We start from the raw sequence: 115,520 nt of genomic DNA on the forward strand, positions 1-115,520 counted from the left end.
TGCGTCCCGAGACCCACGTGTCAGGCGCGTACACGTTCGTGTACGCCGTGTCTTCTCTTAAATGTCCCTCATCACCCCAGTGCGGTTACTTCAGCTTACTTACAAATGCATTTAAATAACATTTTCTATCTTTCCATACTATGTTCAGAAACTGCTTCTTAAAGGCAGCATTATTTTAACCCAGTCTGACAAAATCTGCACTTCGTTTAGTTTGATTAATTAATTTAATTAATTACTTATATATTGGGTTTAAGCCCAACTTCTTGCTACAAGTTTTCTAGCTTTCCCATCTGCTGTCATTACTTATTTTTTCAATTAATTAATTCTAATTGGAGGACAATTACTCTACAGTATGGTGGCTGTTTTTGCCACGCATCAATATGAACTGGCCATAGGCATACACGTGTCCCCTCCATTGTGAAAAAAGTGTTAGTCGCTCAGTGGTGTCCAGCTCTTTCTGACCCCATGGACTGTAGCCCAGCAGGTTTCTCTGTCCATGGGATTCTTCGGGGAAGAACACTGGAGTGGGTTGCCACTCCCTTTGGACCCAAGTCTCCTGCATTGCAGATTCTTTGCCATCTGAGCCAGCCCCCCATTCTTCTGTAATCTTATGGACTGGGCATTTCTCGGTGTTCCAGCTCGTGTCTTCTGCGCAGTGGCTGCTCTTCACTTTTTGTGTAGTCTTTGCTCCGTGAGACCTTCATCACGATCTCCGTTTACAAATCACTGCAGCACTGTCCACACAGAAGCGCTGCCGCAGCGCACGTCCGTCTCTCCTCTTCTGTCTTTCTGTGAATACTGGCGTATAGATCACTTCCACGTGTGCTTTACACCATACAGTGTATTTCATTATTTTTGCTTTTGAGTGTCAGTAATTGTCTTTATAAGATGACAAAAATTCATGACCCACATATTTACTTTGCAGCAGCAACAATAATCTTAATTCCTTCGGATGTGGATTTCTGTGTGATAGCATTCTTTATCTTGCGGAAATTATATAACGAACTTTGTTACCAGTTCTGCTGCTAATAAAGGTCATCTCAGCTGTGATTGACTCTCTTTTGCCTTTCCCTTCCATGAGGAAGTTCTAACTGGATGCAGAATTCTGTCACAGAATAATGCTTGTGATTGTCCCACTGTCTCCCGTCTCGCAGCGTTTCTGATGAGAAGCCGGCCATTATTCCCGTCTATCAGTTTGTGTGAGGCATGCCCTCCTGTCCTGGACCACTTTTAAGAGGTTTTTCTCTTTATAATTGGTTGTCAGGAATTTGATTACCACGTTCCTTGGTGCAGTTTTATTTTTTCTTTGAGTGTTTTAATTTTCTCTTTGGTTGGTTTTTTTTTTTTTTTTAAGCTCTGTAAGTTTATAGTTTTCACCAAGTTTGGAGAAATGTCAGTCATTATTCCAATGCTTTTCTGCCCTTCATCTTTTTCTTATATTTCAATTACACATATGTTAGCCCTCTTCACAGTAAGCCACAAATCAGTGGAGACCGCTGTCTTTTATTTTTCAATTTCCTCCATGTTCTTTTCATTTTTAATTTGGTTAATGTATTTATTTTGCTGGGTCTTTGTTGCCCCAAGCAGACTCCCTAGTTGTGGAGAGAGGTGCACAGGCTTTGCTGCCCCTCTGCTCGCGGAATCTTCCCAGGACAGGGCTTGAACCCGTGTCCCCTGCACTGAAGGCAGGTTCTTAACCACTGGCCCAGGGAAGCCCGGCTGCTGCTCTCGCTCCAGTCGCCGCTGCTGCTGTGCGGACGGTTCCCACCGGTCAGCCAGCAAGTTCAATCTCTGCTATGGCTCCTCAGTCCAGTCCAGTCGCTCAGTCATGTCCAACCCTTTGTGACCCCATGGACCGCAGCACGCCAGGCCTCCCTGTCCATCACCAACTCCCGGAGTTCACTCAGACTCACATCCATCGAGTCTGTGATGCCATCCAACCATCTCATCCTCTGTCACCCTCTTCTCCTCCTGCCCTCAATCTTTCCCAGCATCAGGCTCTTTTCTAATGAGTCAGTTCTTCACATCACATGGCCAAAGTATTGGAGCTTCAGCTTCAGCATCAGTCCTTCCAATGAATATTCAGGACTGATTTCCTTTAGGATGGACTGGTTGGATCTCCTTGCAGTCCAAGGGATTCTCAAGAGTCTTCTCCAGCACCACACTTCAAAAGCATCAATTCTTCTGTGCTCAGCTTTCTTTATGGTCCAGCTCTCACATCCATACATGACCACTGGAAAAAAACAAAGCTTTGACTAGATGGACCTTTACTGGCAAAGGATCGTCTCTGCTTTCTAACATGCTGTCTAGGTTGGTCATAGCTCTTTTTCTACGGTTTTTAGTCTACTCCTGAGCCCATCCAGTGATTTTCTTCACTTAAGAGATTTTGGGTTTTCAGCTCTAGAATGTCAATGGGGCTTTTTGTAGCTTCCATTTCCTTACTATAAAATTTTTGCAATTTTCTTTAACTACTTGGAAATATTTAAAAGCGCTGTTTTAAAATTCCTTTTTTGCTATTTTTATCATCTTTGTCATTTCTGGATTTTTTTCTCCTAAGAACTTTTCAAATTTCCCCGATCCTTTGCATGTCTCGTCATTTTTACTGGGTGCTGGGCATTGTGACAATTATGTTGTTAAGTGGCTGGACTCTGTCCTCCATTAGTGAATGTTGAGGGTTTTCTTCCAAAAGGAAGCCAGTTTTCCCTGGATCAGGCGGATCGTCTGAAAGCTGATTTCAGGCTGAGCGGGATACAGGTTGGCCATCAGCCTAGGTCTAGTTTAGCCCACAAGCGAAGTGTGCTTTCCTGGGATCTTTGTTGAGAATCCTAGCAGCACCAAGTTCTCTGCTCCGCCTGGTCAGACGTGGGGTGTGCGCCAGCCCCATGCTGCCTGACAGGTCTCAACATGGTCCTCTGCCCAGAGGTGGGGAGAAAGGTGGAATTAGCAGACAAGCACTTTTAGAAAGATCTTATGAACAGGTCCAAGGACCTGGATGGCTGCGAGGAACCTGTTTGTTTCTGCCGTCTCCTTCTAAGACTGTCTCAGTCTTTGCGCTGCAGCTCTGTGGTGCATCTGAGCGTGAACGCGCTCTCGCTTGAATGTTGCTCAAGGTTAATCAGGATTCCCGAACTTCTGGACTGGTGTCTGTAGTCAGTCCTGAGAAATCCCCACTTTCCTCTCCACATACGCTCTCACACCTTTCCTGAGACACTGTGATTAAACAAATCTGTTATCTCCTAAATCACCTTGTAAAGCTAATCTGTTTTTCTATCATTTCCTTTTAAAATCTGTTTGTCTAGGGAGTATCGGGACTTATTTTATCATTCACTAATTCTCTTTTCAGTCTTGTTAACTTTCTGTCAATCTCATCTATTGGGGTTTTTTTTCAGTTTTTTAATATTTTTTCTGGAAGTTTCATTTAATTATTTCACAACTTAGCTATGTCATTTTTTAAAATATTCCTGGTCCCTGCAAATATTTCCCAGCTTGTTTTTAATTTGTTATTTTATCATCCGTGTTCAATGACTCCAATTTCTGAATTCCTTTGGGCCTTTTTCCATAAAGCTTGGTTGTACAGTAGTGACTGTTTTCATATTAGAATACAGTGAGAGTGGGCTTGAGAAGGGATGCTTTTCTCTAGTTGGAACAGAAGGAATTTCAGGGAGAAATGGGGAATCTGTGCCCCTTCTTTATCATCTAAAATGACAGAATCAATAGTAATTAACACCTATACTGCACTTTAAAATTTATACATTTCTAGTTTTATTTTCCACAAAAACTTCCTGTGGGTTACTTTACTGCCTCTTTCCTGGATAAAGAACCTGAGATTTGAATAAGATAACGTCTGGGCAAGTCCTACACTTGCGGCAAACTGTCGGCTCATTGGAAAAGACCCTGATGCTGGGAAAGGTTGAGGGCAGGAGGAGAAGCAGGCAACAGATACGAGATCGCTGCATGGCAGCACCAATTGGATGGACATGAACGTGGGCAAACTCTGGGAGATGGTGAAGGACGGGGAAGCCTGGCGAGCTGCAGTCCATGGGTCGCAAGAGCCGGACACGACCTGGCGGCTGAAGAACAGAGTCCTGCAATGGGAGGCAGCCAAGCCGGAGCCCACCCGGCCGACCTGACCGCGAGCACCGCGTAGGCTGGGCTCAGAAAACCGGATGACTGCCTCACAGGAGCAGAGACCAGGAGGAAGCCTGGGGAGGACAGACGGACGTGAAGCTGTGGGAAACCCTGAGGATGAGCAGAGGGGCCTCAGGGTGAGTCCCGGCAGGCGGAGTGACGGGAAGCACCACCTGCCAGCGGAGGCAGAGCCCACGGTGTCCCCAGGAGCGCTGCATCCGAATCTGGAACACACTGGGCTTGTGTTTCTTTATCGGCCTTAAGGTACTACCTGCCCCTTGACTGTGGCTCAGAAGGTCAAGAATCTGCCTGCAATGCAGGAGACCTGGGTTTGAACCCTGGGTGGGAAAGATCCCCTGGAGGAGGGCACAGCAACCCACTCCAGTGTCCTTGCCTGGAGAATCCCATGGTCAGAGGAGCCTGGCGGGCTGCAGTCCACGGGGTCACAAGGAGTCAGACACGACTGAGACACCTTAGCATGCACGCAAAGTGAAATTGAGCTCTAACTTTTTCTCACGGCAATAACACTCCCTCCTTCCTAGAGGACTTGTTAATGCTTTAACGTGGGAGCTGATAGCCCTGCAACAGGGCACCCAAACCACCAACCTTGGGCCCTTGGAACAGGGAGCACTGCGATCCCTGTCAACAGCAAGACACCAGGAGGGTTTGAGCTACCATATAAGAGAAGCTCAGCACGTGAAGCCCCCTGGCCCCCTAAATTTCTAGGGCTCACTGTTGGCTCCTGAAAACAGAAGCATCCTCCAGTTCAACCTGCAGGGCACTGGCGCCCACTGGGCAGTAGCTGGCACTCTGGTGCCAGTGCAAAAGCAGTGCCCGGCACCTCAAGCGTGAAATCAAGAGAAGCTTTCAGTGCACATCCCTGGCATTGTGGGTCAACACTACAGAAGAATTCAAAGCCTGTCTTTTCTAAGCACGCAGTCCACGCTGGGACGACCCACTGAACTGTGGGGACAGGACTCGTCTGTCTCTTCACACGGAACTCTCTCAGCCCCGATACAAGGCTGGGGTGGAGCCAAACACTGACCCACAGGGAGCCCGCAGGAGGGCCAGCCTCTCACCCCACACTGGCCCCTTACTCCCAGCTGCCCACCACCTCTCGGGATCTGGGCCGTTCACCCCAGAGCGCTGGGATTACTGCCTAGGTCGAGTCCTGGCGGGGAGAACGCATTCGGGTGGATTAAGTCCTATTCTGTCTCCAAACTGGAAAAGAATGTTCTTTGTCCTCCAGTATTTGGGAACCAGAGCATCTCAGCAGAGTGCATGGGGGCTCTCCAAACCGAATCCTTCCTTTTCTCATAAACAAATTATGCTAACTCTCTCCTCTTTCAGAATTAGCAACGCCACCATCAATTATGCAGCTGACAACAATGGATTCGGAAGGAAGCTCGGGCAAGCATGTCATGAATGTTTCAGCCATGTCGTGGAGACTCCAGCATCTCCAAGTGCATCAGCCATCATCACCAGGACCTCTTCTCCTCACGAAGAGGCCTGGGAGGTAGACCCGGCCAGTGGGTGGAAGGGTGAGCGCCCAGGAGAGGGAGCCACACACGTGTGTGCCTAGCTGCATTTGGCTTTCTCCACTGTCCTCGTTTCTTTCAAGTAAAGGGATTAAAAATGGATGGTAAAGACTCATCACTCCAGCTCGCGCTTTCTTTAACCAGCTTCACTCTTGTTTCTTGCTCTGAGCCTGGAAAGGTTAAAGGGCAGGGGACAGAGTCAGGAAGTCTCAGGCACCGCAGCTTTTGTTTGCAACTGCAGGAAAATGAGGGGAGCCCAATGATGTTGGAAATGTTGTACTGTACAATAGGCTTCCTTCTGAGAGCTGAGAAAAATCAGTTTTGCATAAGAAGTCAGCAACAGAAGGGGATCAGAATGAAACCCTCTGCCAAGTTACCATCAGAAGAGGAAAATGGAGGAAAGAGCAGAGCTGGGTCCCTGCAGATTATGAAAACAGGAAGAAAGATGCACAAAACCAGGGCAAAATCGAAACCCGCTGACTCAAAGCAAGCTGACTGCCCCGGGTCCAGGACCTCAGGTGTGGGGACAAGGTCGTCCAGAGTCGGGGAAACGCAGAGAAGTCCATAGGACCTCAGATACGGGCAGAAAGAAGAGGAAGACATCGCTTCCACGACAAAGACCAGAGCGGAACCAGGAATAGAGAAAGACCACAGTGAAAAAGCAAAACAAGCGATGAGCGAAGAGAATCGCATCTTAGTTGCACAAACACGTGAAGAGAGATCTACAGAACTCACGAGAACGCGACGGACACTGAAGACGCAGGGAGCCCCAGCGGATGGGTGACAAGAGCGGGGACCCTGAGCGGCGGGGTGGGAGGCGGCCGTGGTCAGAGGCAGGGTCCAGGGAGGAGGCCGCCCCGTGAGCGTGGTGGCGGCACCGCATCCTGCCCTTGCACGTTGCTGAGAGGAGCTCCCCCCTCGCGGACGGCGGGAGGCGCGGCTGTTACCTGACCCCAGCGCAACGCAAACCTCGCAGCTCCTCGGACCTCCGCAGAGGCAGGGTCGGCCGTGCGCCGCCGCGAACTAGCAGGGCAAGCACCCACGAGGGGACCGGCCCCTCCGCAAGGCGGCCTGGCCCCTGCGGCCAGGGGCAGTCTCCACGCGACGGCCCGCAGGACCCGGTTCAAGGGTCGGGTGTCCCGAGGGGACAGGGCCGCGAGGGCGCCGCGCAGCCTGGGAGCGCGGGGTGGGGGACCAGCCGGCTGCCCGCGGACCCCTGGACCAGCGCGGGGCCGGTGGTGCGCGGAGGCGAGGAGCGGGGAGGAGGCGCGCCCTGGCCGCCCCAGGGAGGGCGCTGGGGAGGGGTCGCAGGTGTGCTGGAGAGGCTGGCGTCGCTGGCCCCGCCGCCGCAGTCCCCTCTGGGAGTCCCAGGGTCCTGTCCTTGCGGGAACGAGACCCCCAGAGTCTGGCGGTCGGGGGTCGCTGGTTCCAAGGGCAGCAGCGCCACCGCTGGGAGGGCGCGGAGAACGCAGCGGGGGGCGCCCAGGGGCGCGGGAACGCGGGGTGGGGGGCGCCCAGGGATGGAGGGTGGGAACCCGTGAGTGGCGCGCCCAGGGATGGGGGGAGTCAGCCAGAGGGGGCGGGGCCCGGGGTCGCCTAACTCCCAACATTATCCCAAAGTTACAGCTGCGCGGGGAGGGGAGGGGTCGCCTCTCAAGTGCCTCCTGCCCCCGCCCCCCACTCCCCACCCTGGGTGCGCAGGGAGGGTCCGCGGTCCTCGGCAGGCCTGGCTTCGGGTGGAGGCAGCCCAGCTGGGGGCAGCCCCTGTAAATGGTTACCTGGGAAGGCGACCTCGGGCTCAGGGTGGACGGGGTGGTCACGCTGGGTCCCTCTAGCAACCCCGCCCCCACGTTACCCGCCCCCTCCCCCACGCACCTGGCTGGGGTGCCAAGGACGCTCTCTCCTGAGTGAGGCTGGGGGCACCCTGCTGCCCCAGGCAGGCTGCCAGAGCTGGAGAAGCCGGAGCCCCCTCCCTGGGTCTCCCAGTCGCAGGGCCCCTGGCTTACTGAGGTGCCCCTCTGACTGAGCTCTGTCCCTCTAGGGTGACCAGCTCCTTGAAGACTGCCCAGGGCTTTCTGCGCTTTAGAAGTCCCAGAACACCTCTCACACCGGGACCACCGGACGCCCCTCCCCAGCCCTCCTGCCCGCCGGCAGGGCGGGTGCAGGACCTGCGTCCTGTCCCACCCAGAGGGCCTGTCCATCGGGGGAGTGAGGACACGGGGGCGTCCCACCCCGGTGGGCCTGAGGCAGACACTGTCCAGGGGCCTTGGACACGGCCGGGGCAGCGGGGCGGGGGAGCAGACGGGCAGGAAGGAGGGCTCCACGGGGTGCTGAGGGGTCCCTGTGAGTCCCGGAGCAGGGCCGGGGTGGGAGGCTTCCCAAATCTCCATAGACTCAGCTCTCCATGCCTTATTGTCCCCTGATTTCCGCAGGCTTGGGCAGTAAAGAATCCGACTGCAGTGTGAGACACCTGGGTTCGATCCCTGGTCGGGAGGATCCCCAGGAGGAGGGCATGGCACCCCACTCCAGTGTTCTTGCCTGGGCATCCCACAGACAGAGGGGCCTGGTGGGCTGCAGTCCATGGGGCTGCAGAGAGTCGGACACGACTGAGAGACTGCTGCCGTAGAGTCGTGGCAGGGTTGTGGTGGGAGAGGTTTCAGGCTCATCATCTGCAGTCAGACGCCAGACTCGGGAATTCCGCTCTGCCACCTCCCGCGGCCAGCTGGGAGGCCTTCTCAGCCTCCTGGGCGACTCGGACAGCTGCTGCAGCTGCTCCGCGAGGCAGGGGACTGAGCTGGCTGATGCGGGATGGAAGGGCTCGGCAAGTACCCATCCTCCTGCGGACTGAGACAGGGTTAAAAGTACCTGACGGTATCTTAGAGAATAACTGTGCCGAGACCCTCCAGGCTGGCGTCCTCTCTGTCCTGTGACCGAGCAGCTGTGCGGAGGCCAGGAGCGCCTTGACAGCGCCCGCGACCCGTGCAGGTGTGGCCGGGAGCCGGGTGGAGACTGCGCCGTGTAGACAGGTGCCTCACAGTGAGTACTTGTACATCTGCTCCCTCAGAGAAACAAAACACAGGTCCTGACGTTCAGAACGAAGTTTTAGGATCTTAGTCTTGAAGGCAGGAAACCCATCTATCCTTGGGATCTAATTTGAAGGGATTTTAGTGATGTCTCCATCCAATCTTGGGTTGGACCCTATCAGAGTCTGATAAGGTAACTGCAATAGAAATGTAAGTGTGTAAAGCCGTGTGATACAGTGTGATGCAACGTGACTATCTTAGCTCAACCGCCAGTGTGAGATGCAGGCCGGCAGGCCGGGTAGCAATGTACTGAACCAGGAGAAGACAGGGGGCTCTCCGACGCCCGGCCCCGGTCCCCAGCAGCCCCTCGGCTCACACCTGCCAGCAAGGACGCTGGCATCCCAGAGCTTTAGCCCAGGAGCAGCCCCAGTCGCCCACCTCTGTGCCCCTGGACACAGAGGGTGCCCAGGTCCCCACCTGCTCTCGGCCTCTGTAAAACCTGCCGGCTTGTGGCCTTTGTTTGGCCTGGAACCTGAGGGCTTCTCCCTACAGAGACCTGGAACCGAGTCTCAGCCAACTGTTCCCAGTCACCAAAGGGGCAATTCTTTTGAGTGAAGGTGACCACATCCACCCTCCGGAGACCTCCCGAGGGCCAGGAATGTCTTTGGAGGGGACCAGAGAAATCAGTTGGCGTTTCAGCCCTGGCTGGACTGGGGTAGGATGGTGAGTCTCCACTCGAGCAGGGCTTCCCACTCCCCCTCCACCCTGCCTCCATCCGTCCCTCCATTTCTCTTTACCTCCAGCCACAGGTGGGAGCACAGAGGTCTTGGTGAGCTGGACAGGGAGCCCTGCAGTCTCTACCCTCCCTAAAAGTTTTGAAAATGTGCCATGAAAAGTGTGATGAAGGAGAACTGTTTTTCCTTGAATATTACCGGCATCCCCGCTTTGAGGCACAACGTAAGGAAACCCCCACGTCTTGACGTAAGCTGTGATGGTTTGTCAGCGTGGCTAGGCATCCCTCTCACCGAAGTTGCTGTATTTTTGGTGAGTGCATTCTGCAGACGTGATTAATGGCCAGAGTTGGCTCTCAGTGACGGCAATCGTCCAGTAAGGGGTGCGTCTCCTCACCGGGTCCTCGAAAGACAGAGGAGACTCTGACCGCCTCCTCCTCATAGGAGGGCACCAGTCCCATCCCGGGCCCCCCATTCGCCACCCCCCACCCTAGTCGCCTCCCAAAGACCCACCGCCAACACCATCCCATCGGGGCTCAGGGCTTCCCCATGTGGGTGGGGGCCACAGACGTTCAGTCCACAGCAAGGACCTTGAAGAGGTCCCCCTGGGTTGCCTGGGTGGGCTCTAGATGCCGCCACAGGGGGCTTTGGGAGAGGGAGACAGAGGGCGTGCTGACACGTGGGGAAGGTGATGGGGGGTGGGTGGGTCGGGGCATGAAGGTGCTGGACCCGAAGGCTGGACTGAGGTGGCCGAGGGCCAAGGAGCGCCAGCCACTGCCAGAAGCCGGAAGACAGGAGCAGACACCCTGTTAGGGCCTCCATGACGGACCTGGAGGGGCCACACCTGGCCGGGAGGTCTCTGCCCCTCCAGGAGGGAGCGGGGTGGGCGGCGGGGACTAGTCCAGGGGCAGGGGAGGGGAAGCGAGACCCACGGAAGCTGGAGCTCTGCAGTCACCGAGCTCCGGGAAAGTCCTGCCCACACCTCACTAGGGCCGCCCCGCTCAGCCTCCTGGCTGGTCTCCACCCATGCCTCCCCGGTTCAGCCCCTCCCGAGCTGACGAAGCCCCCAGAGCAAAAGTGACCGGACCCCCCCGTTGAGCCCCAGTCCCTCACCCCGAGTGAGGGGTGAGTCTAGCCTCTAGAGCTGAGCTGTTAAGCAGAGGCTGATGCCGAGCTGGAAGGGGAGGGCCCGAGAGCCGCCCCCGGCACCCATGGCTGGCACCCACTTCCTGAGCATGGAGAGCGTCCCGACCTCAGGCTGCAGGAGGAAGCGCGTGCCGGGGTCCAGCCTGCACCACTGCTTGTCGAGTTTAATTTCTGACTGTTGTCCACTGTTAAGCCCATGCGACCTTGGCTTTGGATGTTGACCTTGCATCCCGTGACCTTGCTGCTCTGATGGGTCAGTTCTAGCCCCTCTTTCTGTGGCTCCTTTGGGGTTTTCTGCATCGACAACGATGTCATCTGGGAACAGAGAATTCCGTTTCTCACTTTCCAATCTGCCTGTTGTTTTCCTCTCTCCTTCTTGTTTGGCCTGGAACCTTCCGGACGGTGTTGACTAGCGGCGTTGAGAGGCTCCCTGCTGCCTCCTTCCTGACCCTGTGGGGCAGCGTTTCATTGTCCCCTGTTCAGGGTAACGTCACCTGTAGGTATGTCATTGATAACTGTTTGTAAGTTTGAAGACTCCAGCCCTTCCTCGCCTAGTTTGCTGAAACCATTTACCAGGACCGTACGTTGGCTTTTAAATTTGTGTATCACAACGTGCTGCTCTTTCAAATCATTGTTGGACTCGATTTTCTAAGATTTGTCAATACTTTTTCACTTACGTTCATGAGGAAGGTTTTTTACACAGCACATCCTTGGTTGAGGGGTCAAAGCGGTGCTGGCTGCACGCGCTGAGTTGAGTTTTCTTTTCCGTCCAGTTTCTGAGGAAGCTCCTGTGGACCCAGAGACTTCTCCTCCTTAGACGTTAAATCATCAGGGAAGCCACCTGGGCCTGGGGCTCCCTGTCGGGGAGACGTCTGGAGACGGCTGCTCGTCCGTACGTGGGACGCCGGGGTTCTCTCTCCTCCCCAGCGGGCTGCGGGGGTCGCATTTTTCAGGGCTGTCTGTGGCATCTCAGTGACTCACTGTCATAACGTTGCTCCGGTGGGCACCGCCTGCTCTCCATGCCCTGGGCCTGTGCTTTCCGTAAGTCTCTGCCCAGTGGACCCAGGTGGTGGGGTCACCCCATCAGCACTGGCCCCCAGCCGGCACGCCCTCTGGGAGAAACGCAAAGCCGTGGGGCCCATGGAGGGTGCAGGGGCCCAGCACACCTTGTCCTGGTACGCCCCATCCTGACACACCCCGTCCTGGCACACCTTGTCCTGGCACACTCCTGGCACACTCCTGGCACACCCCATCCTGGCACACTCCTGGCACACTCCACCCTGACACACTCCTAGCACACCCTGTCCTGGCACACTCCTGGCACACCCTGTCCTGGCACACTCCTGGCACACTCCTGGCACACCCCATCCTGGCACACTCCTGGCACACTCCACCCTGACACACTCCTGGCACACCCTGTCCTGGCACACTCCTGGCACACCCTGTCCTGGCACACTCCTGGCACACTCCGCCCTGACACACTCCTGGCACACCCTGTCCTGGCACACTCCTGGCACACTCCTGGCACACCCCATCCTGGCACACTCCTGGCACACTCCGCCCTGACACACTCCTAGCACACCCTGTCCTGGCACACTCCTGGCACACCCTGTCCTGGCACACTCCTGGCACACTCCGCCCTGACACACTCCTGGCACACCCTGTCCTGGCACACTCCTGGCACACCCCGGTCGCTCTGGCCACCTCGCCAGGCTCTAGGGGCTCCAGCGGGCAGCAGCCAGCCGTTCTCCTCTGTCCCTCCAGCTTGTGAGGCCGACTCCCCTGAAGGTGGGGGTGACTCTGCATTCCAGAGCCATAGCCCAGGACCAGGAAGGGTTGGCATGAGCCCCTGCCCCAGCGGGAGAAAGACGTCCCCTCAGGGAGGCAGCCCCCTTCTCCGTAAGAGGCCTCCTTCCCCTCCACCGCTCTGGTGCTGGGGTGCAGGGCCCTGGAGACCCCCTTGAGGTCCCCCCAAAGTGCTGCCCTCGGTCTCTGGCTCCCAGTTCACGGCCGCACCCACGCCCGTCTTCCATAACCAGGCGCCCTTTGGTCTGTTTTCCAAATGGAGGCAGGTGCCCCCCTGCACCCCCATCACCCTAGCAACAGGTTCCTGAAGTTCCGGACGCTTTCTGCACCCGTAACCACCCTCCACCCCCTTCCCGAGCTGCCAGGCTTGGAGACATGCGGCTTGATATACGGGGTAATTGGTGAGACAGGGTCCCCACCGTCAAGGTTTTCACAACTATGTCTGTGCACCGTGGGGAGTTCTCTGTGCCCTCGCGTAACCGCAGCTGCTCCGGGCTCAGACACCACCGCGTGCAGGAGCCCTGCGTCCGCGCCTCCCCGTCCTCTTAGCAGTCCTGACAGCGGTGCTCCCGCTGTTGTGAGCATGGAGACAGAACCTCGGGAGCCGGTGGCCCCGTCACTCACAGGCGCTGGGAGCCGCGTGGTCCTATTAAAGGCGCTCAGGAACCGGGTGGTCTTGTCACGGGTGCTGGGAGCCGCGTCCGCTTTCAACGACCTGCATCCGTCTGCCCATCTCCATACATCCTGGAAAATTCTAGAAATTCGGAGACAGACTTGGTGTCTCTGCACCAGGAACTGCTGAAGGTGCTCGAGCACTTTACCAGAGCGGCGCTGAGCGGGGGGCGGGGGGGGTGCGGTGAGCAGGCCTGGGTGTCAGCTCTCCCCCGCTGCAGGGCTCAGCATTCACCGAGGAGGAGAACCTGGCTCCTCCCTTCAGCCGAGACGCCCAACTTCAGGTTCACGCAGAAAATGCGACGGCAGGTGCCAAGGAAGCGAGGGGAGAGTCCACCCGGCCGTGAAGCGCAGCGCCTGCTCTGGGGTAAGTCGCTGGTATCTTTAGGGTGGGTCCCGCAGAGCCCAGGCCTGGGGATCCCGACTTTTTTGGGGGGGAATCTCCATTTTCTTTCTTAAGCATGAATAAATGGAATCAGATCTCACAACGACGGTGCAGCCGCCAGCAGGGAGGAGAGCTGAATGCTGTCTGGATCAGGCTTGGTTTACGTTTCCACGGCTTCCCTTCTGGCTCAGTTGGTAAAGAATCCGTCCGCAGTGCAGGAGACCCAGGTTCGATCCCTGGTCGGGAAGATCCCTGGAGAAGGCAATGGCAGCCCACTCCAGTACTCTTGCCTGGAGAATCCCATGGACAGAGGAGCCTGGGGGGCTGCAGTCCACGGGGTCGCAGAGAGCGGGACACGACTGCACGACTAACACTGCTTATTCACGTTTCCAGACAAGCTCTCAATCAGCTGAAAGGCCTGGACACTGATGCTCTGACGTCACAGTGGCCCGGGCTCGACGGCCGCCCTGAGCTTCCGGGACCAAAGGAGTCGGGTTGCGCCCACGCTCGTCAGCTGCTCCGGTCGAGCGTCAGCTGTGGCCCCTGGTGCCTGGGGGGCTGCGCCTTCCCAGCCTTTCTCCTCACCACAGCCAGCGGGACCCCCCCCACCCCGGGGCAGCGGGAGCCACACAGGGCCCTGGAGGGTCCCACCGCGCCTTCTGCCCGGCCCTGGCGTCACGGAGAGGGCACGGCCGGCGGCGGATGTCAGCCGTTACATTAAAAAGGCGAGAACCCCCTGCTGTCCAGTGGTAGCCCCCGTACCGATGCGGGGGACGTGTGCTCATCCCTGGTCCGGGAAGACCCCGCCTGCTGCGGGGCAGCTAAGCCCGCGGGCCCCAGCTGCTGAGCCTGTGCCCCCCGGACCCCACGCTCAGCGAGACGAGAAGCCCCCGCGGGGAGAAGCCCGCCTCCCCAACAAAGACTAACCCCCTTCCTGCAGCTGGAGAAAGCCCAGGCACAGTGACAGAGGCCCACTGCCAGAAGTAGATAGACAATTTTTTTTTAAATGGAGGGGACTCTTTTTAGAAAATGAAGGGAAAGAAAAGGCAAAAGGGACATGGGTTCAGCACGTACGTGACCCTGAGCGGCCGGCACTGTCCAAGGCCCCCGCGCTTTGCCCAGTGTGACCGTAAGGACCGACCCCGGGGGTGGATCGCAGGGCCTGGCCCCGCCCTGGAGGGGCTGAGCCCCCGGAGGCCCTTCTCCTCCTTCGGAGGTGTCCTGCTGGGGCGGAGGTCAGGTCTCACGGGGCTAGGCAGAGGTGAACTGTGACCGTCACAGCCACGGAGAGGACCCGGACCGTGCCGGGCACGGTCAGCTAGGGGCAGACACGCAGCCGGGAGTGTGAGCAGGCCACCGAGCTCGCCCTCAGGGCCCGTCCTTGGTCCCAATCTGCCAGTCACCTCTCCGCACCAGAGGCCCTGGTCCAGCGGGACCTCTCCCAGTGGCCTGGACACGTGTTTTCACGGCACCTACGTGGCAGACGGAGGCGCCCTGTATCACTGCCGCAAACGCGGTCCTGAAGCCCCTCTGGGACCCACTTGCCAGGGAGCAGAAGCCGGCTCGCAGGGGACAACCCTCAGCCCCCAGCGTGGGGAGGACCAGCAGGTTACCGCTGCCTCCCAGCCCGCAGCTGCTCCTGTACGTGCAGAGCTGTGCTCACGGAGGCGGAGGCCTGAGCTGCGCCCCCCACGTTCACGGTGCAGCCCTAACCCCCCAAGGGGCAGTAGAGGAGATGAGAGGCAGGTGAGGTGACGGGAGGGTGTCAGGGTGGCCTCTAACCTGAGGGGATCCCTGCCCGTGTAAGAAGAGACCCCAGAACTGGCTCTCCCAGGCGAGGCCACAGCGAGCAGGTGGCTGGCTGAAGGGCCCCGAGGGGCATGGGGCACACCAGCACCCCGCCCCAGACGTCCACCCTCAGACCACGGGGAGAAACGTCTCGTGTCAGCTGCCTCATCCACGGTGCTTGTCTGGGGCTAAGACAGAGAGCAGCCCAGAGCCCTCCAAAGCCTCCGCCACCTTTAGCTGAATGGGAGGCCTTCAAGTGCCAAACAGAGGCCAGAAAGAAATCCACAACCGGAGAGGCACGGGTGGGCTCAGCTGGAGCCATCCACATCTGAGGGAGCCGCGGATGGCGGGGTCCCCTCTGCCCCAGGTGGATGGGTCCCCTCTGCCCCAGATGGCGGGATCCCCTCCGCCCCAGATGGTGGGGTCCCCTCTGCATGGATGGCGGGGTCCCCTCTGCCCCAGGTGGATGGGTCCCCTCTGCCCCAGGTGGCGGGGTCCCCTCTGCTTGGATGGCGGGGTTCCCTCTTCCCCGGGTGGCGGGGTCCCCTCTTCCCCGGGTGGCGGGGTCCCCTCTGCATGGATGGCGAGGTTCCCTCTGCCCCAGATGGCGGGAGCCCCTCTTCCCTGGGTGGTGGGGTCCCCTCTGCCCCAGGTGGCAGGAGCCCCTCTGCCCCGGGTGGCGGGGGGTCCTCTGCCCAGAGGGGAAGGTGTGCCCAGGGCCCGCAGCTGTCAGGGCTGCAGCCCCACGCCACCTCACCCTGGTGTCACCAAGCCTGCTTCAGTGACAGCAGCGCCTTCCCGGCGGCGGGTCCCTTTTACCGCCAGAGAGAAAGTCTCTGCAGCAGGGACGGTGCCTCGATGGACTGTCCCTCTGATGACGAACCAGCGCCTCCTGCTTGGAAGCCATCGAGCCCTTCAGTGAAATGGCTTCAGAGGCACCAGCCACTCCGGTGCTGGGAGACAAGAAAGCCGGGGTTCCCAGGAGGGGAGAGAGAGAAGGGGCGGCTCCCGGGCTTCGGGAGCCTTTGAGAGTTGAAGCAGGTTCTGTTTTGCCGCTGAAATGTGAGCGCGTCAGAAGGCTCTCATGCACCTGTGTCGCCGCCCTGAGGCTCGACAGAGTCTCCTGCTGAAATGCACTCCCCGGAGGACGTGAGGCGGCCTCCTTCACCGAGGCCCGGAGGGCAGGTGGCTGCTTGTGTGGGTCAATTGCATTTCTCTTTTCAGAAATTCCGCGGCCACGTAGCCTGAGGAGACCCTGGCCCGCCGTCACCCCATCACCCGGGGCCTTTGCCCCCTTGGCCGCAGCCCCCGCCCCTCGCCACCCCGAGGGGGCAGCCAGCTCCCTCTGAATTAAAACTGTAATGCATCCGTCCCATTTACACAAAGCCTCGGCTTTGACACATGCAATTACTACGAACACAGAGGCAACATGATTGCTAAGGGCTCCAGAAAGAGTTTAATCAGCAGACGTGGGTTTCTCCGGGCCGATTTATAATTTCGCTCCTTGCTATTCCTTTCTGTCCTTGTGTGTTCAGATAATTAGATACACTAGTTCTTGCTTCCCGAGAGGCCAGAAAGGGCAAAATTCCTATTCTTTTTACATTAGAAAGATTAAATTATAATATAGAAAATCTGTAACTTTGGGTAGAAATGACAAATTCACACTACATTAATTTCAGTGCTTACAAAATGTTACAAATAATTTCTGCGTCCTCTCCTCTCTTGTAGGTACACGTGAATTAATTACCTATCCAATTTCAGCGTCTTTCAAGTCAGCTTTCCACAGACAACTCTGAAATTAAAAGAAAATAAGGTTTGATTTCCATTTGCCAAGTGTATTTGTTTGAGATGTTTAACCATTTAAGCCCATGTACACGTCCCTGAGAACATGGACAGGGACAAACGTGCCCACTTACAACGCAGACTCCATGGGAAGCCGCCGAGTCCCAGGGCTGGCAACTAGGAAGCGAAGGGACAAAGCTCAGTCCCACACTGCCCACAGGAGGGGCTCCCCGGCACCCAAAGGAGCGGCGTGGGCACCCTGCTCAGTTCTCAGTGGCTCCAGAAAGAGGCACCCCCGGGCTCAAGACACACGCTGGAGGGGGCGGAGTCTGGGAGCCGTTTCCAGGTCCACTGATTTGTCCAGACAACAGATTAAGCCTGGCCCCTGCACCCTGGGTATCTAGTGGGCAAGTCGGGGGCTGTGAGAGGTGGCCCCCTACCTGCAACCTGACCCAGAACTCCCTGAGACAGGACAAAGGATGGGGCATTGGGGGGACGCCTCTGCACCCTGCTCTCTCTTTGCTGTCTCTCCCCGTCCCTGTCTCCCCGTCCCTGTCTCCCCCGTCCCTGTCTCCCCCCGTCCCTGTCTCCCCGTCCCTGTCTCTCCCTCCCCCATCCCATCTCTGCCCCGTCTCTCTCTTCTGTCCCTTCCTCCCCTGATGTCTCGGGCCCTGGATGAAGGGCTGATACACAGGTGGCCACGGGGTCCTGTCCTGCTTCGGGGACTGTCCTGCGATCCTCTCATGTCCTGGGAGAAAAGCCCCCCTCGCCCCCACAGAGCCATCGGGGCCCTGGGTCTGCTCTCCGGGGGCTGCAGCAGGTGGGGTGGCCCCGATCAGTGCGGTGATGGGGGGACAGTGCCATGGGGTGGGGACCTGAGCCCTTTCTCAACGGCAGGGGCCACAGCGACTGTGCCCAGCACCCAGCCTCCGCCCTCCGCAGTCAGCCCCGGAGGGGAGACGGGCCTTGAGTGAGGTGCGGGCGCGTCTGACATCCCGCCCCGAGCAAGGGTCCGGGAGGCCCAGGCGGGCGGGCGCTCCGCCCCGGGCTCAGGAAGGAGGAAGAACCCCGCGGCCTCTCTCAGGCCCACAGGAGCCTGTGTGCCGGAATGCAGCCGCTGACCCGCCAGGGCTGTGCCAGTGGGTCCGTGCGCCCGGGCACCTGCCCGGGGCCGAGCCGAGCCGCTCGTCCCCTCGCCCCTCAACCCGACCCGGGAGCCCAGCGCCGCTGCTCGGCCCGGCGGCTTCGCGCGCCGCGGCGGACGGGCACCAGAGGGCGCTGTGGGCCCGGCCACGGCCAGGCCCGCGGGAGCCCGGAGCCAGGGCGACACCCAGGACCCTCGCTGGTCCGGGGCCCGGGCGGCAGCTCAACAGCTCGCGATGGCCGCACCCGAACTGCCCACTCCCTCGAGCGGCCCCGCCCCTGCGCGTCACCCTTCTCTGCGCCCCTACCCTCAGCGGACACGCACACGTGCACACAGACAGGCTGCCCGGGACCGAGATTGCACACACGCTTGCACGCGCACGCAGCAGGCACGTGCACACACGCACACGCGGTGTGAGCACACTCACACGCAGAGTCGTACATGACCCCCATGCACACCCATGCACACCCACGCTCACACATCTGCCCACCAGGCACGTGCGCACACGCACACGCGGAGGGAGCACACTCAGATACACGCAGAGTGAGCACACGCAGAGTCGTACATGACCCAGACGCACACCCACACTCTCACGTGCACACCAGGCACGCTCACCCACCGTCTCCCAGCACTCAGGGGCAGACACCTCCACCCAGGAGAGTCGGGCTCTGGGGGCACGTGGAGGCCCTCAGGAAAGCCCAGCTCCCGTCCCCAGTCCCCCGGCACTGACACCTGCCCTGGGGGCATCTTTCCCTGAAGCCTGAAGGAGGAGGGCTGAAGTGACCTGTCCTCTCTCTGCAGGTACCAGCGCTTCCCGGGAGGCAGGCGGCAGCCTCGGTCCAGCCCCTGCGGATGCCCGCACTTGGGACTGGGACTCCCCGAGCCCCACCTCCTGAGACAGAGGCTGGACCCTGCGTGTCACTAGAAGGGGGTGGGCTGCTCCGGCTCCGGGGCAGGCGCAGGGGCAGGCTTCAGGCGGGCACAGAGTCATGTGCCACCGTCCCAGCCGCGGAGCCAGGACCTGCCTTTGCAGCAGGGCGACCTGCTCGGAAGGTCTGGAAGGCCAGGTCAAGCTTTCGTCCCTGGTGGACTGCATCCAGACACCCACACTGGACACTCAGCTTCTTGGGCTGCTGCCCTCACGAGGGACTCCCAGGGATGGGCCTCGGAGCCGCCATCTGGGCCACCAGGAAACCCTGAGGTGCATAAAACCAGCATCGAGTAGAAGCTCTTTCCTCCTGAGCTGCCTGCGCTCAGATGACATCACAGGCCCAGCAGAGGTCCCAAGACAGCTGAGAACATCCTCCCTGTGACACACGGCTTCAGGACTGACATCTCCCAGAGGGATCTCAAGGGGGTGGCCAGGGGTGGGGGGTGGGCTGTCTCCTGGGCCCTGGCAGCCGAGTGACAGGTGGGACCCAGGAGAGAGAACGGGACCACCCTGATGGGGGCGAGCCCAGGGGCACGCCCCCCAGGGCACAGAGGCAGCCAAGGCAGGCACCCCAGGCCCCATCCATCCCGGCCTGTGCACACCCCGGCCGTTCAGGCTGGCCTGCCTCTGAGGCCTAAGTCCCTGCAATCCATCTGGAGGGGAAAGTACCTCGGTATCAGGTGTGGGTGGGTGACCGGGAGGGGAGGAAGGAAAACTATGAAATTAATGCCGCAGAAAAATACATTTTATTGTATCTTTTGAGAATGAAACGAGCACTGTAGACGCGTGGAAAGCCCTGGAACCAGTCAGAGCAGCGTGAGAGGGCGGGGCCAGGCTGCCCGCCTCCCCTTTCTCACGCCCGCCCACCCCAGCTCCGTGCGCCGACGTCCGCGCCGTGTCCCGGGGCGTGGTTGGGGCCCCTGTTCAGTGTGGGGAGGATGGACAGGTCCTCTGTGCTGCTTGTATGTGTTGACTAAGGGCCCCCCGGAGGTGGCGCCCGGTCAGATTTGCGTCCTTTTGTTCAGGTCTTAGCATCGACCTTCACGTCAGAACCGGTCAGAACCTGTGCGCCTTTGTGTGCTCTCATCGCCAGCTTTCCCAAACGGCTTGCGCGTCTTCTAGGAACGGGGTCTCTGTGGGGAGGTTTCTCCTGGGACAGACATTTCAGTGTCGATTTAGGGGAAAAGTGGAAAGTTTCGAACACAGTTCCAAAAATCTGGTTGACACTGTTTTACAAGGATCCCTGTTGGTAATGGGGGTGGCCCGGAGTCGGGGTAAACGCATATTTCTCACTGGATTCCTGGCTTCATTTGCACAACGGCACCTATACTTGAAAGAGAACAGGCGAAGAGAAACCGGGCCCTTCACCGAGCCTCTTAAAAGAAACCAGGAAACCCAAAGTGCAGCTCTGCCAGGAGGCGGGGGAGAGGCGGGGGGGGGGGCCCCCGGGAAGCCTGACCCTCCCTCCAGCTCGCAGGTGACATCATCCCTGGTCGGTTTCAACTCCTCTCTCTGCGGAATCCCCAGAGCGCGCCTGTTAACTTTACGATTGGGACCGGAGACGAAGGCGGCAGGACGCGCCTTAAGATCTCGGAGGAGAGTCACCGCAGTCCCGAGGGGCAGCGCCCGCAAGGAGAGCAGAGGCCCTGAGCAGGACCCCAGCCCAACCCTCTCTCCCCACCCCTGTGCCGGAAGGACCCCCACTGATGGGCTCAAATGCTGGGTCTCCTGCAGCCCCTCCTCCCTGCTCCCCGCTGAGGGCCTGCCCGCCCTCCCACAGCTGGTCAGGGGTCTGCGGGCCTCAGGGAGCCCCCCAAACCATCACCCGCCCTGTGCCCCTTCCTCCCTGGAGCAACCAGAAGACCCCAGCTCGTCCCCCTCACCAGGCCTCCCCTGAGTCCCCTTCTGCCGTCCCCCTCCACCAGCACACCCGACTCTTCCCCTCCAACCCCCCTAAACCCCCACACTGCCACCACCTCAGATGGGCAGGGGCAGGTGCCCACTGAGCCCCGTTTCAGGATGGGCGCGTGAGCCGTCACCTCCTATCTATACCTGCTCCGGCCGTCCCGGGAGCCCAAGCTTTAGGGCGTCTGCACCCACATGGGATGCTCCCTCAGGCCAGAAGCCCGGCCGGGAACATGCGGGCACCTGGGACCCACCTGGAGGAGGGGCTTCTTGGAGCAGCTGGAATGTTGCGGGTCAGCTCCGGGCGTAGACGCCAGGCGGAGCCGCGGCCGCGTGGGGAGGAGGCCTGGCTCTGTGGGCCACACAGCGGCCCTGTGGGCCGGGCTTCCAGGGATCCCAGGTGGAACCTCAGGGAGGCCGGGGAGGTCTCCTCCTCAGAGCTGATTTCAAGCTGAAGTCAGGGAGCAAACGCGAAGCCCCAGCTCGGAGGGAAAACAAAACGTCAGAGCATGAGAGCCAGTGAAGGCGAAAGCTCTGTTTCAGTTCTTGCCCACGAGGGCTTCCCTGGGGACTCAGCTGGCAAAGAATCCGTCTGCAAGGCGGGAGACCTGGGTTCCGTCCCTGGGTTGGGAAGATGCCCCGGAGAAGGGAAAGGCCACCCAGGATTCTACTCTGGAGAACCCCATGGACTGTCCATGTGGTCGAAAGAGTCGGACATGACTGAGCAACTCTCATCATTTCCAGCACCTCCCTGAAAAACAACCATGACCTGTGTTCAAGGACCGAAAAGGCACCCTGGCGCATCCTTCAGAGAAAGCTGCAAGTTACTCACAGAAGGAAGAGTGTGAGCCTTCCTGAAGACTTTCTTCTAAAACCTCCTCTGAAGAGTGAGGAGGTTCTGGCACCATCCTCGGCGTGAGGGGTGAGGGGTGAGGGGTGACGGGTGAGGGGTGAGGGGTGAGGGGTGAGGGGTGAGGAACGGTCTCCTTTCCTGTTTCAGCACATCCCTGCCCCCAGCCCGAGGCACCGTGCAGGCCTTGTTTCAACAGAACCGGCGTCCTCTGAATCACGGGCCCCTCGGGCTGGGCGATGGCCTCAGAGAAGCCCTGTCCTCCCCCTCCTGGGATCGGCGTCCCCAGGTGATCCCTCTGAGGGTCTCGGGGGCCCAGGGCTTCCTCCCTGGGGTCCACTGGTGACGACACGTTCGTTCCCTTCACTGGATGACTCGCCTGGGCTGCCCCCAGGCCTCCTGTGACACATTCCGAGGTTGGCAAGCTGAGTTCCTGAACCACCAGTGAATCAGCGTTGCCCCCGGGAGCCGGGCCCTTCCGCGGGTGCTGAGTCACAGTCTGCATTCCAGCGTGCCCCCTGCTGCCTCCAGGCCCGAGGACCCTGCAAGGGCCAGGCTGGAGCACTCCCCGCAGGCTCGGGGCTCACATCCCTCCCTGGGCTCTGTGGCCGTGTTGCCATCTTGGCCGGTGGGTGGGGGGCTTCCCCTGCACAGGGACCCACGCCCACCAGCCCCTCTGCCCCCCTGGGCGTCTGGCACATGAAAGCCTCCTGCTCAGTTTTCCCAGGACCTGTCTCGCAGGCTAAATGGTGTCCCCTCCAAGTTCAGAGCTGAAGTTGTGGGCTTCTGTGAACATGCACACTAGGAGGTGGGGTCTTCGCAGAGCAAGTCGGGGCGTCAGAGCAAACGCGGACAGAGCAGGGCTGGTGTCCTCACGGGAAGGACGGCTCGTGAGGAGAAAGAGCCATGCGACCCCTGGACTCTGAGGATGCCCGGGAGGGAGGCTTTGATCGGAGCCTCCTGTGTTCCCAGAGGGACCCGGGCTGCCCACCCTGTGACCTGGGGCTTTGGGCCCTCCAAGCCGGGAGTCTGCAGACGTGTGAGGGTCCAGGCCCGTCTGCGGAGCCCATCCCGGCCGCGTGATGATCTCTGTTCAGTAGGCACTGCTGGTGCCCGGCCGGACCGGACTCACTCCCCGAGGCTGGAGCCAGGCTGCGCCTCCGGGTGAAGCCCCAGGCGGGGCTCCAAGGCTGCCGTCCCCGTGGTCAGGTCCCAGGGCTCATCCTCTGGGTCTAACTGCTGGCAAAACAGGGGGAGCCCAGAAGAGGAGCACCCCCGGTCACTGCCGGCCTGAGGTGGTCCCAGCAGAGTGGGGGCGACCAGGAGCTACAGCTCCCCCGACCCTGGCAGTCACTCCGGCCTGGGGAGAAGCCATCCCATTCCGGGCAGGGGTGGGTGCCCCCCACCCTCTGGGGAGCAGCCGTCCCATTCTGGGCAGGGGTGGGGACCCCCTACAGCCTGGGGCCGGCTCCCCACGGTCTGGGAGAAGCCGCCCCATTCCAGGTAGGGGTGGGTGCCCCCCACTGTCTGGGGAGAAGCCGCCCCATTCCAGGTAGGGGTGGGTGCCCCCCACTGTCTGGGGAGAAGCCGCCCCATTCCGGGCAGGGGTGGGTGCCCCCCACCATCTGGGGAGAAGCCGCCCCATTCCAGGTAGGGGTGGGTGCCCCCCACTGTCTGGGGAGAAGCCGCCCCATTCCAGGTAGGGGTGGGTGCCCCCCACCATCTGGGGAGAAGCCGCCCCATTCCGGGCAGGGGTGGGTGCCCCCTACAGCCTGGGGCCGGCTCCCCACAGTCTGGGGAGAGGCTGCCCCATTCCGGGCAGGGGTGGGTGCCCCCTACAGCCTGGGGCCGGCTCCCCACAGTCTGGGGAGAGGCTGCCCCATTCCGGGCAGGGGTGGGGGCCCCCCACTGTCTGGGGAGAAGCTGCCCCATTCCGGGCAGGGTGGGTGCCCCCCACTGTCTGGGGGCCCTCTCTGGGCAGGCGTGGGTGCCCTGCATCCTGGGGAGAGGCCGCCCTGCATCCTGGGGAGAGGCCGCCCCGCGGCCTGGGTCTGGCTCCCCAGCGGCCGGCTCACTGCGTCGCTCCCCGCCCGTGGTGGCGAGGGCCTTGCCATGGGCTTCCCGCTGGTGTGCTGTCCCCTCCTATCTGGTTCCCCCAGATGGCTTTTCTGAGGTCAGGAATCTCCCCGAGCAGAAAGCAGAACTGTTTTCCCACAGACTTGAGAACTATGAGAAGAATATGAAAACACCCATAGAAGGATCACTAAATTTAACTACATCTGAGTAATCAAAACACGCTGGTGGGATGAAAGGGCTGAGAATCGGCGCTAAAGGCAAGCGAGAGAGCGCGCGTCGGGACTGCGTGGAAGGCCCCGTGTCAGGCGCATCGGTTTTTTCAAAACTCCTACAGCTCAACAAGAAAAAGGCAAAAACTCAAGAGATGTGAAGGCGTAATTCAAAGACAGGAAATGCAAGTGGGCAAAAGCACGTGACTCACCGAGCAGTGAGGAGGCGCCGTGCGGTTCCGCAGGCACCCGCCAGGGGCGCGTCTGTCCGTGGCCAGCAGGTTCCCGGGGCCCGCTCTCGCCCCTCCCTGCTGCTTCCCCTCTGGAGGACGCGGCCCCGCCCAGCCTCTCCCAGCCCCTGGACGCCCCTCGGAGCCCCCAGCACGCCCCTGGGCTTCTGCAGCTGTGTGGGACACACATGCCCCCAGGAATGTGTCCCCAAGGTGGGGGAGACCTGGAACTTTCTCTGCAAAGGGAGCCGGGCAGCCCCGTCCGGGAGGCACCGCAGGTATTCCTGTGTCTCAGGGAACACGGGAGTGCAGGGCCCCCTGGGACGCACGGAAGCTGCCCAGGCACGAACCTCTACACAAGTGTAGGTGTTCCACCCCCAGGAAGGGCTCGGCCCGCAGAGGGGCCCCAGGCTCGAGGGCTGCTGATGGCTCCCACGCCTGGGGCACAGTGTGTCTTCCCTCGGGGACCGTCTTACCCGCATGGCCCCCACACGCAGTGCAGGGACAGGCTTCTGGTCTGGGGCAACGGGCTGAGACAGCTCCCCTGGGCCCACCTGCTGGCTGCAAGGCAATGAGAAAGGGCCCCAAAGATTCACTTCCAGGTTCCAAGGAGAGAGAGAGAGAGACCCTCCCCGACAGGTCTTCACCCGACAGGTGGGGTGTGCCCCCGGTCCTTGGGGCAACACGACCTTCAACCCGGATTGACCTGGCCGGGTTCCAACAGCTGGGGACGACCCCCACCCGGGACCTGTGATCAGGTGAGGAGGCGGGGGTCCTTCAAGAGAGGCTTGCGTCCGGCCTCCCGGGGCAGGGTGACCATCTGCGGTGACAAGCCTCCAGGGGCCTGTGCAACCACGGCACTCCTGGACACGGTGGCCTCCCCCAGGGCCCAGGGCCGCTGGGGCAGCAGGAGGTGAGGAGGGGGCTCTGGCCTGAGTCACAGTCGAGCAGGGCCCGCGGGCCGCCTCTCCCCCGAGAGGGGCCGGCAGGTGCGTGAGCAGAGAGTCCAGCCCAGGGGCCCAGGCCAGCCCCGTGGGGCCAGGGGGTGTCAGGAACTGCTTCCAGGGGGTAGGGGCCTCGGGAGTGGCGTGCTGGGGGCTCCAGGCAGAGGGCCACGGGGGCTGAACGTCCCTGGAGGGCTGAGAGCGGAGTCCGCGGAGGCCCCTGCTGAGCACGCACAGGTCTCCAGCAGCGTGTGCTCCGTCGAAAACGGCCTGCGGCTCCTGGGGGCCGCGAGCAGCCCCGCCGCCTCCGTTGTCTCATGGCGGCCGTGGCCACCTTGCTGCTCCCTCGGCTCTGCAGGTGGGGCTGTGACCCCGCGCAGCGAACACCTCCCAGAATGGGCCCTTGGGCAGCTCCAGCCCGGCCAGTGGCTGGCTGCCCGTCTTCCAAGAGGCAGATCCCGAGGTTGCCCCGAACCATGAGATGACGGGGAGCCCTCGTCAGGGCCCTGGGGGAGCAGCCTGAGCAGAGCGTGCCCGCCTGCAGAGGCCGATGGGCAGGGGCCGCCTCGTGCCGCCACGGGGGCTGCAGGGCAGCCTGGGCCCAGGAGAGTCAGTGCTCTGGTTCGGCCTGTGAGCCAGCCGGCTCAAGGCCTGGGAAGACCTCAGGCTGCAGTGCCGGCCCCACGGCCAGGAAAGAGCCGAGTCCCAGCGCAGAGGGTCAGCGGGGGAGGGGCTCCACCCAGCGCCGCAGCTGCCTGGCCAAGGCCCACGGCACGGCGCAGGTGTCCGCTTCCCTGTCCACTCACGCAAATCCTCCTCTCATCCCACTGAAGCACGTTCGGCCAAGCGTCTGGGCTTCCCAGGTGGCGCTAGTGGCAAAGAACCCACCTGCCAAGGCAGAGACATAAGAACCTGTTTCGATCCCTAGGCTGGGAAGATCCCCTGGAGGAAGGCATAGCAACAACCCGCCCCAGTATCCTTGCCTGGAGAACCTCATGGACAGAGGAGCCTGGCAGGCTGCAGTCCAGGGGGCTGCAAAGAGTCGGACAGAACTGAAGCGACTAAGCGCACACACGGGCCCTGAGCACGCCAGGACCCAGCCAAGCGGACACACGAGGTCCACCGCCACAGGGGCATCTGGTACAGATTTCTAAACGGCTTTACTGAGAAAGGACCTTTCTTTGCACTAACGTGGAAATTGCTTCCTTTGCAGCTCAGCTGGTGAAGAATCCGCCTGCAGTGCGGGAGACCCAGGCTCGACCCCTGGGTCGGGAACATCCCCTGGGGAAGGGAAAGGCGCCCACTCCAGTATTCTGGCCTGGAGAGTTCCATGGACTGTATAGCCCACGGGGTCCCAAAGAGTCGGACACGACTGAGCGACTTTCAATGTAGAAATTGCCCCCTGAATGGAGTCACTAGTGCGTCTGGGGAGGTCCCCACTCTGAGCTGACCCCTCACGAATTATAAATACCAAGCAGGAGGCACGTGGCCACCCTCCCGATGTGAAGCGGCAGGGAGTGTGGGGGCCCCTCCTGAGGCTGACTCGGGTCAGGGGGCGGCTCCAGGGGCGGCATCGGAGGCCGGAGCCAGAGGGGAGGGATTCTGACCCACTGATGCGCAGGCCTCCTGGCTGATTCAGCTGTTGGTTGTTAAGCCCCTAAGAGGTTCCTTCCTCACGCTACGATTTCCTTGGTCACTTCCTCCCACTCTCACGGTTGCTGTGCTATAAGAGGGTGGGTTTGTTTCCCTGGTGCCATCATTTCATAAGAGAGGAAAGTAAAATGCCGTAAGAACAATGAGCCCAAATAATCCTGCTCAGGACTGACATGAGCTGCCCTCACATGGGGCGCCATTCCACTGAGGAACAACAATAAACGAGGCAGGGAAATTGCCCCGGCGCTGGGCTGGCGCCTGGCAGCCGCGGAGAGACCGGGAGGCCTGGGGCAGTCGCGCAGCCCCAGCCCTGCTCTGTCCCAGCCCATCCTGGAGCCACCTTCAGTCTGCCCTGAGCAGAAGTCTGACTTCCAGGGGTCAATGACCAGAATTCAGAGCTCAGTGATCACGGGGCCGCGGAACAGGAGACACACAGGCTTATCCTCGCAGCTTTCTCCCAGCACGCGCTTCGTCCACAGAGTCCACACGAGAGGAGGAGGGTGGTCAGAGCAATCAGCCGGCGTGGCCGGGACGCAGAGGGGCCAAAACCAGGAAACCAACAGACCACAGGCAGAGCAGAGCTGCTGGGGGAGCAAGACGCAGCTGGGCGGGGTTGCCAGAGGGGCCTCGAGGAGCAGGAAACATCGACTCAGACACACTCCACCTGAGATGCTGGGCACAGGGGCCCGTGAGGGTGGAGGCGTGGACCCCAACAGCAGGGCCTGGCCGTGGGCGACACGGGGCTGAGCCGGGTGGCAGTTAAGATGCTCTGCGCTCAGGACTGCGGTGGGCCCTCGAGAAGGAACCGTTCAGTCTGGGGAAGTATGAGCCCCTGTGCCCCTCCCTGGGGGCCTGGGGGGGCAGACACGCAGGAGGGGAACAGCCAGCACTCCAGGGCTGAGCCTCGGGGCCCCTCCTGCCAGGGATCCCAGGAGCCACCCCAGGAGATTCCTCGGGGCCCCAGGAATCTCATGAAGGCCTCCCCACATGCGTCATGAAGAGCAGATGGGGTTAGAAAAGCTCCCCTTCCCGGGGGGCTGCTGCTAGGCTCCCAGGGCCCCCCTCCCCACAGAAGGGCTGGGAGCTGAGAGTCTGCACGACAGTCTGTCCAGAAGTCCCGCCTTCTCTTAGGGTTGTAGTCGAAACACAGAAAGAAAAACCTGCTCACCTCTAATCAGCCCAGAGGGCTGTGCTGGGTCTTCTCTTGACCATAGACTCAGCCACAACAGCCCCCAAGGGGCCCAAAGACCTTTCCCCCCGGGAAGGTCACCACACAGCCCCTCGGTGTCCCACCGCAGGCCGCAGGGCTCCAGGCATGCTCCCCATGGCCGTGAGGAGAGGAGACCCCAGAGCTGCGGGCGCAGGCCCCCTCTGTTTTGCAGGAAAGGAGTTGGGAGAGGCCCTGGGGTCGCGGCAGCCCAGCCCTGGCTCTGCAGCAAGGTCAGGTGTGATGTGGGCCCAGCGCCCACCTCTGACAAGTCACGGATCTTCACAGAACATGCATGTGTGAGTGTGTGTGTGTGTGTGAGTGTGTGCGCGCGCTCCTAGGCTACCCTCTGGACGATGACCAGTGTTCCATCTCTACAAACTTACTCCAACATCCTGATCGAACCTCCCTTGAACCAGTTTTTGGAACTTAGTTCTTTGATGCTTTGGTGGCTCAGAAGGTGAAGAATCTGCCTGATAGTGTGGGGGACCCAGGTTCGACCCTGGGTCGGGAAGGTCCCCTGGAGGAAGGCATGGCACCCCACTCCAGTATTCTTGCCTGGAGAATCCCATGGACAGAGGAGCCTGGCGGGCTGCAGTCCTGGGGTCACAGGTGGGCGTGCCTGGATGAGTGGCGCTTTCATTTCCACGCTGCTTTCTGCTTTCAGTGTGCCCTTTACTGCACACGTGTGTGGGCACATAAGAAACAAGACAGGGCAGTAGCCTGTCCCCCGTAGTCGGGGAGGCGGGGTGGGCTTCTGCACACGAGGACAGAACTGTGCCTTCTGTACCAAGACTTACCACCTCCAGGCCACCACCAACCCCACCGACCCAGCCGCCCTCCAGAGAGCAGGAGTGGGGGTCCCCTGTGGAGAAAGGCCCTCCCCAGAGGAGACCACGCAGAGCTGAGGTGGGGTCCTTTCCAAGCCCACCTGCCACCCAGGCCTCTCCCCACTCCAGAGGGACCCCGAGCCTGCTGCCCCGTCCAGAGGGGGCCCGATGGGGAGAAAGCTCCCCCAGACTCGAGACTCTCAGGCCGAGCAGGAGGTAGAGCCGGGGAGGGGTGAGATAGCCCCTTGGGACGATGGGGGCTTTAGTGGCTGTCAAACGGAGAAGGGGCACACTGGTGCTCAGTGGGTGGGGCCAGACTCTGCCAAACGCGCCCCAAATGCAGAAGGGCTGCAAGGCGTCCCCTCCGGGAGCCCCAGGTCTGAGTCTCCTCCTGCCTCATCCTCAGGAAATCCTCTCACCCAGGCTGCCCCCTCGGGGAGCGGGGACCCCGAGAAGGGACAGAAAGATGGTCGTCAGGAGCCCCGAGGGTGTGCACTCAGCTCACTGCCCCCGTGAGGACCCTGAGCTGCTTCCTGCTGAGAGGAAAGACGCAGCGGGTGTGCCCCGGCGTCGAGGGCTCCCCGCCCCACAAACCTCGAAGCCGCAGGTGCCTCCCGGACACTACCGCCAGTCCCGCCTTCCACTGATGAGAGCGCAACCTGCTTCCCGATGCCAGGGCGTGCCGGGCCGCTCCCTTCCATCACTTGTGCCTGAAGGGCCACAAGCAGCCATCTGTCCCCCAGGAGACATGACCTCTCTGGGTCGGCCCCTGCCTCCCTGGACTCCTGCTGGATGGAGGGAGGTGTCCATACTCCCTGGCGTCCCTGGGGCCTGGAGGAGCAGACGGTGCCCACTGGAGGCATGGGGGCCCACTCAGTGCCCCCTCAGGTCCTGCCCCCTGTCCCCAGGTGAGTCCTTGAAGCCCCCCACCTTGTCACGTGCAAAGGACCAGCCCCAACTTGGAGGCAGACGCAGGCACTGCCAGTCACCACGGTTACCCAGACACCACCTGGGGGAGCCCACTCACGGGCTCTGGGCCAAAAAGGGTAAAAAAGGAAAAAAAAATAAAACAGGCAGCCAGCTAGGAATCGGACGTGACTGTTACTGACTTTCTCTCCACTCACTGCTGTCTGCAAGAGACAGCGTGGCAGGCGCGAGTTCTCGGGAGCTGAGGGCCCCTCCTTCGACGGTGGCAGCTCTGAGTCTGTGAACGTCAGACGTGGCTCGTCTCAAATACAAGGCGCCCACCCGGGAAACGTCGTCCGACGCGCGGGGTGCTGGAGCCGCCCTCCGTGGGTGAAGTAGCTGGGGACAGAGCTGGGGAAGCCGCGTTTCTGCCCTTCCTGGCATCCTGGTCGGGGGGTGGACTTGTCCTAAGGGAGGACCCACCCCATAGCCAGCTGCCCCTCCAGGAAGGGGGAGAGGTCGTCCCTGGAGGAAATGGGGACCAGCGCAGATGAGGTCTCAGCCCCCACCATTCAGCACAGGGTGCAATCCCCAGGGGTTTCAGCCTGATTAGGAGGCATTCAGCCCTGACCTGGGCGCCCTTCTCTCCAGGCTCTGTGCTGACTCAGAGCACCCGCCTCACACGCTCGAGCTTGGTGAGCACTGGGGCAGAGGACCCACTGACAGGAGAAGCAAAGCTCCCCCTCAAAGCCAGGAGCTGCCCATGAGCCAGGGGGACCCGCCCCCACCATGCGGGAAGGGCGCTTCCCGGGGCACCAGACGTTCACGCGGAACCCGAGACGGCTGGGCAGGAGGGGCCACCCGGTGTCTCTGAGAACATCCTGAGCCCTGAGGGTCAGCACTGGGCTCCGGGCTCGGCCCCTGCCTTCCAGGGCGCCCGCATCCCTCCAATCTGCTCGTTTCCATCACAACCTCTGTGCTGCTGGCCCCAGGGATCCTTAGAGCAGAACTCTCTACCTCTCTCCTTCAGACAGCAGCCTGTCCTGCCAGAAAATATTGCATCACGCTGGGTTAGGTCTGCTGACAAAGTCTCAAAAAGCCACTACAGGGCTCCAGATCTCACTAAACACTCGAGTTACTTAGAAAAGTCAGAAGTGTGTGAAGACCAAGCTGCAGGCAGGGTTGGAGCACCAGGGCACAGAGGCCATCTCGTGTCCTGCAGACAGAAGGATGATTTTTAACGTGACATGAAAAACCTATGCTTTCCTGATGGCCTAGATATTTCCAGCCGGAAATGCACGCCAGGTCTCAGCGCAGCCACCTGGCACAGTTGTGTCTGTGAGTCAAGTTGAGCTTTCTCGACGCTTCGAATGGAGTGGGCGGAACAGTCAGGGCACTGTGAGCGGCCCCACATGCCATCCTGCCCCAGGCACCGCTGTCCTCTGGACACTCTAGGAAGTGACCCGGGCCAAATCCACACAACGTCCCCAGCACAGACGAGGCTTCGGAACCATCCGGCCTGTGTCCACCCTTGCTGACAACTGTCCATGAGTCAGTACCGCCGGAGCCCCACCCAGCGCTCTCGGCTGGGACGCCCCCGTGAAGATCTTCTGAGCTGCGGCATCCGCCCTTCTTAGACGCACGGGCTGGAGGGGCTTCCCCGGGAGGTCCGGAGGGTAAGCATGTGCGCTTCCACTGCAGGGCCACGGGTTTGATCCCTGGTGGATCCTGGCACCTCCTGGGTCTCCCTGAGCCCCCGTAGGGGGGTGCCCGCCCCAGGCCCCGCCCCACTGCTGCCTTCCCCGCTCTTTTCCACAGGCCCCCCCACAGCCACTGACCCCACGACTGCTTCACTGTCCAGCCTCCTCCGGGCACCGGCCTGGAAGGCCTGGGAGAGCGGTATACCTTCCAGGGCTGCGGAGTCAGAGGACCCACTGTGAGATACACCGGCGTGGCTGTGAGACAGGGTCTGGGCTGTGGGGGTCAGCCCCCCACCAGTGGACAGGGCTGCAACCCCTGAATACGGGGTTGGGGGTCACTGGAGCCCACCATGGAGGTCGTGCCACGTGGGTCTATTTCATGGAGCTCGAGATCAGACAGAACTCCCCTCCAGGGACAGTGTTTACAGAAGCTCTGCTCCTGAGGGGTGGGGGACATTTTCCATGCCCTGAACTGGCCGACCCTGCAGGTCCACAGACACAGGTGAAAGCCCAGCTGAACACTCACCATCCCTGAACTTTACTGGCCGTGAGTGAGTTACACGTCGGTAAGACATGGTAATCAGAGACGTGGCCTGGTGAACTCTTAGGACAGGGGCACTGAGGCTGGCAGCCTCTCAAGGACCCCTGGGCTTCCTGGCCTTGGGGAGTGAGGAGGGTCTGTCCACACCAGTGGAGAGACTGGACGCCAGGCTGTGAGCTCAGGGCCCTCCTGCAGGCAGCACCTGGGGGCCATGTGGGGGCATCCCTGAGACCCAAAGATGCCAGCCAGATGTCCCTGCTGCTCCACGTCCAGACACCTGACCCCCACCCCAGACCCGATCCAGAACCATCCAGAACCTTCTGGAACTCCAGACCCCAAATCTGTCATTGGTTTGTAAAGCCTGGGGGTTGGGAGTCTCCGAGGGCTCAGCCCCACCTCCCCGGCCCCTTCTTCCTCCAACTGATGTGGTAGGTGGGAATCCAACGTGCACACAGCGAGGCCATCTCTGGGCCTTCAGACAGGTGGCCAGGGACAGGACCTCGTCTCGAGAGAGGGGAGGCCTCGGGGGTCACGGAGGGTGCCCGGCTGCCTTGTGACTCCCCATCACAGGGAGGATTGCCAACCCCTGGCTTCTGCCGCCTCACTCCAGATCCATGCGCTCACCCCAGGAGGCTGAGCGTGGGGCTGCAGGGCAGGGCAAGAAAGCACGGGTCACGGGGACGGGAGGCCTCTAGCCCAGAGTGGAGGGGTCAGAGGGTGTGCAGCGAGGCTGCAGCCGCCTGCACGAGCCTGTGGCTCTGAGGGTCCCAGCGGTCAGGTGTCCCATGTGGGATGTGGCCCCACGTCCACATGTTGAAGGGCTCCAGGCCAGCTTGGGGGGCAGTGGTGGGGAGCGTGGGGCTCGCTCTGCCCAGAGGAGGCAGCCGTCCTGATCGGTCACCTCGCTGATGCCGGGCAGGCTCCCCGAAGGGTGGGGGTCTGGGTGTTCTGCAGCCTCACGGCGGCTCAGAGATGGTGCTGAGCGGGGGTCTGTGTGGAGGCCCTGCTCCCTCCGAGGCCCGGCCTCGTCCCCCTCACCGGCTGCCATCGCTCTGATCCTTGCCTGTGTCTTCACGTGGGCCCCCTTGCGTCACTAATCCCGCCTGTCTCCTTCCTGAGGACACCGGCCCCGCACTCAGCGCTGACCAGTTTATCCGGGATAATCTCCTCGTCCAGGGTCTTTACCTCGGTCGCATCTGCTGAGTCACAGTCTTGCTATTTGAGGAAAGGTCACATTCACGGCTTCTGGGACCAGGGCACGGGCTCGGCCGGCTGGCCGCTCCTGGCCATGAACCATGGGAAGACAGCTCTGCCCAGCGTCAGGAGCCCCCGGGGCCGCTGGGGGGACTCCAGGTGACCTCCGACTCCCCAGGGAGGCTGGAGGGCGAGGTTCGGAATGTGGGCTCCAAGGGGAGGTGGAGGACTGAGCCCAGACAAGAGGCAGCCTGGGATCAGCGGGGACGGGGGTCCCGCCTTGGCTGCTGGACCCTGGGGGCCCCTAGGGACCTGACCGCCCTCCCTGGAATGGGTTCTACTCCACCTCTAGTTCTCGGCTGTGTGTCGAGGGCCGGGGGCCTAATTCCTGAAAGCCCTGGGCTGTGTGGACCCTTCGTGACAAGAGGCCTGGTGGGGCTCCCTGACCGCACCGTGTGGAGCCCAGGTTAGGGCCGGGCTGTGGGTGACAGAGCCCACTCGGGGTAAGGAATAAAAGCCAGAGGCCATGGAGACGCAGGGGTCCTCTCCGAGGCCCCCAGCCCTGCAGTGGGAAGAAGGCAGTCAGAGAGGGGAAGGCCCGGGGAGCTGACCTGCCCCCACCAGGCCCGTCCCTGGCCGGCAGAGCTTCACCCTCTACCGGAGCTCCTATCTGCTGACTGCTGACCACAGGAATCTGAGTGGTGGCGTCCAGGAACCTCGGGGCCACAGGGATGAGCTGCACTGGTTTCTGAGGGGGTCGCCTGCACTGTGAGCCCCCAGGGTCATGTTCTCCAAAAAACAAGAAGGGTTTCAGATGCAGGAACGCCATGTGACAACCTGGTCCAGCTCCAGGTCCAGCTCCAGGCACCCATGGAGACAAGGAGGAATCCACCGATGAGGACGGTTAATCTTTGAAACACATGCTCTCAGCCATGGGTCCTGGGCCTCACATTTCTAGCAACACGTTTACTTTATTATGAGAGCCTTAAAGCACACCTTCCCTCTCATCGCCTCTGGGCACTGCCACCTGAGGCTTGGAAGCAGGAGGAACCTTGTGACGAGGGCGTGTCAGGAGCCGGAAAGGCCACAAAGGACAAGTGGCCCCGAGCCGCCGTAGGAGCCCTCAAGGCTCTCCTTCCCCGAAGGAAGTCTCACCTTCTGTCAAACTCACTTGACCCTTTATTTATAAAACGTGAGTGGCTCTTCCACTTCGGGTCTGTATTTTTTCCCCATATATTAGCGAAACACAACAGAAAGATTAAGTTCCAAAACACAGAGATGCTTAACTAACCGGAGGGCAAGCCCATGTTTGCAAGTGGACATGTGGTGTGACGTGTCAATTCTATAAATTCATTGTGATCCTAATCAAAGTTTCAACACAATCAGGCCCCACTCACACAGGAGAGCAAACGACAGAAGCGGCTGAGAAAGACGCGCAGCGCTTCCGCTTCGAAGGAAGAAACGTATGAGCCTGTGTGCGAGCAGCTCAGGCCAAGCCAAGCAGCCGGGAAGCGGGTCGTGGGCGTGTCGGGCACAGGTGTCGGGCTCATGTGGCCAAGCATGTTTGGAAAAACGACTGTTCCTGTCGGGGGAAAAGGCATAAAAATTGTATCCCAAAGACAAATGCCGAAAACCTAAAGACGTGAGCGTTGGAAAACTGCGCGTGTATCAGAAGCAACGATAAAGCAGTGTGTTTAGAGCCTGTGAGAGTCGGGACCGTCTTCTATCAGACACTAGACACGCACACACAGCAAACAGGATGACTGGTTAAATGGACCACCTCAGAGTCCGGGGCTTCTCAGTTACACGACAGATGAAGCCCACAGACCAGGGAGTCTGGGGACATAAAGGACAATGAGACTCATGACCCAGAAACTGTAAAAACTCGGACAATCCAAACAGAACAGACAACAGGAAGACGGGCCAGAAGCAGATCCTCAGAGGAGGAAGTCATGACGCAAGGACGGAGGAGACGCCCAGACTCCCCAGTAAACGCCGCACAAGTGAAGACCACACCTGCCCCCGGCCCAGGCGCAGCCGTGGGGTCTTTTCTCAGGGGAGGGGCGAGGGTCTGCGGCTGACCCCAGGCATCCAGCGTCGCGCCCTTGTTGCTCCTGTGGAGTCCCCGACGTCGAGCTGGGGCCTGGCCCTCCGGGACGGGTCATCTCCCAGCTCCCCTGCACCTGTGCGGGCACCAGGCCGGTCGTGCCTTGTGAGCCAAGAGGAGGCCGTGCACCCCCAGGCTGGCGGCACAGGGGGCTCTGTACCCACATCTTCCTTGTTACTGGTTGGTTTCTGGGTGGGGGTAGGCAGGCTGGAGCTTGACCTCAAAGTGGACCCGCTGGTTGATGATGGTGGAGCCACGGGAAGAGGGGGACAGGTCCCCACCTGACCACCAGCCAGCGCAGCAGCCGCGCCAGCCCGGTCCACCCGGACTTTGAGTTTACAGCCCCGCTCTCTGCGGCTTTCCGCCCACAGCCGCTGAAGCGAAGCCTCACGAAGCGTGCATCCGTTCCCCAGTGGAACCCCCGACACACACTTTCCTCTGTGGTCCTTGGAAGGTCCCATGTGGAACCATCCCTGAAAATGGCCCCTCGGGGAGACAGCCAGGCTAACCCCGGTCCAAAGGCCACACTCAGTTAGGAGGCGGCGTTGGCTGGCCGGGGCGGGGGCTCGTGACCGGCAGCATGGCCCTCGGGCTGAGGCCGCGGTCAGGGTGAGTGACGGACGCTGGGTCGGTTTCATCCTAAAGGGTCGCGGGGGCGTCGATGCTGCCTGTGGAGCAGGGCCCCGCGTGCCGGACCAGCTCGTGTCAGCCCAGGCGGGAAGGAGCCGGGAGGAGGGGCCGCTTCTGCCCAGGAGGCCTCCGCAGAGATGCTGGGAGCCAGCCACTCCGGGTATCCTGCCTCCCGGCTGCGACGGACGAGTCTCGAATCTGGGTGGCTCGGGGCGTTGCCCCGGCCGCCTTCCACGCAGAGGGTGAGTGTGCAGGTGGGCTCCAGCTGCCCCTTTTGCTTCCATCTCTCGTTCCCGGCAGCAGCGACGGTCAGGACGCAGTGTCCGTCTCCTCACTGGAGCAGGGTTGGCTGGTTCCCTGCTGCGCTCCCACAGGGATTTCAAGGCCGGAAACCTGATAATTTCATTAAACTGACACAAGAGAGTTCATGAATTCAAACAGGCTCACCTGCTCCACAGAGCAACTCACCGATGGTTCTCAACTTATAAGGAGCTCAGCGGCCAGAGCCGCCCCACCAGTGGCTCAGGGCCCGAGGCTGGCCAGCGCCCACACCCTCACCTGCTCCCCAGAGACAGGGTGCCATGGGCCTGACACCTCGCCCGCTCCCCGGGAATGGAGCCAGGCACCGCAGGCCAGCCTCACACCTCGCCCGCTCCCTGGGAATGGAGCCAGGCACCGCAGGCCAGCCTCACACCTCGCCCGCTCCCTGGGGATGGGGGGTCCTGGGCCTCACACCTCACCCGCTCCCTGGGAGTGGGGTGCCCTGGGCCTCACACCTCGCCCGCTCCCTGGGAGTGGGGTGCCCTGGGCCTCACACCTCGCCCGCTCCCTGGGAGTGGGGTGCCCTGGGCCTCACATCCTCGCCCCCGCCCCAGGGACGGGGAGGTGCCTTCCCGGCTGTCGCAGAGCAGAAGGCGTCTGCCAGCCGCGGCCTCATCAACCATCTGCCCTTGACACGTGAGGAAAACTCTGAGCCAAGAGAAAACATTGACTCGTCACTTAGCAGATAAGGCGATCGATTAAACCGGTCTGTCTCCACCGGGAGCCCTTTGAAAGGACAGCAGTTTAGAGTCCTGGTTGGTTGTGAAATGCTTGTTGAGGCCGTATCCACGCATTTAAGTGGAACTGTTTATACAGCATTACCATCTCTTAAAGACAATGTATGACGTGTAACAGCCAAACAGTATTTAATCCGGTACATCCTGCGGCCGGGCCAGCATAACCAGAGCCCGAACCAGCGCGCTCGCAGGCCCCACCGTCCGGCCGCCCCCGGCCCCTCCGGCGCCTGTCCCCGCTGACGCCGCACAGCTCTGCCCAGCTTGTCCAGCTGGCTTGGCTGAGCCAGGATGCAGGCTGGCGTGGGCTCCCAACGCCGGGCTCCTGAGACCCGTCCTGTGTCGAGCGCGTCTGCAGTCCTTTATCCGTCTTGCTGAGCTCACCCACCACCGATTTCCATCCACTGTGCTGTGAACGGGCAGTGGCGCTGTGTCCAGTCTGGGGCTGTGGACGCTGACGCTGCTGTGGTCTGTTGGGTACGCGCCTTGGAGTGGTATCACGGGTCACTGTGTGCTCCTGAGCAAAGCCTCGGCAGGGATTCAGTCTTCCAGCTCCAGCTGCTCCACTCTGGGGCCATGGCTTACTGTTTCTGCTCTTCCATTTCAGCCCCCCTCGTGTGGAGCAGAAATTTGGAATTCTGGGGTAAGTGAAGTGTCCCCGCGCGTGTTTGTCCTGTCGGCCTGGTTCTCTTTCTAGAATCCCACGCTGCGTCACTTATTGCAACGTAGGTCCCCTGGGACGTCCCTGGTGGTCCAGCGGCTAGACTCCAAGCTCCCGATGCAAAGAGCCGGGGACTGACTCCTGATCAGGGGGCTATAGTCTACATGCTGCAACTGAGATCTGGCCAAAATGAGTAAATCATTGTCACTGTTCAGTCGCTAAGTCATACCCTACTCTTCGTGACCCCGTGGATTACAGCATACCGACTCCCCTGTCCTTCACCATCTCCCAGAGCTTGCTCAGATTCATGTCCGTCGAGTCGGTGATGCCATCCAGCCATCTCATCCTCTGTCGTCCCCTTCTCCTCCTGCCCTCAATCTTCCCCAGCATCAAGGCCTTTTCCAATGAGTCAGCTCTTTGCATCAGGTGGCCAAAGTACTGGAGCTTCAGCTTCAGCATCAGTTCTTCCAATGAGTATTCAGGGTTGATTTCCTTTAGGATTGACAGTTTGATCTCCTTGCTGTCCAAGGGACTCTCAAGAGTCTTCTCCAGCATCACAGTTCAAGGGCATCAGTTCTTTGATGTCCAACCTTCTTTTGGTCCAACTCTCACATCCACACATGACTGCTGGAAAAGCCATAGCTTTGACTAGATGGACTGTTGTTGGCAAAGTGAAGTCTCTGCTTTTCACTCTGTCTAGATTGGTCATAGCTTTCCTTCCAAGAAGTGAAGTGAAGTGAAGTGGAGTCACTCAGTCGTGTCCGACTCTTTGCGACCCCATGGACTGTAGCCTGCTAGGCTCCTCTGTCCATGGAGTTTTCCAGGCAAGAGTACTGGCGTGGATTGACATTTCCCTCCAAGGAGAAAGCACCTTTAATTCCGCGGCTGTAGTCACCGCCCACAGTGATCTCGGAGCCCAAGAAAGTGAAACAGGCTGCCATTTCCACTGTCCCCCGTCTAATTGCCGTGAACTAAACAAGTCCTCCCTCCAGGAGCAGTAGCTCTCCAGCTTTGTTCTTCCTCAAGATCATGCCTACTGCTGGCCTGCACCGATGGCTCAGTGTTGGATAACACTGAGCGGTAACTCGGTGATAGATAATGATCTGTCTGCCAATGTAGAGGACGCGGGTTCGACCCCTGGTCCAGGAAGACCCTCCCCGCTGCAGCACAGCTAAGCCCTTGTGCCTCAGCCACTCACTGCCCAGCTACACGCTAGAACCCCCCACTGCAACTCCTGAAGCCTGCCCGCCTACCGACTGGGCTCCACAGTGGGCACAGGGGCCGCAGTGAGAAGCCCTCACACCCCAAGAAAGAGGAGCCCCCACTCAGCGCAACCAGAGAAAGCCTGTGAAAGAGAAAGCTGCCCAGTCGTGTCCGACTCCCTGCGACCCCTCAGACTGCACAGTCCACAGAACTCTCCAGGCCAGAATACTGGAGTGCGGAGCCTTTCCCTTCTCCAGGGGATCGTCCCGACCCAGGGATCGAACCAGGGTCTCCTGCATTGCAGGCGGATTCTTTACCAACTGAGCTACCAGGAAAGGCAAAAGGAGAAAGCCTGCACGGCAACAAAGACCCCGTGCAACCAAAATAAATAAATAAGATCATGTCTGCTACTGACTCCTGAGAGTTCAATACATTTTTCAGAAATATTCAGTCGACGTCACAGGCACACAACCTGCTAAGACTTTCATCAGAGTCACAGTTAGCCTGCAAATCACCTTGGAGAAAATCCGTATTTTTAAATGTTAAGAATCCGATTCATGAACATGCTCTTTATATTTTTTAGGATTTAAATGTTTTTCTGAATAACATGTGAATTTGATCAGATTTTTCTTGATTGCTTTTAGTGCAGCTTTAAATATTTAAAAGCTTTTTTCTAATTGTATTTGCTAGTATATAGGAAGATGAGTTTTAAATAATTCCTAAACTTTATTTTTCATAACACTTCCAAGTTTACAGAAAAATCAAACAGAAAGTACACAGAGTTCTCATGTACCGCTCCTCCGCTTGACCTACAGTTTCCTTATTACTAATATCCTGCATGGATGCGGTACCTTCGTTACACTTGATGGGCCAATACTAACACCTTATGCTTAGCTGAAGCCCGTGGTTTGCACTGGGGTCCGCTTGCTGCCGCGAATTCTGAGGGTTTGGACAAATGCACAGTGAGCTGCATACAGAGTGGCCTCCTCGCCCTGAACCTCCGCCACGCCTCCTACGCTCACCCCAGCCCCACAGACCCTGCAGCCACAGATGCGTCTACTGCTCCCATGCTTTTGCCTTTTCCAGCACGTCCTAGACTTGGCATGGTGCAGTGCGCAGCCTTTTCAGATCGGCTTCTCTCAGTAACATGCGTCTAGGATTCCTCCATGTCTTCCTATGGCTTGATAGCTCACCTTTTAAGGCAGTGAATAATATTCCACTGTCTGAATGGACCACAGTTTATCCGTCACCTACTGGCAGAAACTGTCCTTGGAAACACTTAGTTAACTGATCTTTTCCCACCTGTGTCTAATGTAAAGAAAGTAGCCTGTGTTTCTCTAAAGGGAGCCTCTGATTCAGACTCTGATCAAACACACCAGGTCCCCAGGCACCCCGGTGGTCAAGGTTTAGTGACACAGCGGTTGTCAGTCACAGCGAGCTGGCCCGTCTGAGCTGCTCTTCATCTCCAGTAAAACTCCTTCCAGGTGTGAGAGGGTGTTGCTGAGCCATGAAAGATGCCAGGATTCTTGGCCTCCAGAGAAGAGGAATTCAATCCGGAGCCAGTGACGAGGCTTGACTGCCCAGAGCTTCTGTGTCATAAGGTTTATTAAAGTATAAAAGAGATACAGAACACTTCTGACATAGACATCAGAAGGGGGCAGAAAGAGTGCCCCCTGCTAGTCTTTAGCCAAATGTTATATAGCTACTAGCACTCTGCTGATTAGAGAAAGGAAAAGTCTCAAAGCTCAGAAAATGGCACCAGGGCCCTCACCCACGACATGCAGTTTGAGATAACCTTGGCACCAGATGAGTCATCCTGAGTCATAAAACGATTAACATGAATCTCGAAGGAAGGCAAGTTTCCAAGCAAATGCAGTCTCACTAACATAGCTTAAGAGAGCAACGCGTGAGCACAAACGCTGGTTTGTCAGTCGGTTCTGAGTCTCAGGCAGAACCGACCTGAAGACAGACTCTAGGGAAAATACACAGTTCCTTAACATAGCTTAAGACAAACACTTCCACAAGAAAACGCGGTGGTTAGCTCCAGGTTCGAGGAAAGTTAAGTTCAGGTGGAACCAGGTGTCCTCATGGCAACACAGAGCTTTAACAGAAGCCTCCTTAGATCTGGACGGAGAAGAGAACCCGTCTAACACCTGCCTCCTCCTGCCGCTCAGAGAGATTGAAAATGTCTGAGGCTCGCAGCCTACTTCCTCGGTGTGGAGACCCCTGGTCTTCCCGCCTGTTACCCTCTCAGGAGTGGCTTTCCTTACTCTGAGCCAGGCAGTTCTCTTGGTACAGACCACATCCCTGCCAGCCCGGAGCACACTTGCTGTCGGTCAGCAAGCAGAACAGGGAGAAAGTGGGCAGGAGCCAGGTGGGTGCCCAGACGCAGCCCTCTGCTGATCAGACAAGGCCCGCCCTGGAGAGGTGCACAGAATCACCTGTTCTCACCCAGAAACACCCAGAATAAAGTCGGACCAAATATCTGACCGCTCGGTGACCCAGTCACGCCACACTGCGTGAGGCTTCACGGGTAGTTCTGGCTCCGTCTGGACGCCATGCTGGTTGCGGAGGGGGTGCTGGAGGTTCCTCCAGAGGCCACTGCGGCCGCCCCAGTGGGACCCACCGCTCGCGTGTCCGAGGCTCCAGCTGGCCTTCTCCGGTTCCTCCGGGGCTTCTCCTCCTGGGATCCGCTGGCATGGATCTGAGGTGGGGCCTGTTCAGTTGTTCCATCACTCGGTCGTGTCCGACTCTTTGCGACCTTGTGGACCGCAGCACACCAGGCTTCCCTGTCCATCACCGACTCCCAGAGTCCACCCAAACCCATGTCCATTGAGTTGGTGATGCCATCCAACCATCTCATCCTCTGTCGTCCCCTTCCCCTCCTGCCTTCAATCTTTCCCAGCATCTGGGTCTTTTCCGATGAGCCGGCTCTTTGCATCAGGGGCCAAAGGACTGGCGCTTCAGCTTCAGTGGGGGCTTACAGGAGAACTTGGAGGCCTCCTAACAGTCCCTCCCTACCTTCTGGGGAAAGTCGGCCTAAGGAATATTTCTGAAGGAAACAGATAGCCCAGGAAAGGGGCCAGGCTGCAGCCACCGCTGAGCACAACATGGCGTCCCTGAAACCCCAGGTCTGAGCACTTGAGGGGATTTCTCTCCCGTGAGTCATGCTCCCTCACCTGTGAAACAGCTGACGACCCCCAACCCCGCTGCCAGGCCTCCAGGGTAACGTGCACAGCACTTTGCAGACTCCAGTAGTTTGCTGTTGCCAACGGTATCATTATTTTCATCAGTCGGTCTAAGAAAGAAATGAAAATTTTTATTCAAACCAAACTGAAAGTTGTAACCTGAGAACAGTCTCTCTGGGACGTCCCTGGTGGTCCAGCGGTTGACAGTCCGCCTTGCGATGCGGGGGACGGGGGTTTGACCCCTGGTCGGGGAACTAAGATCCCACACGCATCCAGGGAATAAGCCCATGCACCTCAACTACTGAGCCCTCGAGCTCTGGAACCCGCGCCCCACAACTAGAGTCCGTGCGGCTGAACTAAAGATCCCTCGTGTGCAACGAAGACCTAAGGCAGCCAAATAAACACATGGACGGGCCCGGCTTGACCCGCGCCAGGACAGGGCCGAGCTGCCAGCCCAGCCAGGAAGGCAGCCCTGGGCACTGCCCTTCCGTGCGAGGGACGCGCAGGCGGCCGGCGAGCCGGCAGGGAGGCCTGCCGCCCAGGCTCTGTACACCTTTACAGAGGGGGTGAACTTTCCAGCACATTTCCCCGGAGTGGGGGGCGGGGTGTCCATCACGGGCAGGTCTGGGAAGTAGCCCTTAGCCACCTCCTCCCCCCCACTAGCCCCAGATCCCCCCCAACCAGCAGCGCCCCAGATCCACCCCCACCAGCAGCGCCTCAGATCTGTGGTTCAGGGTCTGCTCAGTTCATCCAAAACCCCACTCCATGTGGCCCAACCTGAAGCCTGGGGCCTCTCCCACCAGGGAGGACAGCCCAGGCCTGGTCAGGGGTCACCAGGGCCCCTCAGGCATGGAGCCCTGGGTGCTGCCTTCCCAGCAGAGCAGGTCGAGGCACTGAAAGCACCGATTCCAGCCCAAGGGCAGGACTGGAGCCGGCCGTGGCCTTTTCCCCAAGCCCCACACGCTGGACACGCCCACATCCTGGTCGCGGTCAGCACACAGCCGGGCACTGCTTGTTCCCAGGGGTCAACTGACCTCTGACAGCCGAGTTCCTGTTTGCAGCACAGACACTGGGGGTGGGGGTGGGGTGGGAAAACCTCTCGAGAGAGACCCGCAGCCCCTCCCCCACAGCCCCTCTGGAGCTGAAAGGCCACATCGACGCATGGAAGGGCCCCTGGCACCACCCACAGACAGGCTTCAGGCCCCTCTTAGAGGAAGCCTGCGGTGACAATGGGTGCCCGCTGGGGAAAGAGGTGCCCGCTGGGGAAAGAGCTACAAAAGCGCTGATTCTGGGGCCTCTGTCCAGAAACGACCCCAACACCCCACAGGGAGCGCCCCGCTGCCTCCAACTCCGAGAGGCACAGGCGCCTTGGAGGCCCCGGGGAACAGAGCCCACTTTCTGAGGGCGTGGCGAGGACGCGGGTGCAGAGCCCCGGCTCGGACAGCAGCGCGCGGCCTCGCCGCCACTGGCCGTCTGGGTGTCTCATCCGCTGCGCGCGAGGGTCTTGCCTCGTGCCTGCCCTACACCCACTCCCAGCTGGACACAGACCCTACCGCTCAAGGCCCCCTTTGCCCGTCTTTGGTGGGGGTCAGCCACCTGCTGCCAGCCAGGACGCTGCCTGTCCCCAGGGGTCCCTGGAGGCCCACGCATGGCCGTGAGGGGCTGGCCCCCGGGGCTGCTAGGCTTTGTGGCCGTTCAACCTCGGCTGTGATCGCTCACTCCGTGACAACAGGGTACAGTGGCTACAGCTGGCGCGAGAGCAGCGGCAAGGCCGCACTCCGGCAAAAGCTCAGCTCTCAGCGCCTGTCCGTCCCGGGACCCCTCACACATGTGAGGTGTGACCTGTGAGGGTCCTGAGTGTGCACGGATGGCCAGCCGCCACGCCCTCCCCCTCACCGGCTCCACCCGACTCCTGCGGGCACCTGCTCACCGCCAGCCTCCCACAGCGACTTCTTCCTGGGGGCAGCCTTCCCTGTGCAGGTCACACTGGATCTGACCCCCAGGTCAGAGCCGGAGCTCATCAGGAACACGCTTCTGTGTCCCGGGGTGGGGGCTGGGGTGCAGGGAGGGGGTGTGGAGGGGCGGGCGGGAGCCAGAGCTCTGTCTGCTGCAGACGTGTTGGGTCGGCGGGCAGGATGCGACGGCCACACCTGCCTACAGTGTGGAAGTAAAATGACCCTCTTCCCCAGACACTAGCGAACCCGCCTGCAATGCAGGAGACCCAGGTTCTATCCCCGGGTCAGGAAGATCTCCTGGAGAAGGGAATGACTACCCACTCCAGTATTCTTGCCTGGAGAATCCCATGAACAGAGGAGCCTGGTGGGCTATAATCGTAGCATTGCAAAGGGTCAAATACAACTGGGCGAGTAACACTTTCACCTTTCGCCCAGCTTGGGGGTGTCCAGTTGGACGGCCTGTGTGTGAATTCCTCACCGTCCTCAGTCACCAGCCCTGACCACGTCCTTGCAGGCGCATGACCCTCAGGTGGCTCATTCCATCGAGAACACACGGGAAGGTGGCCGACCTACACAGCCACAGACACAGGTGGGTGGCTGCACGTCCTTCGCCCCCCCGGCAGTCCTGGTTCAACGCAGACCCTGCAGGGACCTCCCTGTTCCCTCTCCTACACCCAAAAGCCCACCGCGTCCTGGGTGCCCCAGGAGCAGAATCACAGGCAACTCCGGGAGGAATGACAAGAGAGCCCATTCTGGGAGCAGGTGAAACCTCGTGGGAAACTAAAGGTTTCCACCACTGTGCATGGAGTGGGGTGAGGGTGGGGGGGTTGTATCTCGACATGCCCTCCCGCAGGGAACATCTGAGAGCTGTTTTCAGGAGGGAACCTCAGATTCCACGGCTCAGAGCACGGAGGAACACTCTGAGCACCCGATTCAGAGCTGGAGCTGGTTCTGGCAAGATCTGCCCGGGCGGGGGGCGGGGCGAGGGGGGCACCGTGAGCTTACAGTGTTCCGAACTCCGCCCGCCGCCCAATGCGCCCGCCTCATGGACACACTCGGGCCTCCCACCCCGCCCCGCTGCGCATGCCCGGTCCACTCCGGTCGGCGCCCCGGTGAGCGGAGACGGGATGCTCTCGGCCCGGGACGCTGCCCCTCCGTCCCATCCCAAGGTGTGACACGTAAACCACAGAAGGGGTTCCGGAGGCAAACAGGAGACCCCAGCGCGCTTCCCACCAGCAGTGGGCAGGGCCTGGCTGCCGGCAGCACTGCTCTGCTTTATAAAAAAACAGGAAACTCTACGGAGTCGTTACCGCACGGTTGTATCATCCTTGTTTTGACAGAAAGGACAGCTTCCAGATTAACTTTCCCTATTTAACTGAAAGCCTCCCACACTGGACCGTCCTGGAGAAAGTCACAGCCACGTGGATGCCACACGGGGCGGTCAGAAAGCAGTGGCTGGCGGGAAAATCAGCAGCCGTGGGGCCCCGAGCCCACGGGGTGTTCTCACAGCCCCCTTGGGCGTCCCCTCCTGGGGAGCCTTGAAAACACGGTGAAAATCCGCACAGGTATCAGGGTGGCGGGGGACGGGGGGGTGGTGGCCGGCCCAGTCACCGCACAGAGGAGGATGCCGAGGGGTGGGTCCCCAGCCTGGGTCAGGGGCACACAGAGACCCTGCCTGGCCTGCACCCGTGTCCCGAGGCTGGGTCTGCAGAGCTGCTGCTTGGCACGTGGACTGCGCATCCATCACCCGCCTCCACAGGCTCCTGTCCTCCCCCGGAGCCCAGGTGGCCACGTTCAGTACACACCCATCTGCCTCCAGAACGCCCACCCGACTTGCGTCCAGGTGAAAGCACCTGAAAACCACGCAGAGCTGTCCTGCGCCCGCCCACCCCTCAGAGAGGCGGGAAGGGGTGAAAGTAACTTCCCCGAAACCTGGCATGGAAAGAGAAGAGGCTGGCAGACGAGCCTCAGCCCCGCCCCAGCCCTGGCTGACCGCCCGCAGCTAGCGCTGCCGCCGCGGCCCGGCAGCATCTCTCTGAGAACAGGGTGCCAGCGGAGCAAAGGAAGCGCGCCCTCTCCTCTTGCTGCCCCGCCGAGCTGAAGGGGGGCCCAGCAGCCTCCGCCGAGAGGAGCGCCGGCCCCTCCTGGGAGCCAAGCCGCGTTGACTGGACACCGGACAGCCCAGAAAGGCCTGACGGTGGCTGACAAGACCCCCGTGTTCCAAGGCCGGACACAGCAGGACCCCCTCCGGGAGCCAGCCGCACCCCACCCGCTCAGCCCGTGTGTCCGCCGCAGGCGCCCTCCCGGCTCTGGAACCCTCCAGACACGCCCACCTCGTCCCGTGGGGAACAACAGAGCTTCCTCAGCAGCCCTTGTGGTGGGCTGTGCCTGGGACCCACCGACATCACAGGCGGCCACTCTCACCGGGGCGGGGCGGGGCGGGGCGGGCCGGGCCGGGGCGGGGCGGGGCGGGCCGGGCCGGGCCGGGCCGGGCCCTCCCTCCCAGGCCGCGTGAAGAGCCGGAGGTCCGAGCTCCCTCAGCAGGTGGCTGAGGTCCAGGCACCCCTGGACACACTCTCCTCTCGGGGTCAGCGGATCCCCGCTCCCCTCCAGGCACCATCCAAACAGCTCAGGTTTCGAAGGCAAAAGAGGACTGAGAGCTGAATGCCGCAGCCACACAAAATCCGAGGGGCTGGAGGTCTGCCCAGGCCACGCCCGGTCCCGGGTCTGGGGGCCTCTCACGGCCGGCACAGACGTAGCGCCTCCAGAAGGAAAGGAAAGTTAGTCATGAATTCCCAGGTGCTGGAGGCAGTCATGGGGCAGGGTTTCCTCCTCGGGTTCACCCACTGAACCAGAAGAGGGTGCCCCCACCCCACCCCCGGGCTGACCTAATTACAGAGCTTTCTCTCAGGTCCATCTGCGAATCCGTCCCCGCAGCCCAGGCCAGCCGGTACCCTCTCTGTGCAAAGACCGTTGCGAGGGCAACAGAGGCTTTTTGTTGAGCGGCGGTTTCCAGGGCTGAGCCGGGCTCCCGCACTGAGGGTCTTGCTCCGCAGACCGTGGCCGCCTGGCGGGCGTCCAGCGGGGGACAGAGGGATCTGTGTGCCCCGCTGGGTCAGCGTCACAGCCCAGCCTTGGCGGGAAGGCGGGGCGCCCGTTCCCAAAGCCCTGGCTTGTGTGAATGAGGTTCCTTTTCCCAAAGTCGCCAAAATGTCGTCCACACTGAAAGCTCACTGCCGGCCAGGCAGGGTCACCACAGTTCCATCTAAAATTAAAATACTTCGGAACCAGGAGCTGGTTTTCTTCCTCTTCTTCAACAAAGTCGCATGGAATAACCGAGACCAAACCCTCCCCGTTGGAATCACATTTGGCTGAGAACCGTCTGTGCCAAGTGTCAGCCTGAAACAATCCATCTGCTGACATTACAAACCCTGTGGAAGGCTGGGGACCGCAGAGGTGCTGACGCCACCAGAAACACAGCCCGGGGAAATGAGATGCGCGTTCTCTTCAGCTTTGCTCTGAAAGCAGGAGAGCTTGGCCACGGAGCTGCATGCACACGCCGGGAGCCGTCAGACAGCCTGCCGTCAGCATCTCACCTTCCAGCAGAAGATAAAACCTAAGGGTGGAGATTAGAAGTGGGAGACACCATAGTTTCAGCATCAAAAGAGGAAAACTCAGTGCCCGAAGTGCACATTCCCAGCTACACGCTGCCACCGGCGTGCTCAGCACCCATCCTGAGCCAGCCCGCCAGCTCTCCTGGGGCCCAGCCTCGTGCCGCCCACCCCCCAACCCCCATCCGCCTCTGTCCCCACTCTCAGCACCCCGCCCCTGCCCTGGGGTCGTTTATGTCCTTTCAACTTTCCAAACAGTGTCTCACCACCTCCTGTGTCTACTGGTCAGGATACACTCCGTGTCTTCGAAGGACCCCGAGTCCCATCCAAAGAGCTGTTAGAACTCTCGGCTCCCTGCTCCTCCTCTTCAGCCCGAACGCTGTGACTGTTTCGGTGCTTCTAGAAAAGAGGAACGCCCTGCTCAGCTGCGGCTCCCAGGCTCTGCCCGGCAGGCCCCGGCGCCAGAGCTCCGGGGTCCCCGCCTGACGGCTCAGGGCTCCCCGCCAGCGTCTTCCCTCACCACCACCCCCTTCCACGGACCCTCGCGTCTCACACTTCCCAAACCAGATGCTTCTCTGCCAAGGGCTCCTGTGTGTTCCTGGATCGCAGGCCAGTGCGTCTCCACCGACCGGGTGTCTGCACGCGGGCTCCCGAGGGGCCTTCCTCCCGCCAAGCTCCACGGCCCGGGCGGCTGGTCGGTCCCCAGCACCGCCCCGCCAGCCCCTCTCACACCATGTCCTGGGGGGTGTCTCCGGCGCGTCCACGAGCTCCAGCATCTCCTCATCTCTCCTGCCCCATGGGTTCCCCCTCCAGGCAGGGCCTGTGCCGGGGCCCCCAGCTCACTTTTCTTTCTCAGAGCCGCGTAGACAGTCTGCAGGCTATCAAACAGTACGGACACTTTTCCCGTGATGCTCACTGTGATCAAACAGTGCGGACACTTTTCCCGTGATGCTCACTGTGATCAAACAGTGCGGACACTTTTCCCGTGATGCTCACTATAACTTTTTTTTTTTTTTTTTGCCGAGTTGTGGCTTTTATTTTCAGCCGTTTATAGTGAAACTTTTAACATGCTGTCTTTTTTAATAGTTTCTTTTTATTCATTCATTCGGCTCTGCCAGGTCTTAGCTGCGGCGTGTGGCATCTCGTTCCCCAGCTGGGGACTGAACTCAGGCCCTCTGCGCTGGAAGCGAGAGTCCTAACAGCTGGGCCAGGAGGGGGGTCTCTGCAGTGTACGACGTTGTCTCAGTGCACTGGCATCCCTCTGGCTGGTGCTCCTGGTGGACTTATTCAGAAGTCCTTCCCTACCCACAAGTCACAAAGGTGTCTCCAGCTTTTTAACTTCAAGGTCCGTAGTGGAGCAGTGTTATTGCTCAGTCGTGTCTAACTCTTTGCAGCCCCCTGTGGACTGCAGCCCACCAGGCTTCTCTGTCCGTGGGATTTCCCAGGCAAGGGTACCAGAATGGGTTGCCATCCTCTTCTCCAGTGGATCTTTGCCACCCAGGGATCGGAGCTGGGTCTCCTGCGCTGCAGGCAGATTCTTTACTGACTAAGCCACCGGGTCGCACTTGCCACAGTTGGTCAGTAATTGGCTTGTGTGTGTGTGGGGGTGGGGGGGTTAATTTCAGTAGGATAAACATAAAATAAAGTTCACCGTTTTAACCATTGGGAAGCGGACCGTTCCAGGCCATTTGTGTGTTCTCAGCGTGGGACTACCATCACAGGCTGTCTCTTCACCCCCGGCTCACGCGTCCTCTAATCCATTTCTTCAACGCACCTGGCCGAGCGTCTCAGCCTCTAGTGAGGCCGCCTGGCTCAGGACGTGCCCCGGGCAGCAGCGCGGGGTCAGGGGACGACTCAGGACCAGCTCAGGGCACCAAGGAAGAGCCCGTGCCAGCCAGGCCCCTCGCCCACACCCAGCCGGTTTCACGTCACTCCAGCCCCCCCAACCCCAGGCACCGCTGTTTTTAACACGTCTTCTACGCAGCAGCGAGGCCCATTAGAAGTTGGTGACAAAGCTGTGGAGAAGATGTCGCTGTAGCTGCGGAGGGCCCGCACAGCCCGTCCCACCAGGAAAGGCCGTCCAGGGTCTCAGGGGCCCCTTCACGTGCCCGCTCCGTGTCTCATGGGGCCTGGCGTTCATACACCTGTAGGCACTTTCTTAGAGATTCCCAGGTGGCGCTGGTGGTGAGAAAACATGCCTGCCAACTCGGGAGACATGAGACGCAGGCTCCACCCCTGAGCGGGGAGACCCCATGGAGAAGGGAATGGCAACCCACTCCAGTATTCTTGCCTGGAGAATCCCATGGACAAAGGACCCTGAGTCCCTTGGACGGCAAGGAGATCCAACCAGTCCATCCTAAAGGAAATCAGTCCTGAGTGTTCATTGGAAGGACTGATGCTGAAGCTGAACCTCCAATCCGTTGGCCCCCTGATGGGAAGAGCAGACTCATTGGAAAAGACCCTGATGCTGGGAAAGACTGAAGGCCAGAGAAGGGGACGACAGAGGATGAGATGGTTGGATGGCGTCACCAACTCAATGGACATGAGTTTGAATAAACTCTGGGAAATTGTGATGGACAGGGACTGCATGCCGCAGTCCATGGGGTCGCAGAGAGTCGGACACGACTGAGCAACTGGACAACAAAGCGCTTTCTTTAAGGAAAAAAGTGTGAAATCACAGTAGATTAGGGACGAGACGGAGCATTTGCTGAAAATGAGCGGAGGAAGAGCTGCGCACCACGAGCTCTAAAGCCGCAGGACAAGGTTTGAAAGAAGGAGGAGCCACCCAGCCGGGGCCGCGGAGGCCCGAGCCTGGCCACAGTCGTGGCAGTTCAGGGAAGCCCCCTTCTGCTTTGCAGGTCCTGGGGAAGGGCTTCCCTCTGACCTCAGCTGTGTGACCTTCTCACCTGGCCTCAGATTCCAGCTCGGCCAGGTCCCGGGTGCCTGCGGGCAGCAGAGTGCTTGCTTGGATCTTCCTCTTTTCGGGGGGTGTGTCACAGAGGCCCACGTGGGTCTAGAGTCTGGGAGTGAGGAGGTCCTGCGGAACCCGGAACCTCACCCGGGGAGGGGGCACCCCCCAGTGCCCCCATACTGCAGAGGACGCTCTGGAAGAGGAGGGGAGAGGGGACCTGACGTTTTAGGGCGACTGCCTGGCACCCTGGGCAAGGACGGTGTCCCTGGCCGATGGACACGAGCGCCTCCCAGGGAGGCTGTGCCAGTGGGGTGGGCCCACGCCTTCCGGGCTGAAGGAGGAGGAAAAGGGCTTGCTTCTCTGACTTGGGCGTGTTCTCACCGTGTGGATGGTTAACACGCAGCTGTCGGTGAAGGATGGCATCGTCGTCGCGGCAGAGAAGACCTCTGACCCCCTGCAGCCCCCTCACATGCTCCGAGGCCCACTGCCCTCTGCTCACCAGGGACCCTGGCCCCTACGAGGCCGTCAGGTCCTTCCTCTCGATCTCCTCAAGCTCAGTCCCCAAGGGAGGGATCGACCCCTGGGTCCGGCACCAGCAGCCTGCTCGGGGGTAACCCCGTGCCCCCCACATCTGCCTGCCCCATCTTCCTCTCCAGGGCTGTGCTTCCTCTGTGAACCCCATCATCCACCTGTATCATTCCATCCGTGTCCCTCAGCCAGACCAGACCTGTGAGCATCTCTTTCAGGCCTGGCGGAGAGGAAGCTCACTGGCTCTGAGGATCTGAAAGGGACCAGAGGCAACGTGAGCGTCCCTGACGGTAACAAAGTGGCGACGTACTGACGCAGATGGTGTGATTCTGGCAGAAACGTGCAGATCCAAGACTCCAGGGGCCGTTGCACAGCCGATCGAATCAGAACCCGCAACACTGGTGGAGTGGTAGCATGTCCACAGACTTCGTTTCCGATAGAAACTTCGTTGTCCCTAGAAACTTCCTTTACTGCTGAGCTAAAAGAGCTGTTTAAGCATTAAGAAAGAGACTTAGGTTGGAGCCTAAGAAACGTGTCATATACAGCACGGAGGGGCTGACAAGCAGCGAAGAGGGAGGGGCAAGAATGTCACAAGGGTGGACACACAGGACGGCCCCTCTCACAGGGTCTCTACATTTGGACTTTGGAGACACTACAGGCTACTCTGTCTAATGTCCCCTGCAGCCCCAAGGATCCCGTTACAGGCCCGTCAGCTGACGACAGGCTCCCTGCAGGAAGCCCTCGGGCCCAGGACTAGCGGCCCCCCTCCAAGCCCTGACCCTGAAGACATAATTGCTTAGACAACGGGCCCAGCAAGCCCCTGCTCTTGGAATTCAAACTCACTGGGCCCCCTCTGGGGGCGTGGGGAGACCCATTGCGTCTCCCAGCATGGGAACCCCGTTTTCGCGCCTCACGCCCGTGAGGCTCAGTGGTGACTGCAGAAGCGCCTGGGGGAGCAGACCGGAGCTGCACGGGGCTCCCACGTGTTCACCTGCCCGCGCTTCAGAGGCTGGGCTCGTCACCACGGCCCCATTGGGATCCTGCAGGGATTCTTCATGGACACTTAGGCACGTGGGGATCCTTAACCCCGGGTCACGCTGCGCACCCCGACGTGCTGGATGCCAGGAGTGAGGACAAGGCCGTAAACCGTTTGGCTGAAGCCACTTCATGAATCGTCAGCATGACAGTTTAGAGCGGAAAACGACTTGTGAGCGCGTCCTGAGTCCCCGTGCTGCTGTGCCTGGCATTTCCCCAGGCTTCCTTCTAAAAGGGGAAAAGACAGAAGACCCCACTGCCCACCTCGTGGGGTTCAGGGTCATGTGATTTCGGACGTGGAGGCAGCTCTGGACACCCTGCCCCCACCCCCATCACTTCCTCGGGGCAGGACTGACACGAGGCTGCGCCGTTTACTTAGTGATTTCCTCCCCCCGAGCCTCCCGACTGTCACCGCAGAGGAGGCGAGCAGAGAGGCAGCCCTCCCTACACAGCCCCGGGGAGCAGGGCCAGAGCCCCTGGCCACTGCTCACAAGAACACAGCACCCATGTCAGTCACGCATGTGAGCTGACAGCTGAGAGTAGAAGTCCACATCCCATTCAGAGAAAAAAGCCAGCGCAATTTAAGCTGATAATCAGTTTCAGTTCAGTCGCTCACTCGTGTCCAACTCTTTGTGACCCCATGGACTGCAGCACGCCAGGCCTCCCTGTCCATCGCCAACTCCCGGAGTTTACTCAAGCTCAAGTCCATTGAGTCGGTGATGCCATCCAACCGTCTCATCCTCCGTCGTCCCCTTCTCCCACCTTTAATCTTTCCCAGCATCAGGATCTTTTCCAATGAGTCAGTTCTTCACATCAGGTGGCCAGGATTTTCAGCTTCAGCATTAGTCCTTCCAATGAATATTCAGAATTGATTTCCTTTAGGATGGACTTGTTGGATCTCCTTGTAGTCCAAGGGACTCTCAAGAGTCTTCTCCAACACCACAGTTCAAAAGCATCAATTCTTCAGTGCTCAGCTTTCTTTACAGTCCAACTTTCACATCCATACATGACCATTGGAAAAACCATAGCCTTGACTAGATGGACCTTTGCTGGCAAAGTAATGTCTCTGCTTTTTAATATGCTGTCTAGGTTGGTCATAGCTTTTCTTCCAAGGAGCAAGCATCTTTTAATTTCATGGCTGCAGTCACCATCTACAGTGATTTTGGAGCCCCCTAAATAATAATAATATGAATAACTTTATGAAAAGGCAGCAGAACATCAGCGCAACTGATTTCCGAGAGGCTACGCTGTGGACGCAGACCATGGTAAAGCAGTGAGCAGCTCCCAAGCCAAACACAGGCCACAATGTCACACCTTACGAGAACAGAAGAGCGTCCGTGTGGCTGGCGCGATGCGTGAGAAAGACTGGGCTTCATATTTAGGTGAGAGGGTGGCTCCGGCTTCTCCTGCCGACTCTGACAGCGCCCTTCACCACCAGCTTCCGGGGAGCACCGCCTTTGCCTTGAGAGTAAAAGTCCACGTCCCATTCAAAGACAAAAACCAGCGCAATTTAAGCTGATCATCAGTTCCGTTCACACATGAAGATGCTGCTTGCAGAAAGAACCTTTAGACACATCATTTCACGGACCCCCTCAACCTGTCCGAGGCTCCCCTCGTGGCAAAGGCCAGCACCGCAACTCTCGGGCGGCGGGAGGCCCGGCGGGCAGCCTCGTTTCCAAGGCCTAGGTCGGTGAGGAGAGTCACACGTCTGAGTCCCGTCCCCTGTGCTCATGTGCTGGGGATGGGCGTCCAGAGAACCGTGTCCGTGTCACACAAACCCAAACCGCAAACGGGCCCTGGAGGGCACCTGGGCAGGGCGGGACCCGCGGGACCCCGTGCGAGCGTGGTGGAGTCATTTGCCCAGAGAGACGGTGGGAGATGCCCACATGGACACCCCGTGCCGCGGCTCCTGTGGCAGCAGACTCTCCTCAGTAGACAGCACCGGTGCTGCTTCCCCCAGTGATGCAGTCAGTGGCAGCAATCACATCCGACTCCCCCCAAAACCCCTTCTGCCGTCTAGGACCCGGCTCTCAGAGAGCTGGCACTGACTCCCCAAGCTTCCCAAAGCAGGGACACTGCGTTTCCCCGCCTTATGAAGACAAACCCGCCGAGAAGGCAAGAGCTGCTTGCTGCCCACCTGAGTGCCCGCTGCTGCAGGAGAGAAGCGCTGGGGCTGGCAGATGAGCCTGACGGGACCTGGGGGGCTTCAGAGGCCCTGCTGCGCCAGGCGCCCTTCCAGACCCCTCCAGGCCCTTCCAGGCGCCCTCACACGGGCCTCACAGAAACCCTGCAGAAGGGTTCAACCTCATCCCTGTTTCTCAGACAAGGAAGGACAGGGAGGCAAAAGGGGCAATCATCTCCAGGCCAGGCCAGACCCCACGTTGCTGGCTCTTCACGGCAGAGAATGTAACTCCTGCGACTGAGAAAGACTCGGGACTTGTGTCAACTCGTTCCCAGAGCAGAGTCACCACTCGTTACAACAGGGTTTCCAGGATAATCCTTTAATTCTGAACCTGGCGGGGGGTGGCGGGGAGGTGACTTGCTGAGACCGATGCCAGAAGACAGCCCTGCCCACGCCGGGAGGCCCGCCCTGGCCGAGCAGACGGCCGCGGCCGGCTGGTGAGGAAGCTTTCTGTGCAGCCCAAGGACGCCGATGGCAGCAGGGCCGGGCGTTCAGCACGCACTCTAGACGGAGGCCGCTCTCAGATCACCAGATGGCGTGGAGTGCGTGCGGCTTCAACTCTGACTAAACGCACTTTTCGGCACACTGGCTGCTCACCCAGGCACATGCTCGAACTCCTGGCTCAGAAGTCCTTCCGCAAACACGGGAGTCACTTTCTGCCTCTTGTCTCAGGAGCCACACCCTCTTAATGAGTCTTGACGATCAAGAGGCTCATAGAAGCCCTCTGCTCCAGGTCAAGTTCCCAGCTTAGCAATTTAAGTGCTGAGAATGGGAACCCAGATCCTGTTCTGACCGACAGCCCGCCGTCAAGGAGCCAGCTCAGAAGATGCTCTGAGACCGAGTGCTTCCACTCAGCAGGGCTCCCTGTTTGCTGAAGCGAGAGCCTCTTGTGCCAAGTGAGCCCCAGGGCCACCGTGGGCGCCGGCGCCCCGCAGAGGGGAGTGGAGAGGGCGGAGTGTGAGGCACAGGTGTGCACAGGCTCAGGTTGTGAGCAGCGCACGCAGGGTGCCCACCTGCTGTGCCCACTCCTCCAGGCTGAGCAGGGGATACAGCTCCACCCCCCGTGCAAGAGGCCTTGTTGAGGACCGGACGCCCCGCACTTGTGTGCCTGTGAAAGGAGCCCAGGGAGGGCGGGGGCCGGCTTGCATGGACCCCACCCCCACCCCCCAGGCCTGAGTGGATGGTGTCCTCACCTCCCCGCTCGCTGCCCTCCTCCTGGGCCTCTTTCCAGACTTCCTCAAGAGTCCAGTCCTCCTCGGAGAACCACTCCTCCTCGGAGAACTCCCTGACCCTCCAGCAGGAGCTGCTTCTCCCTTCCTCAAGTTTCGGGACCTTTCCGGCACCTCTTTCCCACACGCACCTGCTGGGCCCACCTGTGACGATGCAGGTGTTGCCCCCGACTGGGGGCAGACCCACATTCACAGCCCAGGCTCCCCCTCCCCACCAGAGCCTGGGACCTTCTATATGCTACTTAGATCAGGAGTGTGGAGGCATATGGCACTGTACCTTCCAGAAGAAACTTCTCAGGTCTCCAAGTGAAACTGTTCTTCTCTTTTTCAGACAATAATATTATATAACCAAAATATCTCAGGAGCCGAGAGCGAAGGTGGCGTCTTTGAGATATATCTCCTGAAGCCTGACAGTGTTCTAGATCTTTGAAGTGATAAAAATGTTCGGGAGATATCAGACCAGCCAGGGCAGGAGGCCCTCCTAAAGGAGAGAAGGGTGATCTTTGGGGGATGAAGTGGTATGGGAAGGGGTGATGGGAGCCAGGCCAAAAGGTCCTATAGGAACTGGGAAGAGAAACAAGGGGACTGGAGAGGAAGCAGGAGAAGGCATATTCAGGCGTATTAAGCGGCTTCTACATCAACGCACAAAGATCAGCACCTACATCTATGTCCACACAAAAAGATCAAAAGCATATCTTGTGGGTTTTGCTTAGGCTTTGTCTGTGTGTGTGTGTGTGTGTGTGTGTGTGTGTGTGTGTGTGTGTGTGTGTGTTTTGGCCCGGAGATTTTTTAGTCCAAGCATCCCTAGTGGCCTCTATATTCATTAGGATTAAGTTTCTGTGCTAGTAACAGAAAAATCCCAAACAATCACTTAAAGATGGAAAAGCTTACTTCTTCTCACAACCACAACTGCCAGCAGTCGCCACAGACGGTCGGGAGCATCCTTATGTGGCCCAGGACTCATGCTTCTTCTCTTGGGTTGGTCTGCTAGCATGCCTTCCACTCCCAGAATCGTCTCATGTCCCAATATGGAGGCTGTGGCTTGAGCCGTTGCACTCACCTTCCAGCCAGCAAGAAGGCACCCTCTCATCACACGCACCCTTCAAGTCCCACGAAGCTTGAGCTTGCATCCCGTCTGCTGCCAGAGCTTACATTAACCACGCCTGGGGCAGGTGGGCGGGGGAACGCAGTCTGCTCTGGCTGGCCAAGCTTCCCTCTGAAACGTGCGCGTCCTATTGCTAAGGAGCTGAGGCCAGGTGTGACCGGGCCTCTGTCCCCTCCTCACAGTGAATCGCCTGCTTCTGAATGCCCTTCTTCTGAAACGCGAGGTCTCTCTTTGGAACTTCGACTGTAAAAATATTCCGACGCAGTATTTCTCAATGCCAACTGGAAAGAATTACTATAAGCAATTTTTCCATAAAAGATCACTCCTTTGAGAATGTTTTCATATTTTGCCTTTCTGACATTTTGGGAAGCAAAGTTACACTCAAACATTTGCGCTGCAGTTGTAATCTGTGAAGAAGCTGTGCCTCTAGTTTCAAAACCTAGTTTGCGCCGAGGCCCACGGAAGAGCGCGTCATCTCGGCTCACGTTTCAAGCTGGGGAGCCCTTGCTCCGTGCCGAAAATGGAGCAGGCGATGCTGCTAAGGGAAAGGGGGCGGTGGTGACCAAACTCCCAGGGCCCTGCGTCTCCGTGAAAGGGGCTTCGGATCGCCAGCTGCAGCCTCAGCGTTCCCCCACGTGGGCTGTTAAACGACGGCTGGAAACTACACGAGATGGAGCATCGTGTCGAGTACCTAGATTCTGCTTGAGGCCCAGGGTCTTTATCTTTGAGGAAAACAATCTTGTCTGGAATCCGCGTGTTGTAGAGACAGGACCTCTCTCTGGAAGGCCACCTGCAGAGACAGGCGACCCAGGACACGGACCACCCTGACTCGTCCGCAGGAGGAAACAGCTTCAGCCTTCACTGGTCTCAGTGAAGTGACTGGATCTCAGCCGCTGTCTCCTGTGCGGCGATTGTCCTGTCTATGAGATGGCTCTAACCTAGTCCAGGTGAGAGGGACATGGAGGAGGGGTGGGCGGGTAGGAGAGGCCAGGAGAGACAAGGGAGACTGGGGAAGCTGCTGTCGGGGTGGATGAGGCGGGGGTGCCGCCAGCCCAGGGAGGGTGGGCAGAGACTCCAGGGGTGTCTGGGGGCCCAAGCAGGAAGGCTGAGAAGGAGGGGGTCAGCAGAGAGATGCCCTTGAGCGTCCAGGGACCCGGGCGGGCCGGGTGGGTGGCGGGAACGTCTCTGGGAGGGCGGGCAGCCTGTGCCAGGCAGTGGGTTCAGAGGGTTCCGGGTGTAGCGGCTCCAGCCCGTGGGGCCCACAGTCCAGAGAAGGCGCCTCTGCCATCCTACCGCCTCCAGAGCTCCCAGGACCGCCAAGGTGCCACAGGCAGCAAACCAGTACAACGGGACCAAGACGCGGGTCCGGCCGGCCCCTCCTGGGCAGCCCGGCTCTGCCCGAGACAGAGACTCCCTGGGCCCGTCCTCGTCTCTGCCAGGCCTGTGGGGTAGGAAGGGCCTGAAGGCCACCCACCCAGAACCCAGGAAACACTGAGGGAGCCGTGTCATTTTAAGGAGACGTCAGTTCCGTAGTGCACAGAAGCAGTGTCTTCCTCGGGTTTCCACATTGGACTGTGCTCTCTGAGGCCGCGTGGGGTACAGAGAAGACGCCTCTCTTCACTGAGGACCAGATGCTTGCAGACACGGGCAAGAGCTCTCGGCTGGCTGACGCTCAGCATCACGTGTGGATGGGTGGCAGTCCCCAGATAGGTGGTCTTTTCTTTCTTTCTTCAGATTACACCAGTGTCGGGTTGAATGAGGAAGCACAACAGGGGCTCCTTCAGAGCCTCAGAAGCACGTCCGCCCACACCGCCCCTTCTGCCCCCTGCCCTGCGGAGGGGCCCTGGGGAGAAGCCCCCATGGCTCTCAGGGGTTTGTGCCGCACAGACACCTCCTCACTCAGAACTCACCAAGGGCTGGCTGGCCGGTGGGTGCCTGGGGCAGCTCGGCCAGCAAGATGCATGGTTTGGAGAACGAAGAAACACCGCAGTGAGCTGGGCGCCCGGGCATTTCATGGCCGGGTGTGTATGGAAAACCCTCCCAAAGGGATCACCGAGCGAAGCGAAGACGGAACGGGTGCTGGTGGCGGGGCGGGGGGGGCCGCAGTGACCCCAGGCCCCAGAGCAGGAGGGGCCCCGAGGCCCACGGCAGAGCCTGTCCAGGGCTGGCGCGTCCTGTGACTCCCTGAGCCGCCTGCAAGGGTGCCCGTGCCAAAAGGTCGCTTTGGGACACAGGGGTCTTCGCTGAGCTGCTTCCACTGAGGTGACGACGCCCAACCCACGGGGCATGGAGTTCCGAGCCCTGACCTCGACCGGTGATGGAGGGGATGGCCCGAGGGGCCAGGTGCAGCCAACACAGGCTGTAGTCCATCCTTACCATCTATTCATGCATTTCGCCAAAAACTGCCCAAGATTAGCTGGCTGCAGTGGGGTGGACTGATCCTCCTCCCACCCCTCAACCCCCGCAGAAAGACGCATCCAGGTCCTGACAGCTGGTACCATGGGAAAAGTGTGACCTTGCTTAGAAACAGGGTCTTTGCAGATGTAATTAAAGTAAGACGTTAAGATGACACCCCCTGGGTTTAGAGAGAGCCATACATCAATGACTGGTGTCCTTCTAAGGGAAAGAGGGAAGGGACTTTCTTGGTGGCCCAGTGGTTAAGAGAAAGAGGGAGATTGGAGACCCCAGATACTACCCTTCAGCTATAAAAGAAACTGAATCCAAGTTTAAAAAAACACTCACAGAAAGAAAACTGCACACCTGGAGGGCTTCATGGGAAATTCCACCAGACTTTTAAAGAAAAGATGGTGCCAGCTCCATATAAACGCTTCCAGAATTTCCAGAGTACTGAACACCCTGTCGAAGGGCTAGCACCGCTCTGATCCCAAACCCAGACATGGTTGTTACAGCAAAGGCGGCAACACCGTTTGTGAATATGGATACAAACCTTTGAAATGTCTGCAAACAGAAGTGAACAGCGTAAGACAAGGACTACGCGTCAGCCCGTGCCAGAAAGGACAGCGCCGCCCACCACCACGCCTTCTCCCCAGAGCCACATCCTCACCAGCAGGAGAGGAAGACAGGAGAGGAAGGCGTGAGACTGCCTTCATTCGCAGAGAACGTGGTTTTCTGCTTAGAAAGCACAGAACCTGTGAAACAGACCGTGGGTCTTTCAGGTGGGTCCAGTCAGCTGCGGACACGGAGTCTGTCTGAGAACCGCATTGCGTTCCCGTGTGCCAGCGATGGACGGTCAGAGCGGACGTCTTTCCACCAGCGTTTCCCGTGTCACACAGGGACCGGCACTGATATCTCGAGTTCCTGTCGTGTCCTACTCTTTGCAACTCCATGGACTGTAGCAAGCCAGGCTTCCCCGGAGCTTGCTCAAATTCATGCCGTAGTCAGTGACGCTGTCCAACCACCTCATCCTCGCTCGCCCTCTTCTCCTTTTGCCCTCAGCCTTTCCCACATCAGGGTCTTTTCCAGTGAGTCAGCTCTTCCCATCAGGTGGCGAAAGGATTGGAGCTTCAGCTTCAGCCTCAGTCCTTCCAATGAATATTCAGGGTTGATTTCCTTTAGAATGGACTGGCTTGATCTCCTTGCAGTGCAAGGGACTCTCAAGAGTTCTCAGCACCAGAGTTCGAAGGCATCGATTCTTCAGTTATTGGGAAAAGTCAGAAACTAACGCAGTATTGAGCATCAGCTACCGTGCTGTTCAGCCACTCAGTCACGGCGGGCAGAGCAGACGGTCCCGAAACAGAGGCACACGTGTGCGGTGGACTGCCGGCAAAGACACAAAGGCAGGTCTGTGGAGAGAGGACAGCCTTCACAATAAACCGTACAGAATCAGGGATGCCGCGTGCCAAAAAATGCAACATCTCGCAACACATAAAAAACGAGCTCACAGGGACTTCCCCGGGCCCGCGGTTAAGAGGCTGCCTTGCAATGCAGGCGACTTGGGTTTGACCCCTAGGCGGGGAAATAAGATCCCTGTTAAGCACAGACACTTTCAGGTATGACATTAAAATGCATGATTCACTTAAAAATGATGGATTTTAAAAAAAAAATGACCATGAAGGACAGAACTCAAAATAAGAATAAATGTGATCAAGCAGAGGCTTGTCCAGAAAAACAAGGTTGGTTTAAGGTTGGAATATCATCTCCTTTAATTCAGCATATTAAGAGGACTGAGGAGAAAAGCTAGATGATAGATCTTTGACAAAATGACAAAAATTCTCAGCCAGCTCCAGCTGGAACTAGAAAGGAAAGTCCTGGACTTCACCGAAGGTGGCCGTGCAGACCCGCGGCTGAAGCCGAGATGGGACGTGTTTCCCGGGACTGTGAACAAGGCCCCACCTCTGCTCAGCATTGCGACCTGACGCCACGGTCAGTGAGGTGACAGAAAATAAGAACAGAAGGCATCGTGTTCGGAGGGGAGTGTGAAACTACCGCAACCCACAGGGGGAATGAGGGGGAACGGAGGAAGGCCTGCAAACACGCCGTCAGAACGCCAGTGAGTCCACCAGGGCTGAAGCACACAGCATGAACGCGCGGAATCCAGCGGCGCTTCTCTGTGTGAGCAGCAAACTTGCAGAGACCAAGACTGAAAAACAGCCCCGCCTGGGATTTCCCTGGTGGCCCAGTGGTTAAGACCGGCGCCACCACTGCTGGGGCCCAGGTTCATCCTCGGTCTGAGAACTCAGATCTCACAAGCTGCAAAGGTCAGTCAATAAAAAAGAAAGAAAAGAAAAGAAGTCCCATTTACAAGGGCATCAGAACATAAAATACTTAGGGGCAGAATTAGAAAAACACAGGCAAGACCTATAAGCGATAAGCAAAAGTTACAAAGCACTGCTGAGAAAAATTAAAGAAAACCTAAATCAATGACATAAACAGCATGTTCCAGGACAGACAATGGTATTACTCAGATACTGATTTTCCCAGATGAATCAGTAGATTCAACAAAAATCTCATCAAAACCCCCAGCAGATGTTTTGAGACATTAACAAATGGATTCTAACATTTGTAACGGAAGTGAAAGGCTCTGGAAGAATGAAAACAACCCTGACAAAGAGGAACGAGGCTGCAGGACCCACGTGATCTCATTTCAAGACTCACCACAAAGCTTCAGCAACCAAGGCAATGTGATGTTAGCAAAGGTTGTCGGCATACAGGTAAACGGGACATGGGGTCCAGAAATGAACTCGATTCACGCCACAAAGTTGCCAAGGTGAGTCAAAGCGACACACATGGTCTCGTCAATAAATGGTGCTGGACACCCTGAGAGAAATAAATGGTAAGCGTCTGCCTCCATCCTCTCCACAGGGCCTCAAAGCATAGCAAAGTGTGATCCGTCAAAGACACACATGAACCAGGCTTCATCAAAATTCAGACCGTCCTTTTTGAGGAACGTTGATGCTTGGAATCCACACCGACACTCAGGGACCCACTGTTCCTTGTGATGCTGCGGTCTTCCTGGGAGGTTTGCGCCCTGCACAGGCTGGGGTCCGTCACTCAGCTGTGACGGTGGGGGAGTGGGGGGCTGCAGGAACCGCCACAGGGCCCCTCCCCCCCGGACTAACCTCACTCAATCTCCAAGATCAGCAGTCAGCACTGTCCCTTCACGCGAGTCAGCAACAAGTAGAAAAAGGAATAAGAAACAAGATTCCTTTATTTTGCAGCTGCAAGATTACAACAAATCCAGGAATCAGTCTAAGAAAACGCGGGATCTTTATGTAGAAAAACTTGAATGCTATCAAAGAAGTAAAAGAAGACCAGTGTAAACGGAAGCATGATCACACTGGTGAAAGATAATGCTTAAACTTGCGGTGTCTGTATCTTCCGCACTAACAATGTTTTAACACAGTACTCTGACGTCTTGTGCAGCAGGAAACGGCAACCCACTCCAGTAGTCTTGCCTGGAAAATCCCCTGGGCAGAGAAGCCTGGCGGGCTACAGTCCATAGTGTCTCAAAAGAGGTGGACACAACTGAGCACACTCTGATGTCTCGGGGCCCGGCTGACCCGAGGGACCACCCTTAGGGCTGCTTTCGTGGGGCTCATCCTTCCAAAGCAGACGGGCCAAGCCAGAGCCCACACCCAGCCCTCCGCCACGGGGCTCAGACTCGCAGCCACTGTCATAGCCAGCAGCAGTCCCCTGGGACAAGCACCAGGAGCCAGGGAGGTGATCCACAGCAGCCAACTCCGGGCCCGCTCACCCCACCCGGGCCGTGCCCGCCCGCGGGCACCAAGTGGGCAGGGCTGGCCCTCACTTTCTCCCTGCCCTCGGCCTCCTGAGCAGCTGGCGCTTCCCCAGGGGCCCCGAGGCTTGTCACCACTCCTGTCTCCGGGGACCCGTGGGACCCGCTTCTTCCTCCAAACCCATCTTCCTGTATCTGTGTATCTCACCAAATACAAAGCAAAGCCCAGGTCCCCTTACAGCACATTCTTACCAAAGTAATATAGACACTCCATATACTTCAAGACAAAACTGTCAGTGGGGGTTTTCGGTGACTGCATACACTGATTCTATGCTGTTCAATAGCTAAGTCCTGTCCCACTCTTTGCGACCCCATGGACTGCAGCACGCCAGGCTTCCCTGTCCTTCATGATCTCCTGGAGCTTGCTCAAACTCAAGTCCATTGAGTCAGTGATGCCATCCAACCGTCTCATCCTCTGTCACCCTCTTCTCCTCCTGCCTTCAATCTTTCCCAGCATCAGGGTTTTCCAATGAGTCAGCTCTTCCCATCAGATGGCCAAAGTATTGGAGTCTCGGCTTTAGCATCAGTCCTTCCAATAAATATTCAGACTGACTTCCTTTAGGATTAACTGGTTGGATCTCCTTGCAGTCCAAGGGACTCTCAAAAGTCTTCTCCAACACCGCAGTTCAAAAACATCAATTCTTCAGTGCTCAGCCTTCTTTATAGGCCAACTCTCACATCCGTATGTGACCACTGGAAAACCATAGCTTTGACTATAGGGACTTTATCAGCAAAGTGATGTCTCTGCTTTTTAACACGCTGTCCAGGTTTGTCCTAGCTTCTCTTCCAAGGGGTGAGCGCTGTGGCTGCAGTCATGAAACTGATTCTATATTTGGATGGGAAAGCTGAGTTCTATGAATCATTAAGACAGCCCTTCTTCTTCAGTTTGGCTGCACTGGGTCTCAGTAGTAGCACGCGGGATCTTCGCCGCGTCACTGGGGATCTTTCGTCGTGACCTGCAGGCTCAGTTGCTCTGCAGCACGTGGGATCTTAGTTTCCCCACCAGGGATCGAACCTGTGTTCCCTGCATTGGAAGGCGGATTTGTAACCACTGGGTAGTCAGGGAAGTCCCAAGACAGCTCTTGAAACAGCAACTGGAACTCCTGCTACTGGTGACCGTGGCACCTTACTCCACAGGCATCGAGATTAGAACAGCGTGCAACCGGCACAGAAGCCAACAAACCGACGCGGTGAACGGGGCATCCAGAAAGAGCTTCATAGAAACACTGCTGTGTGCACCCAAGGCAGGGCAACGGCAGGGAGACTGATCACTGGTGTCCAGAGCATCCGTGTACCATGCGGACGAGAAACATCTGCAGACGGGTTAGAAACAACCCCGAGGGGCAGATCCAAAACCGAACATTGGAGCAGAAATGAAAGGGCCGCTCTTCTTCTTCCTCAATAGCTCTAGAATTCAAAACATAAACAACCCCCACCACCCCCACCAACCAGCAACAGGCGAGGCCCGAGAACGCTCATGACCTGGAGCCGGAGGTGCAGCGCCTCCGTCTCCAGCCCCAGCAGGCGCACGCAGACAGCGGCAGGTCTGAGCTGCGTCCCCGGAGCACAGCCAGCGCCCCTGGGTCCGAGGGTCCTGGAGGTCCCAGGCGACTGGCTTCAGTGGTTCAAGGACACACCAGGAGGTTTCACCAAAACCAAGAAGCGAGGGCCCAAAGATAGTTGAAGCCTTTCTTCTTCGTCCACTGAAAGGAGCTGCTGTAACTGCCCACCAAGAGCAGCTTCTCCCGACCAAGCTTCTGCAAACTTCCACGGCACCGTGAAAACCGAAGCCCGCCTGGGAACGACCAGTGTGAACCAGCGAGCTTCCCGGCCCCCGCCCCTGCCCCACCCAGTTCCCAGCTTCCTCATGGGGGACCCTCGCCCCCAGAGGCTCCCCCCGAACCCGTCCCCTGGTCTGGGACCCTTCAGGGATTCCACTTCCCCTGTAGGGGGCTGGCTTTCTGCTTCCTGCCCCCAGACCCTCCCCCAGGGAGCCTAACCCCCTGGATCCTAGCTCCCTCCCCAGGCCTCCACCTCCCTCTTGCTCCTCCAGCCAAGCTTTCCCACTGCCCATGGCAAGCAGGTCTCCACTGTGTCGACAACCACGGAGTGGCCATCCCAGCTCTATCCTGGCCGGTCCTCCCAAGGGGATGACCCCAGACTCACGCCTCACTCCCCAGCCCAGCTCTCCCAGAGGGCAGCCCTCCACCCTCCCCAGTCACTGGGGCCAAGCAGGTTTCGGCCTGTGGTCAACAGGGACGCGCTTCCACCCCCTTTCCCTCCGCCTGCCCAGACCCTTGCATGGTCCCACCAGCCCTCCACGCCGTCAGAACAACGGCAACTTAATGTCCAGGAGGTCAGCAGAGGGCCAGTGGCCTCAGAGAGTCTCCCACGTCCAGCAGCACACAGGGTCAGCATGGTGCCCAGGGCGTTTGCGTGGCCAGGCACTGCTCTGCCTGCCTCTTACAGAGAAGACTCCCCAGATTCTGCGGACTGGTCACTCACCCAGGTGAAGCGTGAGGCTTCGGGGAAGCCTGGACCCGGCCTGCACTTTGCCTTCTGGACTAACAACTCCCGTAGGACGCCAGAGACTTCAGGGGGAACCCCCTCCCCGCAACGTCTCTCCACGGAAACACAGAAGGGCCTTCAGTAGGGCGAGTCTTCACCATGTCACCTGGTAACGCCATCCACTGGGTCATCGGAGGCCCGACCACTCCCTGACTCACCGCCCAGGCCCGGAGTGGCCCGGAGCCTGGGCCTTGGCAGGCCAGCCAGGCAGGGCTGTGGTCTCAGGCGCATGCATGCCAGCTGACCCTTGCTCAGCGGACACCCGCGGCCTGGCCCTCTCCATCTCCTGCGGTCTGGGCCGCAAGGACAGACCCGCAGAAACGCAGCTGTTTGTGACACTAAGGCTTTGAGGCGGCTTTGAAATGTATAGATTTTCAACAGGGTGTACTTTCAGTTGCCCTAGTTAGCACTGCGCCCACCACGAACCAGAGACCCCAGTGTCCCCCACTTCACCCACAAGGTCATGCCAAGAACTAAAGTCATTACCCCCTTCTCAAACCACTGGGTCCCAGTCAGCAAACGCCTGGACCCTGTGATCGGGGTGGACCCCAGGCGTCTGGGATGAGGCCTGCCCTTCTCGGCCGCTGGTCCCCCGCCCAGAGCCGGGCGAGCGGGACCAAGCAGCGCGGCGGGGCGCATCTGAGGAGGACCCGGGTCTTCGGCGGGCGTGCAGTGGGCCCTTACACACGCGGCCCGGCCAGGCGCGGTCCAGCGGTGTTCCTCTGGTTCTGAGCGGACAGCCCGGAGGCTCGGCGCCCCCAGCCCGGGGAGCGAGCGCCAGCCGCGCCGGCCGCCCCCACGTGGCTGCAGGCGCCTCCTCTCCCGGCCGCGCCCCGGGTGGGCGCCCTGAGCAGCGGAAGGGGACAACGTGGCGGGGACCCAGGGGGGGCGCCGCTGAGGCCCCGCCGCCGCCACGGGCTCTCGGCCAGGGCCTCGGCGCCGCTCGGGACCCGCCCCCAGCGGTTCGCCGAGCAGCCCCGGAGCCGGGCGTCGGGCGCAGAACGCGGCGCGGGGCGCGGGGGCGGCCTCTCGGCGCCCGGGGGCGGGGCCAGCACACGCCCCGCCCCGGCCCGCCCGCCCCCGCCCCGCCCCGCCCGCCCGCCCACGTCATGCAGCCGCCCGTCCCGCGCCTGCGCGGCCGCGCGCCCGGCCCGCTCCAGCCGCCGCGCATCCTCGCCCCGCGCCCCGCGCCCCGCGGCCCCCGCTCCGCACCCGGCCCGGCGCCCCGCGCCCCTCGCGGCGGGCGGCGCGGCCATGAGGCTCCGGGGACGCGATCCTCGCGCCGCCCCCTCCTCCAGCGCAGGGGCCGGCGACGCGCGGCGGCAGGCGCCCCCGGGGCGGAACCCCTTCGTGCACGAGCTGCGTTTGGGCGCCCTGCAGAAGGCCCAGGTGGGTGTCCGCCGGGAGCCCAGGCCGCCCCGGGCCCGGGGCCGCGCCGAGGCTCGGGGATGCGCGGCCGGAGGGGGCCGGGAGGGGGGCCTTGGGCGCGGCCCAGCTGCGCGCTCCCCGGGGCCCGCTACCGCCACCCTTCCCTGCGACCCGCAGCGCTCATCCCCCGCCGTCCGCGCCCCATCCCGGGTTCCCGCCGCCAGCGCCCGGAACCTGGCTCCGCATCCCTTTTCCCCAGGTCCCCGCACCCGGCTCGTCCCCCCTTTCCCCGATCCCTGGACCCCCCGTACCGCTTTTCCCTAGCCCCTGCATCCTGGCCTCGGAGCCACTCCCCGCTGGGTGGGCGCCGCGCGGTCCCCGGTCCGGGCGCCCACTCCCGCCGTGTGCAGGCCCCGCGCCGAACCGGAGCGGCTCCCTCTGGATGTAAGTTTGTCGCTTGATGCGCTTCGCGTGTGGGGACCTCGCTGGTCCCTGGAGTCGGTGCAGCGGCGGTGGGGGCGGACTCTAGGGTCCTGAGGTGACGGCAGAGGGGTTTTGGGGGGGTTCTGGCCTGCCCCGGTTCCAAGTTGTTCTGGGGGATCCTGGCCCTTGTCTAGGGCCTGAATCGGTTACACAAAAGCAGGTCCCGCCTGGTGAACAGTCCAGGCGCCTACTTTCCACACGCTCTGTCTGTGGGATGCTCTAGCCCTGACTGGGGGCCCCTCGGGGGCCCCCCTCTCCATCTGTCCTGCCTTCCGCTGCCCCTGACCTGGTGGGCTGCTTCTCTGCCCTGGTGGGACCCCTGAGTGGACCACGCGGACTCTGCGTGCGAGCTGTGTGTGCCTCTCGGTAGGACTGCCCACAGGCCGGCCTGTCTGTGACTCCAGAACTACCTGTGGGAGGAGCAGAGACTTCCTGGTTCTCGCGGGTGGTCTAGGCCGTGGGGAGCACACCTCTGTCTGTGACAGCTTTTTGTGGGGAGATCGGGGTTTTTAACGTGCAGAGTAATTCATCTGAAGTAATGTTAAGCGAAAAGTTCTTGAAGTCAGTCTAAGGTTGTCATTTCCCCAGATGCCTGCCTTTTTCTCTAAGTGCCAACTCAGCAGGCCTGGGCACCGGAGGCCCGGCCTGGCCCTTCTCCCTGGCGTGTGGCTGAGGTCAGGGAGGAGCAGGCGGGCCGTGTTCTCACCACCGGGCAGGGCAGGGGTCCTCTGCGCATCCCTCATCCCCAGGCAGGGTCAGGGCTGAGTCCATGTTTCTGTCCAGAGGCCTGTGGCGCCAGGCCTGACGCGGGGTGTGCGGTCACGGACTGTCCCCGTGCCAGCCCGCGAGAATGTCTTGCTTTTCGCCAGCAGCATCCTGCACAGCTTTTCCCCTTCGAGTGCTTAGCTTGCAGAGCCGACTGGCCTGTCCACGCAAGGGCAGCCTTCCTCTCGAAATCAGCACATAAACGGATCCCTCGATGTCCGAGGGAAGGGACATCGCTTCCCTTCATCCTGAGTTGGGACTGACCAGTCCGGTGCCTGTGTTTACCTGTTGGCCTTTGCTTGGGGGGAGGGACTGCCGCCTGTCTGGGGATTAATGACCCCTGGGCCCATCTGTCATTTAACAGCAGATCTAGTGAGGAGCTTAAGCATCTCTTGGGACAGGAACCAGCAAGTTGAGATCCGAGAGCTGTGACTCGTGGGCCGTGGGGCCCTCGCGTGGAGGTGGTGCTGCTTTGCAGTTGGGCGGTGGTCTCCTGTCCCCCCTGGGTTTGGGGACTTCCCACTGGAAGCCCCGGGCCGAGCGCACCCCGCAGCTCTGGTGCTTCCCCATTTCTGAGCCCCTGAACTGGTGTCACGGAGAGTTTACTTCCTGGATGACAGCCTGGTTTCCCGAACACCCTGGAACTGGGCCCCAGGGGTCACCAAGAGGGTGAGTCCAGGGACAGGCCTGTCCAGGGGGCCTGCGTGCAGCCTGATCCCCCAGAAGCGGTGGTCTTGGTCTGGCAGAGCAGCAGCGGGTACCTGGGGGCTTGTTTGGATACAGCCTTAGTTAGGGGGCCCTCGGGGAGGGGGGCAGGCACGCTCCCTGGCTGCTCACGAGGAGGAGTCTGGTTCACATCCGTGGTGTGCCCCTACAGACACACAGGCCAGGCCCCAGCCTCTCCCCTACATCTGGGTGCTCCTTGCACCCACCTTGAGCAGCCCTTCATCCAGCGCCTTCTGGGACCCCCAGGCCCTGCCTGGTGGGGTGGGGAGGATGGGTGAATGGGGAGGTGGCCTGGCCTGAAGCCCGTGTTCTTGGGGGGCTGGCGATACCGCAGCTGGGAGCGGGTGCTGGGGTCCCTCCAAGAGTGCGAGTGTCCCAGGGCAGGACCAGGCTCGGCCCCAGGCCCCCATCACCTTCTGACGGCCAGGAGCGCAGCCCTGGGCCCCGGGCAGGTGAACAGCTGGGCCGTGTCCCCGCGTCCAGGCGAGGGGCCGAGGCGCAGGCCCCGTGCTGTCCCTGGACTCCAGGCCGCGTGGGCTGGCTCCGGGCGGATGTCTGACCTGCCCGCTTTCTCCTCCAACCTGCCGGGAGCCTCCTGTGGCCAGCACGTCACCTTCCGGAAGGGTCCGCGGGGGAAGCTGAGCTGTGGTCAGTGATGGGGACTGAGAGGGGGGTCAGGGTGGCGGGCCACCGCTGCCGCCTCCCCGCGCTCTGCTGTAAATGTTTATTTGGCTGTGCCGGGTCTTGGTTGCAGCCCGTGGGATCATGTTCCCACCCGGGGATGGAACCCGGGCCCCCTGCGTGGGGAGCGTGGAATCTTGGCCTCTGGACCACCAGGGAGGTCCCGGGGCTTCTCCCGAATCACGCTCTTCTGTCCTGGGAATGCACACGTGCAGTTTTCTCTTACCCCGCTCTCATCTCTGAGCATGGAGCTGAGTACAGTCAGCCTCACTCCTCACTGATAGAGCAGGATTTTGTCCCCGAGAGCGGACCCTGCCCGCCTGTCCCCGCAGGTGCCCGGGGGTCTTAGCAGGGCCCCCACAAGCCCCTGTCACCCGGGTGGACTCTGCCCCCCGCCCCGGGGGCCGTCGCACATGGACAGAACAAGGGCCCGGGGCCCTTACCACACGGATGCAACAGGGCCCCGCCGCGCCGGGGCCATCACACATGGACAGAACAAGGGCCTGGGGGCCTCACCACACGGATGGGACGGGCCCCCACCCCGGGGCCATCACCACGCCCTCGCCCCGACGGCCAGGCGAGCGCTCTTGGGCTCCCTGCAGCCTCAGGGCGGGGCTTCCTGTGTCCCATAAGCCCCTGTCTCGGTGTGAGTTGCTCTGAAAGGAGCCCAGAGGCAGTGTGTGTCTGGAAACCCCTTGCTGAGGCGTGTGCAGCTGTGCCCCCTGAAGCCCGCCTCACCGCCCAGACGCCCACGCCGGTTCACCAGGCTGTGTTCATTCATACGCTGCTCCAGCCTGCGGACCAGTGTGTGTGTGTGTGTGTGTGTCTGTGTCTATGTGTGTATTTGTGTGTATATCTGTGTGTCTGTGTCTATGTGTGTATTTGTGTGTATATCTGTGTGTCTGTGTCTATGTGTGTATTTGTGTGTGTGTCTGTGTATGTCTGTGTGTGTGTCTGTGTGTGTGTGTCTGTGTGTGTGTCTGTGTCTGTGTGTCTGTCTATGGGTGTGTGTCTGTGTGTGTGTGTGTCTGTGTGTGTGTCTATGTATGTGTGTCTGTGTGTGTGTCTATGTGTGTGTCTGTGTCTGTGTGTGTCTGTGTGTGTATTTGTGTGTATATCTGTGTGGCTGTGTGTGTGTGTGTCTGTGTCTGTGTGTCTGTGTGTGTGTGTGTGTCTGTGTGTCTGTCTATGGGTGTGTGTCTGTGTGTCTGTGTGTGTCTGTGTGTGTATTTGTGTGTATATCTGTGTGGCTGTGTGTGTGTGTCTGTGTGTGTCTGTGTATATCTGTGTCTGTGTGTCTGTTTCTGTGTGTCTGTCTATGGGTGTGTGTCTGTGTGTGTGTGTGTCTGTGTGTGTGTCTATGTATGTGTGTCTGTGTGTGTGTCTATGTGTGTGTGTGCCTGTGTGTCTGTGTGTGTCTATGTGTGTGTCTGTGTCTGTGTGTGTCTGTGTGTGTATTTGTGTGTATATCTGTGTGTCTGTGTGTGTGTGTCTGTGTATGTCTGTGTCTGTGTGTCTGTGTGTGTCTGTTTCTGTGTGTCTGTCTATGGGTGTGTGTCTGTGTGTGTGTGTGTCTGCGTGTGTAACCGTGGCTGATCGTCCCCCTCCCTGCGATCTCAGCCTCCCACCTCTGGGCCTCCCTCCTTACGCACCGTGTGCTTTGTGGTGCTCCGCAGGGGTCTTGAGCGGGGGACGTGTCCGGCGGCCCGGGGCCTTAACAGTCCCAGAGCCAGAGGAGTGACTTTTTTTTTTAATATAAATTTATTTATTTTAATTGGAGGCTAATTACTTTACAATACTGTAGTGGTCTTGCCATACATCAACGTGAATCCGCCACGGGTGTACACGTGTGACTTCTTTTCCCTAAAAAGTTAGCTGCCACTCTAGAGTTGTTTAAACACTTTTTTCTGGACCTTCCCGTCCCCCAGGGTGGGGACACACAGCTGGACTTCACCGTGGGGGGGCTGCACGCGGGGTCCCGAGGTCCAGAGCAGGAGGATGGGCCGCCCGGCGGGCCCCAACCCCAGCCACCCTCGGATCCCAGGCTGGCAGAGCAGCCTTGGTGCCAGGACCACAGGGCGCTGACGGGCTGGGCCAGCCTTAGGTGGGGGCCTCTCCTCTGGGGGTCCTCTGCGCCCCCGGCCAGCCCTGGAGGACCACGGTCCTTGGTCCAGAGCAGGCGGCACGACCCCCCCAAGGCAGTGGGCACTTCTTCCCAGCGGGGAGCCCCTGCCGCTGCTGCGCCCACAGCCATCGGCCGGGCCCTCCCCTGGGACGCCTGCCCCCACTCCCGCCAGCTCCCTTCAGGCTGCTGGTCGGGAGCCTGCCATCACCCAGCATGGAGCGGCCACGTGGGACCCAGGGACCCCACCCCCCCATTTCCCCACTGTCCCCAGAGGAGTGACCGCCTGGCCGGGGGACAGGCTGCCCGAACACCTCTCTCCTCCCGCGCCCGTGACCAGGGCCCCAGTGTGCCCAGTGGGCGCGGCACTGCCTGCAGCCAAGGGGGCAGAGCCGGGACGTTAGGTAGGGGGGGTCTGTCTGCTACTGGGGAAGTCCCCGCCTGGAGGTCACCTGCAGCTGGAGGGGGTGTCCCACCGCTGTGATCAGAGCCAGGATGTGGTTGGGGGGAAACTCCTTGCATTTGGGGGATGGGGACAGGATGTGGGCCTGGACCTAGAAATTTGGTTCGGGGCCTCTCCAGCCTGTGGGGGTGGGGTTGAGCTTTGAGGTTCGGTGGAGGGGGCTCCTCGTATCTGAGGGCGGGTTGGTGTAGGAGGTGCCCAGCTGGGAGCCCGGCCCCCACCCCTGCCCTCCTGCTCTGGGCAGGTATTTGCTAAACAGGTGAAACCCGCAGGAAATGCTGCAGGTCTTGAACTTCGAGATTCTTTTACTCAAACCCTGCGGTAAAGGGCCCTGCGGAGCAGGCACGTCCCGCACCACCACCACCCCCAGCGTGGCCTGGCTCTGTGCGGCTCTGAGATGGGGGTGGGGGGCTGCTCCGAGCTTGTCAGGCCCCTCCTCTGCAGGCAGCCCTGCTGCTGGGCTCTTTCCGCACCCCGCTCCCCCCCCTCATTCCCACGGCTCCTGCCGTTGCTGGCCACCCGCCAGGGCACCCGCTTCAGACCGTGAAAGTGTGGAAGGCGAGTCCTTAGAGCCCCGAGGGCAGGGCTCCCGGGACATTGCCAGGGCCTCGCAGACTGGTAACCACGGCCTCCGGCCCTCAGACCCTGAGGTGCCTCAGCTCCCCCCAGTCCCCTGCTCCCGTCTCCTCAGGGAGACGATCCCTGAGGCTGCGGGACACCCAGAGCCCGAGCTTCTGACCTATCTGGGAGAAGTGCGGCCTCCTGCGTCCATTTCTGCAGGTGGGGCGCTCAGGACTGTGGACTTGCAATTCCAGGATGTCCCGGCCCGACCGGCCAGTTGCCTGGGGAAGCAGCTCAGTGGCCGCTGCGTCTCTGAGCCCCGTCTCTGGGGGACCGTCGGGCCCAGGAAGCCATCCTCCTGGGCACGGGCAATGCTGGGCTCAGGGAACCGGGCAGCCGCAGGAGGGCTCCAGCCTGGGGTTGGCTTCACTGCGAATGTCACGCCCAGAGGGGGCAGGGGCTGAGGTCACAGTCACCAGGGCCCCGGGACACAGGGGTCCTGAAAACCCAGACGAGCTGAGATTTTGTACAAAACTTGAGTAAGTTGGGAGAGCAAGGAGAAGGCCTGAGAGGTCACAGGCAGAGCCTGGAAGCCAGCCTGGTGGCCGCCCTGCCCACCCACTGGCCCACCCGCTCCTCCAGGCCCAGCCCCACGTGCCGAGCTCTCCCCTTGCTCCTCACATACTTCCTTCCATCTTTGCTTAAATCCTGCCCATTATAATTCTAGAGGCCTTTCTCAGCTGCCCTGGAGATGTGGAGTCCACGTGGCAGGCGGCTGGCTCGTGGTGGCCTGAGGGTTCACCCCCATGCAGCCTCCTGTGTCCCGAGGGCTCTGCCGGCCTCTCCGTGCCTCCAGCGCTACAGTCCCCCGGAGGGCCCCCGTGGTCCCACCAAGCTCGCCGCAGACCCTGGGGTTGTTTTTCTGACTCCTTCCCCTGTGGACTGTGGGTCTCGCTGCCCCCAGCTGCCCGCGGTGTCTGGGAACTCGGGACCTTTACGCGCTGGCCCTCTGAAACCATCATTGTGGGGGCCGTGGGCCAGAGGGGCAGGATCGGCAGATGTGAAGGTGTAACCCTCCCGTCCCCTGCCCCAGACCAGTGGCTGGGGCTGCAGAGTCTCACACTTAGGGTCTGATCCCCCAGAGAAACGTGTGATGACCAGGGCTGCCCCCCACGACCCCACCATCAGCTGCCATGTGCCAGGAGTGGTGTGTGTGGTCATCCGGAAAGTTGCTCTGTGGTTTTCTCTCCTGTGGGACAGGTTTGTAAGCTCAGTGAATTACTGAAACACACCCGTCCTGTGGAAGCCTGCAGCCTCGGCAATCCGCGCTAAGATTTGAGTTGAAAGCTCTTGAATAGAGTGACTGGGATGGTGGGGAAGTTGAGCCTGCCTGAGGGTTTGAAAGAAAAAATAGCTCTTTTGGAAAAGCTATATTTAATTTTAGACTTGAGTGGGAGCACTCAGAAGAAACAGCTTCTATACGCAGTCAACATGGGCTCTGAAAGGAGAGTTTTCCCAAGTGGAGGCACAGGTTATCCCCATAGACACACAGCAGGGAGGAAAACCCGAGGTCAGACGACACCTTAATAAGAAAAAGACGGTGAACCCGGTGTGAATTGGGCACAGGATTCACCTCAATGGCAGACCCCAGAGGAAGCCCAGATCCCAGCAAGCATAAGGTGCCCCCTCAGCCGGGGGCGGGACCGGGGCCCCGGGACCCCACCGGCGCTCCCAGTGACCCTCGCTCATGACTGGCCTTGGGCCTCTCGCCACACTCGGCGTTTTGTCCGACAGCAGAGCGGAGCCTTGTCTGCGGGTCAGATGTGCGTGTGCCGAGGCGCAGCTGACAGCCTGGGCTAGGCTGCCAGCTCTTTCTGCTTCACTTCTCCTTCCACCTGTTTGAACTGTTCGAGTTACTTGTGAGGAGGACTGCTTGTTTGCTGTTTGAAGACAGTGTATGGTTTGGACCGGAAGGCATTTTACCTTTAATAAAGGTGTCTTTGCAGATGGGGCAAGCGGAGCGGCGGCGTCTCCAGGTCGGTTTGCTGGGCTTGCACCTCACTGTTGGGTCCCCAGCCGATGCTCCCCCTTTGCCGCTGTGAACTCAGGGGCCTGGGCTGGGCAGTGCCAGCTGGTGGGACCCTGGGACCATCGCTGTCACCGTGCCTCCTCTCAGGAGAAAAGTGAGGTTAGGTAGACGTGTCGCTCTTTTCTCACTGCTGCGTCCGGCAGACGAGAGTTTCCCCGAGGCTTTGCCCACCTCCTGCCCTGCGAGGCTGGGGCGCAGCCCTGTGCTGCCCGGACGTCCGTGTTGCCTTCACGCTTTTAGCGCCCTCTGTCCACTCTAAGTCAGGAGTCTCAAAGACAGCTGGCTTTATCGTTTCTGATTTGATTTTTAATATAAAGTGAAAGTGTCGGTCTCTTAGTCGTGTCTGACTCTTTCCAGCCCGGTAGACTGTAGCCCACCAGGCTCCTCTGTCCATGGATTCTCTAGGCAAGAAGACTGGAGTGAGTCGCCATTCTCTTCTCCAGGGGATCTTCTCCACCCAAGGACTGAACCCGGGTCTCCTACATTACAGGCAGATTGTTTACCGTCTGAGCCACCAGGGAAGCCTTTTTTATTATAAGGCATCCACCGGGGAGGTACCAGGCTGGGGGAGGAGACCTGGAGCCTGAGGGTGACCGCAGCCCCGCGTGCAGGGTGGGGAGGGGGCCTGGGAGGCACCTTGGGGTGGGGGCATGCCGAGTCTGAATTTGGGGGCGGAGCTGGGAGGAAGAGGAAAGAAAGGTATTAAATATGATGCCCAAGTGTGTGTCTGAGGAGCCGGCGAGGGGTAGGGGGTCGCCTGGGATGCTGGTTTCAGCGGGTTTCCAGTGACACAGTTGATGCCTCTGGAGCCCAGGGCAGCTGGGACGGCGGTGCAGGAGCGTGGCGCCCATCAGGCCCGTGTCCTGGACGTGCGAGTGCTCGCTGGAGGTGGGTCCTGTCCTGGGCTCCGCCGGCGGCCCCTCCTCCCGGGCGGCCCCGCCTCCCCCGGGCGGCCCCTCCTCCTCCAGGTGGCCCCTCCTCCTCCAGGTGGCCCCTCATCCTCGAGGTGGCCCCTCATCCTCCAGGTGGCCCCTTCTCCCTGGCGCCCCTTCTCCCCCGGGAGGCCCCTCCTCCGGCGGGAGGCCCCGCCTCCCCGAGGCAGCCCCTCCTCCCCGGGAGTCCCCGCCCCCCGAGGCGGCCCCTCCTCCCCGCACCGCTTCTCAGACTCTGGCTTGTCTCTGACCAACTTCCCTGGCTGGCCTCGGTTTCCCTGCCCGTCGGAGCCCATGAACTGTGGGTGCTTAACCGTGAGGGTGGTCCACACTCCGCCTGCCTGGAAAAGCCACCTCTGAGCCCCGCTCCCCCTGGGGCCTGCGTGCTGGGCGGGGGCCGGGCCTGCTCGCCGTGGTGCCCTCACTGGGGTTGCCCGGCGCCTGTGTCCTGTCCTGGGGCCCTGGCCTCCTCCTGGGATTGGGGAGACCACGGGTCGGGGCGGCTTATGTCCCCCGCGCCTTGGAGCCGAGCATCCTGGCGGCAGGCTCAGTGAGCCCCCGGCCCCTGTGTGGCCTGTGTAGCCCCCCATTCATCCGGGCTCCGCCTGCTCCCCCAGGGCCCCTGGCCAGGAGGGGTTGGCGCCCTCCCTGAGTGTCCACTGAGGCCTGCCATCCTTGTGAACGCCAGTCCAGGCTGTGGAGCCACCCAGCTGGCTCGCAGAGATCGGCTCCGTTTTGTCTCTTACCCTTTCCCGCAAGTGTCACGTCGGGGGTATCCTCTGAGGCCCATGTAGCTGGTGGCTCCTCCCCGGGCTGGTCCCTGGCCTCCGTCATGCAGGTGACATTCGGTGCATCTAGCCAGGTGCCCACCCCGAGGTCTCACCTGCTGCACAAAGGCCCCAAGGTCCTCAAGCCTGGGGCTGGCTCTGAGCTGTTGCTCCGGGAGCGCCAGGAACACCTGGACCCTGGCAGCAGCCGTGGCCCCGGCTCTGCACTCGGCGTCCACAGCGAGGCCGCGTGAGCCCAGGGCTGCGTGAGCCCACGGCCGGCGTGTCTGTGGTCCACACCCGGCTCCGTGCTCGGCGTCCACAGCGAGGCCGCGTGAGCCCAGGGCTGCGTGAGCCCACGGCCGGCGTGTCTGTGGTCCACACCCAGCTCCACGCTCGGCGTCCACAGCGAGGCCGCGTGAGCCCACGGCTGGCGTGTCTGTGGTCCACACCCGGCTCCGTGCTCGGCGTCCACAGCGAGGCCGCGTGAGCCCAGGGCTGCGTGAGCCCACGGCCGGCGTGTCTGTGGTCCACACCCAGCTCCGTGCTCGGCGTCCACAGCGAGGCCGCGTGAGCCCACGGCCGGCGTGTCTGTGGTCCACACCCGGCTCCGTGCTCGGCGTCCACAGCGAGGCCGCGTGAGCCCAGGGCTGCGTGAGCCCACGGCCGGCGTGTCTGTGGTCCGCACCCGCCTGTCGGCTCGAGGACCTGACCCACCTCCCGAGAGTGGTCTGCTGTGGCCGCGGGCGGATCGAGAGCCTGGCATGTCTGCTATTTCTGTCGCGTGCTGCTCGGAACCGCTGAGAGCGGAGGGCCAGGGATGTGGGCCCAGCGCCAGCGTCTGCGGCCAGCAGGCCCGCGTGTGGGCTCACTGACGTTTTCCTCTCAAAGCGAGAGGAGTGAGTGCCTTTCCCTCCAGCCTCTTGGAGGTGCGATTCCCTTGGGATGGTGGGATCTCCCTACGAGGCCATGGCGCTGGGTGGGAAGAGGCCTTCGGGAGTCTGCCGTGCCTACGGTCAGCAAGCTGACCACTGTCTGGGGCAGTGCCGGCCCCCCCCCCGCCCCCATGCATCCTGCCCACGCTTGTCCTGTCAGAGTCCCGCGCGGCTGACTGGGGTCCCCGGGGGTGGGGGCAGGCGCTGGAGGACACAGGCCACATGGTGCCCTGGGGCCCGTCCTCCCCCAGGAGAGGGCGCAGGTCTCTGCAGAGGTCTTGTCTCTTCAGTAGCACGCAGGTGCTTCCACGCTGGTTGTGAAACACAAGGCACTTGGGCCAGCTTGCACGTGGGTGATGCCAGTGACCCTGGTGGCCTGGGGAGGGCGGGGGCGGGGGAGTGCTCGCCAGGCCGGTCTGAGCCTGGCGTCGGACTGCGGGTGCTGCCCGTGGAGCCCTCCGGACCTGTGGGCCGCACACGCTCGCTGTGAGCTGGAGAGCGTTTTCCATCCAGAATAAGCGTTGTCACTTTCACGTTCTGACCACGAGACGTTGTAAACACACAGCCAGTGTTTTTGCTTGGGCGACTGGACCGAAGCACCACAGGGGAGCGGCCCCACCCACCGCGTTCCCTTCCAGCAGTGATCTGGAAGCAGTGCCCAGATGTCACCACTGAGCCCGTAAAGATCCCGTGTACATCTGCGTCTCAAGGACAAGGACATCCAGCGGCCACCACGCGGGCTGTGTCGCCCTTGAAGGCACAGTGCGCTCCTGGGCACTGGGGGCGGGCACTGGGCTCGGCCAGCAGGTGCCCGGTTCTGGCTCTTGGCTGCGCACGCACCCACACGCACCCTCTGATCAGAGGGTTCGATTTTTCTCTCGCACTGTGTCTGGGGTGTCTGTGCTTGCTGGTGAGTCCTGTCTTCCGTGACGTCTGGAAGCTGGTGGCCTGACCTGGAACTGGAGGGCTCCCATCTCTCTCAGGCTGTCGGGCTGGTCTGGAGGGAGGGCTCTGGACGCCCATGCCAGCCCCTCGCGGGCACGTCCGCAGACACGCCCCGTCCACCCCTCGGCTGGTGCCGCAATCAGAAATGAGTCTCCTAGAGTCCAGAGACAGCCGATGAGGCCAGGATGCATACGTGTGGACGTGGCGTGTGCCTGTGTGGTCCCCCCACACGTGGACTGTTCCTGTGTGCCCGTGGCTCCATCTGCGGGCCCTGGGTCCTTGTGGGAAGCGGAGCGCCGGGCCTGGACAGATCACCAGCGGGACCCACTGTGCTGGGAACTCACGGTGAAGCGTGCTGGCTGAGAGCGGGCGGTGCGCGTACCGACTGACCTACAAGACGGACGTGCTGGGAACATGCACGCCCAAGTCTGTTCTTGTTGAGCCCATTTTGTTCTGTTTACACCAAAGCCATTTTGTATCAGGGTGTAGCTGCTTAAGAGCGTTGCTCAGGTGAACAGTGAAGGGACTCAGCCATGCGTGCACGTGAATCCGTCCTCCCCCAAACCCCGCTCCCGTCCAAGCTCGTACGTAGCACTGAGCAGAGTTCCATGTGCTGTTCAGTAGTAGGTCTTTGTTCGCTATCCGTTTTAAATACAGCGGCTTGTACGTGACATGAGGACAGTTTCTCGTGAGCAACCTGATAGTTGTGCTGAGTAGCTCAGCCCAGGGCCCTGAGTGTTGCCCTCGTGTGGCCTTCAAGAAGGGTGGCCCCACAGTCGACCTGGCACTTTTGAGGATAGTGGGCTCCTGAGGATGGCGGCGGGGTCGAGACTGGGCTGCGTCTCAGGAGGGAGGCGGGTCCCAGCTTCTCAGGAACCAGGCCCTTCTGCACCCCGTGGGCTCCGGAGGTGCCCGCCTTCATAGCCCAGCGTGCTTCCTGCCCGCCCGACCCTCCGCGGAGCCCGGGCAGGTCTGCAGCTAGGCCTCGTTCCCTCTGCGCCTGCCTGTCCTCGTCTGTCGGTCGGGGCTGTGTGGTCACTCACACGTGTCCTCCCCTGCTGGCTGCAGAGCTCAGGCACCAGGCCCATGTCTCCGGGGCACACGGAGTGGGCACAGGGTGCATTCCCCGGGGGCAGACGTGCTCACACGTCGTGTCCACGGGAGTGACCGGTGAGCCCCGTTGTGTTCAGGACGCTGTCTGCTCACTAGCCTGCACCTTCAGCAGCGGCACTTGTCGCAGCTTTGGGGCTCCCCCTCCAGGCCTGCTCATCACTCCCTGTTGGTCCAGACGCACTGGGGTGCTGCCCCCGAGCCCCTTTCAGCCTCAGTCCTCCAAGGCCTGGGGTGGGGCGTTGGCCACTGGTGTTCTTCCTGAGCCGCCTCGTTCCTCTCTGTCACCTGGAGGAGCAGCCGTCCTGGGTGTGGCTGCACCGTCCGGGTGTGCCGCTGTGCACCCGCGAGCGCTCTGAGCGTGGTGGCCCCCGCAGCTGCTGTCCACCGCCGCTGTCTGCTTGCTCTCTGACACAGGCAGCAGCTTGGGGGTCCATTTGTGGGGACACACAGGGGACTCTCCAGGGACCCAACCGTGTGCACCCTGGAGGGGCTGGCAGCCACAGGTCGTAGGCGGAGCAGGCTCGCAGCACAGTCCCTGGTGGGCCCTGGACGTTCTCCTAGACAGGCAGCCCGAGAGGCAGGGCCAGTGGCCGAGGAGGTGGGGAGAGGCGGGGCCAGACAACCTGAGAGGCGGGGCCAAACAGCCCAAGAGGCGGGGCCAATGGCTGAGGAGGCGGGGTGTCTGCCCTCTATTTCTCTGCAACAAAGTTACAAGATAATAGCAAGGCTTCAAAAAGATACAACATTTAACCTAAATTTTAACAGGAAGGAAAGGCTACATTTTAAAGCTAGTGGAGTTGAATTTAAGTACTTATAGAAAGCAGCGTTCTCCGTGTGAACTGGGGGAGATAAGGTACTCCTGAAAATAACGCTCCAGGCTCTTCCCTCAGGAAGTTAGAGCAGCAGAGGAAACGCGAGTGGAAGAGAGAGGCGCCTGTGAGATCGGAGTTCATACGGCTGAACGGCCACAGCGGACACGGGGAACAGCCTGCGCAGGTGGCTCTGTGAGCAGGCTCTGTGAGGGGCAAGTGTGTCCTCTCAGCCTGAAACGTCTTGGAAACACAAATCACGCGAACTGCACCCTGGGCGTCAGGGCAGGGTTCACGAAACTCCAGGGCTGCAGCTTCACGCAATGGCCCTGGAGGTGAATGACGGGAAATCCAGTGGGAAGAGCACCTGCCAAGGACCCCCAGAAACTTCCTCCCAGGCGAAAATGCAGACGTAACTCCAGAAGGTGGGAAATCCAGGTAAACAATTTGAAAGCATGGGAACAGCCATCATAAAGCTCCGTAGGAATTCCCCCAGCAAGGTGGGCTGGTGTCTGGGGTGATGTCTTCGCTGAGGATGGCAGGGTGGAGGCGGTGGCCAGGCTGACCTTCCAAAGCCGTGTCTACAGACAGACTCCGCGAGGCCTTCAGAGAGGTGCTTCCGAGCGCTGGAGCCAAGGCTGTGCTAGAAAAGCATGAGGCATGAGGACGGGGTGACCCAGGGATGCTGTGTGGCAACGTGCACCCCTTCGTGTCGACCCCAGAACAGGACCCTTAGAAACCCAGGGTGGGGGTCACCTTCCCGCCAACATGGTCCTGGAGTGGGACACACACCCCCTACTTAACAGGAAGCGTCCCACGACAGAGCCGGGGTCACCGTCCCTGTTCCACCTTGTGTTAAAACTGGAGGGTCGTCCGGGGGACCCCCGCCCCTGAAGGGCAGGGGAGGAGAGGCAGTTCAAAGGCACTGTGGTTACGAATGCAAGTTACCATGCTTGCTTCTGTTATGAAACAGAGCGGGGAGGTGAGGAGGTAAAATGAAAAGGCCGTTAATCTTGCAGACATTTCCTGGAAGGGCCGGCCTTGGGGAGGGCCGTGTTAATCCCTTCCTTCCTGTGACCTTCCACAGGTGGCCAGGGTTCCGCGAGTCAGGCCCTTATGTATGGGCAGAATCCTTGTAGTGAACAGAAGCAACAGGAAGCGAAGGCTAAAATAATAAAACAGTTCCCGGGGCATCGGGATTGGCTCCCGTAACAGCAGCGTGTGGAGACGGCCCACACCGGCCGCGGGCAGCATAGGCCACTGCTGGCTGCTGGGCCCCCAGAACGTGGCGTGTGTGATTGAGATGCGCTGTGTCTGGATCCCTGGACATGACAGGAGAGAGAGTAAAGCGGCTCATGAGTGCCTGCTCAGATGATGGAATTTGAGGGGTGTCGCCTTAAATTAGCTCCTTGTTGAACTGATTTCATCACCTTTGTGCTTTTAAATGTGGCTGCAAGAAAATGCAAAATGACTCACGTGGCCTGCGTTGCATTCCTGTGCCGGCCTTGATGGAGACCCCAGGGATCAGCAATCAGTCGGGCTGCGGGTCTGCAGGTGGCAGAGACCGGGGGCGGGGCGGGGGGCGGCAGTGAGCTGCTCGGACTTGGATCTCTCCCGGGCGGCAGGGGGCGGCAGTGAGCTGCTCGGACTTGGATCTCTTCCTGTCTCTTCTGTGTCCTGTGCGGGAAACCTATGTATCTCGTGTGTGTATTCTTGCAAAGCACCAAAACCTGCACCCATTGGTCATGAGGCTCTGAGCGTCTTGAGTCTTTGCATCACTCCGCCCCTCCCCATTTTCTAATCAGCGCCCCCTGAGATCAGGTTCATCACAAAACTCACTGGTCCTGAGCATCCCCCTCCCCCCACCATGTGGAACCAGAGCGTCTTTCGTGCAGAAGTGCTGGACCTCCCGCGCCGCTGCCGGTCCACTCGGCCCTCCCTGACTCGGCCTCCGCTGACCCCGTGGGTCCACCCTCACCAGCCCCCGCAGACTTGTGGCTGTCCCCCTCTCCTGCAGGGCCTCCCCTCCCCACAAGCCCCAGCCAGCCTTCCCTGTGTCCTCTGGACCAGACCTGTGACTTTGGACGCCTCATCCCTGCTGGGCCCTCCTCCCGGCCCTGACTTCCTGGGGCTGGGAAGCCCTCGGGTCCCCCTCTCCTTGCGGTCCAAGCCCAGTCCTGGCGGCTCTGTGCCTCCCGTGGCAGGAAAGTGTGCCCATGCGGGGGCACTGAGAGCAGGGGGCTCCGATGGGCCGTCTGCCGGGAGTGGGCGGGGCTGTGCTGCGAGTGGGCGGGGCTGTCTGCCGGGAGTGGGCGGGGCTGTCTGCTGGGAGTGGGCAGGCTGCCTACTGGGGTGCTGGGAGTGGGCAGGGCGCCGTCCACCAGGAGAGACCCCCCCATCTCCAGGTCGTTCCCTCGGCGGCTGCAGGAGGCACCTCGGCAGCTCCAGGAAGGGGTTGGGCAGCTGGGGCAGGGCGGGCCTGGCGTGAGGAGCCTGGGGGACAGCCCCCGAGTGACCGTGCCCTGTCCGCAGGTGGCCGTCCTGACGCTGACGCTCTTCCCTGTCCGGCTGCTGGCTGTCGTCCTCATGATGCTGCTCGCCTGGCCCTTGGCGCTTGTGTCTTCGCTGGGACCCGCCGGGCAGGAACCGGAGCAGCCGCCGGCTTTGTGGCGGAGGTGAGTCCGCGTCTGCGGAGGCTCCGGGGTAGTGGGGGGTGTCCCAGGGCCGCTTCTCCGAGGCTCCGTTCTCTTCCCTGTCCCTGGCACAAGCCCCCTTGCCCCTCGCACCCCTGCAGCCCCTGCTGCTGTCCTACCCTGAGGCTCCTTCCAGGGCTCCGCGAGCCGCCTGACCGCTGTGCTGGGTGCTGAGCGCAGGCTCCCGCGTGTTTCCCTGCCCCCAGCCCTCGAGGCCCTGTGTCAGCCTGCTGCCCCGGTCTGCTCTCTGTTTTTACACCATGGACGGTGATAAACCGTGGCTTCACGTCGGTGGACGTGTAAACGGAGCTTAACTAAAGCTCCCACAGGGATCCGGCGAAACCAGATGAAGTCACAGCCCTTTCTTGTGTTAAGTACCTGGCGCTGTTCCTTAGCTCTCTTTGCTGGGCTTCCCTGGTGCTTCCCCACCTGCATTGCCCAAGCCGCAGGTTGGATCCCAGGGTCGGGAAGATTCCCTGGAGGAGGAAATGGCAACCCACTCCAGTATTCTTGCCTGGAGAATCCCACGGACAGAGGAGCCTGGTGGCTGCGGTCCGTGGGGTCACAAAGAGTCGGACTTAGCGCACACGTGCAGAAGCTATCCTTTACCTCTTTGCTGTTAGTGAAGGGAAGCGTTGAGCCAGTGGAAGGATTTTCCTGGGCATTTTCAGTGTCTTAAAAGATACTGTTCCTGCCCTAAAACCAGGGCACTCAATCTGCTTTGTCCACATCTCTGATCCATCCTGAGGGCCCTGGGATGGTTTATTCAAAACAGAAATGTCATGAGTTTAGTTCGGTTTTATCATTAACTAATAATAAAAATGTTACTAGTTTAGACGAGCCAACAGCCCAAACGTGCTGCCACCTGTTCTGTGAAGCAGGTTTTATTGGGATGCAGCGCTGCCCATTCATCTGTGCACCAGCCCGGGCCGCTGCTGTGCACTGAGGGTTCCTGTGGCCGAGGCCAAGGGCCCCACGGCCTCAGCTGCCTGCCGCCCCGCTTCCAAGGTCTACAGACCAGCTCAAGGCGCTCCTCTCTCCCGCTGTCTGAGGGCGCCCTCAGAGGCTGCGAAACTGGCGTGCCTCCTGGGCCGTGGTTCTCCGCTGCCCACGCGCCGTGCTGGGAGCAGCAGTTACCACGTGCAGGCAGAGATGGCCGGCTACGAGGCCAGGGTTTCCTGAGCCGTGGCTGAGCGCTGCACCTGGGGGACCCCTTACCCCTCACAGTATTTCTCGTCCACAGACCGTCCCCAGCCTCTGGTGAACCGTGGGCATTCTTCCTCCCTCTGAACCGGGGGCAGGCGTGGCTGGCTCCACGGATGTGCCCCAGCACAGCTGGGTCACGGAGCCTGCTGGTGTCACGGAGTCTCTCCAGAACGGGTGATCGGGTCTGTGAGTGAGCGAGCGGGAGGGGACGAGGGCGAACCAGAGGGGACGAGGGCGAACCAGAGGGGACGAGGGCGAACCAGAGGGCACGAGGGCGAACCAGAGGGCACGAGGGCGAACCAGAGGGGACGAGGGCGAACCAGAGGGGACGAGGGCGAACCAGAGGGGACGAGGGAACCGGGCTTTCTAATCTCTTTGGAAATCATAATTTATCTTGAGAGGTTTTTTTAACTAAAATACGAGGGAGGAGGGAGTGAAAGTCGCTCAGTCGTGTCCGACTCTTTGCAGCCCCGTGGTCTCTACAGTCCATGGAACTCTCCAGGCCAGGATACTGGAGTGGGTAGCCTTTCCCTTCTCCAGGGGATCTTCCCAACCCAGGGATGGAAGCCAGGTGAATTTGGTACCAAATATATAATCAAGGAAAATAAATCCAGGCCAAAAAGGAATCTGAATTTCAGTTTCTCTGGATTAAGAACCCTCAGAAAGCAGAGATTTTGTAGTTTTTACCCAGAAGGAGTGATTTGATAAAAGCGTCTTATTCCCTGTTCCCTCCCTCTGCTCGGGCTGGGCTCCTCACCCTCCTGTTCTCACCAGTGAGGGAGGAAAGCCCGCACAGCCTCCGAGTCTGTCTTCACGCAGGTGACTCGGGGCTCCTTGGGTTTCCGTGTTCCGACTCCCTGCGGCTTTTCTTGTCTGCAGTGATGCACTTGACCTCATCGGGTGACAAGCGGACCACAGCAAAGTTTAGTTCCAGCAGCCCACTTCACAGAAGCATCGCGCGTGGTGTGTGCGTGTGTGAGTGAGCGAGAGAGAGGGAGAGACGGGCACACGACGGTCCCACGTGCGCAGACACGGGGCAGTCTCACGGGAGGTCTGGGTGTTCATGTCCACAGAGACTCATTCCACGCGCGTGCGTGTGTGTGCATGAGTGTGCACAGATGCGTGTGTGTGTGTGTGTGCCTGTGCACGCACGCATGTGTTGGTGTCCTGGCGTGTACCCCAGCAGCACGCACACCCACCTTGCGTGGCTCTGCCGTGGCCTCCGTCGCCCAGGGGAGGAGTCAGCCTGTCGGGGTCAGAGCCCAGCCCTGAGGGGCGCCGAGCGGGCAGCGGGTCGGGGGCCCCGGCCGGGCGAGGGTGGCGGTCGGGGTCACCGTGGGCTTCCCTCACACGTGACTTTTCTTGAAGTCACCCCATGTCCGCCTGCTGTGTGAAGCCTGACCCTTACTTCCTGTATTGTGTTTTTCCGTTTTATGGAATTTCCAATTTTATGTTGCCTTTTACGAACAGAACGATGAGCCCTGAGCGTAGCCTCAAAATTCTCTGTCCCCGAGGTCCCGCAGCCACGGCCTGGGGGTCGCTGTCCCCCGGGGCCTGGGGCCCTGACCCCGACCGGTGTGCGTCCCTCCGCTGCTGCTGTCTCGGCCGTGGTCTGCGTTTCCTGGGCCTGTTTGCTTTTTCCTTTTGTTTTTCATCCAAGATTTTCTGGAATGTTGGGTTCTCATCTCGGAAAGAAGATACGCGGAAGGAACTCACTCCCCTTCTGGGTCTGGAGGTGTCTTTATTCTGCTCTGTGCGCTGGTGGGTAGTGGGGGTTAGGTGTAGAGCTGACTCAGCGCTTTCGTGGCGCGCTGCTGGCTCCCTGCAGCTAGACGCTGGAAGCGCGCGTGCTTCTCTGGAAAGTTTTGAAGTCTTTGTTGTTGGAAGTTTGAAAGCTTTTGAGAGGAGATTGCATGAATACTTTTTTTTCTTAACAAAATGCGTTCTCGTCAGCGCCTTGTACGGTGCTGGGACCTGTGCCTTCCTTCCGTCTGAGAAGCTGTTTCCTTCGTGTCTCATAGTTCTGTCCTGGCTTTTTCCGGCATGTTCTGGGAGGTTCCCTCTCCATTTTCCAGCCTTTTTGGGGCACTGGCATTTCTGCAGGAGACAACTGCTTTCTTTTTCTTGTGCCCTGGACGGTCTCAGAGCACCTGGCTCCGTGATGCACTGACGTGGGTGGGTTCTTCCACCCCTCTTCTGACGCCTGCCCTGGGGCCTCGGACCCCCTCCTGCCCACAGGCCTGAGCCTAAGGTGTCCAAGGGAGGGCGGTGGGCGAGGGCAGTGGGCGAGGGCGGGTCCCTGCCCTGGTCGATCGCCTCCCAGCCCCCTTCCTGGGAAGGCTCTGCGTCTCCAGTGCCCCCGGTGCCCTTGCCTCAGGACGGGTGCGGGCGCCACCTGGGGTCAGTGGCGCCGGGCGGGGCATGGGCCCGAGGCACTGTCCCCGACGGCCGCGCTTCTGTTGCAGAGTCGTGGACGTGCTGCTCAAGGCCATCATGCGCACCATGTGGCTCGCCGGCGGCTTCCACCGCGTGGTCGTGAAGGGGCGGCAGGCGCTGCCCACCGAGGCCGCCATCCTCACCCTGGCTCCACACTCCTCGTACTTCGACGCCATCCCCGTCACCATGACGATGTCCTCCGTCGTGATGAAGGCGGAGAGCAGAGACATCCCCATATGGGGAAGTGAGTGACCCCCATCCCGCTGGGGGAGTGACGCCCATCCCGCTGGAGAGAGTGACCCCCATCCCCTGGAGAGAGTGACCCCCCATCCCGCTGGGAGAGTGACCCCCATCCTGCTGGGAGAGTGACCCCCCATCCTGCTGGAGAGAGTGACCCCCATCCCACTGGGAGAGAGTGATCCCCATTCTGCTGGGGGAGTGACCCCATCCTCCTGGGAGAATGACCCCCATCCTGCTGGGAGAGAGTGATCCCCATCCCGCTGGGAGAGTGACCCCCCCATCCCGCTGGGAGAGAGTGACCCCCCATCCCGCTGGAGAGTGAGCCCCATCCCGCTGGGGGAGTGATCCCCATTCTGCTGGGGGAGTGACCCCCATCCTGCTGGGAGAGAGTGATCCCCCCATCCTGCTGGGAGAGAGTGATCCCCCCATCCTGCTGGGAGAGAGTGATCCCCCCATCCTGCTGGGAAAGTGAGCCCCACCCCTCTAGTCCCCTCATCCTTGTGGCAGTGATCAGCACCCCCATCCTGCAAGGAGTCAGCCCCACCCCCTCAGTCCTGCTGGGAGACTGCCCCCCATCCTGGTGGGAGTGCTGAGCGCCCCTTGATCCTGGGGGCACTGACACCCGCCCTGCTGGCTGGTCCAGGTCACATGACGCCAGACATGTCTGCACAGGTCCCACCCCCGCGAGCTAGGCCCTGGACCTCGACCTCTGTGTTATGATTTCTTCTGATATTACTGTGATTTTCATTTTTTATTAGCACACAAGTACCCTCAACTCTGAGGGTTACAGTGCTCCCTCGAGTTCTAACAGAGCCCGTTACCCTTAGCTCACAGAAGCGCTGGAAGCTGGGGCTAGCTCAGTATCTGTCCCGGGGGGTAGTTGCTGAGCTGTACCGGTTGGTGGGCTCACCTGCCTCAATCTTCTGGGTGGTTCCACCAAACCTCCCTTTCTCCTTATGGTCCTTTTTAGCAGCGTAGGAACAATCTGTGAGGAAGGATGAAATTGTTTCAACTGCACGAAAAAGCAAACTGTTTCAAGACGCAGGACAAAGTATCACTGAGGTCCGCTTAGATTTTCTTGAGTGCCATGGACCCAACTAGGTGGAATTTTATTCTGTTTAAAAATTTTTTCTTTTCACTTTTGTAAGACCTCCAGGAAATAAAGGTCATGGAATATTATTGTTTACACGTAGCAAAATGCTCAGAAAAGAGGCTCACAGCCCATGTTGGGCCCAGTGGGGAGTGGCCCTAGGGCAGAGCAGGTGGAAACCCACAGCTGTGGCCTCACCAGCCGGGAGGGTAACCGACAGCCACGGCCTCTGCTTGCCGTCAGGTCAGAGTTTTCTCTCCTGAGAAGTATCTTCCCACCTTTAAATCCTTATTCAAGGGCTAGCGTGTTGCTTGTCGCCATCAGCTTTGGTTTCGGGAGTCCTGAGTGCTGCCCCCGCCCACACACATGCACTAGCCCCCCCGCCCACACACACACACACACACACACACACACACACTTGCAGGGGCTAAGAACAGAGCCTCTGTGTCTTTTGTTGCTAACCGTCCAGCTTGCAGGGCTTTAGTTCCCTGAGCAGGGATTGAACCCATGCCCTCGGCAGTGAGAGCACAGAATTCTCGCCCTGGACCCCTGGGGAGTCCTAAGAAGGGGTCTCTGTGTCCTGGAGGGTGACCAGGCACCGCAGAGCCTGGGTTTAAACAACCGAAACGCGTCTTCTCTCACTGCTCTGGGGGCCAGAGTGGAAGGTCCAGGTGTCAGCAGGCTGGCCTTGGAGAAGCTGTCGCAGGCCCCCCTCCCGCGTCCAGTGTCCTTGCCCTCCTGGGCACACCCCGGCCGTGGCCGTGTCCCCTCGTCCCTGTCTTCCTTGTCACCTGGCCATTGGTCCTCCTTACAAGGACACCAGTCCCTGAACAGGGCCCACCCCGTGCAGCATGACCTCATCTTGACTTGGCCATATCTGCAGAAGTCCTGTTTCCCAGAGAGGTCAGCCGTGGGCCCGGGGAGGTCAGCCACGCGCCCTGGGCTCCCTGGCTCTTCCCTCAGTGACACAGGTGACCGGCGAGTCGGCCCTGTCTCTCTCTCTCCTGACTTGTTGTCTGTGCCCCGCAGGTTGGGGGCTCCCAGCCGTCCTCTAAGGCTTCAGTGCTGTCCCTGATCCCTTGTGGTTGGCACAGCCCACGGGGAACCTCTGGGGGGCTCACCACGCCATGGGCAGCGCCCATCGGCCCCACCCCCCATGAGCACCCCGCCTTCTCTTTCAGCTCTGATAAAGTACATCCGGCCAGTGTTCGTGTCCCGGACAGACCAGGACTCCCGCAGGAAGACGGTGGAGGAAATCAAGAGGCGGGCACAGTCTGGTGGGAAGTGGCCACAGGTGGGCGGCCGTGCCTGTGTCCTGCTCGGATTTATTCCGAAAGACATGACCGTAGGGGTCAGAGGGGAAAGAAACCTGAGGGCCAGAACTTGGCTTCCTTGGAGACATTGTGTTTCGTATTATTTTTGATAAGTGCAAATCCAAAAATGTGCTTGCATATCAGATATTTTTGGTCCTGGCATTTTAAAATAAGAAATCGGGGAAAATAATTTTCACTTGCATCTGAACCTCCCTAGTCATGTTTTAAGTTCTCCGTCGGAAATAGCTGGCTGGCCTGGCTCCGGGGTCAGTGGTGTCCAAATACGCACTGGGTTGCATCCCTTGCTCCTCAAAGCTCCGAGCTTGCCTGGCACGCTTCGGTTCCCTCGGGGCCCCCGGGAAGGCTGGCCTGGGCTGTGGGGCAGAATCCTCAGCCAGTAGGAGCGTGGGTGCGGTTTGACCCCTGCTGTATACATATGTAGTTTTTCTTTTCTGTTGAGCTGACCTTGAGAAGCTGGAGCCCCACAGGACTCCCTGGGTTCTGGCTGCTCAGGAAACAGTGACGGCCTTGCTGGTGGGCCCCCTGCCCGTGGATGGGCAGCCCCTGGGGGGCTGTGCTTCCAGGGTCCTGGTGCCGCCCCCACAAGAATGGCATGACCCCCTCCTCCATTCCTGCCCGGCCCAGGGTTGGACCCAGCCCCCTGGAGCTGGTCTTTCCTCCAGGGCCCAGGGTTGAAAGCAGCCTTATGAGCTGTACTTTCCAGCACGTGGGGGAAGTTAGCTTCCATCCCCCTGCCAGAAGTTGGTACGAGTCAGAGAGATGGGAGATCCTGGAGACAGGGCGTTGACTTTGCTGCTGGTTCTGAGGGCACCTGCGCTGTGGGCCCAGCCCCGGTCCACGAGGCCCTGTCCCCAGCCTCATGCTGCCCGCCCAGGCGCCTCTGTCCGGCTGGCCCCTGTCTGGCCCACGCGGCGGCTCCGGCGGGCACTGCGCGTCCTGCCGTCGGGACCTTGCTTCCAGATTTCAGTAAAAGCAGCAGTTAGAGGGGGGATTCACGAACGCTTCTGTCTGCCTCCTACTTTTCTCCGCTGAGTGTGTTTGAAGGGTCTGAACCACATCAGGCCCAGAAGAAGCAGGTTGGGAAGTTGGCCCCTGAACCGGCACTTTGATGCTGACTTTTTTTTCCTCTCGTTTCAAGATAATGATTTTTCCAGAAGGCACGTGTACCAATAGGACCTGCTTAATCACCTTCAAGCCTGGTAGGTAGTGTCTTCGTTTATCTCTCTTTCTCTGCGAGACGGTGGGGGAGCCCCTCACCCCTGGCAGAGTGCCTCGGCCCGGAGTGTTCTCCTGTCTGTCTCCTGCGACCCTGGGGTTTGGTCTGAGTGTCCGCAGCTGGCACAGGGTGTCCACGGCCGGCGCCCAGAGGCCTCTGACCAGGAAGCCCACTCTGTTCCAAGACCCAGCCGGACCGTGCAGGCAGGGAACTTGCCACCACGGAAACAAGAGGTGTCCCTCCTCCCTCCACAGGTGCCTTCATCCCGGGGGTCCCCGTCCAGCCCGTGGTTTTGCGGTACCCGAACAAACTGGTGAGTGTGTTCTCGCACACGTGCAGGTCCAGTGAGTGACCCGGGCCTGAGAACGGCCCGGTGTTCCAGAGTGTCCCCCATACTCACTCCGGAAGCCCTGCTCTCATGGATCGTAAAGTCCTGGCCCGTCCTTGAGCCGGGCCCGCTGGTGTGAGACCCCCATCTCCTCAGCAGCTCTGCCGCCCAGCTCACACTGAGGACGTTTTAAAACTGAGACTAACTCACACCAAGCTTCCTCGGGAGCCTCGTCATGATGGGTCATGGCGGGGGGCGGGGGCTGGTGCAGACACGGTGGGATCCCTCTGACGTCTGTGGGCCCCAGAGGCGTGCAGTGCCCCTGCTTCCAAGCCGGGTCCGTGGGCCAGGTCTGTGGGCTGACCCTGTGCCTGCCGGTGTGGACAGACCCGGGGCCTGAACGCCTATAGAGCCGGCAGCCACGTGGGCTGGCGCAGCCGTCCTTACGGCTCTGAAGAGGCGCACTCATTGGCTGGTTTCTGAGAACGAGGATCCGTCACCAGCCTGTAGAGCTCTAGATTTCTCCCTCTTCAGTTTGTTCCGTCAGCTCGTTTGAAGCAGGGTGCTGGGCGGCTCTGGGAGGAGGGGGATCGCGGGGACGAGGGCCTCTGTCGGGACTCACGGCTCCTCTTCTGCCCCCAGGACACCATCACGTGGACGTGGCGAGGCCCGGGAGCGTAAGTCAGAGCCCGCACAGTCCTCTCCTGCAGGGGCCCCCAAGCCACTTACTTTAGGGGTCACCGCGCCGGCCAGCAGTTCGGTTCAGTCCAAGGAGTCCAGCTGCGTGAGGCAGCCTTCCCTGCACCCAGGATCCCGGGACTGAAGTTGTTGGTCCTCTCCTGCGCGGGAGGGAAACGAATTCCTCTTCTTGCCTGAGTCTGTCCGCTCAGTGACCAAGCGCACAGCTTGACCCCAGGAAGGAAGGGGGCTCCCATCCACACAGCTCAGGGGCACACAGGGGGCTCAGGCGCCGACGTGTGTGCTGGTGTTTGGCGGGGAGGGGTGGTCCTCCCAGGGCCCCTGGCATGCCCACGTGGCAGGGGTGCATCACCAAGGCTGGAGGGTGGAGTGGGAGGTGAGGAGCCAGGGGGAAGCTGGGAGAGGGTCTGGGAAAGGGGTCCTTCAGGGTCCTGGCCAGCTGGGCTTGGAGCAGGCCGTGAAGAGGTGGCTGGTGGGAGGGGTGCCACGACCTCGGGCCTGGGGTGCACGGAGGGGCCTGAAGCTGGGGAGACGAGGTGTCCTGAGCTGGAGGACAAGTGGGGGTGTGGCCACGCCCAGGCAGGCATGGGCGTGTCTGATGAGCTCAGCCTTGCCCTCAGGGCTGTGCCCAGGAAGGCTCTGCGCCTCCCGGAGACTGGCCTGCTCAGGGGTGCCCTCTGCAGGGGAGCGGGGCGTGGAGGCCCAGCTTCAGAGCTGCAGGGAGTTGAGACTTAACCCTGCTGTAAATCTGTTCACATTCAAGGTTGAAGATCCTGTGGCTCACGCTGTGCCAGTTTCACAATCAAGTGGAGATTGAGGTTTGTCTCGACGCCGCGTTACATCGCTCAGCGTCTTGCGGAGCCGCTGCTGGCGTGCGGTTTCGTGATGTGCTGTGTCGTTGCAAATGCTACACTGCGTCACGCTAGGGCCTCCACAGACAGTGCTACCAGGCTGACGTACACACAGACGCAATGTTATGTCGGACCTCTGTGGACGTGGTATCGTAGGACATCGTGCTGGTATCTCTACGAGGTTGCCGGTCGTCTGTCTTGCTTTGAACGCTCCCTTTCTCACGGCTTCTTAGGGGGCTTCCCAGCGCTTCCGTCACTTTGTGTCCCTTGTATGACCTTTTATCCGTTCAGATAGGATTTTAAATATCAACAGGAAGCTAAGCCCATTGTTCCCTTATTACGGTTAGTGTAGCTTAAGAGCATATAAAATTCGCACACAAGCAATTAATGATTCTCTTGGCTTATATTTTCACCTGATGCTAACACAGCTGGCATCTTTGTCCTCTGTTGAATACCTGGTCAGACCAGGCGGCCTGCTGGCCAGTCTCCAGCCCGTCTCCAAAGTCCCAGTACACGTCCTTTCTGCTCAAACGTGCCACGTTCATGCAGCCTGCAAATTTAGTTGAGTAGATGAGGAATAGTCTGTTTTCTTAAAAGTGGAATAAAAGTGGAATTCATTTGCTACTCCTACATCTGAAAAATGAAAGACTAGTCTTACGCAACATAAAGCTTTTCATTTGCTACCTTCCAGTAAATACTGCAGAGTAATGCTGAATTTACACATGATCCCGGCCTTCAGCCAGGCTTTTCACTTCAGTAGAAATAAGCCACTTAGTAAAGCACTGAGCTGAAAGGGCCGTGGCGCGAGTCCAGGGGCAGCCGGCCCACAGCCCAGGATGTCTGCTGTGGCCGGGAGGCAGCAGCGGGGTGAGACTCCGGGGAGGACGCTCTGGTTCAGACTGACTGGCTCCTAATTTGAAGAGTTGAAGTTGTGTGGCTGTGTGGCGTTGCCCCGACCTCCTCCCTGTATCGCCCCTACAAGGCGCCCGTGCTGAGGGGGGCTGTCGCAGCTTTTAAACAGGGAGCGGTGAGTGACAGACCAGAGTTACCCGATGGGCGCTGATAGGATGGCGGGCGTCCTGTATTCTTGAGCATCCATGTTGAAAGGGTGCGGTGATGTATTTTTTTTCCTTTTCTCCGATGGAGCCTGGCCCGAGGTGTGGGTCTTATGTGCATAAAACACTGTGTGAGCTTCAGTCACACAGAGACCCAAGTTTCTGGGGCAATTTACCCTACTCTTCAAATGCCGCAGCTGTCCAAAAGCTGCTGAGAGCCTCTCACGGGAAACCCAAAACTGAGACCGTGAGAATCGGGGCACATGTATGATTCTTCTGCATCTGAAGACGGAGCCCCCGGGTGAAGTTCCCGCCCCAGGCCCGGACTCCTGTGTTGAGGGAGCGGTGCTCCTGGTAGGGCAGGGTGGTTTGGGAGTGTGCACACGTGTGGGTGTATGCGTCTGTGTGTGCGAGCACGTGTGCCCCTGCTTGAGCAGGAGTCACGACCCCGAAGACAACTCTGGTGGAAGGTGCTCTGTCAGCCCTTGACCTGCCAGGGTGGAGGTCGCGTTGCGGTGGTGACGGCGGCGGGGCAGGGGGAGTCCACGCTCGTGCGGGTGACCGGCTTCTCTGTGTGTGCAGTTCCTCCCCGTGTACACGCCCTCGGAGGAGGAGAAGAAGGACCCTGCCCTGTACGCCAGCAACGTGCGCCAAGTCATGGCAGAGTGAGTGAGCCCCGCGCCCGCCCCGCCCCTGCGCAGCCGGGTGGGGGTTCCCCGGACGCCCCAGTGCCCTTGGCCTCACCAGGCACTCACTACTCGGTGTCCTTGTCCACCGGTGTCCCGGCCTTGCTGTAGACCAGCCGGCAGCGGGGGGAGATGGGTTTGAACCAGCCTGGCCGAGCTTCAGCCAGAGCGTGCTTGGCCACGCGCTTTGTCTCCCCGTCCTGTTGGAGGACATTTCTGCTTGTTCAGCCTTCGGAGGATGGGTCATTGCCCCCGAATCCTCTGCACTGCAGCCTGTCCTGGGAGCCAACAGCGCCCGCGGGGCTGTGTCCGCATGAGCCCCGTGGAGACAGGCAGCGGGACCGTGGGCAAGAGCGCACTGCAGGGCCTGGGCCGGCAGGTCCTGGCTGCCCTCCACCTGAGAGCGGCGCTGAGGTGCTCCCTCTGCTGCGCGCGGGGTTTGTGCACTTAATCCCGTGTCGCTGATGTGATGGCGTGCCAGCAGCCGGGAGCATCCCCGCCTCAGTTTCCCTGCGGCTCCCGGCTGGTGCCAGGCCCCAGGAGTTCAGTCTGCCCACGCGCCTCAGAGCCTTGGCGCTGGGAGCAGAGTTCGGGGGTGTGGGGGGGACACGCCCCCACCCCACCCCCGACACTGACTCTGGGACACAGCCGCCAGCGGCAGGAGGCACTCAGGTCTCACTTCTTGGGAAGTCAGGACGGTGAGGGACCCTGATCAACCCTAGACAGATATACTATCCACAGAGTCAAAGGCCTGACAGTTTGGGTGTGATTTTTTGTTGCTGTTTAGTTTACATTCAAGTAAATCAACTATTAAAAGTCTTAAATATGTGCCCTAAGGAAACTTCTAGCTGTCACGCAGTCTGTATTGGCCCAGTGGGAAAGGACAGATACCCACGGGGTCCCCTCTTGCCTCACGGGTGCAGGAGGGTTCCAGAACCGTGAGGGTCCCACCCAGGGCCCCACAGGCCTTGCAGGCGGCCCGGGGACACTCTGGGCCTTCCCGCGCCCACACGGCCAGACTGAGTGCTCTTAAGCGGAATTCAGAGTCATCGCCATGGCAACCAGGAACCACAGCCTTGCGCTCGTACCTGCCCGGGACTGGGTCCGGGGCCCTCGGAGACCAAAGCCCAGGGAGGCCCAAGCACCTCAGGTGCGACGGTCTCGTGTGCTGCCCTCCGTGTCCTGGGATGTGGAGCCTTGGATCCGGAGGGCCGGCTGCCCCGCCAAGACAAGGGGAAGCCCACTCAGTTACAGAGACGGGGTTGGCAGGGTCGTTTTCGATACCTGGTAAATTTCCTACCGTGAATACGCTTTCCGTAAATGTCAGGAGAAGGCTGTTTTCCTTGAAATCTGAGGCAGCCTGTGGGATGACCCGGTTCTGCCTCCCTCTGACCTCAGGGCAGCGCCAGCCTGGGGACCAGGGTGCCCTGCACCCCGAGGGCGGCCTCCTGTCCCTGAAGGCGCCTGATGCGGGCTCCATCCCTCGTGGGCAGGACTGCAGAGGTGCCAGGCTGGCCCGCAGCTGGGCGGCCCCGGGCCCCACGTCTCTGAGTCTGCGGCCAGCTGTCCGGCCTCTGGGTCTCGTGCCGAGCGCGGCACTGTGATTGCGCAGTGGGGCGGCCCCGGGCCCGTCTCTGAGTCTGCGGCCATGTCCAGCCTCTGTGTCTCGTGCCGAGCACGGGCCTTACTGTGATTGCGCAGCTGGGCGGCCCCGGGCCCCAGGTCTCTGAGTCTGCGGCCATGTCCGGCCTCTGCGTCTCATGCCAAGTGCGGCCTTCCTGTCCTTGCTGCTGTCTGTGTTTCGGCTGCACTGCTTGGCACACGGGCTGGTTCCCTGACTAGCAATCAACCCCGGGCCTCCACAGTGAAAGCGCCAAGTCCTAACCTCCAGGCTACCTGGGAGCTCCCTGAAATATGCTCTTTAAACATTACCGGTTCACACGCCTCAGCATCCAGAGCACTCAGCGCCCAGTGGCTCCTGGTAAAGGCTCCTACGGGCTCCACAGGCACCCTCAGCCCATCCCGCAGGCTTGGGGCAGCCCAGGGGGAGGGTCAGGGGCTCCCTCCTCCCTCCAGGCCCTGCTCAGGCCCCCCCAGGATGTGGCTTCTAGGGGGGACCTGACAGGAGGGGCCTCAGTCCGCAGGGCTGGGGGCAGGCCTGCAGCTTCTCCCCACATCACACGCAGGTGGGAACGGCCCGGGAAGCCGAGCCTGCCCCCCTCCGCTGGGTGGGAGGACTCATGGGGCGCTGCCTGTCCTGCCTCCTAGGCCGGGAGCGGGGGACCCCCAGAGCGGCCCGTCCCCTCGCGCGTGTGTGTGCTCTCCTCCGGCTTTCACACCCTCTGATGCTGCAGGGCCTGCCCCCCGAGTCCTCCTCGCGGCTGAGTACCGGCAGGAGACTCCGAGCCGTGCGGACACGCCCGGGGCTGTGCTGGTGAAGCTGCCTGTTTCTCCAGCACCCCCGCACCCCACGTCTCATCCAGAGGGTCGCTTCTGTTCTTGGGGAGCTGGTTCTCTCCATGACTCTCCCCCCCACCCTGAACACAACCTGTATTCTTATCAACTTCTACTTTTAATGTGTAACTAAGCTTCACTGAGGCTGCAGAACGTGGAACCCTAAACAGAAGCGCCACTTACAGGGCAGACAGCCTGGGTCGTGCGGAGGGCAGTCTCTTGTTAAAAATCCACGTGTTTGGGGGACAGGCCGCTCCAGGGTGCTGCGCCCACGGGTCCCGGAGCAGGAAGTAGGATGGGTGAGTCGGCAGGCGTCACTGTCGCGTGGGCCTCCGCCGTCAGAGCTGAGCCTGGAGCGAGAGGGCCCGGGACTCGGGGCCTCCGCCGTCAGAGCTGAGCCTGGAGCGAGAGGGCCCGGGACTTGGGGCCTCCGCCGTCAGGGCTGAGCCTGGAGCGAGAGGGCCCGGGACTCGGGGCCTCCGCCGTCAGAGCTGAGCCTGGAGCGAGAGGGCCCGGGACTCGGGGCCTCTGCGTGACGCCGCTGTCCGCCGCTCTCCCCCTGGGACAGTCCCCCTGCAGCCCTGAGGGCGGCTGACCCGGCCTGCCCTCTCCCGCAGGGCCCTGGGTGTCGCCGTGACCGACTACACGTTCGAGGACTGCCAGCTGGCCCTGGCCGAAGGCCAGCTCCGTCTCCCCGCCGACACCTGTCTTCTGGAGTTTGCCAGGCTGCTCAGGGGCCTGGGGTGAGCTTCCCTCATCCTTTATGCACGAGCACTGAGTCGGGACGGCCATCTCGTGGGCACTTGGGACAAAGGAGTGAGACCTTCCAGCGGGCACAGGCTTCGTGTGGGCCTGACCCTGCCAGGCCCTGCGGGGTCCCTGCCCAGGCACTGATAACAGCCCGGAGGTCACAGGTGGAGGACAGTTGAGATAATTAATGGTGCTCTTTCTGAGGTTTTGGATTTTTTTTCTTTTTTCAAACACCAGCATCATTCCACACAGAAGTGTCCTAAACCCTGAATGGCTGACTTGTCTCTTTATGGACGGCCTCCCCACCCCCCAGCCCCGTACTGCATCCTGGGAGGGCCTGTCCCAGGGTGGGCCGGCACCCCGCGGGGTCCCAGTGCTTGCGGGGGACACAGTCGGCCCTCAGGCTTCCAGAAGAGGCCCTCTCCCTGAGGACAGACTGATGCTCCGTCTAGGAATCATCTTTGTGGTTTGCTGGGTCTTAAGATATAGCAGCAAAGCTTCTGCGACTTTATTGAAAACAATCTTCCCCTCTTTTTATTCCTTTAGACTAAAACCAGAAAGACTTGAACAGGATCTGGACAGGCATGCAGAAAGCGCCAGAATGACGCAGGGCAGGAGGGTGACGCTCCCCGAGTTCGCAGCGCAGCTGGGGGTCCCCGAGTCTGAGTCTCTGGAGGACCTGTTCTCCCTGTTTGACGAGGTAGGGGGTGGGCTGGGGTGGGGGCAGCTGTTTTTCCCTGGGGGCAATTTTGGAAGCAAAGGAGAGACCAGCCTTCAAGGCCCATCTTCCTAGCCGCTCTGTCTTTTGGAGTGTCTTCTCCTGCGCATCTCAAATGTAAATAGAAATTCGGCTTCTAAGTCAGCGTTTGCCGACACGCTCGCCTGTAGTTGAGGGAAATGAAGCAGGTTGCTCAAAGACCCCTGACACCGCGTGTGCCCTCGGGAGGTGGCGGGGCCCTCGCTGAAGGCGCCTCTCCCCAGGGCGGCGGCGGGGAGGTGGACCTGCGCGAGTACGTGGTGGCCCTGTCTGTCGTCTGCCGGCCAGCCCGGACCCTGGACACCATCCAGCTGGCGTTCAAGGCAAGTGCGGCGCTTCTGCGACTTTAACGGGTGGGGTCGGGGAGACACGGGCTCGTCCGACCTGTGATACACTTTGTAGTCCCTTAGGATGTTAGGGAATTTAGTTGACCCGGCTCTTTTCACATGAGCTTGTACCAGCCATTGCTTGCAGAAAGGCCCAGAAGTGCCTCTGCCTGGCTCCTCCTAGATGAGAGTCCCCGCTCCCCTTCCCGGGCCCTGCTGGTGCTGAGCGGGGCTGCTGGGCTGTCTCTCCCCACACGGCCTCCCCATCGGCTGCTGACTGGAAGGAAACAGGGTTTCAGGACTGGAGAGCCACCTGCCCCAGTGTGACTCCAAGCCAGGCTGCTGGCAAGGGGTGCGTGAGTCTGGGAGGTGGGGAGAGGGCCATGCTAGAGTCCGGGCCCACCCAGATCCACCCGGCGGTCCCGAAGGCTGATCTCATGGGGTCAGTCCCCCAGGATGGAGCGAGGCAGGCCTTGCCCGCCGAGAGACAGGCTCCATCTCACAGGTGCAGCTCAGATGAGCAAGACTCACGGGCACCTGCCGTGTGTAGGTCAGGGGACCCCTGTCCCTCAGTGGTGGAGAATGCCGCCTCTGCCTTCCAGCCCCAGCAGACCTCCCCACGGCTGGGAGGGTCCCCCACGGCGCAGAGTGGCTTCTGCCAGTCACAGCAGAGGAGTTAACGGGCGGCATCAGTGCTTGGTGGACCCAGGCTCGGAAAGCCCGCCCGCATCCTCCGGCTTCAGCAGGCACCTCTTGGGGCTCATGGCCCTGTGTCAGCCTCACTCTGGCAGGTGGCCCGCAGCAGCTGCACAGACGTTAGTGGGTGGAATCGGCCGTCACGATGGCGGCTGGTAGGGAGCAGGCGACCTGTTTTCAGTGCAGCCGCCGAGCACGACCGTGAATGCTAGGGTGCCCACCCAGGTCCAGGTGCACCGGCCGGGATGGGGGGCAGGGCCACCTGTGCGGCTGCCCCGAGCGTCCTGGTGCTTCTCCACGACAGCCTCCCCTGCAGGGACCGCCCCTCCCAGGCCCCAGACAGTGGGCGGCCCCCATGTCCCATGTCCCCACAGGGCGCCCCCGAGTGCTGCTCGTCTAGACAGGCTGCCCCACCTGACGCTGAGGACTCACAGGTTCTCCCTCCATCCCCACCCGCAGCCCAGGATTGGGGCACGTTTCAGTAGGTGTGGGCAGGTGGCCCCGAGATGTGGTGAGGGGGGTCTGCACGGCAACCTGCTCTGGGGGGTCTGCGTGGCCCCGAGATGTGGTGAGGGGAGTCCGCGAGGCGCCCTGCTCTGGGGGGTCTGCGTGGCCCCGAGATGTGGTGAGGGGGGTCCGCGAGGCGCCCTGCTCTGGGGGGTCTGCGTGGCCCCGAGATGTGGTGAGGGGGGTCCGCGAGGCGCCCTGCTCTGGGGGGTCTGCACGCGCCCTGCCCGGGGGTGCAGACGCACCTGTGCCTTCCTCGTGTGCTGGCCGCAGTCCCTCTGGGCCGATGGTTGAGGTGCCACATTCCCGTGCTGGCCGGGCCCCCGAGCGGCACTCGCGGGCGGCACGCGCGCTGCTGGGTCCCTTGTCTCCACTTTCTCTACCTGCTGCCGTCGGTTCAGTTCTGTCGCTCAGTCGTGTCCAACCCTTGTGACCCTGTGACCTGCAGCACGCCAGGCCTCCTTGTCCACCACCAGCTCCCAGAGTTCACTCAAACTCATGTCCATGGAGTCAGTGATGCCATCCAGCCATCTCATCCTCTGTCGTCCCCTTCTCCTCCTACCCTCAATCTTTCCCAGCATCAGGGTCTCTTCAAATGAGTCAGCTCTTTGCATGAGGTGGCCAAAGTATTGGAGTTTCAGCTTCAACATCAGTCCTTCCAATGAACACCCAGGACTCATCTCCTTTAGGATGGACTGGTTGGATCTCCTTGCAGTCCAAGGGGCTCTCAGGAGTCTCTCCAACACCACAGTTCAGAAGCCTCAATTCTTCGGCGCTCAGCCTTCTTTATGGTCGTCATCACCAGATACAGTCCTGGTACAAACCCCGTCAGCTCAGGAAGGTGAAGGAGGGGAGCCCCGGTGGCTCCTGGCCTTTCTCAGACAGACGGCAGGGTCGTCTCTGGATGTAGAGACAGGTCCCCTCGCTTTTGGCATCACAGATTCAGGCTTCAGGCCCACTCATCCCCCCAAAGCGTCTCAGCGCTGGTGGGTGGGAGGCACCCACGGGCCGGGCTGGACTCTGGGGCTCTGGAGGCTGCGAGAGAGGCTTGTCTGCAGATAATCTGGTTCGACAAGCCTAAAGAGGAAATGAGATACGAGGGGACTCAGGAGCTGTCCGCCCCACAGCCCCAGGCCGGGGAGGAGGAGTGGGCTGGGCCCCGGGGGCGGTGGAGGCAGCCCCCCACACGGAAACCAGGCAGAGGCTGCTGGAAGCGCCTGGTGGCGGGTCTCCCACCTCCTGAAGGCTGTGTGTGTGTGGGTGGCCGGCTCGTCTCACTGACAGAATTCGGTGAGTCTGGGCAGGGCCTGAGCTCTGCCTGGCCCGGGGAGCAGGCGTCCCGCCCTGGGGAGCCCGCCTCCAGGCAAGAGGGCAGAGTGGACACTCCAGAGGCCCTGGGGTCTGGGAGCAGCTGGGCCTGGGGCCCCAGGCCACAGAGTGAGGAGCAGAGCCCGCAGGCGGCACGGGGGGGTGGCCCCCAGCTCTGCCACAGCCTCGGGGGGCCAGGGGCCTCCTCCAGAACTGGTTGAGAGGGGTGGCGTTGGGAAGGTCAGCCGCACAGGGACAGGGGCTGCAGGTGGGTCTCAGCCCGGTGGTGACCGAGGCTGTGGGTGCACCCGCCGGTGTGGCCTCACTGTGGCTGTAAAACGCCCGCAGCGATGACCATCAGAGAACCCTGAGAGGACAGGCCCGTCACTCACAGGTCCTGGAGGGCCCATGGCGCCCCCGCACAGCGAGCTCACGGGGAGAGAGTGGACGGGCTCTGCCTTTGGGGGGTGAGGGGGCCTAGGGCTTCGGGGCTCGCTCTTCAGCGGTGAATTCAGAGCAGAAGGGGGGAAGTTAGAGGAGGAGGGAAGAGGGGGTCACTGCGGTGGTCCACTGTGTGGATCACTAGGGCTCCTTGGAAGGGGACCTCAGGGGCTGGGGGCCGGCCTTGCTCCTCACCCTGCGGTTTTGCCAGTGACCACAGGTCACGGCCGTGGTGTGTTGACCCAGGGGGATGTCTGAAGTGGGCGCCTCGTAGGCAACGCCCGAACGCCAGGCCATCGCGTTGCAGCGTCCACGGCGCCGTGTCTGGTGGATTTCAGACATAAGAGCGGGGAACTCAAGGCCCCAGGGCTGGGTCGTGGAGCTGAGCTCCTGCCCAGCTTGAGAGCGGAGCAGCCCCGGGCCATGTGGCAGGGGAGGCCGCTGGGTGACGCCCGCCCCTCCCCGCAGATGTTCGGGTCACAGGACGGCAGTGTCGAGGAGCACGCCCTGTCCAGCATCCTCAAGACGGCCTTGGGGGTGGCGGAGCTGACCGTGACCCACCTCTTCCGGGCCATAGACCAAGAGCAGAAGGGCAGGATCGCGTTTGGTGAGTGGCCGGGAGCGGCGGAGGACTCCCCGGCGCCCCCGGAACCTGGCAGGGCTGGGGCGGGGCTCCAGCCTCCTCTGTACGGTGGTTCACTGCACGGTCTGTCTGGCAGGGAAGCAGACGCCTCGCAGGGGCTGCTGTCGGGCGGAGATCAGGGCCGCTGGGAACAGGAGGGGTTCCGCCCTGACTCCTAGGGCACCTCCTCTCCGGGGGGCTTGGCCCTGGCACTTGTCGCCACGCATGGTGGGACGGCTGCGCGCCTCGGGCAGGAATCCACCCGGGCGAGGGCAGCAGGACCCCCCGAGGGCAGCCGGCTCATCCTCTGACGAGCCGTAATCTCCCTGAGATAAGAGCAGAGTTTGCTCAGGAAAGGTCACCTTGTTTGGCTTTGTTTTAAAATCACATCCAAATGTCAGGAGGAGCCGCCGCGCCTCGCTTTGGGTGTGCACGCCTGCGGTAAAGGGGCCGCGGGGAGCCGAGGCTGCCGCTGCTCTGAGCCCCCAGACTGCAGACCCCGTGGAGGCTGTTCCCACCGCCTGAGGGAGCACGGGCGCTTCTCTGCAGCCGCCTGGAGCCTGCGGCGCCTTGACCTGGGGCTCAGAACATCGCCGAGCCCCCGGGGCACCCCCAGCAAAGCCCCAGGGCGTCCCCCACCCCGAAGCTGGGACCCAAAGTCACGGGGAGACAGGGCACAGGCCCCGCGAGGGCTCAGGGGGCCCCTGCACTGGGTGTCCCCGGGGCACAGCCGAGGCCATCTCAGGACGCTGAGCACCCGGGACACGCCGCAAACGTGACGCTTCAGTGCCCGGAAGGGCGAGGCCGAGGCAGCGTGGCGGTGCCCCGGACTCCGCAGGGACCAGGGCGCCGCAGAGAAACGAGCACGGGGCCTCCTGGGCGTGCACGTAGATCCCAAGATGCCCCCGGGTGTGAGGGGCGCCCGGAGAGACGCCAGACTGGAGGCCTTGGCCCCCCACGCTCCTAACCAAGGTGCCCGTGTCTCTCCAGCCGACTTCGAGAGGTTCGTCCAAGCGAACCCCGACTTCGCAGAGGAATACCTGTACCCCGAGCAGACGCGTCCCCGGAGCTGTGCCCGGACACCCCCGGCTCCCACCCCCAATGGTTTCTGCGCCGACTTCAGCCCCGAAAGCTCGGCCACTGGGATGGGGCCTGTTCGCAAGAAGCTGGACTAGGGTGGAAGGGTCTGGGGAGGCCAGGCCTGTGCTCAGCCACCAGCCCGTCTCACACTCCCACGCGTGCTGCCCCTGCCCTGCCCTCAGCCGGGTCCGGGGTGGGCCGGGCCGGGCGGCCCTTGCACGCCGCCCGAAGGAAAGCCACAGCAGCTCGCGGGGCAGCTCTGGCCCCGCTTCCGAGTGGCGCGTGGGGGGGGGGCCCTCAGTTGCTTTGTCCTCACCTCGAGCCCCCCATCCTCTCCCTGGGCCCTCCGGTCCGGTCCGGTCCGGGCAGTGCAGGCCGGCGGCCTCCACGGGCATGTGAAGGCATGACTCCCGCCCGCGTGTCAACTCCAGCACAGTCCGCCACCTTCCTCGGAGCCCGCGGGCAGGGCCGCTGCCGGTTTTTAAGCATTTCTATATTTGCAGGAGCTCGTGAGCCTTTTGTAAACTTCATTTAGATACTTCAGGAAACATTCAGCCTTTTTTTTACGAGAAGAGAATTGTTTTTCTACTTCATTTTCCTTTGAGGGTCAGAGGATATTTATTTATTGGCCCTTTTTTGATAGATCCTGGGGCTCTCTGGGGCTTTGAGTTGACCTTCTCTCCAGCCCCTCCCATCTGGGCAGCCCCCCTGCCCCGCCCCAGCATTGGGGCACCACAAGCACCCCATCCTGAGCCGCCTTCCTGCCGCCTCAGCCCTTCTCAGCCCCGATGCTCTTACACCAGCCTAGGGTTTCTGTTTCGGGGTGACCAGATCCACTTCAGCGAGCGCAGGCTGGGACCAGAGCCCTGAGTGTGGGGAGGGGAATCCGGCCGCTGTGGAAACGGCGGGGGCTCCTGTCTCCCCGGCTGGCACTCCAAGGGCACAGTCAGTCCCCAGGAGGCTTCGCCAGCCGCTGACTCCCCCCAGCAGCCCCCCTTTCCCCCAGGTTTCCCGGGGTGTCAGGAGCCAGGGGAGCCTCAGGGAAGGGAGGTGTGGGGAGCAGGTGGTGGGGTTCAGGGAGACCTGGGGGCTGGGGTGCCTCTCTGTGCCCGGAGGTGGGGGGCAGCAGCTCTGGGCTCAGGGAGGGGCTCCAGGGGCCTCCTTCACGGTCACGAAATCACCTTGATTCACTTCCTCAGGACGTGATTAGAAACGTGTCCTCAAAGCACAATGGCAGCCACGCAGTGTGTGTTCCTGGAGCGAAGCGTCTGGGTTTGTTTGGGACTTTTTTTTTTTAATTTCTAAGGCGATTGGATTTTGTCTTGGGGCCATGGAAAGTGGCCACCAGGGCTGGAATTGCGGAACAAATATTTACTGACTTCCTGAGGCTCGGAGACCTGCGTGTGGACAGACAGAGGGACAGGCGTCAGGAAAGGAAACCCCCTTCACTTCCGTTCATTCCAGAGCCCCTCCCGCCCCGAGTGGGCCAGGGGCACCTGACATCATTCCAGGGCGCTGGCCCGTAGGATACAGAACTTCTAGCACAGACTTGGCAGCAAACAGGACTGCGGTCCTGACCATAGAGCGCATGAAGGCTCATCTTCACAAGACAAAGCCCCGCGCCCGGCCATGAAGGAGGTGAACGAGCCGAGATGTTCTGAGCAGGGGCCTCGGCCCGCGTCTGTGGATGAAGGGGTTTTGAATGAAACGCTGCTGTGCGTTTTCAGGAAAAAATCTCTGATAAACAGACCTTGAATGGATGTTTGTTCCTCCTGATTCTTTTTTCTCTTTCGTAGTGACTTAGGGCCGTGGGTTCAGAGCTGTGAATGTACAGAGCTCAGGGGTGAATCCCCCTTTCGTGGGACCAGGAGCTGCGAGGGGCCCACCGCCTGCAGGGGCCCCTCAGGGTGCTGGGGGTGGGGGGAGGGATCGGGCAGCTCCAAAACAACCGGAGGTTTTCAATAGAATGAATAAAACATAGCGTCTTAAATGCTTGAGGATGTGTTTTGTTACGTGTGTTTTTTATTGGAAAGGCAACAGCAGGCGTGACTCAGGCCAGCACAGGAGCACCGTCTGCCTGAGGTTTCCTGCTGCTTTTCTAGGAGGCTGGGAAAGCACAGTCATTGAAATTCTGTAGGAAACACTTTCTGGATAACAGGAGGGTCTGGGTGTTTCACACTCACATAGACAGCAGCTGACGTTTCCCAGAACTCAACCTCCCAGGTTGTCTGCAGACCTGCGGTGTCAGTTTCTGTCCTTTCTCTGTGAAACCCACACCTCCTTCACACGCTGTTGAGTAGAGACCGGCAGGGATCTTGAATTCGGGCCCAGCGACTCAGTAAAGGATTTAGAAATAGAAGGGAGAGCTGAGGTACTGCAGCCCCAAGAGCCAAACGTCGTGAGTCGTGAACGCGGGGTGCTCCCGAGAGCAGCAGGAGGCCGGTGACCGCACTGTCCATCCCTGCGGCCGCAGTGTCCATCCTGACCTCCCCGTGAGGCAGTGATCACGCCCATGATGTCATGACCCCTCCCCCACACGCTCGCTTCACTTCCGAGAAAGTGGGGTCCCACTGCCTCTGCTGAGTTCTGGGGCCAGTGGACAGCGCATGCTCGGTCATGTGGGAAACGAGATGGTGAAGTTCCCAGTTACCACCACTGCCATCCCCACTGTAAATCGAGAGGGGCTGTGCACACACGTGATGCACACACTCGTACATGCACGCGTGTGCATATATACAGGCACATGTGATGCACACACTCGTACATGCATGCACATGTGTACACAGGCACGTGTACACACATGTACGTGTGTGCACATACACATTTACACAGGTGTGTGCACGCACACCCAGGTACATGCATGTGCATACGCATCACAGGCACATGCATACACGTACATAGCATATACGCGTATACACATGTGTGCGCAGGCACACGTACACACGTACGTGTGTGCACATACGTACACAGGTACATGCATACACATGCACGTATGCACACGTACATATGCATACATGTGTATACGCATGGGCACAGGCACACACACGCATGTACGTGCGTACACATACACATGCACACATGCTCATGCATGTGCATACACATCACAGGTACTGCATACACATACATGTATGCACGTGTACATATGCATACACGTGCACACAGGCACACGTACACACATGTACGTATCGCGTGTGCACACAGCATGTACACACCGGTGTGTGCACCCATATACATACACGTATGCATACACGTGCATACATGTGTACACACAGGCACACGTGCACATACATATACCTGTGCACCCAGGCTTGTGCACATGCATACACACGTGTACCCACATGCATGTGCATACATGTGTACACACCACACCCACACACGCCCGTCAGGAAGGCAGTCACTAGGGCACTGCAGTCCTGCCTCCCGGGGCTGGTGTGCGGCTGAGGCTGGTATTCTCTGCTCCCTTCCCCTCCTCCCCGCCCCGAAGCTGTGGTCCCCACATACCTTGACCAGTCGGGTCTTTCCCAAGAGAAAGGAGTCACATTTTCTTTCCAAAGCACCTGGAGCCTTTGTGGTCTTGCCTCCACTGGTCACAGGATCAGCTGGGAAGGAGCTGAGAAGCGCCCAGAGGGCCCCCTGCCCCGCCCCGCTGTCATCAGCGTCTGTAACGGTGCCCCATCCTGCTGCCTCCCTGCAGGAAGACCCCCGACAGCTGCGACCACTAAGCGTGCAGAGCAGTGGCTGCACCGTGTCCCTCAGTAGGAGCATCCCACCCTGGGGAGCTGAGCCCTGGAAGACGGACAAGCCCAGGGCAGCAGAGAAGCTTCAGGGCAACGGCAGCTGACCCCACTCACTGTCCCCAGGCACCCCCCACCCGTGCATCCCCATGTCCCCATGCCCCCATAGCCCCTCTCCTGGGACCCGCCAGGCAGATGCTCGGGGAAGAGAGAAGACGCTGATGCTTCTGCATAAGTAAAAGGCCAGCCCCACTCACACTTCCCAACCACTGCACCACCTGGCCCCGAAGTCCCACAGGCCGGACACGTGTCCAGTGGACGGTGAGCCAGGACATCCCCAGACACAGAGCCACACAGGCCCCGGGGTCACCAGGCAAGGGTGAGAAGAGCTTTCCCTCGGCTCCTCCCACTGCCCCTCACCCCGCGTCACAGGTGTGGGCCCCGCCAAGACCAGCTCGACACACATCCGACGTGCCACGGGCACCCCACTAGGACCGACCCTGGCACTGAGGTGGCCGACGCTGACCCTCCATCCGTCAGGCCAGTGCTTCTGGTGGGGACGTCCTCAGAGTGCCAGGCTTCCCTTGCAATGAACTAAACCCCTTCTCGACGTAACACAAGATGGGCAGTCAGCGGTGGTGAGCTCTGCCCTCGGTGGTGCTGGCGGAGACTCAGAGATGGGGAGAGGGACAGGGACAGCATTACGACAGGACAAGCCCTTCCCCTCCAGGACGGGAGGGGCCGGGGGCAGGCAGGGTCTGGCCAGAGCCACGCCAGCCTTGGATGCTCCTGGCTCGGCTCTGGGTGGGGGTGTGCGTCCCCCTAACCCTCCTGACCCTTGCCACCCTGTACTCGCTGGGCTGGCTGAAAAGAGAGGCCACAGCCACCACCCAGGTCCCACCCCGGATGGAGTACCTGAGATGCTCGCTGCAGAGCAGACACCGTGAGCCCCTCGTGTTCCCATGTGTGCGTCTGACGCAGCACACACGGAGGAGGAGGCCAACCCAGAGCAGCAGTAAGGGTCCCGTCACGGAGACGCCAGTCCCAGAGGGGAGCGCAGGACAGAAAAGACACCAAACAGACGTTAGCCAGACCTTTCCCAAATCTATCAGCTCAGACGGCCAAGAAGCTCCATTAGCCACAAACAGAAGAAATATAACAAAAATACCACAAGGCTCATCACAAAAGGTTCTGGAAGCCGGTGGTAAAGAGAAACTTAAAGGCAGCCAGATAAAAAGAAAATACTGCTGTGGAAAAAGGTAAGAGCGAGATGCATGTGGGAACCCGACTGCAGAAAAGTGTTATCTGAAGACTAGTGTTATCTGAAGGGAGACTGTGAAAACTTAAAAATGTATGGTAAGCCTCCAGAGAAAACAAAAACACAGAGGTAGCAGTTCCCTGGTGGTCCAGTGATTAGGAACCGTCTGCCATTGCAGGGGACATGGGTTAAATCCCTGATCGGGGAAGATCCCACAAGCTGTGGGCAACTACACCCGTGCACCAGGAATACTGACGCCCGCACCCTAGAGCAGGCTCTGCAACGAGAGAAGCCGCTTTAATAAGAAGCCTGCACACCCCGACCCGAGGGCCGACCCGCTCACCCCGACCTGAGAAAAGCCTGTGTAGCAAGAAGAGACCTAGCACAGCCAAAACTAAATAAACAAAAATAAATGAATTTTCTGAAACCTAGAGGCCTAACTAACAAGCCTATAGCAGCAATAAAATGGAATGTCTTCTGATAATAATTCCATCCAAACTAAGCAGGATAGCAGAGAAGAGAACAGGGAGCAGAGAGCACAAATAGAAGACAGACTGCAAAGGTGAAATTAAATCCAACCGTACCAGCAGTTACACCAGACACAGGCCCCGAGCTCCTAAAGGACAGTTGCTAGGCCAAACGAAAAAACAAACAAAAAATTCTAACTATATGCTGCTTAAACACATACTGAAAGTTAAAAAACAGGAAATATATGTAATATGCAAACATAACTCTGAGACAGTTGATACGGCAGGATTAATACCGCACTAAGTGACCTTTAAGACCAGGAGGATTACGGTGTCAAGGCAAACACTGCAGCTGATACAGGGTTCAGCTCCCCCGAAGGACCCGTCATCCTAAAGGCGTGCGCCCCCAGCAACGCAGCTCGGAATGTGCTAAGCAAACACTGGCAGAATGAACAGGGGAAACAAATCAGCAAAGAGAGTTGGAGATTTTTCACACAGTTCTCTCAGTAATCAATAGACCCACCAAGGGAAGAAGCGCAATTATGCAGAAAATGTGAGCAACCTTTTTCACCAAAACTGACTTAATTGCCGTTAGAAATGCACACAAAGCAGCTGACGAAACACTCTTTCCCAGCTCAGGGTCCCGGCTCGGGGTCCCGGCTCGGGGTCCCGGCTCAGGGCAACTCTCAATAAACCGCCCGACAGTGTCTGTCCTCTCACAGAGCTCACAAGCAAAGCCTGAAAGAATGGCCAAACTCTTTGCAAGGAGCTCACCTGCAGCCCAAAGTTCCAGAATATTCAGAGGGATATACAACTACCCAGCACCCAAAGGGTCAAGTTCACAACGTTCTGCCTCCCATCAGAGGTCATGCAGGTGCAAAACTCCAGGAAAGATGACCACTCATTCATAGAAACAGACCCAGAAGTGACTCGGGTGACGGAATTAGCAGATGAGAGCACTGGTGATCACTACGCAGAATCGCTGGACTCAGTGTTCGAACGCCGGCTGGAAGCAAGGCTGGCCATGAATGGTGGAGATGCAAACGGTGTCTTTTAAAAGACACACGCCTGGACTTCCTGGCAGCTCAGTGGTGAAGACTCCACCTGCCAGTGAAGAAGATACGGGTTCCGTCCCTGGTCCGGGAAGATCCCAGAGGCCACGGAGCAACTGAGCGTCTGTACAGCTATGGAGCCAGCGCTCTAGAACCCAGGAGCTGCAAGCACTGAAGCCGGAGCCCGCGCTCCAGAACAACAGACGCTCCACGGAGAGAAGCCTGAGCTCCGCGAAGAGGAAAACCCGCGCAGCAACGGGGCCAGCACAGCCCAACGTGCGCACAGAAACAAAACCTAAAAAGACGCACGTCTGAACCCTGCAGAGATGAGCCACAGCGCCTGCAGTGCAAGACGCCCCGGCTGGGGTGCAGGGAGACCGACGCCACGGAAGAGACGGCGAGGAGCTCGAAGGGCAGCAGCAGGAGCTACCCCAGACAGCACAGAGAAGAGAGGCAAGCAGCTGAGGGCGGGACTTCAAGTCGCCGAGAGACCTGCCGCTGGAGCCCCCACGGGAGGAGGGTGCACCGAGGAATGTGCGAGGAGGTGCTCTCCCAAGCTGGACACAGACCGCGGACCCCCGGGTCCAGGAAGCGCAAGGATTCCAAGCAGGGGTGCCACGAGGAGACACACCAGGAGCACCGTCATCAGACGCTTAGACCAGACAAGGGACAGAGGCAGCAGAGCAAAGGACACAGGGCGGCAGGGCGGGCAGAGGGCAGAGGGCAGAGCGCAGGGCGGGCAGAGGGCAGAGGGCAGAGGGTGGGGCGGGCAGAGGGCGGGGCGGGCAGAGGGCAGAGGGCAGGGCGGGCAGAGGGCAGGGCGGGCAGAGGGCAGGGCTGCGCCCCGCGGGGCGGGCAGAGGGCAGAGGGCAGAGGGCAGAGGGCAGGGCTGCGCCCCGCGGGGCCACGGGGCAGGACGCTGCCGCAGCAAAAACACCGCTTTTGCAGCGTGTATTTTCTTTCAATTTTAATTTTTTTTAACACCAAATTAAAAAAAAAAAAAAAAACAAAGAGAAACAAAAGTGTTTCTAAACTCAGAAGCTGAAAGAATTCATCACCAGCCGGCCGGCACACCTCACGGCACAGTGAGAATGCAGGTCCTTAAGCCTGAAGGGGACTCCGCTCTGGACTCGGCCCTGCAGGGGCTCAGCCGGAACCACGTGGGGGAACAGAAACACTGCTCCTCGTTACTCAGATCTCTGATCATCTGAAGCAAAAGCGACGAGGCATCCTGGGATTCGTGACACACAGGTGACGGCGGTGGCCGGGAGGGGCGACGAGCGGCGGCCCCGGGTCAGTGCAGAGGCGGCGCGCAGCGGCGTGCATCATGCCGAGGGGACGCCAGAAGAGCACAGCAGAGAGACACGGCCCAGAGTCCAGCAGAGGCAGGCGTGGACTCAGAAACAAGCCCCCCAGCCTACAGGTCAGCAGAAACGCCGCTAAGGGGCGTGGAGGGCACGGTGCGGTGCCTGGGGGACTGAACCCAGGCGTTTCTGCACCACACTGAACAGCCAGCAGAAACCGCCAGACAGGACGTAAAAGTGAGACCTGACCACGCGACGCTAGCAAGCACACCAAACACAGATGCCAGTGGGCCAAGGGAGAGGGCGCCAGCTCCATCAAGAGAAAGTGGGGTGGACGCCAGTCTCAGAGCCCAGCTGGTCAGCGGGTCTAAGCGAGGTCATGCACCACGGGGATGTCGCTCCCAGGAGGACGTGGTGACCCTAAGGCATGCGGCTGACCAGAGGGCTTCCCCGTGAACGACACACGTTGGCAGGACCACAGGGACACGGGAGGCCAGCCCACACGGCTGTGCCCCAGGTTCTCAGCACGCCTCCGCGTGACTCACAGGACAAGAGAACGAAACCGACCTGCACTTTGCACCACGGGAGTGTAACGCGGTCCCACACACGAGGGAGCAAGCTGAGGCGTAGAGAAAGACCTAGGAGAAGGGCGTCTGCGGCCTTGCGTGAGGTGAAAATTGCTCAGACGCAGCACTAAAAGCAGGATTCCCTTGAAAAGCTGGCGAGTTGGGCTTCATCAAAAGTGATGACTTCTGTTCTTCAGAAGACTCAGTTGAGAGAGTGAAAACACAATCCTAGATCGCAAAAGACATTGGCAAGTCGTCTGATGGAGGACTTGTATCCAGAATAAATAAAGAACTCCCCAAACTCAACAACTGTGTGAGAATCTAACATAATAAGTGGGCGTCCCTGGTGGCTCAGATGGTAAAGAATCTGTCTGCAATGCGGGAGACCGAGGTTCGATCCCTGAGTTGGGAAGACTCCCCCTGGAGAAAGGAAAGGCTATCCACTCCAGTATTCCTGTCTGGAGAATCCCATGGACTCAGGAGGAGCCTGGCGGGGTACAGTCCATGAGGTCACAAAGAGTCAGACATGGCTGAGCAACTAACACTTTCACATAACCAACAGCCCGAATGTGCAGAAGATTTAAACAGCCACTTGACAAGAAGTGATGAGGACGGCAGCCACACACAGGACTGCGGAGCAGTTCAGTGCCTAGAGAAATGCCAGTTTAATCCGTCACAAGAATTTACTGCACACTTACCACAATGGCTGAAACGCAAGCGTTCAAACCAAGTGGCCATTCTAAGTGCTGACAAGGACACAGAGCGAGAGAAACGCGCACACACGCTGCCCATGGAAATGCCGAACGGCATCACCGCTTTGCACAACAATCAGGTTTAAAAACCAGTTAAACACACATCAACACAAATGGCCCAGCCACCCCACAGCTAAGCTCTTACTCGAGAGATGGAAGCGCATGTCCACACGGAGACTTGTGTGCAAGCGTTCACAGGGGTTTTATTTGTAAGATCCAAACGTCCATCAGCCAGTGAAGGGGTGAACAGGTGATGCTCCATCTATAATGATGGGAACACTGGTCAGCAATGAAGAGGAAATCACCGACTCGTGCAGCAGCACAGATTCAGCTCAGACGTGCCGGTGGAAGGAAGGGACCCAAAGCACAGTCCTGCGGTGCGATGCCGTCAATGTAGACTTCCAGGAGGAAGGAGGCCTCTGCAGCTGGCAGACGGTGGCTGCCTGAGCGGGGCGGGCAGAGAGGGATCTGCAGCGGCGTGGGGAGGGTCTGAACGCAAGGAACGTTATCCTCACGGTGCGCGCGTCCTGTGACCGTAGAAACCGCCTAAACGGTGCTCTCCACGTCCGTGCAGTTTACGGTTCATCGATTAAACACCAATAAAGCTGTTCATAAAGCAAGGACACAGATGGCAAGATAATGACAGAAAAGAAGATCAGCTTTACGCGGGTGGTGGGGCTAGGAAACGTCCTGCAGTCTCGTTTTTTCCAGCAGTGTGTTGGCTCTCCTGGGTCCCTACACATTTAGGAACCAACTGCTTGAGGTCTTCAAAGAAGCCAGTTAGAATTTCAGTTTGAGAAGAATCGGCGTCTTCATGACACTAAGACTTAAGATCATGGATGAGGTCTCTCCACTTCCTTCAGGCTTTTAGTTCTTCAGCAGTGTTTCCAACATCTGTGTCTTGCACACACGGCAGTTTGTTTCGGGTCCTATTCTAAATGAAATCACTATGAGTTTATTTTACGGTAGCTTGCTGCTGGCACACAGAAACACAGCTGGCGTCTGCATGTCCAGCGGCCTTCTCACTTCCCCCGTTGATTCCAGCATCTGTCTTGCAGATTCACTCAAGACCGTCTGCATAGGTGATTATGTCATCTGCAGATAAAGCTCTTATCATCAATTCTCAAGTTTCTGTGACATCTCCACGATACACTAGCCAAGTGCAAGAATCACCGAGGCTCAGGGCGCCCTGTGGGGGCGTCGAGGCCTGCACCGCTGACTCTCCCCACTCCTCAGCTCAGGGTGCCCTGCTGGGCCGTCTGCCCCCAAGAAGATTCCCCTCCCTCTGAGCATAGCTGCCTCGACGGCAGGGCCGGTGCACCGCGGGATCCGCACGCTTCTGCAGTCATACGGTTGTGGGACGTGCCCGTGATGCCCAGGAATGGGCTAAGGGAGTGCCACGGTTGGGGGCGGGGGGCGCGTGCTCCTCAGCTCACAGAGAGTCTCTGTAGGAGCTGGACAGGTGGGCGAACATTGTAACTGACGGGGTTCGGCTCCCCGGGCGACCGGGCTGTGGCTTGGAGCTTACTCACCCCAAATGAGAACAAGGGTTTTCTGAAGAATGTTCGGTTATTCTCCAAAACCCCCCAAGGTCTGCACTGAGTCCCTGAAGGGGCTGCCAGAGGCTCCATGTGGCACCCCTGTCTTCCAGAACCTTCCACACCCCATGGGCCCAGCCAGGTCCCTGCTTCTCGGAGTGTGGTCCAGGGACCAGCCACAGCTCATCCCCCGGGAAGTTGTTAGGAAGGCAGGCCGCCCCCCAGGCCTCCCCAGCCCAGCTGAAGGGCTGATGGGTTCTCAGGGTGAGCCCCGGTTCTGCGCTCTAGGTGCGGCTGGGGTTCACGCAGCCCCCTCGGGGCGAGGGGGTGCTGCTCTAGGCCTTGGTGCCCTCTGGGAGAGCCGCTGGCTCCGGGCTCCCCTCAACATTCAACCTTGGGAACAACTCGGGCGGGCACCTGCCTACCCGCCTCCTGCACGGTCTCTGCAGCTGCCCGCACAAACTTGGCCAGCTCTCCACCGCAGACTCCAAGCCGGGCCTCCTCGAGCCCTCCGGAAGCGTGGTCCTGAGCTTCCAGCCTCCTGCTGGGGGCGCCCGGGGTGTGGCTGGAGGGGTGCTCCCAAGGATGCCTGTGGGGTTGGGGGGCGCCCAGGGATGTGAGGCGGGGACGGGGACAGGCACCCGGCCATGTGGCCAGAGGGGGGCTCCCGGGGGTCGGGGGGGGCGCCTGGGGCGGGGCTGGGGCGGGGCACCGGTCCTAAAAAACCAGGGGGGTGGGGGTGGGGCGACTTCTCACTCTGGCAGCCCCACGCGGGGCCCCCAGGCTGCGGCGTGGCTCTTCCTTCTTTGCTCACGGCCCTCCGTCCCCACTCGAGGGGCAGGCGGGCCAGGGCGTTCGAGAGCTTCCGAGGGCAGAAGGCTGCTGAGCAGAGAACCCCGTGGCACCCTGAGGGTCTGTGCCTGAAGCCGTGGCTCTTTGGGTCCTCTTTGCACCGTGTGAGGGTGGTCAGTGAGCAGGGGGGTGGACAGAGGCCAGGACACTTCATGAAGGCAGTGCAACCCCGTGAACCTGGGGTCGGGCCTCAGGCGGGCACCCTGAGTCCTGCCAGCCCCATGGGCACCGACTCTCAGGGCAAAGGGTCAGCAGGGGCGGGGGAGCCGCGCACAGATGACCCAAGGGCTCCGGGCGGCAAGGAAGTGCGGCCGCAGGGCTGCTGGCCCCTCACTTCTAAAGCACGGCTGGAGGGGGAAGGAGGCCTGAGCCAGGGCCCTCGGGTCCTGCCAGTGCCTTGGGAGGGGGCATCCTCTTCTGCCCTCCACCGGCAGCGCCCCTGAGAGTCCCTTCTTCCCTGAGGACATCGGCTCACCAGAGGCCAGCCCTCTTGCACCGGCTCTGGCTGCCTCCAAGTCTGTACGCCCTGGCCTGAGCTGTGGAACCACGTGTGTGCGCATGTGTGTGTGCGCATGTGTGTGCATGTGTTGCACGCGTGAGTGCATGTGTGTGTGCGTGTGTGTGTGTGTGTGAGTGCGTGTGTGTGCGTGTGTGAGTGTGTGAGTGCATGTGTGAGTGCATGTGTGTGTGCGTGTGTGTGCGTGTGTGTGTGTGAGTGCATGTGTGTGTGCGTGTGTGCCTGTGTGTATGTGTGTGTGAGTGTGCGTGTGTATGAGTGTGCGTGTGAGTGTATGTGTGAGTGCATGTGTGTGTGTGCGGGCGCATGCATGTGTGCATGTGTGTGTGTGACTGTGTGAGTGCATGTGTGTGTGTGCCTGTGTGTGTGCCTGTGTGTATGTGTGTGTGAGTGTGCGTGTATG

At 60.3% G+C, this 115,520-nt stretch overlaps 2 protein-coding genes and 4 long non-coding RNA genes across 9 annotated transcripts; 3 read left to right on the top strand and 3 right to left on the bottom strand.

Annotated features, from left to right (window-relative positions):
* Positions 1-19,797: 19,797 nt before the first annotated feature.
* Positions 19,798-25,841, bottom strand: LOC121816829 (uncharacterized). Of its 2 annotated transcripts, XR_006056559.2 has the most exons (3): positions 24,327-25,841; positions 21,234-24,055; positions 19,798-20,398 (listed from the first exon to the last, which is right to left on the bottom strand). It is a non-coding gene; the product is annotated as an uncharacterized LOC121816829 (long non-coding RNA). The 2 variants fall into 2 exon arrangements; XR_009596730.1 differs by having other exon boundaries at positions 19,798-24,055.
* On the top strand, positions 23,879-27,087 carry LOC132657926 (uncharacterized). Its single transcript, XR_009596729.1, has 2 exons — positions 23,879-25,102; positions 26,217-27,087. It is a non-coding gene; the product is annotated as an uncharacterized LOC132657926 (long non-coding RNA).
* A 7,185-nt stretch (positions 27,088-34,272) lies between these two features.
* On the bottom strand, positions 34,273-48,130 carry LOC121816830 (uncharacterized). Of its 2 annotated transcripts, none has more exons than XM_042233965.2 (4): positions 47,999-48,130; positions 42,941-47,734; positions 42,155-42,273; positions 34,273-36,466 (listed from the first exon to the last, which is right to left on the bottom strand). In XM_042233965.2, exons 3-4 carry the CDS (start codon positions 42,263-42,265, stop codon positions 35,372-35,374), a joined length of 1,206 nt encoding a protein of 401 aa, XP_042089899.1. In that variant the 5' UTR covers positions 42,266-42,273; positions 42,941-47,734; positions 47,999-48,130; the 3' UTR covers positions 34,273-35,371. The 2 variants fall into 2 exon arrangements, with proteins under 2 accessions (XP_042089899.1, XP_042089898.1); XM_042233964.2 differs by having other exon boundaries at positions 47,996-48,130.
* LOC132657928 (uncharacterized) lies at positions 37,272-39,390 on the top strand. The gene is made up of 2 exons (XR_009596732.1): positions 37,272-37,588; positions 37,719-39,390. It is a non-coding gene; the product is annotated as an uncharacterized LOC132657928 (long non-coding RNA).
* An 11,358-nt stretch (positions 48,131-59,488) lies between the features above and the next one.
* LOC132657927 (uncharacterized) lies at positions 59,489-66,339 on the bottom strand. The gene is made up of 2 exons (XR_009596731.1): positions 61,835-66,339; positions 59,489-60,522 (listed from the first exon to the last, which is right to left on the bottom strand). It is a non-coding gene; the product is annotated as an uncharacterized LOC132657927 (long non-coding RNA).
* A 313-nt stretch (positions 66,340-66,652) lies between these two features.
* Positions 66,653-105,074, top strand: LPCAT1 (lysophosphatidylcholine acyltransferase 1). 2 transcript variants are annotated; one of them, XM_027980187.3, is made up of 14 exons: positions 66,653-66,932; positions 82,835-82,977; positions 86,667-86,881; positions 89,149-89,261; positions 90,440-90,500; positions 90,772-90,830; positions 91,488-91,522; positions 92,308-92,362; positions 94,033-94,115; positions 97,208-97,333; positions 97,887-98,040; positions 98,322-98,420; positions 101,844-101,982; positions 102,988-105,074. In XM_027980187.3, the coding sequence occupies exons 1-14, from the start codon at positions 66,798-66,800 to the stop codon at positions 103,170-103,172; spliced, it is 1,602 nt and encodes a 533-aa protein (XP_027835988.1). In that variant the 5' UTR covers positions 66,653-66,797; the 3' UTR covers positions 103,173-105,074. The 2 variants fall into 2 exon arrangements, with proteins under 2 accessions (XP_027835988.1, XP_027835989.1); XM_027980188.3 differs by lacking the exon at positions 98,322-98,420.
* The last annotated feature ends 10,446 nt before the right edge of the window (positions 105,075-115,520 follow it).

This window comes from Ovis aries, chromosome 16, assembly GCF_016772045.2.
Source record: "Ovis aries strain OAR_USU_Benz2616 breed Rambouillet chromosome 16, ARS-UI_Ramb_v3.0, whole genome shotgun sequence".
NCBI lineage: Eukaryota > Metazoa > Chordata > Mammalia > Artiodactyla > Bovidae > Ovis > Ovis aries.

Bases quoted from the DNA above. Each gene is read 5' to 3' on its own strand.
- LOC121816830 (XM_042233965.2), bottom strand. From the start codon at position 42,265: ATGAAAATAATGATACCGTTGGCAACAGCAAACTACTGGAGTCTGCAA. The intron at 36,467-42,154 runs GTGAGGGAGCAT...CTCTTGTGTCAG, and splicing joins GGTCGTCAGCTGTTTCACAG to TTTAATGAAATTATCAGGTT.
- LPCAT1 (XM_027980187.3), top strand. From the start codon at position 66,798: ATGAGGCTCCGGGGACGCGATCCTCGCGCCGCCCCCTCCTCCAGCGCA. The intron at 66,933-82,834 runs GTGGGTGTCCGC...CCCTGTCCGCAG, and splicing joins GCGCCCTGCAGAAGGCCCAG to GTGGCCGTCCTGACGCTGAC. The intron at 82,978-86,666 runs GTGAGTCCGCGT...CTTCTGTTGCAG, and splicing joins CCGCCGGCTTTGTGGCGGAG to AGTCGTGGACGTGCTGCTCA.